Below are 144,179 nucleotides of genomic sequence, written 5' to 3' on the forward strand. Positions count from 1 at the left end.
TTTGCTGGGAGCATTTCCTCGAAGATAGGAAGGATTCTGAAAAGATATCATATCAGAAGTATTTTTCGCCCGCCAGCTAAGATTAGAGCGCTCCTTGGCTCTGTTAAGGATGACTTGGGTTTGAGGAAGCCCGGTGTGTACAAGATCCCCTGCCACTGTGGAAAGACTTATATTGGTCAGACAATCCGGACCATTCAGGAGCGATGTGTTGAGCATCAGCGGCACACAAGGCTGCTTCAACCTGAGAAGTCTGCAGTGGCGGAACACTGTCTCACCGAGGGACACAGAATACTATATGACGAGACACAAATGGTTGCCCCTGCATCTCGCTATTGGGACTGTATTTTAAAAGAATCCATAGAGATTCGGTTATCTGACAATCTTATTAATAGAGACAAGGGTTTTCTTTTAAGTAAGACTTGGGACCCAGTGTTGTCTGACATTAAAAAACAACGGTCTGTGGTTCTATCGTCGGAATAACATTTTAATTTATTTTTATTATTTTTTTTTAATTTCTGACAGCGATATATCGATTTCGCCTCTTTCCATCACTGGCGGCGGGGTATGTCTACTGCGCTAGAGGGCGGTTACGGCACCTTCTCGCGCACGCGTTGTGAGTCTTCTGCGGCCTATATAGAGGCCGCCGCTTGCGCTGGGAAGTCAGTTCTGGCGAGATCGTGCACCAACACTCTCACCTGAAGATGGCGGCCCGTTGGACCGCGGAAATATTGTGTCTTGAAGTCGTTACGATCCGGCTGCATACCCGAGAAGAATATTATCAATTATTACGCCGGGAAAGCCTTCGTAGTCAAATGCAGTAGGGTTTGAAAGCCGGGTGGTTGCAAGATCTAATCCTGCCAAATATTCCAATTCTAGCATCCACCAATAGGGACCAAGGAGAAATTCTCCCAAACTAAAGGGTATAGAATTAATTAATTAGCCAATCAGTCGGATAAAGTGAAGGAATATTTCCAAGACATCCACTGGTGGGGGTAAACACTCCTTTGTTTGCAGTTGTCGGATCGTGACCAACAGTGCGTGTAGGCCCAGTTGTGGCATATGAAACGGCGTGGCCACTTGAGAGAGAGTGCCTGTGTTTCGATAGGAATTTCTTGATATCAATATCATAGGGTTGTCGTTATCTGGCGCTTTTGTTCAGGTATTAGCACAGTGCTTCACAGAGCTATACAGCCACCAACAACTGGCAGTGGTGATGCGAAGTCCCTCCGGCATGCCCCAACTCCGGGCAGTCTGTGCACGTGGAAGGACATGAGTAAGTTTTCAGATATGTTTAAGCAGTCTATGACAGTGTAATTATGTGTTTACATATGTGATCAGAATGGAAAAGCATCGCAATTGTTTAAATATTCCACACACTGGAATCTATTTTCTGACAAACCCTTTAACGCATACACCACCATGTGTCCTGTAAATTGTTTCAACAAACAGTATTCCATACACTGCAGTCACTTTCCCAACAAATTCCTTAAATAATTAGATCAATTACATTCCAAACACTGTCTTGTATCCAATAAATTGTTTAAATATACATTATTCTACACATTGTCTAAATTGTTTAAACAATATTCCACACACAGCAATCGATTTGCCACCAAATTGTATAAATAAATAAATAAACTATGTTTCATATACAGCCTTCTGTCACATAAATTGTTTAAGTAAACAACATGCCACATGATGTCTAAATTGTTTAAACAATGTTTCATACACTGCAATCGATTTTCCGCCAAATGACAAATAAACTGAGTCTTTTTTCCGCCAGGTTCTAAGTGGGAAGGGGGAGACGGCTTGGGGATTTCTCAGAGGTGAGGTGTTGATTAATTTATCGATTTAATTAATTGGTCAATCAAATTGATATCAAAAGTGAGCTTGTATTGGCTAGTGGAATTCCCAGAGGGGTAGGAGATGAGGGGTGAGGGGTAGGATGTGGGGGAGGGGGAAGGGTGGGGGTTGCTTTGAAAACCAATTAACTGGGCAGCAGGTTAAGGACCTGTCAATCAAAAGGATGAATTAGCCCTAGGGGGGCATTATCCACTTAGCAGAACAATAAGTGAAGGATCTGCCAATAAAAGGAGAACAATAGGCTAGCCCCTGAATGTATGCTTACACCTGATGTAGGGTAAATGCAATGTTCTCTCTTTGTCCTATTACTCATGCTAAGATGTAACAGACTGACCTATAAGGTAATACTATTTATAATAAGAAATCTTTTCAAGTAAAAACTGTCCAGGTCATCTACATTGCTTTTCTCAGATAGATTTTCTTAGTTTCCATAACGAAGTTGCAAAAGTGCTACAATATTTCGATCGATATATTTGTGTGAAAGAGCTTTTTTCGGTTATGAAACTAAATAAGACACAATTATGTGGCAACTTGTCTGCAAAATTTTGTGAAATTGACTGCGTTTGTCCGTTTGCCGACAGTTTGTAGCAGATACAAATTACGTCTCGAGCGCTCCATAAATAACTAATTAATACTGTGAACTTGTTTTGTTTGTGTTATGTGTTATTGAGAAATGTGATATTCAAAACGAAGCCGCAAGCAGTGCGACCGTTCTGCGATTTCAATGCCGCACGTTCTCTGTTTTCCCCTCTTCCGCCTCATCGCGCTCAGAGAGAGTAGAGTGGCGGTGGGGGAAATGTGAAGCGAGGCTACGCGGCTTGGTACTGTGGCCTAGGTATGGCCCGCGAGCCAAAATCTTGCCCACCCCTGCTCTAAGACAAAAGGAAAAAACGACGCACCACAAAGCAATCAGAGGAATTGAACGTAAATTGGTAGATGTCATGTACATATGCAGGCAAATAAGTAATTACAATTTCAGAAAAACTGAATCATTTGTTCGAGAGGAAAATCTTCACAAATTGAGCAAGTCAGTAACGCATTGGTCCTCCTCTGGCTCTTGTGCGAGCACTTATTCGGCTTGACATTGATAAGAGTTGTACTCGTATGCCCTCCTGAGGAATATTGCGCCAAATTCGTCAAAATCCTCAGCTGGTTGGGGAGCCCTGCCCATGATACCCTCAACTGGGAAGAGGTCCAGCGACCTCGGAGGCAAAGGTAGGATTTTGCAAGCACGAAGACAAGCAGTAAAAACCATCGCCATGTGCGGGCAGGCGTTATCTCGCTGAAATGAAAGCCCAGGGTGGCTTGCCATTAAGGGCGAAAACAAGGGGCTTATAATATCATAGACATAACGCTGTTCGGTAGGGGTGCTGTGCTTTACAACCAAAGAGGTCCTGCTATAAAATGAAATGGCATCACAGACCATCACTCCTGATTGTCGGACAATATGGCCGGATCTCACCCTAATTGAGATCATTAGGAACTCTATGGGCAGGGTACTCCAAACATCTCGGAATTTTGACTATCTAACATGCCAATTTGACAGAATTTGGCATGCTATACCTCAGAAGAGCACGCAAAAACGGTACCAATCACTGCCAAGCCGAATAACAGATTCCATAAGGGACAGAGTTGGACAAACGCGTTTTTGACTTGCTCGATTTGTGAATCTCTTTCCGTCGAATATATCATTCCACTTTTATAAAGTCGTAATCATTCTTTTATCAGCACATGTACATCACATTTACCCAAATCAGTCCCATTCCGATAATTACTTCGTGGTGCGTCTTCTTTATGCCTTGTAGTGTATATAACAGCTAAGTTGAATGGAAAAAAATACAAAGACTGAGGCTTAAGCCATTGGACCGCAGAAGATGAGTCAGAGAGAAGGGGGACACTACATGATTTTGTTCTTACCATTAATCCTATAATTTTGGTAAATATCTCAATCTTTCCACATGGCCACGAAAGTTGTGTAATCTGGGGAAGAAGACCAAAGATAAAATTCGTACACTGCCTGACAAAAGAACTGAAGCACATAAAAGACAAATTCGGTTATCAATGTGATTGCATATACGAACACGCAACCTGCAGATATGTACATGATTAGAGTTGCAATTCTCTGTGACATGTAGAACAGCCATCAGAGTAATTAGCGTTGTTCAAATGCCCTCTCAGTCTGTGAAGTATTATTTCGCTTCCCCCCGCCCCTTCTTGATTCTCCAATTCTTTGGCAGGCAGTGTATATCACGACAGCCAGTTATCTTCTACAAGAAAGGTCGTGAAGATGGAATGATCTGTAGCGTAGAGTAACGTGTATGGTTAGTTGGAAGGCTACGGTTTCGTTCTCAGTTGGTGAAGGCAATGAATGTGAATACGAATTTTTAATTTTAATGAATACAGATTTCGATGAGTAAATTATAGGCGCCAATTTGATAATTCATTGGTCAAAGGAAATAAGTGGTATCGCTAGGTTCAAAGTTTCCTCCAGGTAAGACAAAACCTGACAACGCCAAATTCTCTTAACGAAGGGAGATATATTATTCTCAAGCATAAAGGGTAGTTGGGACAGAGACCTGTAGAAGAGACACTCCCTGAAGCTACCAGACCATTGGCTTTCTAGCTGTACATCTTCGTCTGCCTTTGACATAAGTGGGGAAAACATACGTTATGTGTTAGCACGTTCAAATCAAATGAACACGTTTCCTCGCCAAGAACAAATGGTTATTCCTGACTATTTGTTCCCGTTATGGTGGCTATTAGAATGTTCGTGTAGGTCTGTGAGCGTTTCTCGGTACATCCGCTTTGTTCTCAGCCACAGGCAGACAACTACGCGGAACATTTGTTTGGCTTGTCATTACGGCAACTCAACAGTCTCCAGGTAAATCCTCTTACGTGTAAATCCCTGCCGTATTATTCCTCAGCCTATAACGTCGCTGTGCTACTACATTGTGTTATGGCATCGCTACCCCAATGTATCCGTCAGTAATGTGAAGATATATTCGGTAGACGTACATGCCAGAACTGCTTTGCCAAATAGCCCAAGGTGTCACATTGCCCTGGCGGTAAATAATGAGCTTTCCTGTTACGTTCAGTTTATAATATTCCTTAGATGAAACCAGGATCTACATGCCTCAAGTGTTGTGTGTGTATTTGAGGTTTACGGGCGCTAAACAGCGGGGTCATCAGCGCCCAAACGCATAGAAACAGGAACACATGCAGTGAAGGGACTAAGACGAACAGCGATCAAGGAAAACAGCTAAAAGACACAGACCTGACGCAGTTCCAAATACTCACATACAGAGGCAAAGCAAGAGGAGAAGGAACGCACTAAAAAAGGAAAGGAAACACAAGGAAAAGAGAACAGAAACCGAAGGGAAACAAGGAGGTAATCGTGACTGGCGGACCTCTTACCTAAAACCTGGGTGAGCCAGTCACCCAGCAGCACTCTCCCTAAAATCCGAGGCAACAAATTGGGTAGGACACAAAACCGTAAGAGCTTAACCACAGTCGTTGCGTCATCTTGCAAAATAGAGTGCAAATCCGGTGGCAAAGAAACCACCGCCCTCTGGTCAGAGAGTAAAATACAGTCAAGTAAAATGTGGCGGACAGTTATCTGGATGCCACAAGCACTGCAGATTGGGGGGTCTTCCCTCCGGAGTAAAAAACAATGCGTTAAGGGGCTGTGCCCGATGCGGAGGCGAGTGAGGTGAACCTCATCCCGCCTGCATGACTGGTAGGACGTACGCCATGGCCGCGTGGTGGCCTTGGCCACACGCAGCTTATTTTCACCGACTGCCAACCACTCCTCTTCCCACTGACGCATAACACGAAAACGCAGGAGGGAGGTAACAGCATGGAGGGGACGGCACATTCAACAACGTGAGGGAGGGAACATGCATCTTTGGCAGCCACATCCGCCAGTTCGTTTCCCCTAATACCCACTTGCCCCGGCACCCAGCAGAAGGAAACCTCCTTCCCCTGCCGTTGCAGGTGGAGTAGGGAATAATTGATGTTCTGGACGAACGTATCGGCTGGGTACAAGTGTTGCATGGTCTTAAGGGCACTCAGGGAGTCAGAACAGATGAGGAACTTAAGACTGGGAACACATCTCATCTGCTCAAATGCCCGCAAGATCGCAAACAATTCGGCATCAAAGATAGTAAACGCCGCAGGAAGCCGTAACTTGACGACTCGATCAGGGAAAACAACAGCACAATCTACAGAGTCCCCCTGTTTAGAGCCATCCGTAAATACTGGTACATGGTCGAGACGCTGGTGTAAAATATCGGAAAATATGGAGGTAAAAACAAACTCAAGAGTGCAGCTCCTCCGCTACTCCGACAAGTCTAAAAGGACGCTGGGCCTCTGGAGCAACCAGGGAGGCAGGCGAGTAAAATCTTGTCGTTTGGGAGGCCACACTCTCCACACCAAGGGACTCAAGCAAATGCCTGGCACGAATCCCAAATGGTCTCGTTGCCTTGGGACGACTGGAAAAGAGACGTTCCATAGGCGGTCGGGCAACGGTAGGGTACGCAGGGGAGGTAGGACAGGCAAGGAATTGATACACCCGTCGCACCATGAGGAGTTTCAGCCGGATGGCGAGCGGCGGTTCCCCTGCCTCAGCACACAGGCTGGGGATGGGACTGGTACGGAACGCACCAGTGGCCAGCCTGATGCCCTCATGGTGTACTGCGTCAAGAATCTTCAGATACGAAGGCCTTGCTGGCCCTTTACACGGTGCAACCATAGTCGCGATCGGACGAAAGCTCTATAAAACTGCAGCAAAAAAATGGTTCAAATAACTCTGAGCACTATGAGACTTAACATCTGTGGTTATCAGTCCCCTAGAACTTAGAACTACTTATACCTAACTAACCTAAGGACATCACACACATCCATGCCCGAGGCAGGATTCGAACCTGCGACCGTAGCAGTCGCGCGGTTCCGGACTAAGCGCCTAGAACCGCTAGACCACTGCGGCCGGCAAAACTGCAGCAGACGCGCCCGATCTGCTCCCCAGGACCGATGGCTCAGACACTTCAAAATATTCACGGCCTTCAGGTCCCGCACCTTGGAATCAAAAGTGAGGCCCAGGAACCTCACAGTGTCTCTAAAAGGAAGAATGGTGTCCCTCAGACGCAATTCAGGGGAGGTAAAAAGACGTCGAGAACGATTAAAATGAATACACACACATTTGTCTGCAGAAAAGGTAAAACCCGTCTTCGCAGTCCATGCCTCTAATCGCTTTATCGTAAGCTGCAACTGCCGGCTAGCAGTGACAAGACTGGAGGAAGAATAGAAAACAGCGAAATCGTCCACAAACAAGGAGCATTGGGCAGGACTCAGGATAGTGGACGTGATACTGTTAATGGCGACGGCAAGGAGCGTGACACTTAAAACGCTTCCCTGAGGAACACCATTCTCCTGCACGTACAAATTAGATAGCACATTACCAACCCGATATCGAAAGAGGCGATGGGAAAGAAAGGACCGAATGAAGATGGGAAGACGGCCACGAAAGCCCCACTCATGGAGTTGATTGAGGGTAAGGCGTCGCCAAGTAGTGTCATACGCCTTATTAATGTCAAAGAATACACCTAGACAATGCTGGTTACGTAGGAAGGCCTGCTGGATGGCCGCCTCAAGCAGGGTCAAGTTGTCTATAGTTGAACGACATCTCCGAAAGCCACACTGAGAGGGGCTAAGGAGCTGCCTGGTCTCGAGCAGCCAAACCAGGCGACGGTTAACCATGCATTCCAACGTCTTCCCGACACAGCTCGTCAAAGCAATACTGCGATAACTACTGGGATGCATTCGGTCCATCCCCGGTTTGAGGAGAGGAATCAAAATCGCCTCCCTCCACGAGTCAGGGTATGTGCCGGATAACCATATCACATTAAAACAGTTCAGGAGAACTTCCTTGGATGGCAGCAACAAGTGCCGCAGCATGCTGTACCGGATTTCATCATGAGCAGGCGCAGTATCATGAGCCACAGACAGCGCCGAATCCAGTTCCCACATTGTGAAGTGGCAGTTGTAGGGTTTAGAATTTGGAGACCGGAAGTCCAAGTGACCCCTCTCGATGGCAGTGCGGTAGCGGCAGAAATCTGGATCGCAGTTAATAGTGGCGATAGATTCCGCAAAATGCATGGCCAGAGTCTGGGCAATGTCTCTCGGCGCCGTGAGAAGACATGCCTGATGCAGCAATGCCGTGACAGGTAGTTGGCTCAGTTTCCCGGAAATCCTCCTGATGGCTTCCCATACTTTCGTAGAACTAGTGGAGCGGGAGATGGAGTTCAAGAACGATTGCCATGACCGTCGTTTGCTGTCTTTAATCAATCACCGCGCTTTGGCTCTTGCCATCCGAAAAGCCGCAAGATTGTCAGCTGAGGGACGCCACTTGAAGCGGCGCAGAGCTGCACGGCGGGCTCGGATGGCTGAGCGGCAATCAGTGGTCCACCAAGGGAGAGGACGCCTCTTGGGATGACCGGATGACCGTGTGATTGACAATTCAGCAGCATTGGAGATCACGGCCGTAACATGGTCTACCCCTTCGTGGACGCTGGCACGGTGTTCCAAAACAGCCAGTTGGCTGAAAAGTGTCCAGTCAGCTCTGCAGAGGTGCCACCGGGGCGACACTGGTAATGCCGCAGCCTCATCCAGGAGGCGAATCCAAAGGGGGAAGTGGTCACTAGAATGGGGGTCATCAGCAACCTCCCACAGAGCAGAATCAGCGAGTGCTGGAGAGCAAAAGGAAAGGTCAATAGCCGATGATGACCTGGAAGCAGTACAGAAATGAGTGGGAGCACCAGAGTTGAAGATGCACAGTTCTTCAGACATCATGAGGCTTTCCACAATGCGACCCCTGGGGCAAGTAGTCGGAGAGCCCCATAAGACATTATGGGCATTGAAGTCCCCCAGAAGAAGAAATGGACAGGGGAGTTGGCTAATAAGGTCTGTGAGAGCCTCAGAGTCTATCGCATCCTGAGGTGGTAAGTAAACTGAACAGACTGTGAGCCTCCGACCCACAAGAAGGTCAACTGCAACGGCTTGCAAGTCTGTAACGAGAGGGAGCTCAGATGAGCGGTGCATGTCACGGACAAAAACCGCAACACCACCATTTGCCCTTTGCCCCGTCAGATCATCTTTTCGATATACAGTATAGCCCTGCAAAGAAGGAGCATCAGTGGCCCGAAAATGTGTCTCTTGGAGACATAAGCACAAAGGGCACTCTCGTACAAGGAGTTGTAATTCGGCCACATGCGTCCTGAACCCATTCAGGTTCCACTGTAATATGGGAGCCAGTGATCAGGGTGGCTGAACTTTCACCCTGCCTCTGTGCTTTGGAGGAGAGCCCGTACTGGCCGGAGATTTATTCCTGGGGCGAGAAGATCGCCCCTGGTCGACATCAATGTCCATCAGCTCCGATGACGACCCACGGGAGATGTCAGACAGTACGATGGCCTCGTCATCAGACCGTCCCTGATTAGTCTCCTCAGGTAGCAAAACCTTCACCTTCGGCGTCTTTGTCTTGGAGGGCTTAGAATGCAGAGCCTTGTCAACATGTGGAGCTTTACTCGCCTGTGCAGAAGGCGCCATATGGACAGAGGCAGGAAGTACCCCAATGTCAGCAACCACAGCCTTGTCCGACGTTGCGGGGAGAGCCGCAGGTTTCAAAACAACTGCAGCAGCACAAGTGCACTGGCAAATGCAGGTATTCTTGCTAACACTAGCAACTTCCGTTTGCGTAGCAACAGTGGCCATTTGCACCGGTTTTTTCAGAGCGGAAGCGAAAGATGTTGTAAACACTGGAGGTTGCATGGCCTTAAAGAGCTTCTTGGCCTCACCATAGGGAATGCGCTTAGATGTTTTCATCTCCTGTATCTTCCGTTCTTCAAGATAGGTGGGGCAGACCCGGCTCCAAACAGGGTGACTCCGCCACACACCGTCAGGTGGCTTGCGGAGTATGGATGTAGATGTAGATGTAGATGTAGACTCCCAGAGCAATTCACGCACTTCACAAGCGATGAACAATCGGCTCCTTCATGGGCAGTCTGACCACATTTACCACAAGTGGCTATCCCATTGCACCCCAACGTAGTATGCCCAAAGCGCTGACATTTAAAACAGCGCATTGGGTTGGGGAAATATGGCCGTACTGGCAAACGTAAGAACCCCGCTTTAACATGCATGTCCGGGGGTTACAGTGACAGGAGACTGGCGGCGCTGACCAGTCCCCAGCTCATGACCCCAGGGTCCAAACCCGTACTCAGCAAATGAATGGTGAGCCCCTGGTGGCACCTCAAGTGTTGTACTTAAGTATTTCTGTTCTGCATAGTATGATGAAGCATACACTGGGTGCAGTAAGTAAATTCTCTTGTCTATAAATACCAACCTTGATTGCAATTGCTATCCCCATGTTCTGATTGGTTTGAAAATTAGCCACTATTGAAGAGAAGGAAATGTAAAAAAAATTAGGTATCATAGTACGGTCAATAACGACGTCTTTTGAATGGGAGCAGTAGCTCGGATTGAGGAAGGTTAAGACTGGAAATAGGCTATACCCTTTTCAAAGGAACAGTTAAGAAATACGCTTCACATGCAAGTAGTAGCCAAGTCAGTGTGTTTGTGCCCAGTGTACAGCATAAAAAATAGTGAATTTAACGAATGTTTCACTCATAATCGTCTAAGTATATTAATGTGGCAACCACATTAACTCAAAAATTACGAGATACACATTCACGCCCCAGCCAACTTTACGTGCCGGGCACAATAGGGGACACCGTTACAAATTTCATAAAATTACGCTTACTACGTTACGTAACAGTAATTTGATAGTTGCTTTTGCCCCTTTTTCGCCGCTACACAGTTGTTCTTAAGGCACACAGCACAATACATAGATATCAGTCTTTGTCATATCCCCAACTGTATTTTGTTTGGTGTTGCTTATCTTTTGTGACACATGTAATATATATAGTTGTAGGAAATGTGCACTTCGTATTTTATTTTGAGAACACTACTGTGGACGTGCGAGTGCAATAAAACTCGACTTTGACAGGACACCTCATCACAGAGAACCATATATAAATTATTACTTACTAAACATTGCCAATTTTGGCCACCACGAGCTAAAAATCGTGCTAGTTGTGACGCATAGACTACAAGAAAGACTTACGGAACATAGAAAGGCAAAGACTAGCAAAATATAACAGGTAACAGGTTCTTGTGCCGTCAGCCATATAAAATGTTCAAAAAACGTTTTCAACGTCCAAATGGCTCATACAGTTTAAAACTTTCTCTCTAGACTCTGTTGACCACAGGAAATCGCTGCTTACAGTCACCTATGTAACGGAGGCAACAATAAACGCACAGTTCAGTGGAGTACCAGTCGTGAACAGGACACTGTGGCTTACGTAAACCATGTGACCAAAAACATATCAGCGATCTAAGTAGCCATTAAACATAGTGAGAGAGCAGAATGGGGCGCTCTGAGAAACTCACGGACTTAGAACGTGGTCAGGTGATTGGGTGTCACTTGTTTCATACATCTGTACGCGAGATTTTCACACTCCTAAACATTCCTAGGTGCACTCTTTCCGATGTGACAGTGCGGTGGAAACGTGGAGGAATACATACAGCACAAAAGCGTACAGGCCGACCTCGTCTGTTGACTTACAGAGACCGCCGACAGTTGAAGAGGGTTATAACGTGTAATAGGCAGACATCTATCCACACAATCACACAGGAATTCCGAACTGCATCAGGATCCACTGCAAGTACTAAGACAGTTGGGCGGGAGGTGAGAAAACTTGGGTTTCATGGTCGAGCAGCTGCTCATAAGTCACATATCACGCCAGTACGGCGTAAGGAGCGTAAACATTAGACGATTGAACAGTGGAACAGCTTTGTGTGGAGTGACGAATCATGGTACACAATGTGGCGATCAGATGGCACGGTGTGGGTATGGTGAATGCCCGGTGAACGTCATTTGCCAGCGTGTGTAGTGCTAGCAGTGAAATTCGGAGGTGGCGGTGTTATGGTGTGGTCGTGGTTTTCACAGAGAGGGCTTGTAGCCCTTGTTATTTTGAATGGCACTATTACAGCACAGGGCTACAATGACGTTTTAAGCACCTTCTTGGTTCCCACTGTTGAAGAGAAATAAGGGGATGGCGATTGCATTTTTCAACACGATCAAGCACCTGTTCATAATGCACGGCCTGTGGCGGAGTGGTTACACGACAATAACATCCCTGTTATGGACTGGCCTGCACAGACTCCTTACCTGAATCCTATAGTACACCTTTGGGCTGTTTTGGAACGCCAACTTGGTTCCAGGCTTCACCGACCGAGGTCGATGCCTCTCTTCAGTGCAGCACTCCCTGAAGAATGGGCTCCCATTCCCCAAGAAACCTTCAAGCACCTGATTGAACGTATGCCTGCGGGAGTGGAAGTTGTCATCAGTGCTAAGGGTGGGCAAACACCATATTGAAATCCATCATTACCGATGAGCGGCGCCACGATCTTGTAAGTCATTTTCAGCCAGTGTCCGTATACTTTAGATCACTTAGTGTACATCGTTCGGTCCATCAAAGTACCAAAATGTATCTAAGGATCATTTCAAGCTTACACCTTGCACATACTGTCTCTTCAGAGAGGTGAGTGTACCGAGGGCTTCCCATCGGGTAGACCGATCGCCTGGTGCAAGTCTTTTTAGCTGACGCCACTTCGGTGACTTACTCGTCGATGAAGACGAAATGACTCTGAAGACAATACAGCACTCAGTTCCTGATTGGAGAAAGTCTCCGACCCGGTCAGAAATGGAACCCGGACCCCTCGCATGGCATTCTACCACTCTGAACACTCAGCTATGGAGGCGAAAGTCATTTTACGGACGGAACAGTTACCGGCGTGCCAAGCTGTCCGCTGCGTTGGCACACACTACAGAGACTTCATTTTATCATTCAATCGCTATCGCGACACATGAAGCATTCCAGGCATGCTTCGTAGATTACGCACGCTATCAGTCCCACCACCAGATGATCTCTAAGTAAAAATTATGGCTCGTACCTTCTACGACTAGAATGCAGCAGGCCTTTTGTTCGCATTTATGGTAGTGATTAGAAGGACTATATCGACTCATGCAGTACGCAGCTGTCTCCGAATGATGTATTTGGCCTTTAGGTGTCCATTACAGACAATACTTCACACCTACCCTCAGAAACGTGTTATGCAAAGGTTGTGGTTAAGAGAACACCTGGACTGGAGCCTGGGTCGATGGCGTCGGGTGCAGTATCTGTGTGGTGCCTCACGATAATATTGTAAAAGATTGTGGAAACGGCTAGGTACCAATGTACGTCTCAGGCATGCAGTGAAACAGATTTAGTTGGGAGGTAGGTCACCCATGTTTTGGGACAGTATCTTATGAATGTTAGACGTCTGTAATAGATAACGAGGGCAGGTTAAGGGCTGTGTTGTAGCGGGACAGGATCTTCCAACCTGTTGTCGAGCCAAACAGTCAATATTTCGTTAATGGGTTGTCTTTCAAGATAATAATACAGGAGCGCACTGTACCCACCTCGTGAAGATCATCTTCCAAGAAACAGGAAGCAACAGATTCGAACAGCCTAAGGTATTTGCTGAGACAAACTCGTTTGAGTATAGCTGGTAGATGTTTAAACTTGTGGGAGTCCGGCTTACCCATTGGATAACCTCACGAGGGCTACGCTCTAGATTGGGACAGGCTTGAGGAACAACGTCTCGACCAGCTAGAGGAAAGCATGCCAAGAAAGATTCAAAGATGTTGCGACGCACAGGATGAAGCCATAGACTATTGAATTTATTGTATAAAACAGAAACACCAACTCGACATGACATCTGGAAGCACACCCTTAATCACGACGAGTACACCTTAGAGGCTACTGAATATTGTCCAGAATCAGATATACACTTTTGAACATACAGCCTTTATGGTGGTTATTGTTTCGCTTTTATTTGAGTGCAAAGTTATTTATTTAGTTTCATCTTCATCATCTTCACTTTAAGAATTTGGCTTTTTTGTTTTGCTTTGCCTTTCACGGTACCCATCGTTTCCTCGGTCTCTCTTGACTTCTCCTCTCAACTGGTTTAAATCTTCTTATCTGAAAATGTAATCTTTCTCCAGTCATTCTTCCGAGATGTACATTTCAGTTTCTCTTATTTTCTTGTATTTTATTGAGAATGATAAATATATTCATTTCGTCCCAAATTTCGGAATTTCGAAATCTGTTAACCCTTGTATATTCCTTTACTGCTTTTAGAAACCTCATTTCTGTTTCCTGTATGTGCCTCCCTCGACATTTAACTGTAGCCTACGATTCACTCCTATAAATAAGCATTGGACCTGCCATGGCCTCATAAAATTTCTATCTTGCTTCTTTCCTCGTTTTGTTTTAGAGACATCTGTTTATTGTTCCACATATATTCCCAAAGTTTGCTGATTTCTTCTCCATGTCTTCGTCATACTTACATGAGACGTTACAACATAAATTTTTATCTAAGATTACAGTTGTGTGTTTTTACAGTCTTTTTAAAACGTTTATTGGGTGTTGTGGATATCTTCTCTTTCTCATGATTTACCATAGCTTTTTTCTAACAATATTACCAAATGCCTTAACGAAATGGTTAACGCTAAATGGGTTTGCCGCTCGGAGTGGCCGCGCGGTTTGAGGAGCAATGTCACGAATTGTGTTGCCCTCCCGGCGGTGGTTCCAGTCCTGCCTCTGGCATGGGTATGTGTTTTGTTCTTAGCATAACTTAATTTAAGTAGTGTGTAAGTCTAGGGAGCGATGACCGCAGCAGTTTGGTCCCTTAGAATTCACACACATTTGAACATTTGAGCTAAATGGCAAAAAAAAAAAAAATGGCTCTGAGCACTATGGGACTTAACTGCTGTGGTCATCAGTCCCCTAGAACTTATAACTACTTAAATCTAACTAACCTAAGGACACCACACACATCCATGCCCGAGGCAGGATTCAAACCTGCGACCGTAGCGTGAGCTAAATGGGTTTTCCTGTTATACTCTCTGTGTTTTTCGATTATTTGCTTTAATATACTGTCTCTGTTGTCGATCTGCCCCTCCGAAATCTATTTGTTCTTCACCTAATAAAGTCTCAGCTATAACATTTAACCTTTGTTCACTATTCGTCGATACACTTTGTATACGATGTCAAGCATATGTTCCACTATAGCTATCGCAGCTATTGTGATCTCCTTTTTTAGATAGTGATATTACCTTTACTTGTGACCATGCTGGAATAGGTCCCCTACTGCTGCACATATTCAAAATATGTAGTAATCTCTTTTGTAGTAGGGTGATACCATTTTTTAGCAGTTCAGCATCTATACATGCATAGATCCTACCAGTAGCTTTCCTTTTTTGTGTGAATTCAACCATACTTAAATCATCTACACATTCTATTTCAATGTTGACCTCTATATTCTCTGCGGAGCACGTTTCTTCGTGCCGCTAATCCTTTCATTCTTCTATTAATTTTCCTTGTTGGATGTTATTTATTTGAGTAACTTCTTTTTCTGTTTCACTTAGCGTTTTCATTGTTTTATAAGCTGTCATTTACCTTCTGTAAACATCGTCTTCTATTATGCTTATAAACCGATCCCACGTTTACTGAATAGCTCGTTTCACTGCTCCATTTTCTGTATTTCTCTCTGTTTTCCAAATTTGATGATTCTGATCTTTTGGTACATTGAGATAGATACGCGTTTTGTTTTTTGCTTATAACTTTACCTAATTCTGGTGCTCAAATTTTTAGCCCTTTCTTCCTTCTTATCTTTTTCTCTTTTCCGAAGGCTTCTTCAGCCACTTCCGTAACTGCAGTTTCTATATTTTTCCATTCCTTCTCTATTTTTTCCGCTTCTTCTTTCTTCTCTCATTAGTTTAATTAGACTTAATGTTTCATTCTTGTCTTTCCTCGAATCTAAGTCCACACATGATCGCAGATATGGAGGTGGTGGAATACGTTTGTGAGCAGTTTATTACAATACAGTCTGGGCCTGTACCAATAAAATAGCGAATAGCACAGTTCCGCTTGCGATCGGGGACACGTACCGCTGCAGTGGCTCACCAAGTGACGTTCCTCCAGGCAAGCGGCACGTCGGACAGAGCTGATGCACAAATAATCCTCTAATTACGGTTATACCAACCAGAAGATATGTGTTTCGTTTTAGTTTCACATATGGTGAAGAGAGACCGAAGACTGCTGAAATAGGAAGCGATAGGCCTAAAATAAACTACTGTGCGATTTTCTTGCAAATCCCGCGTTCGTGTAACTGGTTACCGATGAAGTTTGTCTACTAGTAAATACTGGTATCAAATAATAGTAGTTTTGATAAAATATGATCGGGAACTGAGTAAAGTCTCCGTCTCTCATTGGGGCATACACCCGTTTGCAGATACGCAGCTAGTTTACTTCCAGTTTCAGCTTCTGATCAAAGTAAACGAGTGAAACATTTTATTACGATATTATTTTCCTCACAGTTGATATGAACTTTATTCTTATTTATTTATTTACTTATTTCACGTTGATTAACAACCTCTGTAACTTGAAAACTCTTCTTTTGGTCCAAATCTGCGTAAAACAAAATGAAATTGTTGGTCCGTCTTGACGTAAAGCTTTTTAAAACATACAAAAGATGATATCGTTCAAAAAATTAAGGAAAACGTTACTACTTGTGTACTGTTTCGTTGCAGATGCTGTACTGTGTGAATAGTTTTATAATATCTTTTTACTTTAGAGTCTCTGCAATATTTATATTCTTGGTAACCGCTTTTACGGCATACAGCATTACTTCTGGAAGGCATGACCCACTGTTATTAACAAATAGGAAAATGTGAGTTAGAATCATCAGTGTTATTGGTACTGGAATTTGTGGTAGTGTTTTGAGTAAAATTTTGGTGCTTGCTAGGTTGTAACGTAAGTATGTCATGTAGCCACTTTAGTTGCTCGGATTAATGTTGCTTTAAAGAGAGAGAAAAACGTAACTATCACGTTGGCAGTAAACAGAACGCCATCTTGTTGTTGACGTGTGTCGCGAGAGGTCTCTGTGTGTAATGGGGGAATAAGCATGCGTCTGTTCGCGTGCGTGAGTCCGGGAAATCGCGCGTTTGTGTGTGTGATATCCTTTCTGTTCCTCGTGTCAGTTCTCTGAAAACAATAAAGAGACGGTTATTGCAAAGTGTTGTGTGTTTATTTATTACGTTTCTACCTCCCTGTATAGAGTTGTATGTAATATTTTCTTCTAAAGTCAATTTAGGTTGTGAACTGTTTCTATGTTTCGGGATGTGGAGAGCAGATTCGATATTTGTGGACTGTTGATTTTCATTTATTAAATCTTCTGCGAAAAGGGAATGTGCTCTCAATGTTTTCTGTCTACCTTGTTCGGAAGTTAATGCGTGTTTGTCGTATGTAATGGGATTGACAGGAGTTGCATGTAAGTTGGTATACTCCTGCATTGCTGAATTTGCCTGGATCTCATGCTCTCTTTTATATGCAACTAGATGTTCCAAATTTTTACATTACATACATTCCTGTAAATATGTTATATCTAATACAGTATCCAACATTTGGAATTTACTATGTCATAAATATCACAGAATGAACAAAGTTTATATTTGATTGTGACGAATACAACAACAACAAATTGCAAGCATATTGAGTTAAACTAGGAGCAGTAGCAGCCCTGGGCACGAGAGAAGGGCTAGAAAAGGGAGACACAGAGGAACACGATAAAAAATAAGCGGTGTAGGTAGGCGACAAGAAAGTGTTCTGTCTAACTGAGAAATGAACAGAGAACGAAGCGTAACTTCGAAAGGGTGGACGTGTCTGTTTTAATGTGTAAGAGAATGGAAATTTGACATATACTTCAATTTTTGGGGAACGTTATGAGGCTGACAGAAGAAACTGCTCACTTTTCTGAGGTAGACAGCAGCAACAGACAATAAGTTGGCGAATGTTTTATCGATGGCTACGATACTCAATAAGCGAGGCCTTGTGTTTCGATTATGACGAGATGACATGATACTTGGTATTTCATACCAGTTAGTCGGGTACACACACGCTGAGGAACCGATGAAGCAGACATGGCATATGGCAGTGACATAATGTATCTGACAACAACCAACCTCTTTGGGAGTTGGAAGTACTGACACGGTCAGAAAGACGGTATCACAGATGTAACGCACACAAGTAGCCATCGTTAGTTGTAGCTGTCTAAAGTTTTCACTACTCGTCTCATGTTGAATTTCGTAGTTGCATCTCAATAACGGAGGTTCGGCAAAACGAATGATTAGCAAAGTTTACATTTCATATCCTGGGGAAATATCTTTCGTAACTTCTGGGGGGGCATAGAAGCAAATGGAAATGACACTGCGAGCAGCGACAGCAATTTCTGCTGCTTCCCAGGTGCTCATCAAAAGTTATACTCTAGCTCTTTTTGCTTTCCTGATACCGCCAAGAAGTTTATTAAGGTTAGGTAATGTGACTTTTATCGTCAGGAACTGGCAACTCTGTTTTGACTGTAATGGGATTTTGAAAATGGAAATCCAACAAACGGGAAGAACTGCAGAAAACGAAAGAGAAATACATCTCATCAGAAATATCATTTTTATAAAAAAAGATCCCTCGTTGTACAAAATGTCGCCTGAAAGGTGAGCATTCGCAAAAGAAAAGACTTACGGTACTGTATGTGTTGTAGTGTTAGGCTGGAAAGAGACAAGGTACGAAAAGTATACATCGTGCTTTTATAGATACAAAAAGCAGATCATTAGAGCTACAATGAGCACGACTCACGAACCCTCCTCAAAAGTATCCTCCGCCAGTAGCTTATCTCCTACCTCCCATGACTTACAGAAGTACTTGTAAAAAACTTACACGACTAACACTCCTGAAAAAAGGATATTTGCAGAGAGATAGCGTAGCCACAGCCTAGAAAGTCGTTTCCAGAATGAATATTAACTCTACAGCGGAGCGTGCTCAGATATGAAACTTCGTGGGATATCATTACTGTGCGCCGGAGCGGCACTCGAACTCAGGAACTTGCACTCGACCACGAATGGCAAAGGTCCTTGTTTCAATTCCTGATCTGGTACACAGTTTTAGTTTACGGGAAGTTTCATATCACTCCGCTGCCGACTGAAACTGTAATCTGGAATTCAACACTGACAGAAAAAAATTGCGACGGAAAAAAAAATTAATGTAGAGTAATGAAATTTCGGGTATACATTTGTCTAGGTAACATATGTAAGTGATTAACATTGCAAGATCACAGGTTAATGTGAGTGCGAGATAAGACATTACAAATGTGAAATGCTGGTACATTAATAAAAGATGTCAAGGCCAGAATGTAGAATGCAAGCGTGCAGACGTGCATGCATTGTGTTGCACAGGTGCCAGATATCAGTTTTTGGGATGGCGTTCCATACCTGTTGCTCTTGGTCGGTCGGCACAGGGACGGTTAAAAATGACTCAAATGGGTCTGAGCGCGAAGGTCATCAGTGCCCTAGAACTTAGAACTACTTAAACCTAACTAACCTAAGGACATCACACGCATCCATGCCCGAGGCAGTATTCGAACGGTAGAGGTCACGCGGTTCCAGACTGAAGCGCCTAGACCCCCTCGGCCACTACGGCCGGCCAGGGACGGTTAATGCTGGCCGTGGATGACTCTGGAGTTATCGGACGATGAAGACCCATATGTGCTCGATTGGAGACAGATCTCGTGCTCGAGCAGGTCAAGGCAAAATCTTGACTCTCTGTAGAAGATGTTGCATTACAACAGGAATATGTGGGCAACGTTATCCTGTTGGAAAAACCGCACCTGGAGTGCTATTCATGAATAGCAGTAGAATAGGTCTAATACCATACTGGCGTAAAGATTTGCAGTCAGGTTGCGTGGGATAACCACGAGAGTCCTACGACGTTGCACTCAAGATCATAACTGCAGGTGTAGGTCCAGTGTGTCTACCACGGAGACGGGTTTGTTCCTGAACCTCAGCTGGCTTCCTTATAAGCAACACACGTCCATTTCCGGCTACAAGGCAGAACCAGATTCCACCAGAAAACGCAACACACCTCCATCCATCCCTCCAACGAGCTCTCACTTGACATCACTGAAGTCAGTGGACAACTTACCAGAGGGCCTATGGCTAGGAGATGCCCTTGAAGTAACCAATTTGTATGCCCGCCCGGCTAGCCGCGCGGTCTACCGCGCTGCTTCCCGGGCAGGAAGGCGTGCCGGTCCCCGGCACTAATCCGCCCGGCGGATTAGTGTCGAGGTCCGGTGTGCCGGCCAGCCTGTGGATGGTTTTTAAGGCGGTTTTCCATCTGCCTCGGCGAATGCGGGCTGGTTCCCCTTATTCCGCCTCAGTTACACTATCTCAGTGATTGCTGCACAAACACTGTCTCCACATATGCGTACACAATAATTACACTACCATGCAAAAATTGGGGTTACACTCTCTCCGGTATGAGAAGTTTCTGAGGGGGGGAGGGGGGTGGGGTCCACTGGGCGCCGAACCACACAATAACGCTGGGTTCGGTGTGGGGTGGCGGTGAGGTGGGTGGACTGCTGTGGCCTGTTGTGGGGTTGTGAACCACTGAGGGCTACGGAGGCAAGATGCCTCTCCGTAGTTTCTAGGTCCCCAGTTCAATATAAAATGCAACACAACCAATTTGCTACAGTTCGTTGTGTAACTGTAGTGCCAAATGCTCCTCAGATTGCTGCTGCTGTGCGGTACGATGCGCGGGATCCACACACCGAACACGATGGTCTTCCCTGTCGGTACTGTCACGTGGCCGTCCGGAGCCAAGTATTCTTGCAACCGTACATTCTAGTGACCACCGCTGCCAGTAATTATGTACATTGGCTGCATTCCTTCCAAGTCTATCTGTAATATCACAAAAGGAACTTCCAGCATCTCGGAACCCTGGTACACGACCTCGTTCAAAGTCAGTGATGTATTCACAATGGCGTCTTTGTCACCTTAAAGGCATTCTTGACTAACATCAGTCCACCACGTCCAGTATCAAAGGTAACTAACTCTCACGAACGTTGCAGCGTTTATTCAAAGCAAATCTGATTTGCATCATCATAGTGGTGCTACTAGCGGCGCTCCTATGTGGCTGGCCATCACTTTCAGACGTAGAAACACGTCTACCAACTTTTATGTCGCAAACTCCTTCTTGGCGTTTCGACTTTCTTCCGTCAGTGTGCGTGTTTTCCAAAACACAGAGTTGTTTTTAAAATGTAGTAATTCAGAAAACGGATAAGTCAGCGATCGGAAATTCTAACCTCTGGAAGATGATTATCATCGTAAGGGTAATTACAGTCCAGTCGTGGAAATGTAACAGGACTGTGAATGGAGAAAAAAGCAGTTCACAGAACTAAACTTCCATGCTGCAGCGGAGTGTCCACCGTTATGAAGCTTCCTGCCAAATTAAATCTCGAACCGTAATCATTCCTTTCGTGCTAAATTACGAGGGTCACTACCAAGGAAATGCACACTGTTTTTGTAAAAATACAGTTTTCGTCCTGTATGTGTGAAAGTTTTACAGTGTGTACATACATCCTTCCCGCTTGTTTTCAAACTTAGTGGCGCCGTCACACATGTCTTCAAGATGGCTGCTGCACTTGACGTTCGACAGAGGGAACGTGCTGTCATAGAATTCCTGTGCTGTGTAAACGAGACAGTGGGAAACTTCCACAAGAGGTTGAAAAAGGTCTATGGAGATTCTGCTGCCGATCGCAGTACTGTTAGTCGGTGGGAAAGCAGGTTATGTGATTTAAGTGGGCACCGTAATATTGAGGATTGTCCTCGTAGCGGCAGGCGTTGTACTGCACACACTCCGGACAATGTGCAGAGAGTTAACGAATCTACATTTACATCTACATCCATACTCCGCAAGCCACCTGACGGTGTGTGGCGGAGGGTACCTTGAGTACGTCTATCGGTTCTCCCTTCTATTCCAGTCTCATATTGTTCGTGGCAAGAAGGATTGTCGGTATGCCTCTGTGTGGGCTCTAATCTCTCTGATTTTATCCTCATGGTCTCTTCGCGAGATATACGTAGGAGGGTGCAATATACTGCTTGACTCCTCGGTGAAGGTATGTTCTCGAAACTTCAACAAAATCCCGTACCGAGCTACTGAACATCTCTCCTTTAGAGTCTTCCACTGGAGTTTATCTATCATCTCCGTAACGCTTTCGCGATTACTAAATGATCCTGTAACGAAGCGCGCTGCTCTCCGTTGGATCTTCTCTATCTCTTCTATCAACCCTATCTGGTATGGATCCCACACTGCTGAGCAGTATTCAAGCAGCGGGCGAACAAGCGTAGTGTAACCTACTTCCTTTGTTTTCGGATTGCATTTCCTTACGACTCTTCCAATGAATCACAGTCTGGCATCTGCTTTACCGACGATCAACTTTGTATGATCATTCCATTTTAAATCACTTCTAATGTGTACTCCCAGATAATTTATGGCATTAACTGCTTCCAGTTGCTGACCTGCTATATTGTAGCTAAATGATAAGGGATCTTTTTTTCTGTGTATTCGCTGCACATTATACTTGTCTACATTGAAATTCAATTGCCATTCCCTGCACCATGCGTCAATTCGCTGCAGATCCTCCTGCATTTCAGTGCAATTTTCCATTGTTACAACCTCTCGATATACCATACCATCATCCGCAAAAAGCCTCAGTGAACTTCCAATGTCATCCCTACGACACTCCCCTGCGGCACACCTGAAATCACTCTTACTTCGGAAGACTTCTCTCCATTGAGAATGACATGCTGCGTTCTGTTATCTAGGAACTCTTCAGTCCAAATTGACTGATGACTGGTGACTGCTGACAGATGCATCACAGTGAACGAATTATCACGCTACTTTGGGATAGGGGAACGAAGTGTTTGCAGAATACTGAAATTGTTGGCGTTAAAAAGGGTTTGTGTCAGTTGGGTTCCCAGGATGTTCACAGTAGATCAAAACAAGAAAGACGGTATGCAGCGAACTTTTGAAACAGTACGAGGATGGTGGAGATGAATTTGTTGGAAGAATTGTGACAGGTGATGAAACATGGCTCCATCATTTTTCACCAGAGATGAAGAGGCAATGGCGTGGCAGCATGCAAATTCATCCAAGGAAAAAAATTCAAAACCACACCTTCTGCTGGAAAAGTTATGGATATGGTGTTTTTCGATTCCGAAGGACTCTTGCTTGTGGACATCATGCCAAGTGGAACCACCATAAATTGCGATGCATATGTGACGACACTGAAGAAACTTCAAGCTCGACTGAGTTGTGTTCGACCACATCGGCAAAAGCAGGATGTTTTGCTGTTGCACGACAATGCACGGCCACATGTCAGTCAAAAAACCGTGGAAGCGATCACAAAACTCGGATGGACAATACTGGAACACCCGCCTTACAGTCCTGACCTGGCTCCATGTTACTATCATCTCTTTCGGAAACTGGAAGACACTCTTCGTGGAACCAAGTTTGAAGATGATGACTCCCTTGTGCACGCTGCCAAACAGTGGCTCCAACAAAAAATGGTTCAAGTGGCTCTGAGCACTATGGGACTTAACATCTATGGTCATCAGTCCCCTAGAACTTAGAACTAATTAAACCTAACTAACCTAAGGACAACACACACCACCCAGCCATCACGAGGCAGAGAAAATCCCTGACCCCGCCGGGAATCGAACCCGAGAACCCGGGCGCGGGAAGCGAGAACGCTACAGCACGACCACGAGATGCGGACGGTGGCTCCAACAGGTTGGTCCAGAATTTTACCGCGCGGGTACACAGGCGCTGGTTTCGAGATGGCGTAAGGCAGTTGAGAGGGATTGAAATTATGTGGAGAAATGAAAATATTGTTCCTAAAGGATGTATCTACACACTGTAAAACATTCAAACATGTAGAACGGGTACTCCGAGAAGCATATCCGGAACTGATTTCGACCAGCACGCTTCAAACCTCAAGAACAGCCTGCAGAAGCAGAGAACACCATGGGGTTGGTTTTTCTACCGTATGTCGGTGGCGTGTGTTTTAAGATGGGCAGAATTTTCAATAAATACCGGATTAAATATGTTTTCCGGCCTCCAGCAAAAGTGCAATCAATGCTGGGCTCTGTTAAAGACAACCTCGGCCTGAGGAGACCAGGAACATACAAAATCCCGTGCCAATGTGGAAAATCTTACATTTGCCAGACGTGTCGTACGGTCAAAACCAGATGCGACGAACATAAACGTCACACGAGGTTGGGTCAACCAGAGAAATCTGCGGTTGCTAAACACTGCTTTGACACGGTACACTGCATTAATCATGAAGAAACCAAGATCCTCTGGCATGCTTACACATACTGGGATTCCACCATTGAAGAGGCGGTCGAGATACGTATAAGCAGTGACCTTATAAACAGAGACACGGGGTTTCACCCGAGCAAAGCCTGGGAGCCAGTCTTGGCGACACTAAGGAATCTTCAGCCACAGATTAGCAACCGCACCGAGTCAACGCAGATGGGAAGCCTTAGCGCTGATGCTTAAATCGCGCGCCAACACCTCGCGCGCGCTAACAGGGTCCGTCGCTCCCGGCCGCATTTCCCGCGCCGCGGCGCGCTTCCGCAGACCGTGACCCGTTTCTCCAGCAGAGGGCTCTGGTATTCGACGCTGTCTATGACTGGTCTTCGATGACGTTATGCCCCGCTGGCGCCTGCGCTGTTCTAGGAAGCCAGCATATAAACTGGCGAGCTTCTCAGCGACGCGAAAGTAGCACCTGAAGATGGCGGGTAGTCGTCTCGTTGAAATATTGTGCGGTTTCTACCATATTATCCGGCGTAATTCCCGGGAAACTATCAAGCACATGTAGAATAAAAGATGGATTTTAAAAAATGGTGTGTATTTCTTTTGAAGTGACCCTCGTATCTTCTACATCTACATGACTACTCTGCAATTCACATTTAAGTGCTTGGCAGAGGGTTCATCGAACCACAATCATACTATCTCTCTACTATTCCACTCCCGAACAGCGAGCGGGAAAAACGAACACCCAAACTTTTCTGTTCGAGCTCTGATTTCTCTTATTTTATTTTGATGATCATTCCTACCTATGTAGGCTGGGCTCAACAAAATATTTTCGCATTCGGAAGAGAAAGTTGGTGACTGAAATTTCGTAAAAAGGTCTCGCCGCGACGAAAAACGTCTATGCTGTAATGACTTCCATCCCAACTCGTGTATCATATCTGCCACACTCTCTCCCCTATAACGTGATAATACAAAAAGAGCTGCCCTTTTTTGCACCCTTTCGGTGTCCTCCGTCAATCCCACCTGGTAAGGATCCCACACCGCGCAGCAATATTCTAACAGAGGACGAACGAGTGTAGTGTAAGCTGTCTCTTTAGTGGACTTGTTGCATCTTCTAAGTGTCCTGCCAATGAAACGCAACCTTTGGCTCGCCTTCCCGACAATTTTATCTATGTGGTCCTTCCAACTGAAGTTGTTCGTAATTTTAACACCCAGGTACTTAGTTGAATTGACAGCCTTGAGAATTGTACTATTTATCGAGTAATCGAATTCCAACGGATTTCTTTTGGAACTCATGTGGATCATCTCACACTTTTCGTTATTTAGTGTCAACTGCCACCTGACACACGATACAGCAATCTTTTCTAAATCGCTTTGCAACTGATACTGGTCTTCGGATGACCTTACTAGACGGTAAATTACAGCATCATCTGCGAACAGTCTAAGAGAACTGCTCAGATTGTCACCCAGGTCATTTACATAGATCAGGAACAGTAGAGATCCCAGGACGCTTCCCTGGGGAACTTAGCAACCAGTTTCCTGTGATTGAGTTATTTACCGGGGATATCTTTTCTAGTCAGAGTGCTGGTCCAGCTAGGCATGCACGAGAGATTTTGGGACGTTTGTAATATAGCAGACAGGCACTGGCAGAAGTGAAGATACCAGAGCGAGTCGTGTGCTGCTTCTGGATAGGTCAGTTGGTAAGAACATTGTCCGATCTGGCTCCCAGAATAAACCTGTTAGGACGCTCGAAACGAAGCGGTGGTGGCAAATAAAGTTTAGAAAGGCGTGAGCAACGGAGGGCAGACCTGGTGCTGAAGACGGGCGTGGTGAAGCGCACGGCGGCGGCGCGCTCGCGGTTGACGGCGAGGCCGGCCAGCGCCACGTCTGCGGAGCCGCGGACCACGCAGCCCAGCAGCCCGCTCCACTTCCCCGTCCGCCTGTCCAGCGCTCCGAACGCGCGATCGCGCGGCACCTCGTACACCGATCTGCGAACACCAGCTGCCGATGCAACATTCCGTTCTGCAGCTTCTTACTGTCTCGTGCCACAGATGGGTACGATTTCAATACACTACTGGCCATTAAAATTGCTGCACCACGAAGATGACGTGCTACAGACGCGAAATTTAAACGACAGGGAGAAGATGCTGTGATATGCAAATCATTAGCTTTCCAGAGCATTCACACAAGGTTGGTGACACTTACAACGTGCTGACATCAGGAAACTTTCCAAACGATTTCTCATACACAAACAGCAGTTGACTGGCGTTGTCTGGTGAAACGTTGTTGTGATGCCTCGTGTAACGAGGAGAAATGCGTTCCGTCACGTTTCCGACTTTGATAGAAGTCGGATTGTATCCCATCACGATTGCTGTTTATCGTATCGCGACATTGCTGCTCGCGTTCGTCGAGATCCAATGACTGTTAACAGAATATGGATTCAGTGGGTTCAGGAGGGTAATACGGAACGCCATGCTGGATCCCAACGGCCTCGTATCGTTAGCAGTCGAGATGACAGGCATCTTATCCGCATGGCTGTAACGGATCGTGCACCCACGTCAGGATTCCTGAGTCAACAGATGGGGACGTTTGCAAGACAACAACCATCTGCACGAACAGTTCGACGACTTTGGCAGCAGTATAGGCTATCAGCTCGCAGACCGGAGCGCCTGCGATGGTGTACTCAACGACGAACCTGGGTGCACGAATGGCGAAACTTCATTTTTACGGATGAATCCAGGTTTTGTTTACAGCATCATGATGGTCGCATCCGTGTTTGGCGACATCGCGGTGAACGCACACTGCAAGCGCGTATCACCCGGCGTGATGGTAGGGGTTCCCATTGGTTACACGTCTCGTTCACGTCTTGTTCGCATTGACGGCACTTTGAAAAGTGGACGTTACATTTCAGATGTGTTACGACCCGTGGCTCTATCCTTCATTCGATCCCTGCGAAACCCTACATTTCAGCAAGATAATGCACAACCACATTTTGCAGGTCCTGTACGGGCCGTCTGGATACAGAAAATGTTCGACTGCCTCCCTGGCCAGCACATTCTCCAGATCTCTCACCAATTGAAAACGTCTGGTCAATGGTGGCCCAGCAACTGGCTCCTCAAAATACACGAGTAACTTCTCTTGATGAACTGTGGTATCGTGTTGAAGCTGCATGGGCATCTGTACCTGTACGCGCCATCCGAGCTCTGTTTGACGAAATGCTCAGGCCTATCAAGGCCGTTATAACGGCCAGAGGTGGTTATTCTGGGTACTGATTGCACACGATCTATGCACCCAAACTGCGTGGAAATGTAATCACATATCAGTTATAGTATGATATATTTGTCCAATGAATACCCGTTTATCATTTGCGTTTCTTCTTGGTGAAGCAATATTAATGGCCAGTAGTGTATTAATAAAAATGAAGCATATGGAATGCTTACTATACAGAGTGTCCCAGAACGGTTGCGACAAACTTCGGGGATTTGTAGAGGGTGTCTTGGGGACCAAATCGAGGATAGGAACCCGTGTTTGGAAACGTCATCCAACGACGCTACAAATCGTCGAAGCCGTATGCGCTGGAGCTTGCCACTAGGACTCCCCTTCGGCAGCAAATGTGACTTTTTACTCAGACGGACCGTAGGCGAAACGTCTCGCAATGTGGTTTGTTATTCAGTGAGCACGACTATTGTCACGAACGTCGGGTGGAGTAGATGGAGCTAGGTGGTGCGTAGAAGGGTCTGGTCTCTTATGAATGTGATGTTTTGTTGCCTCTTAGATGACGATTCTGTACAGGGGTAACCATCTCCAGTTTATTTTTCTCCTGTATACCTAAAAACTTAGCAGATTTTAGGGGATTTCAGGAGAAAAATAAATTGCGGATGGACACTCGTGTCCGAAAATATACCGGGTGATCAAAAAGTCAGTATAAATTTGAAAACTTAATAAACCACGGAATAATGTAGATAGAGAGGTAAACATTGACACACATGCTTGGAATGACATGGGGTTTTATTAGAACCAAAAAACAAGAAAGAAACAACAAACTGTCGCTAGACGCGCGAAAGATCTCTTGCGCGCGTCATATGGTGATGAGCGTGTGCACAGCCGACACTTCCGTCATGCTTGGCCTCCCAGGTCCCCAGACCTCAGTCCGCACGATTATTTGCTTTGGGGTTACCTGAAGTCACAAGTGTATCTTGATCGACCGACATCTCTAGCGATGCTGAAAGACAACATCCGACGCCAATGCCTCACCATAACTCCGAACATGCTTCTCAGTGCTGTTCAGAACATTATTCCTCGACTACAGCTATTGTTGAGGAATGATGATGCAGATATTTAGGATTTCCTGTAAAGAACATCATCTTTGCTTTGCCTTACTTTGTTATGCTAATTATTGCTATTCTGATCAGATGAAGCGCCCGCCATCTGTCGGACATTTTTTGAACGTTTGTATTTTTTTGGGTCCTAATAAAACCCCATGTCATTCCAAGCATGTGTGTCAATTTGTACCTCTCTATGTACATTATTCCGTGATTTATTCAGTTTTCAAATTTATACTGACTTTTTGATGACCCGCTAACCCAGCGAGGCAACGGAGCATCGCATTCATACGAGACAAGTCCGTTCTACGCAGCAGCTAGCTCCATCTTCTCCACTGGAGAACGTGGCAATCAGTCGCTTACAGTGGATAACAAACAAGATTACGAGTCGTTCGACCAGTGGTCCGTCAGCGTACAAAGTCACTTTTTCTGCCAAAGGGCTCCACGGCTTGTTCCTCAACACACCTTTTACAACCCATAGAAGTTTATCGAGACATTTCTGAGACACTGTGTATAAATAATATTTTTTATGTTGTAATGCTATAGCCTTTGGAAAGCATACATGAGAAAATTTTGAAGAACGTGTGTTGCACAGCTAATTTACGAAGTATAATAGAAATGAACTTCCACTACTTTGATAACGTCATAATTCACACAACACAAAATGGAAGTGTGCATTCACAAGTGTTAGCAGTTCAGTTGGCACTGCGACTGTGAGCCTGGCCCGCAGCTCGTGCCTCGACGACAGTGTAAGTAAAGGAAATGCTGCTGCCCTCAGTCGTTTCCGCCTACTCTCGGTAAATAAGATTATCTGTATGCCGTAAAATGTTTGAGTGGACCGGAAGCCAGACTCCCTAGAAATTACACAATGGATTTTTGTCCGAATTTTTATAACCAAATGGAGACTGTAGAATGGACAGCTGGGGTATCAAAGAGACAAGCGTGAGGTTTAATTTTGTAAAAAACATAACTCATTGCTTGATAGAGATCAGAGTAACTAAGAAAAACTTAATTAATGATTTGAGAGAAAACTTTTGTCAGAATTTTCGTAGGCTACCAAAGAGTGAGAACTGGACGAATGGGACATCAAACAGAGAAGCGTAAAGTCCGGTTACAAAAATTTAAGTCATTAAAAAATTGAAAGCGATTGTAGAAATTAAGAAAGCTTAATTAATAATTTGAGGAAAAAGTCAAATATTTCTCGAATAGCTGCTGCTGGCCATGTAAATGAAGTGTCAAAAAGTACGTCTCTTCGGAGCCTAGATATTGTGCGCATAAAAAGTTACGTTTGTGTGATATTTAACTGAAAAAGAAATTGAAATTAAAAAGAAATAAAGAAACAGTCAAATGTTTTATGAAATGATCTGTTTAAAAGTAAAAAATGGTATAGATTAGATAAACTCTTACTCCTCGTTTGGATGATGCTCGAAATAATGGGCAGCAAATGAGCCGCTGACTGAGAATTTAAAGTTCAATGTTTAATTAAAATCGTGGAATCTTAAAGACAACTGGAGGCTATTTGTCTGGTGAACCGTGTACACCATGCAGTCTCAAACGCTGTACACGATTTTGAGCATCATTCAAAGGCGTGACACATGTTTCTCATTTTTTACTTGTAGGAAAATCTTTTCACAAAACGTTTGGCAGTTTTATTTTCAAATATTTTTCCTGAATAGGGTTTTTCACCCTGTCTTATTCAAATTTCTACTGCACGCCATTTATACATGTGTATTCTTGAACCGTGTCGAATTTATTGTTGACAGCAGGCGGGTCATGCCATGTATATCCACTTTTACCGGGCATTCACGGTAGCAACAGAAAATTATCCTGTGGTAACGAGGCTTGTAAGTTCTAGGGTACGTCGCTATTTTCGAGATAGATAGGTTTCCTGCTACTTTATTCTTCAAACGTTATCTGCGAAATTTGGAGATTTACATATGTAAAACCACACAAACTTCCACTTATTGTAGTGGTAGGGCTCAGGACACCGCCATCTAAGGATGTTTCGATGTTATTTACATAACTAAGTATTGATATTTTTCATTAGATATCCATGGCATCAGTATCGATACCAAGTATTCCATAATTTCATTGTGTCGTAAGAAATATCAGAGTATCGGTGTCGATAGCATTGAATTCTGTTGGGAAACATAATAACCTTTCACTAGCAATTTTTTTCTACTTTATTTAACTGGATAACAATTACTGGTTTTAGTTATACAGCTACCTGCTTTAGCTGTAATGTATGATCATCTGTAGCAGCATACGAAACCTTGTAACATAGAGACACGTTTCACACTCATTTTAAATTGTGACTTCGACGGCGAAATAAATGATTGACAATCCTTTTTTCTAAATTTTATCCTCGTTTTCTGTGTTCTGCTTAGTGTTGGGTTTGTGGCAATAACAGAATTCAATTGATTCATACGATACCGCAACACGGAAACCAACTTCTTCCACTCCAAAGATAATGTGAGTTGAAGCTGAAAGTATAGCAAAATACAGGAACAACATACAATTAATTCGACGAAAATTATGTTTAAAAGTCCCAAAAAAGTATAAATGTCTGAAAAAACTAAATAATACAAGAAACTTCCACTAATACTTCAGTCTACAACTACTTTTTTGTAATAGGAATAATCACATACACGATGGAGAACTTCATGATTGTCACCATCCAAAATTATTTTCAGTCACATATTTTATTGGTCTTTAACATCCGTAAATATGACGATAGTGTTTCATGTTCAAAAGCTAAATTTAGTTCATATTTGTATTACCCCGACATCCGATGTTGCCCTGAAGCGACAAGAACGGGAGTCATCCACTTGAGGTACAGATGTCTCATTCCGTTTCAGTATGACAGCTGTTCGAACTGTGGGTTCTCATCTTCTGAAGATTGTCGAGTCAAATTCTAAATTCTTCCTGCTAATTCCTGCTACTGGATAATTTCTGTACTTGTCTCCTAAAGCAACCATGTGTTAAAATACATCATCAAGGTCAGAATCTGCCATATACTCCAAAAGTAGAGAATAAAGATGGTATACTGAACGACGAAGAAAATAAATGATTCGCTCAAAAAATGGTTCAAATGGCTCTGAGGACTATGGGACTTAACTTCTGAGGTCATCAGTCCCCTAGAACTTAGAACTACTTAAACCTAACTAACCTAAGGACATCACACACACCCATGCCCGAGGCAGGATTCGAACCTGCGACGGTAGCAGTCGCGCGGGTCCAGGCTGTAGCCCCTAGAACCGCTCGGCCAACCTGGCCGGCTGATTCGCTCAGATTGTCGAGAAACGTAGCAATGAATTTTCGATTAAACTGCCATCAGCTGAACAGGTCATTACAAGTGGCTTGAGGGAAACTATGAAGAGGAAACTGTGAAAGTCTCAAACACTGCAAAACTGAAGTAATTTAACTTTTACGTATTTGATTCTCATCTTATTAAGTGCTAAATTCAGTTCTCTATATTGTTTCCAATATCATCGCGGTTCTTGATTTGTGATATGACTGAATAGCGTCAGATTTTTCTATTCGCAAAACTAGAAAGCTAAAGTTGCCCCACTGCACGTCAGTTCTCCTGAAAACGAGCTAAAACAAATCAGTGATATCAACGACAGCGTAACTCTGTACCTCCACGAAACTCTCCGGCAGGCAACCAACGTGTCGCTGCGTCTTTCAACGTTGCACAAATACATGCGGCTGTCTACTAACAAGCCCTACACTAACTGGATCAGGAAGTTACTCACCATCTACGATATTTATACACAACGCTGTACTTCGCCCTCCCCCTGCCGATTCCATCGGAATTTTTTTGACATACTGGAACTGAACCGTCTTTATGGGGTGAACACTAAAGACTAGCCGCGCGGGATTAGTCCTGCGGTCTGAGGCGCTGCAGTCATGGACTGTACGGCTGGTCCCGGCGGAGGTTCTAGTCCTCCCTCGGGCATGGGTGTGTCTTTGCCCTTAGGATAATTTAGGTTAAGTAGTGTGTAGCTTAGGGACTGATGACCTTAGCAGTTAAGTCCCATAATGTTTCACACACACACACACACACACACACACACACACACACACACTGAAGAATATGGTTGTCACAGCAGAACGGCGCTTAAAGGAATCACGATATCGCCCTTCTTCTCGCCGAATCTGTAACCCTTCCTGCCCTAAAAATTTTTCCCTTACGTCTGGCCAGCTGGATCCTATTTTACTATGCCCTATAGACGGCAGAGCCCGCCCTTGAAGACTTCATTGAAGAACTTAAGAATCATCATTTGGATTTACGAAGCGCATGCAACTTGAAAGAAATATACCTGACATATATTCATTCCCATTCTAATGCCCACACCTTAATCCCCTATCATATTACCGAAAAGAATGTGTGGTGAAACTTCCTGGCAGATTAAAACTGCGTGCCAGACCGAGACTCGAACTCGTGAGATTATCACTCTGCAGTTTCATAACAGCGCACACGCCGTTGCTAATTGAAAATCTCATTCTGGAAACATCCCCAGGCTGTGGCTAAGCCATGTCTCCGCAATATCCTTTCTTTCAGGAGTGCTAGTTCTGCAAGGTTCGCAGGCGAGCTTCTGCAAAATTTGGAAGGTAGGAAACGAGATACTGGCAGAATTAAAGCTGTGAGGAGGTGGCGTAGGTCCTGTTTGGTTAGCTCAGAAAGGTCAATGTCCCGAGTTCGAGTCTCGGTCCGGCACACAGTTTTAATCTGCCAGGAAGTTTCATATCAGCGCACACTTCGCTGCTAATTGAAAATTTAATTCTAGAATTTGTGGTATTTTACATTTTGTATCACAACCATCTCCGTTACATTACACTATGTGGTCAAAAGTATCCGGACACCCACACAAACATACGTTTTTCGTATTAGGTGCTGTTTACTGCCACCTACTGCCAGGTACTCCACATCAGAGACCTCAGTAGTCATTAGACATGGTGAGACAGCAGAATGGGGCACTCCGTGGAACTCACGGACTTCTAACGTGGTCAGGTGATTGGGTGTCACTTGTGTCACACGCCTGTACGCGAGATTTTTCACGCTCCTAAACATCCCTGTGTTCACTGTTTCTATGTGAAAGTTAAATGGAAACGTGAAGTTACATGTACAGCACAAAAGCGTACACCATGACCTCGTCTGTTGAATGACAGAGACCGCCGACAGTTGAAGAGGCTCGTAATGTGTAATAGGAAGACATCTATCCAGAACATCTATATGTGAGTGTCTTTTAATCGTGCCTGTCTACAACTCGACGTTTCTTCTTTACAGTAAGTAGAAATCTAACTTAGCAAAACATTCAATTTATTTCCACAAACCAAAATCACCTTGAAGAGAGTCCGACAACACTGGTGGGAAATACTCCTGCGTGGATTACGGATTTTTATTTTCTGCATTTTCACGGACGAAGTTCGCGAGGAACGTTTTATTTCAAGTTAAAAGCTTGGTCCGATTAAAATGTTTATGGCGAGCGTAAGATGTAGCTGAAAAATGGAACGACATTCAAAAAATGAATAAACGCGGAACAAAAAGACGTTGATTACATGAAAAGTAGGAAACACAACAGACAAAATAAATAAGAGAGACTCGAGCATGGATGTGTGTGATGTCCTTAGGTTAGTTAGGGGACTGATGACCACAGATGTTAAGTCCCATAGTGCTCAGAGCCATTTGAACCAAATAAGAGAGAGTTGACTGCCCATGAAACAGCCGGAAATTTGGTTTCGAGTAGTGAAGTAGCACAAATATACGTTAGTTTCCAGCATTTGGGACCGACTTCCTCTGACATCATTTCTTATCATTTCACAATCACTTATTTCATCTACATCAATTAATTTATTTCAGCAAACCTAGCTCAACTGTTATATAGGTTTTCATAAAACATTGTTTTCTGATATTACCTTCTTCAAGGAAATCGTCCCTATTTTTATAATGTTTAACGAGATCCACCAATGCACAAAGAGGTTTTAACAATCTGGAAGTGATTATGATAGTAGAGCGGTACTGATAATAGAAAACGGTCTGCAGCTTTAAAATCTTTATCATATGATGTTCTGCAGCATCTGAAATAAAGTAACCTATTTTCTGTTATTCTGCAGCAAAGCATTTGGTGCTCATATAATGACGCTACGCAAAAAAAATCTATTTCGTAATAATTTTTTTGTTTCTCTACCGTCTTCTTCAGCTCACACTAAGTATACAGGATGGTGCGTTGCTCGGTAGAAAGCAGTACTGTTATAGCCGGCAGGTCTGTAGCACAGAGTGTATCAGTTTCATTTCGATCACATAAAAAAGGAATTCAGTATTAAATAATGAGGCACGCTGTAATCATGGGATAGTATGTTGGGTCCTCTGTTGTTTCTGATGTATACATAAATAAATTATTTTCCACCTAAGCTATTATAACATACAGATTTTTGCAGATCATACAAGCAAGGGAATAATGAGAAATGAAACAAAATCGTATTGATCTTTGTAGAAGACCAGTAGCCTTGAAATATAAATAAAGCATAGAATCTCGGTTTTGGTTGCGTTTCAGTCTATCTGAACAGACAGTTTGTTTCAGGTTTACAGCCACAATCCGATGTATAAGCGCAAGATAAAAACAAAAGTATTTAAGAATTTGTGAGGTATGAGCATGAACCTATTGTACAGGGGGAGGGAGCCACGTATCACTCGTTGTGTGCGTGATGTTAGAAACAGTACCTCTGAAGGTTCAGGTGCTGACTGGCACAGGCTCTAAGAGGTGCACTAGTGCCACGAGGGGTAACTGCCGTATCTGTGTGGTAGCGAGTGGTATTTTATCATGGAGTTCTGGGTAATGAACGGCCGCTACCTCATTTTAAATTCTGAAAGGACTTTATATTTCGAGAGGTCTGAATGTGCTCCAGAGTAGGACTCTTACCATTTTCCTATAGTATGGCGGAGCTGAGGATGGACAAAGTTTCAGTAACTGCTCCTTGTATCGCATTTGTTAATTGTAAATGATCATGTGGAACACTGAACTGTTTTGAGCTGATGAATATTTCGTGTATAGTCATCACCAAATGGATTTAATTTTGTGTATATTTAATGACTATTTAGTTTGAAGACTTTTCTACCATTTGCATAACTCTCTCAACATAACTTTTCTGCGTTTCATAAGAGTATTTTCTGCATGTATCTCAACTGAATATCGAAGGACCACTTCCCGTTTACTTCAGATGTCCTGCCACATGAGGTAGCTGAGCAGTCTGAGGCACCTTGTCGCGGTCCGCGCAGCTCCCCCCGTCGGAGGTTCGAGCCCTCCCTCCGGCATTGGTGTGTGTGTTGTACACAGTATAAGTTACTTTAAGTTAGATTAAGTAGTGTGTAAGCTAAGGGGCCGCTGACATTCGCAGTTTGGTCCCATATGATCTTACCACAAATTTTTTTGGTACACTAGCAAAGGACACAAGTGACCCTGTTTAGGTAAAGACCTGAAGTTCTTTACTAGCGAATCGTCAGCACAGGAGAGTCCTCTTCTCTTTCTCTCAGCTTTCCTCACCTGCTCTGTAGCATATCACATAAACATGCTTAGACTACTCCCACTTTAGCACAAGCCAATCACGAGCTGCAACGCGGCATTCGAAGCTGGGATACCGCTGCTTGCTTTGCATACACAGATTTGACCAACCAGCGACTTTAAAAATTAGTTGGGATAAAAGGAAAAAATATTCACTTTTGCGTCTTTGCTTAAAGCATGACCTGATTGTAGCCACAGCCCTCCATAAAAAGACAGTTATCTCCCCTGTTGTGGCCATTTCGAACTTTCCAAACGACGGCCATAAAATCGCATAAGGCCTCTTGCCTTCACAAGTACATTTTCTAGCAGAGTCTTGACCCGTGGGCTCCACTGATCTGTCCCACGGAAATTCGCAGAAACTCACTTACTGCCTAACAAGGGCCCTTTCTATACTTTCTTGCCGGCCATCACTGCTCTGCCCATAGCAGCAGCGACTCCTCGGCGCTAGTCGGCCTACCTGGACGCCGCTGCCGACCGACTGGTGCCATCCAATGTGTCTGCGCAATGAGACCGAGGAACTGGGCAGTCCGCAAACGTTTTCACGCAGGTTCTGCAGAAAAAACGTTCTCCTCGGCCCTCAGCCACCATACACTTTTATTGAAGTCGTTTAAATCAGCACCCTCTTTATTTCAATTTAGGTAAAGCTTACCAGTATTCCCTCACTAGAGCACACATGCAAGAGCATTAACTATTGCAAACCATTTCATCATATGAATGGATTCAGATCATATCCAGGCATAGCAACCAAGGAATAAAGGTTATCTTCCCTAGTAATATTAAGTAGCATGACACCGTTTCAGAAGTCAAAGTGCCCTGCAATCTCGCAAAGACATAAAGCAAATATCACTAAGAATGGTTCAACTGGCGCTGAGCACTATGCGACTAAACTTCTGAGGTCATCAGTCACATAGAACTCAGAACTAATTAAACCTAACCAACCTAAGGACGTCACACACATCCATGCCGGAGGCAGGATTCGAACCTGCGACCGTAGCGGTCGCTCGGCTCCAGACTGTAGCGCCTAGAACTCCACGGCCACTCCAGCCGGCATCACTAAGAAGCACCTCAGAAGTACGAGAGGTGTTCAATAGCTAATGCAAAGCATTGTTTTCCTCCAATTTCGGTTGAAATAATGTGGAATTTGTTATGGGACATAGTGAAATATTCTCATTTCAGCACAAATGGTTTAATGAATTTTTGATTGGTGGCGACACATTAAGCAGCCTTCAAGTGGCATCTGTGGTGGAGGTCTGTTCCATGTAGAGAGTTGTCATTGAGTTTCTTTTGGCGTAAAATCAGAGCATCGCAGATATTCATAGGCGCTTGCAAAATGTCTACAGCGACCTGGCAGTGAACAAAAGCATGGTGAGTCGTTAGGTGAGCGGTCTGTCATCACTGCAACATGGGCATGCAATGTTGTCCAATCTGTGGCGTGCCAGCCGGCCAACAGAGCTGTGATTCCTGCAATGTAACCTGCGGACACTCTCATTTGAGGGGATCAAAGGATCACAATCAAAGTCCTCGCTGAACAACCGGATGTCTCTGTTGACAGAGCGAACACACTCGTCCACCAGTGGGTGTACTCAACCGGTGTGTACCCACTGCATTCCTCGCCACCCAACACAAGACCATAAAGAGCACCGAAGGACCATTTGTGAGAAATTTATTACGCGTTACAGGGCTGATAGTGATATTTATTTGTAGAACAACGTCACAGGCAATGAAACATGGGTTCATCGCTTCGAACCTGAAACAAGACGCCAAGCCATTGAGTGGCGGCACATCATCTCTCCTCTGAAGAAGAAGTTCAAAGCCGCACCCTCAAGTGATAAAGTCATGGCGACGTTCTTGTCGGACTCTGAAGTAGTTATTCTGTTTAATGCCCTCCCTCACGGCGCAACGATCATCTCCGAAGTGTATTGTGCTACCCTCAGGAAACTGAAGAAACGACTTTAGCGTGTTTACGTGAATACTGAGTGAAAACGATACTAGTGAACAAATAGCTTTCACTGGGTAATTTTTATTTAAGTAGATCCAAAATACGTAAGTTGGCCACTATTTTCCGTACTTCATATTAATTATTTTAGATGAACTTAGTGTTTTTACATGATGACATTTGCTGTATCAGTGATCAAGTGATATTTACTTTTGTGTGGATCAGTTATTCAGTTTGGGTTGACTGTTTATGGAGACATGTTATGCAATCATTGTTAAGATACACAATAACTTTTCTATAATCATAAATACTCGTTAAACTGGTTGAATTTGTAGGGTATCGCATACTTTGGTAAAGTAAAGCCTTTAATAAGTTCTGTTACAAACTGGATGCGCCTCATTTTTTTGACATCGCAGTTGTATTCGGATCTGCTTTAATACTTGACTGTGAACTATTTTAGACTACTGAAGAGTTATTAGAAGCCGTTTCTCACGCTTTCTGACCCTCCACCATGTCTTGGAGCATAGTCTCCCGCTCGATGAGTATGCGAGCAAGAACCGTGGAAATTCTCAGGTTTGGGAATTACCCATTTCCGGCAACTCCATTCATATTTGTACCTGTTCTGGTCCGTACCGGTGCCTAGCCGGATTTACTGCAGGGCTCCCCGAGCCCTTGGCTCGCTAGCGTTCAACCTTACAACAGTTTCATTTCCCTTCGTATTACTTGCAAGCGGTCAAGTCACTCGCCTACATAAGCATAACGCTACAAAGAGAGAGCTTGGTTGCGATCGGCGTTTGAATGGCGCACTCATCGTGACGTGGAAGCTGGACGTAGTGTGGGCTGGCCTCGTGTGTGTGTGTGTATCGGCTGTAGCTGGGCCTGTGCGATAACTTGTGTCGGCCCCGTTCCCACGCCGACCACTGTTCGTCGGCTGTGCCATGTGTTTCTGTCAAGTTTTGAATTAATACGGACGTGACGTCAGTTCAGCCAATGAACGCACAATGGCAGTCAACTATTGTCCGTGTTTGCGCTCTCACAGAGCAAACGGTTAATCATACAACAAAGGATGATTCGACATTTAAACGAGGGGAGCACCACGATTTTGCCAGTGTGAAGACTATGTTTGTAATCGTCGTACATTGAGAAGTTTTTCTGTAACCGTCAACCAGCAAAAGTATAATAATTTTATTAGTAATTAATGTAAAACGAAGATCGGGCAATCCAATTGTAGCTCTCGGCGAGGCTCCTCGGCAGGTACACATACAAGATTACAATTTATAGCGAAATTAATTCAGCAGAGAGACAAACTTTAATTGAAATTAATTGAAAATTGATATAAAATTTTCTGAAAAACAAGTACACGTGCAGATTTAATTTGTTAAGATTTACAACTTTTATTTTCTTTTTCTTTTGGTTGTTTACAGTTTTGCCTAGTCTCATCAATAACTAATGAACTTCTAAAGATATGTTAATTTTAAGTAGTGCAACAAAAAGAGCAGTAAAATTCCATTAAAGAAGTGGTGTCAAATTAATAATTGTAATAATGTGAGACGGAAAAAGAGAAGAACTCTTTTTGAGCAATGCAACAAAGTTTACGCTGATGAAGAACATGAGCTGCATAAGAAAGAGTGTAGTACAAAATATTAATTGATATGAAGAATATAACGGGAAATATGGAACAATAATTACTCTTTAAAAATTCTGTTTACTGTTTGACCTCTTAACTTTGTCATATTAATTGTGAAAATGTTTTTATTCTTTAATATTTGCTACATAATACGATTGAACGTGATTAACACAACGCTTATACAATCCTCTATGTGCTTAACCCTTACTTCTCTCATATTGACTGAATATCTCTTGGTCAGGTGGGTAGTGTTGGTGTTTCTTGATCATGAGTTATCAGGTTGGATTCCCACCAGCGTACGGTTTTTTTCTGCTCAAGTCCGGATGTGTGTGTCGTCCTCATCATCGTTACATCACCATCGACGTGCCAGTTACCGAAGCGGCGTCAAATAGAAAGATTAGCAACAAGCTCCCGAACATCCCGACCGGGGTCTCCCGGCCAATAAAGCCATCGGCACATGTCATTTCATATTACTGATATGCAAGACGGGCATAGGTAACAGCTAGAATACAAGGCTTATCCAATCCTCAACGTGTTTTATTCATGCCAATTATACTTTCATACTAATGTTATAAATACCGAGGTAACTCTGTGCGTTACGTTTTCACGACTCTACCGCTGAACCGATTCTAATGTAATTTGGTAGAGAGATAGTTTTAAGCCTGGAGAAGAGCATAAGCTACAACTTTGACCAAAAGTATTGAGCATCCAAGATAATTTTGAGGGTTGTGAAAAATAAGAAAATTAAATGAATAGAAACGATTTGTTCGAGTTAATAATGTTTACTAGTTACACAAAATCAATATTTCGTGACCCCACATTTTGACCTTATTAAGCAGAAATTCTTTTTGGTGGAGAGTACGCTAGCTTTTTACAATCTTCGGCACTTATGACGCTCTAAGCAAGGTGTAGGTGGTCTTTTAATTCTTGTTTTGACTTAATTGTGTGCCGCCTGACTCTGCGCTTCAATAAACCCCATAAATGCTCCATGGGATTCAGGTTCGATGATTGGGCAGGCCACTCCCGAACATCAATGTTATTCACGATTTGTTCGAGTTAATAATGTTTACTAGTTACACAAAATCAATATTTCGTGACCCCACATTTTGACCTTATTAAGCAGAAATTCTTTTTGGTGGAGAGTACGCTAGCTTTTTACAATCTTCGGCACTTATGACGCTCTAATCAAGGTGTAGGTGGTCTTTTAATTCTTGTTTTGACTTAATTGTGTGCCGCCTGACTCTGCGCTTCAATAAACCCCATAAATGCTCCATGGGATTCAGGTTCGATGATTGGGCAGGCCACTCCCGAACATCAATGTTATTTTCCCGAAGCCAAGTCATAGTGTGGACCAGATTTGTGGTAGGTTATGTTATCGTGCTGAAATTTAGCGCCGTCCATATTTCTATCATCAAAGCAGATTGCAAAAGAGGGCAGTAAAACAGATTCTAGGACGTCTATGCACTTTGTGGAACCTATTCGGCCTTCACGTACGACTGTTTGTCCCACTCTTACAGCGCTCATGCAGCTCAGATCATGACGCTCCCTCCGCTGTGTTTTATTGTACGTACCACACACTTTGGATTATACTCCTCTCTCATCCGACGACGGACATTGGTCACACTCGGTGTACCAAAAATCTGAAATCTGAATAAATATTGTAGAGAATTCTTTCATAAGTTTTTAAATTAATACATTTTGTTTTCCATCCAAATTTGCATTTGTTGTTAGAGCATAAAGTTGAGAAACCTACCGGAATGTTTTCTTCGTCAGACCGTTTTATGTTTTAGAGCCGACTCACCCCGTGCCCATCTATTCTTGTCAGAGAACCATGGCTTTTTTATGGCTTTTCAGCCTTTTACACCAGCTTCTTGAAGTCATCTGCGAGTACTGCTAGCAGATATTGTTTTGTTAAAACTTTCAAACAACTCAGCAGTGGAGGCTAAAGTTGCTGTGATTCGCTTGCGCCAGGTTCTGGTCCTATTTCGTAATATGCGACCCGGTCATGGCGAATCACTCAGTAGCGTTTTGTACAGATCGGTTTGAATGTTTCGCAGTTTTCGAAATATCTACCTGTAATTTCCCTTGCTTATGCTGAAGCTTTATCTGCACTCGTTTTTCTTAACTAAATTCGTTTGCTATAGGCATAATGCCGCAATATCACCGACGTAATGGATCTAAACAGGAAAATAGCACTAGATTAGTGATATGTTTCCATAAGGAGCGAAGGTAGTGAACCGAATTGTGCACAGAAAAACATTCAAATGATAAATTTTATTGCACCAGCTCTTTTTTTGGTGGCATTGGATAACTGTTTTTGGCGTTTTTCGATGGCGAAAAACTACGTTTTAAATGAAAGGATTTATTTACTATTATGTACATCGCTCACGTGCAAAATTTTTACGGTGGCCAATACTTCTGGCCAAGGGTGAATTGCATACATTTTTACTTATTTGGGTATTAATAGCATTTTTAAGTTTTTTAGATGCAGAGGACGCTGGTGCGATGCTTGGCGATGCTTAGAGTATATAGATTATTCCGTGGCAGTAAAAATACAATGTTATTGTGCTTGTCATTTACGATACTGAGTTGCTACACCACGTGGCATTGCTGGTGTGGTTTGGTGGAGATACAACAATAAATCGGATGGTCAGCTCTGGAATCATATTTAAAACTATTACAAATGGCTCTGAGCACTATGGGACTTTACTTCTGAGGTCATCAGTCCCCTAGAACTTAGAACTATTTAAACCTAACTAACCTAAGGACATCACACACATCCATGCACGAGGCAAGATTCGAACCTGCGACCGTAGCAGTTGCTCTGTTCCCGACTGTAGCGCCTAGAACCGCTCGGCCGCCCCGGCAGGCAAAACTATTACAATAAGCCTCGCAAACGTAAGTCTGATTTATCGCATAGTTCTAAGAAAACTCAAGCTGCAGAAGTTACTCGAATCCAACAAATTTCAGAGTAGTCTCATGTCCGCTGGAACTTGGATGCCGATGGCCAGGCGGCTTTAAGAGCTACAGAGACACTAGAACAGTCCAAAGCCCGGCACATTTTAGACGCTGAGCGTCACGCGTCTCTTATAGCTTCCAAGTTGCTTAAAGACTAACAATTAAAGAATCTTTTAAAAGCTGTACAACAACCTGTGAGTCGTAATTTTACGTATTGAACGTGAGAGGCTTTTGCTGAGAATCCTTTTGTTTATGATCTAGTAATTGACTGTGTTAATCATAAATTAGTCGTCGTAGGGTATGGTTGAAAAATATAGACGCCATACTGCATTGAAATAGAAGGAGGAAACGGTTGGTATGTGTTGCAGGTGGCAAAATCTCACATGCAGTCACAGGTGAGCCAGAGCAACCACTCAAATCTGAACTTCTACAAGAATGTAATAAATCGAACCATTTTTAATATAATTAGAAAATATAATGCATGGTTTCAGAATCAACGTACAGCAAAATAATGCTCTGAAGAATCAAAAAAACTGCTACACCTGTCTAATATCGTGTAGGGCCCCGGCGAGCACGCAGAAGTGCAGCAAGACGACGTGGCATGGACTCGACTCATGTCGGAAGTAGTGCTGCAGGGAAATGACACCATGAATTCTGCTGGGCTGTCCATAAATCCGTAAGAGTACGAGGGGATGGAAATCTCTTCTGAACAGCACGTTGTAAGGCATCCCAGGTATGCTAAATAATGATCACGTCTGGGGAGTTTGGTGACCAATGGCGGTGTTTAAACTCAGAAGAGTGTTTCTGGAGCCACTCTGTAGTAATGGTGGATGCATTGTACTACTGGAATTACCCGAGTTCTTCATAATGCACAGTGGACATGAATAGATGCAGGTGATCAGACAGGAATCATACCAGGGTCCCACATCATTCCAACTGCACACGCCCCACACCATTACAGAGCCACCACCAGCTTGGACAGTACCCTGCAGACATGCAGGGTCAACAGATTCATGAGGTTGTCTCTATACCCGTACAAGTCCATCCGCTCGATAGAATTTGAAACGAGACTCGTCCGACCAGGCAACAAGTTTCCAGTCATCAACAGTCCAATATCGGTGTTCACGGGCCCAGGCTATGTATAAAGCTTTATGTCGTGTAGTCATCAAGATTACGGGAGTGAGCCTTCGGCTCCGAAAGCCTATATCGATGATGTTTCGTTGAAAAGTTCGCTGGCTGACGCTTGTTGTTGGCCCAGCATTGAAATCTGATTATGTACCTACATAGAGCCACTACATTAATTTTTTGTACATAAGTGTACATCACTATATACACAGATATCTTACAAAATTACTAGCTTACGTACTTATCATCGCTCCTCATAACAAAACTACTGAAAGGCGAGCCAAGCAGCGGGTAACAGCTACTGATCTATAATCTCAACAGAATAGAGATGCTTCCTATAATTGGTTGCAACATGAGATCTATCACAATATACAGAAAATAGGGAAGTAACGATAAGAAAAGGTAAATTTTCTTCGAACTCTTTTACAAAATGAGTGAGAACAGGCTAACGAAACAAAGATTCCTATACTTTTTTCAAAAAGAAGTTACCAATAGCGTGGTTAATACAAAAATATGAAAAGAAATATAAACAGTCAACATCAAAGAAATGGAAATAGCTGAATCTAACTTATATGTGGATAATATACTAACTTTAGAAAACTTTTGAAGACACAAAAATGTAACAAATCAGGAAAAACATCTACACGAAAAAGGTAAAGATAACATGGGAAGAATATGTAGGAGTACTAAAAATGTAAGACAACAAAAAGAGGAACTGAAGTTGTTTCAACATCAACAATGATTAAAAAAACAATGGAAGGGAACATAGGTAACATATAGAGTTCAAAGACTAAGGGGACGTCAACAGTTGTCTCACTGCGCATGTTCCATCATATGCAGTATGCGGTGCACGCAGCTGCATTGGAACGGGCAATGGCAAAGCAGTGTATCAGCTTATCGTGCACTGGTAAATAACAGCTTATGTTGACATTGGTGGGCTGTCCAAATGTCGCAGTCACTGACAAGCAGCTCCCAAAGTAAGAACGATGGCTTATGATAGGAATCATAATGTGAATGGATATCACCACATCTACATAAATATACCGCAAGCCACCGTAAGGTGCGTGGCGGAGGGTATCCCGTACCACTACATGTCATTTTCCCTCCTGTTCACTCGCAACTACAGCGAGGAAAAAACGACTGTTTGTACACCTCCGTATGAGCCCTAATTTATTTTATCTTATGTTCGTGGCCATTACGCGAGATACACACTACTGGCCATTAAAACATGACATGCTACAGACGCGAAATTTAACTTACATGAAGAAGATGCTCTGATATGCAAATGATCAGGTTTTCAGAGCATTCAGAAAGGTTGGCGCCGGTGGCGACACCTACAACGTGCTGACATGAGGAAAGTTTCCAACCGATTTCTCATACACAAACAGCAGTTGACCGGCGTTGCCTGGTAAAACGTTGTTGTGATGCCTCGTGTAAGAAGGAGAAATGCGTACCATCACGTTTACGACTTTGATAAAGGTCGGATTGTAGCCTATCGCGATTGCGGTTTATCGTATCGCGACATTGCTGCTGGCGTTGGTCGAGAGCCAATAAATGTTAGCAGAATATGGAATCGGTGGGTTCAGGAGGGTAACACGGAACGCCGTGCTGTATCCCAACGGCCTTGTATCACTAGCAGTTGAGACGACAGGCATCACATTCGCATGGCTGTAACGGATCGTGCAGCCATGTCTCGATCCCTGAGTCCACACATTTTTTCGGATGAATCCAAGTTCTGTTTACAGCATCATGATGGTCGCATCCGTGTTTGGCGACATCGCGGTGAACGGACATTGGAAGCTTGTATTCGTCATCGCCATGCTGGCGTATCAGCTGGCGTGATGGTATGGGGTGCCACGTCTCGGTCAACTCTTGTTCGCATTGACTGCACTTTGAACAGTGGACGTTACATTTCAGATGTATTACGACCCGTGGCTGTACCCTTCATTCGATCCCTGCGAAACCCTACATTTCTGCAGGATAATGCACGATCGCATGTTGCAGGTCCTGTACGGGCCTTTCTGGATACAGAAAATGTTCGACTGGCCACCACAGTCTCCAGATCTCTCACCAATTGAAAACGTCAAGTCAATGGTGGCTGAGCAACTGGCTCGTCACAATACGCCAGTCTCTACTCTTGATTAACTGTGGTATCGTGTTGAAGCTGCATGGGCAGCTGTACTTATACCCGCCATCCAAGCTGTGTTTGACTCAATGCCCAGGCCTATCATGGCCATTATTACTGCCAGAGGTGGTTGTTCTGGGTACTAATTTCTCAGCATCTATGCACCCAAATTGTGTGGAAATGTAATCACATGTCAGTTCTAGGATAATATATTTGTCCAATGAATACCCGTTTATCATTTGCATTTCTTGTTGGTGTAGCAATTTTAATGGCCAGTAGTGTATGTTGGCCGTAGCAGAATAGTTCGGCAGTCACATTCAAATGCCGGTTCTCTAAATATTCTCAATAGTGTTTTCCAAAAGGAACTCCGCCTTCCCACCAGGGATTTCCATTTGAGTTGTACACTCTGTGACAAAATTCGCTTTGTTCATTAAGAGAGCTCATATTGCTTTTTTTCATTTTAGTGTACATTTAAATTTTTTTATGGAAGTCTTTGTTGGTACGTAAATCCTTAAACAAAATGTGGTAGCAGTCTTAGTATAACCAGTGACAAAGAATTGTTGACCATAGACTATGTTATTGCTGTGTCTGTAGAGACGTTTTGTGTGTAGTGTGCTAAAAATTACTGTCCGTTTGCGCAACTCTCACAATCTAGTTTGTATGCTTCCAATCTTCAGTATTTATTATTTTTGTCACATGGTATACTGGATTACGCTTCTGCTTCTTTCCGACCGTGTCCCCTTATGTACGTTTCAGCGTACTCGATCATTATTAAATTTTGACGATACCCAGTATGCACAACTCAGTACTAATCATAGAAGTCCACAAGTTATAAAAACAGTTAATTAACAAAATGGAATACAAGAAGTAGATACTGGAGATACTACAATCTTAATGAGAAAACTCACGCCGTATAATTAAGGAGGCACCTGAGTGCAGTGCACACGATTAGAACTATAAATGATTTAACAATAAAGTAGCTAATTTTTCTGCATATGTACGTACACTAATACGTTATGGAATTATTTTTGGGGAAACTAAATTTACAGGAATAGTAAGTACTTGTGTGTTATAAGATTTATATCTGAAGTTAGTTCTAGCAAATCCCGAAGGTACTGCTCCACAGTATATATATTCTTTGATGTCCTTTATTGTATAAAAATATCTCGTTTGTCAACAAAAAAACAGAGCAAAGCATGAGTATAATACTATCACCGAATATAACCTTTACAGAGATTTCAAGGGATTACGATTAGTTTAGCATATTGAATGTGTTGTAGGTAATATGGTGGAATTTAAGTTTGCATTAATGAAATTACTGTTGGGTACTTTCCGCTCCATCGAGGAATATCTTCATAAAACTCTGAAAAATTGTATTTTAAACTATTTATAATGAACATTCACTCTGTAATACAACAATAGCTCACAGTATCGTGTTATGGAATATAACTAATGTAATGTAATGTACTACATTCGTCAATTATGAATTGCATCATCGGAGCAACATGAGCCACTAGTGATAGGAGACCGTTATGCAACACATCTGCCGTGTGCAGGTGTTATTGCTCGTCTGCCTGTGTCGCCGTCACGGCGCCCGTTGACGTTACGGAAATGGAAATCGACCGGCGTACTGCAGATATATCCTACTCTGACACTGACGGTTAACGTAAGGAGATACCGCAACTGCTTCGCCTATGCCACCTAGTCAGCAAGGATGTGTCTGTGCTGAGGTGACAGGTGGAGAAGGGTGCAATGAAAGGAAAGGATATGAAAAAGGCGAGGATACTGAAGAAACAGAACGAATCCAGTGGGTTCTTTTCCCCGTTTCTTGAGCACTACTAGAGTGCTCTGTCTAAATACGAATTTTTATTTCTAGAGACAAATACTGGTATGATGTATCAGTTTATTCACAGAATAGGTAATATCATTCATTTCTGCACGACACGATTTCGTGTTTGAAACTTTTTCCTATAGCAGGGACTAAAGTGCAATTACTGTTGGCCAAAGAATTCGTGAATAAATGAATAATAAAATTACTTGTAAGAAAATTCATAAAAAGTGGAAAACAGCAATAATAGTAGTTAATCTATGGTTTTAGTTAAATTTGCCAAAGCATTAAAATGTATGAGTAATGTAACTACACTCCCTACATTAGAAACGAATCCTAATACTATTCTTAATTAAAAACAGAACCTATGTAATAATGAGGGTGAGCTGAGTAAGGCATAATACCGCTTTTATTTCAAGATAGCGAAACGATATTTTCGGAGAACGAAGGGCGCATAACGCTGCTGTATGTTTAATCCTATGGACACTTGGCCTTTTTTAAAAACTATATATTTTCATTGGCATTCGAATGCTCTATGCTCTTGAAAAGACGAGTGCAGTTATATAAATTTTGTTAATACTAAGGATGAAATTTTTGGCAACATTAACCAAAATATGTGCTACAATTCAATGGTAAACACCGCCAAGCGTGACTCTGACGCCTGGCTCTGTCTTTATACGCTGTTAAAATATTGTCGGCTATGGTCCATGTGAACGGAACTATACGGGGTGATTCAGCTGCCCAAACCGATGTCGTTTTGTGCAACGCGCAATTCTATATCTGGCCTTTAAAAACTACGTGTGAGATTTTCAAATTCTATCGCTCGCTACACGGAAACTATTGATCCCACAGAAAAAATAAATAGGACCATTTTGTAGAAAATTTAATGTAGTTAAATTTTGTACTGGAATAGGTTTTCGCTAGATACTTTATTTTACGAGTTATTTGAGAGAAACTTTCAAACGCACCCCCACTCCCATACTCAGCCCCGCCGTTCAGGATTTATAGTATGTTATCCATGGCCCTCCTACCTATCACTGTACAAAACTTTGTGACTGCACGGATTATTTCCCACATTCGATCTTTTTGGGTCTTCATTGACTGGTCTTATTACACCAATGGGTTACTCGAGCGCTTACTAACTGTAAAACTGACTTTTGTGTAAATTATACCTAACAATTTTGTGTATTGTATTAGCATGAAACAAACAATTATATCCTTGTATTCGTGAGGCCTTCTGACTACGAAACTACTGTACCTGTAACGGTAAAGTTCGGATCGAAATGTCAACGTAATTAGTTTTAGCGTAACGTTTACAAAAGTCGTTTTTCTTTAATTATCCTCCGGGGCATGTTTAAATTAATGATGTTAACTAAATAGCCGACTATGCTGGTGGTGTAATAGTTCAACCATTAGAGACCAGAAAAGGTCGAATATCGGCACTATTTCGTGCAGTCGGCACTTTTTGTACAGTGGTACGAGAGGCTGCCACGAACAACATACTAGAAGTGCTGACCGGCGAGGGTGAGTGTGGGGGAGGAGATGCGTTTGAAAGTCACTTTTGTACGACAGTAGAAGTACTTTTGAGAACGCGGTATATTTCTGCAAAACACTTATTGGTGTCGATGGTTCAGCAATTAAATAAAATATAAGTTGGATAACAGGGAAACAATCTGTAAAAGCCACGGAAATTTCACAAGTGCACAAGTCGGTTCTCCAAAGTATTTCTATCTGCCGCGACCACGCGCAAAACCGCTTCACACTCTCCAAGTCTCTCCCGCGACTTTCCGTCGCGCCTTCACATCGAGCACTTCCTGTATCGTGTGCCATACTATCCCGGACTCCCTTTCATTCACTTCGGTAGTCGCTTCTCTTGGTAAGGAATGCTGTGATTGGCTAGAACGCTCCCTCCACGTCTCCAAGCTGACGTACACTCACAAAAATAAAACACTTTCGAAATACTAGACTTACATTTATATAACTTGAAATTAACTAAATATTCCTACGGCGGGACCATAAACACGCTGTAACACACATTATTAAATACATAAACAATTAAATAAACATATATCAAAATAAAAGAAGCAAAAGGTAGGCCAGGAGCCTACTGTCTCTGTGCTTTCTGAAACACAGTAAATAATTGACTAGTTTCTTCATGAATAGCATATAGCGGATGTTAACAAAGACATAGATGAAAAACTATATTTATAAGCATGCTGCTACCGTTTTATCGTGTAACTGTGGAGTACTTACGACTTGACGCGATCGATAGTAATCGACCACTTTGGCCTCCAATAACTCATGTACTATTCAAGTTACATGCGTGTAATTCATACCAATTTAGGCTTACACTAATAGCCTTCTAAAGGCACGGCGATCGACGAAATCGGATGAAGCGTTTATATTTTGAAAATTCGTTGCTGGGTGTTACTTGTATAATTTACTGTTAGATACTCGACTTTGAACTGATAAAGATATTGAAAATCTGATTACACCATCAGAATCGTCGTGCAAATAACAGTAATGTACATGTTTCTTTTTGAAGTATCATGATTCATCTGACTACTATTAATTTCTGTTCGAACTATGAAACTTCTGCCATTATGGTTTCACAAAGTCCGCCGTCTTTGGCACTCCCGGCGTGTCTCCTTCGTCGTCACAAAGAGCCGTCCTCGTCAGAGCGGCAATCCCAGCCACGCGGCTGCACCATGGGCTGGGGCTACCCCTCTCATCCGCCTAACGTTTGCCACCACGTGACTGCTGCCGGGCCCCTGCTTCGACGAGCATCTAATGCGGCCACGCCAACTTAGAATATTTTCGGGGCACCACAATTCGCCCGTTACCTTACACTGTATACTAACTTCTAGCGTATCAGAAGGGGCTTAGGAAAAACGTTTTAATTCTATGTGTAAATCGTGCTGAAATGAACAACTTTCGTGGGAATAGGTTAACGGTCGAAAGGCTTGATACAATGACGGAACCTGGCATTTCGTTGTGTTTACGCTGTTATGGCCGATTCTGGGCGTCTTGCCTTTCCCTTTTGGTACATTTATCGAAGTATTAGTGAAAAATCTCAGCGGCAGCATCAAAAAGCGTTAAATTTCTGCACTCATCTTTCAATAGCGTGACAGCGCCTCCAGTAGGATCGATACGTCGAGAGCATGTACATAAAATATACAACTTTTTCGAAGGATGTCATAAGTCTCGAGATGGAGCAGGACTTAATGATAGTGGACTTCGGTTGAGTAGGATTTGCCACATTATACGTAGTTGCTCTTCACGTCTAAGTCGGATCCAGTATCTTACACAACAACTGTAATTACTATGAAACAGTGCTTCGATGTAAACATATCCCCCTACAAACTCACACGTTCACAGAAATACTAAGAAAAATAATCTGATAGTATACGGGATGTTCCAATAAGAATGGTCAATATTTATGGATGTGACAGAAACGATCATTTGAAGCAAAGAACTTCATACGGACATGTGCCCTAATCCGAATGTTTTAAGACATGGAACGCATTTAATGAACATTGTTATTTATAAACTCGAAGGATAACTAGTTACTGCATGGCGGTTCTAGTCAGCACGGGACAGGACGGTGCTGTCGGTGCTGGAGTACTTCTTATTCTTTGTGTTCTACGGTCCCTGCTAATACATATCGATAAAGCAAATGTAGCACTAGTCTAATTTGGAACCGCATCAGCACACAGCACCCGCTTTCACTCAAATGACAGCAGCGATGAATCATGATGTGGACTAAACGCGCTGGGAGCCATCCAAATCAATGACCGCTCAACCGCAACCCACAACTCATGGAGACTGACCGGAGCAGAGTTTATGACGCACTTCTCGCCAAATGGCATTCCAGATATGTTTAGTAGGACTGCGAGAAACCACACACACATCTTCACGTCCGTGGGGGCCCTTCAAATCATTTTAACTATGTTGCAGCAATAGGAAGGTGTTTGACTTGTTGACGAGTCCTGTAGGAAAGTAACGTGCACGAGATCGGACAATAGTTTCGTGTATCGTTCATTGTTGAGACACGGTAGCAGACGTATCAGGTGGCCATGTGTAGGCGAGAACTCCAACATCTCGCTTGATTGTGCCCTGCCTGCAAGCGGGGTTTATCGTTGCTGAGTATACAAGACTGCGCTTCAAAACTACAACACCAGGAAGGAAAACAAATAATGAAATTTTACTTATTGTGCTTATACAGCATAATAAGGTGGCAATGGTGATCCTGGATCACTCTTTTTACATTTGTGGCCAAGGTAAGTGCCCTTGACCCAGATTCTGCTCCACTTTGTTTACATTTGTGACATACGCCAATGACCTTTCGATGACACCATCACAGGGACTCCAGAATTTATTTCGTTCTGAATACTTCCGAGTAGTTCCGAGAATATCTGGGAAATTTGAAACTCTCCGTCTCCACACACAGAGAGAGAGAATTCACAGAATTTATTATCGCCTTCCGAATACATCTGAATCTTCCCTTTGAATCCCCATTTTTGATGATGTCGTCAAGAGATGAATACGGGAACTTTGTGAAATTAGCTGAAAATATAAAAGATTAATTAAAGATGGTAGTGAGCAGTAAATTGAAACAGAAACACACACACAAAACGTATAGCGTACCACCTCACTTTCCTCTCCTCTGATTCGAGCCTAATATCTTAGCCACCATTAACATGAAAGAACCCAATACAATGTAGCCCCATCTTAGCTGTTTCCAGAAGTGTGCAACGACCTAACTTATACTACTGGCCATTAAAATTGCTACACCAAGAAGAAATGCAGATGATAAACGGGTATTCATTGGACAAATATATTATACCAGAACTGACATTTGATTACATTTTCACGCAATTTGGGTGCATAGATCCTGATAAATCAGTACCCAGAACAACTACCTCTGGCCATAATAACGGCCTTGATACGCCTGGGCATTGAGTCAAACAGAGCTTCGATGGCGTGTACAGGTACAGCTGCCCATGCAGCATCAACACGATACCACAGTGAGCCGTGTTACGGCTCAGATCATTTGATTTACCCGCGAGATTATTCACTTGTTTTCGCCACAGCGATAGGGGGCGTGATCGCTGAGCGCTGTGGGCGCTGCTGCGAGAAGCAACAGTTTTTGGAGGACGGCTCGGTCGGGAGATGGCGAGAGGTCCAGTCAGTCTCGGCGAGTCTGGTCAGTCGGTTAGTCGCTCACTCTGGGAGTGGGTGCAGTGAGGCGACAGAGTCAGGGAGGGAGTCAGAGAGGGAGACACTCGCATGTTACTCGGTCGGCTCTAAGGCTCAGTCGCTGTTGGGTTGTTCTCTGAGTCGGGTTCGTCGTTACTCCGCGGTTGGACGAGTTGGCAGTCAGCAGAAGAGATAGAGAAGATCCAACGGAGAGCAGTGCGCTTCGTTACAGGATCATTTAGTAATCGCGAGAGCGTTACGGAGATGATAGATAAACTCCAGTGGAAGACTCTGCAGGACAGACGCTCAGTAGCTCGATACGGGCTTTTGTTAAAGTTTCGAGAACATACCTTCACCGAAGAGTCAAGCAGTATATTGCTCCCTCCTACGTATATCTCGCGGAGAGACCATGAGGAAAAATCAGAGAGATTAGAGCCCACACAGAAGCATACCGACAATCCTTCTTTCCACGTACAATACGAGACTGGAATAGAAGGGAGAACCGATAGAGGCACTCAGGGTACCCTCCGCCACACACCGTCAGGTGGCTTGCGGAGTATGGATGTAGATGTAGATGTAGATGCAGCAGCAGGCAGACGCGCACGGTGCAAGTACGCGCTGGGGCCGTGGTCGACGCAGACAGAAGGCCGGTCGTCGATCGGTCGGCTGGTGGTAAGATGGCGACAGGACGGAGGCGGCTGGGAGTCAACTGGTGCCTGGTGTTTAAGGAATGTGATAAGATGGCTGTTTGCGAGCATGTGGGGAGGACGGAATGCTCGCTTGTTTAGCGTGGTTATCCATTACCAGCTGTTGTTTGTTGGGCCTAGCACTCGAGTGTATCAGGAAACTGCATTGGTGTGGTTCTCGTCACCTGCCTAAGGCCGAAATTTTCATATACTTTTATTACATTTCATGATCATTCATTATTATGTGGTTGGTACTTGTAGCCAACATTTTGTGATTTGGAATAATTCTGAATATCATTACGTGCCAGGTGTCTACTGTGAATGATTCTTAATTTGTTTCATAGTGTATGGCACGGTATCCACTATCATTGATCATTTTATGAAAGTTATGTCAAAATTAGTGTTACATTAGATCTTGTTGAACTGAGTGCGTTTAAATTGCAAATTCCCTAATTCTACTAATACTGCTTGGGATATAGATTTTGAACTGTGTTGTGTATGCACTTAAAAGGGCTGTTGTGAGTGAGAAGCACACTTGAGTGTGTGATGTTTTTCAGTTCCATTGTTACGAAGTGACCATTATTTATATTGCGTGATTTGTTGTATTTTGTAGTGAGTGGAACTTTAATTTGTGTGATTCTGTTTTGTAGAACGTTTTTCGTGGCAGCATTTGAGAATCAGTTGGTACAAGAAGTTGCCAGCTCTGAATTGCCACCTCGTTAATCAATCATTTATTGACAGATATGTTGGTCTGTCTGTAGCAAGTAAGAGGCAGCAACTGTAGCTTATTAGTAAACAACTGTTATGTGGAAATTTGAATGGGGAAAAAAGGCGGTCATCTTTTATTATAAAGTTGTTTTATAGTACGTTGGAAGCTCATTCTTTTGAGTTGTGTTTACTGTGTGATGTGTTAAATTGTTTATTTGTAAGTTGTTTTGAAGATCTGAATTTTTTGTGTTTTCACCTTATGTTGAACCAAAAAAAAAATGGTTCAAATGGCTCTGAGCACTATGGGACTCAACTGCTGTGGTCATTAGTCCCCTAGAACTTAGAACTACTTAAACCTAACTAACCTAAGGACATCACACACATCCATGCCCGTGGCAGGATTCGAACCTGCGACCGTAGCAGTCGCACGGTTCCGGACTGCGCGCCTAGAACCGCGAGACCACCGCGGCCGGCTATGTTGAACCAAAACAGTATTCTTCAAAACTTGATGACTGCACATGATATATTATATACCTTTTACTAACAGTACCATGTAATGTTTCAGACTGGGGCTGCACGTACTTCTGGATAATGCCTTTTTTTTAAGAAAAAAAGATTGTTCTATTGAAAAAATTTCGTTTAAACTGTTAATTGTATTAACTTGGATGTATAACCAATTATTGATAAATAATAAATTTGTGTCAACAAGGCTTGGACCAAATAAATGTGCCTACACCTTCCCCATCCTGCCTCTGCTACCGTCTGTACACCACACACAGTTCAAAAGTAGCGACTGGCGTATTGTGACGAGCCAGTTGCTCGGCCACCATTGACCAGTCGTTTTCAATTGATGAGGGATCTGGAGAATGTGCCGGCCAGGGCAGCAGACGAACATTTTCTGTATCCAGAAAGGCCCGTACAGGACCTGCAACATGCGGTCGTGCATTATCCTGCTGAAACGTAGGGTTTCGCAGGCATCGAATGAAGGGTAGAGCCACAGGTAGTAACACATTTGAAATGTAACGTCCACTGTTCATACTGCCGTCAATGGGAACAAGAGGTGACCGAGACATGTAACCAATGGCACCCCATACCATAACGCTGGGTGATACGCCAGTATGGCGATGACGCTTCCAATGTGCGTTCACCGCGATGTCGCCAGACACGGATGCGATCATCATGACGCTGTAAATAGAACCTGGATTAATCCGAAAAAATGACGTTTTGCCAATCGTGCACCCAGATTCGTCGTTGAGTACACCATCGCACGCACTCCTGACTGTGATGCAGCGTCAAGGGTAACCGCAGCCACGGTCTCCGAGCTGATAGTCCACGCTGTTGCAAACGTCGTCGAACTGTTCGTGCAAATTGTTGTTGCCTTGCAAACGTTTCATCTGTTGACGCAGGGATTGAGACGTAGCTGCACGATCCGTTACAGCCACGTAGATAAGATGCCTGTCATCTCGACTGCTATTGATACGAGGCGAGGCCGTTGCGATCTAGCACGGCGTTCCGTATTACTCTGAACTCACCGATTCCATATTCTGCTAACAGTCATTGGATCTCGACAAACACGAGCAGCAATGTCGCGATACGATAAACCGCAATCGCGATGGCTACAATCCGACCTTTACCAAAGTCTGAAACGTGATAGTACGCATTTCTCCTCCTTACACGAGGCATCACAACAACGTTTCAGCAGGCAACACCGGTCAACTGCTGTTTGTGGATGAGAAATCGGTTGGAAACTTTCCTCATGTCAGCTCGTTGTAGGTGTCGCCACCGGCGCCAACCTTTCTGAATGCTCTGAAAACCTAATCATTTGCATGTCAGAGCATCTTCTTCCTGTCGGTTAAATTTCGTGTCTGTAGCACGTCATCTTCGTGGTGTAGCAATTTTAATGGCCAGTAGCGTATTTTCAAAAATACTCACATACTTAAAAAAAACCATCTCAATTATGTAAAATGGAGAAATTATTAGTTTGTCAACTATGTTTTTCATTACTGAGCTGAATGTAGTTTACGGACTCGCTCACCAGTCGGATTGGTAAATTTCGTAGGAAGCTAACTATGTATCATTCGCTACAGAATATTAGAATGGGTAATAACATACTCTCCATAAATAGTCGAACATCAGTTTTTGCTAATCGATTGTAACTAATAATTTAGTAATATGTAGTTGTCGAAGATAAGTTTTACTTTAAATACTAAGCAGCAAAACTTTAAAAATGCGGAGAACAATCAGCTGCTGCTTTTAGAATTCTGTTGCTTTTCTTCATCGACTGATGGTTGAACTGGTGAAACGTTTAAAATTCGATATGCGTACCATAGTGTAACGCACAATAGAGCCTCAAATTAATTATTTACTGCATCTATGAGGATTGTAAAATGTCACAATATTGTTTACAGCTCTGCACAAATGCATCAACAACGCAAAAAGTGTAATGCTTGTCTCAAATTGGTGTCAGTGAAATGATTACGAACCCAAAGGCACCCCAGTGCTTTTTTTCATGGCTAAATACATGCGATCTTCTAAAGAGACAGGTAATCTTCTGGAATACGAGGCTGGGTATGGAACATCTTTCCATAAATGTCTAAAAACCAACATTTGCTTATGCAGTGTAATATGAGAATGAGTATAAAACATACTGGCGATAAATAGTTAAAAACAAATGTTCGCCTATGCAGTGTAATTAGCAAATTAGTAAAATAAAGTTGTTGAAGATGAGTTTTATTTTAAATCCTATTCCGCAAAACTTCAAAAATGTGAGATAAAATCAGCTACTAGCCTAAGCTCCTATCAATTATCGACACCATCAGTTGGCGCCGCTCATGTTCGATTTGAGTACCATGCTTGGTTTAAGACACAACAAAACATCGAATGAATTTTTACCAGATTCATGCTGCTTACCAAGTGTAAAAATGCTCTTTCCAAGTCTAAAATATCAGCAAAAATCTGTTCTCAAGGCAAAAAAGTGTTGTCTCTGCGTCAAGTATTGCAATGTTATTTTCTACATACGCACATATTCATCACAACTAGTGCCTAAAACATGGTTATCAACTCTGAAGTAAGTACTCCAACGCTATTTTCATGCATAAATGGTCACAAATAGCATGATAAACTAACAGCTGACATTGGAAGTTAGGCCTATGAGACCTATGCCTTAAAATTAACTGACCATTTTATAACTGCAGAAAATACATGCTAGCAAGCAAGCAGACAAACAAATAAGCAATGTTGTATAGAAACAGAAAGTAATAAACTAACCCTATTCTTGATGCAAGTGAAATTACATCCTCAGATTAAATATTTCCACATCTAAATTGTTCTCAAACACCATTTTAGAAGGAACCAAGATAGTGCATCATCTTACACACAAGAAGAACATAATCGATGATGCTGATTGGCATTTATTGCCTTTATTGAAAATTACTCCGGCCTACAATTGGTTGCGTTCAATAACAACTTTCGACGAAGGTTGCAACATATACCAATCGGAACTATGGATAACACCAACTCGATGCGAGAAGCTATTCGTCAGAGGAAAACCTTTACTATTAGAAAAGAATAATGATGTCCACAGCTACAACACCAGAAGATGCTACCAACTTCATTACTCGTTATAAAAGCTGTTAGTGGCTCAGACAGGAGATTAACATGCAGCCATAAAAATCCTGGATACATTCTCAATAATATAAATTATCTGACAGGTAGCAAATCCGTGTACAATTTAGTAATCTGTAAATGGCCAGCATTCACAAAGACAGCATTTATAAATTGCCTGTAATATCACTCGATCCACATAATTTTTATCAGTTGTATACTATTTTACGAAACTAACAAACTAAATGATTCTGTTTCACTGCTGGCCAATGAAACTGTAGCTCTATAAAGGCAGCATGCAACAATCTTGAAACTGGAATTAAGTGTTCTTCATGTTTCCATATGCAAATGCATAGTTAGGTGTAAAGCAACATGCATTTAGTACATTAATCCATATTAGGCAGTGGGTTTTCCATTCAGAAACCGCATTTAAATGTGTGTTTTTGGAGAAGATCGTGTTACGCTTCGTGTAAGATGAGAAACATCTACTAACACGAGGAAAATGAAACTGTTATATCCTGCCGTACCTCGATAAACAAGGTATTCAGTTGTTGGCCTGGGCAGCACGTTCTTCACATCTATCACCCTAAACATTTGATCACGGGTTGTGTGATGTACTAAAACATACCCACGCCATACCTCTCTGTGTCAAAGTCAAAGTAGGTTGACTAGGTGCGTCACTGATTTCTTAAGTTCGTTAGTTCGGCTTCGTATGCTTCTAGGGGACCCCCATCCCCCCCCCCCCCCCCCACAAAAAACAATACACACACACACACACACACACACACACACACACACAACACACACACACACACGCAAACAACACGGTCAAAAGACAAATAGACTGAGCAAACACTATATTAGGAACGAAGGAGGAAAGTGTTTCGACAATTTTATTCCGATGTACCTCTTAAACTGCATAATTTTTCCGAATATACAGTGAAAACTTCTTTAATGTTTAGGTAAATACTATACCATAGTCAAAGACTACGGCAGAGTTGAAACATCTCCAAGGAGGATGATGAAACAAAACGAAGTCGAAATCTTAAGATTTAATTTTAAACAGCAGTGAGTGCGGTGTGTCGGACTTAGTGAATTGTTAATCGAGATAATAAATCAACCTGTCGTTGCTCACACATTCTTAATCAAGGAATGTATAAACATTTTCATTACTGCACGGTATCCAGTTTGTCTTCAGGTCATTTATTCATTTCACCAACCATAATTTGAGTCTACATCTTTACTACGAGTGTCACCTTACGGTGTGTGGCGGAGACAACTTGGTGTGCAATGTCACTTCTCCCTTTACCTGTTCCAGTCGTGAAGAGTTCGAAGAAAAAACGATTGCTTGTGAGCGTCCGTATGAGCTCGAATCTTTTCCTTCATGGTGTTTTTGGGGGATACACAGTACATAGCGGGAAGCAATATACTGTTTCACTCTTCAAAGAAATTACGCTCTTGGAACTTTAACAATAAACTACATCGCGATGCAGAACAGTTCTCTTGCAGCATCTGCCACTGTAGGTGGATGAACATCTCTGTGACGCTTTCGTGCTAACTAAATGAGCCTATATCGATACGCACTGTTCCTCCTTTGATTTTCTCTGTTTCCAACATTGACAGTATCTGGTACGGATGCAAACTGACGCGCAATATACAAGTACTGTCTACCACCTCCATTGTGGGTGGATTTTTCCAGCGAGTCTCAGTCTGGAATCTGCCATACCTTACATCAGTTGTATGTGGTCGCAAAAATTTACATGATTCTGTAGACATGCTCCTAGATATTTTATTGTTGTGAGTGCTCCCAGTCATTGTTTAGCAGTCGCGTAGTCAAACAGTAATAGGTCTTTTTGCATTTTTGTGTATAATAAGTTATATTTATTTACATTGATGGTCAAATATCAGTCTCTCCAGCAAGCGTAGATCCTCTGAAGATCTTCCTGCAGTTTACTACAGTTTCCTAGCGTTGCTACTTCTCTGCATACAAAAGCATCATCAGCGAAAAGCCTCGTAGAGCCTCCGGCGTTTTGTACTAGATCATTTGTACATATTTTAAAATGAACTGATCTTATAACACTCCCTTAGTGTAGGCCAAAACTTACTTTTACTTCTGAAGACTTCTTGTCGTTGAGAATGATATGCTGCGTTCTCTCTATTAATGAAACATGGGTTCATCACATCGAACGGGAAACAAAACAGCAATCCACGGGTTGGCGCCACACGATCTCTCCTCCGAAGAAAAAGCTCAAAGCCGTACCCTCAGCAAGTAGAGTCATGGCGACGTTTATATGGGACTCTGGAGGGGTTATTCTGTTTTATGCCCTCCCTCATGCTAGAACGACCCATTCTGAAGTGTACTGTGCTACCCTGAGGTAATGTAAGAAACGATTTTCAGCATGTTCACAGACACAAAAATGTAAACGAACTTCTCCTTCTCGAGGACAATGCAAGACCTCACACAACTCTGTGCACAAGAGAGCTTCATTGGACTGTACTTCCTTATCCACAATACCTCCCGGATCTTGCATCTTCCAACTTCCATCTGTTTGGCCCAATGAAGGATGCACTCTGCAGAAAGCAGAACGTGGACGATGAAGAGGTTATTGACCAGGAAGACGTTGGCTCCGAGTTCGACCAGTAGAGTTGTACCATGTAGGTTGGTATACAAGCAAGCCGTTGTGGCCTAGCGGTTCTAGGCGCTTCAGTCTGGAACCGCTGACCGCTACGGTGGCAGGTTCGAATCCTGCCTCGGGGATGGCTGTGTGTGATGTCCTTAGGTTAGTTAGGTTTAAGTCGTTCTAAGTTCTACGGGACTAATGACCTCAGATGTTAAGTCCCATAGTGCTCAGAGCCATTTGAACCATTTGTAGGCATACAGCCCCCCCCCCCCCCCCCCGGTAACGCGGCATTAGGTAGTCGCGTTGAATTGATATTATGTTGAAAAATAGGGTTTTGTAATCAAAAGGTTGAGGAATAATATGGTGTGCTTGAATGCTAAATAAAAACAAACTTGTTTCAAAAAAAAGAAATGCGTTGCATTACTTGTTAAACACCCGTCATAGTATCACCACGGTCAGCCGAAGAGAGTTGCCAGGCAAGGCTAGGCAGGGTTATTTGCAATAGGCGCAGTGCAGCTGATAGAGCCCTAGTCTTTCAGCTAGGCACTTCTGCATGTCACGTCGCGGGTGTGAGATCTGTGGGTAGTGATGTTTTCATTTTAAGTAGATGGAACTGTGCTAGTTACTCACCCTCTCCCTGTAAAGACTTGATCTTTTCTTGGGTAGAATTCCTTTAGACCAAGTACATCAGGCGTTGATACATTTTTCCCAGTAAAGTAGTAAGTTTTTATAAAACTCATAGTGTTTGTCATTTCAGTACTTATACCAAGCCTTACCCTCTGTAATAAGGAAATTTTAAGACCATAGTCAAGTCAAGACTGTTTCCCTTCTTCCTGAAACCTGTAGCCCAATCAGGAGGAACAGTCACTTTCGGGACGCGACAGATAAAATTAGCTGGTGCCAGACGTGTGGGTAAACAAATGGTTAAATGCAAGGCTTACCGAGTCAGGTTGCTACAGTGACTGTGGCAAATAGTAGAAAGTTTTGGCGACTCGCCATTTCAGCCAAGTAAAATTCGCCACACGAGAGAATAATCCAAAGCGGAGTCTTAAAAGGGTCAGTGCAATGTAGGACAACTAAAGTATGACACGGAACCACGAGGCACTACGGTGCCTGACCTGCCAAGGGTCAGTTAGTCCAGCACTGAGGAGGATCCGGTAGCGGCTGCAAGAGATGCCATCCTAGGCGACCAGTGGTGGCCACGTGCACAGCTGTGTTCTCATCTGCAAGTTCAAGCTGTGGGTCCAGCCGTACTGAGCAGCAGCCCCAAGGACGAGACAGAGCTGCCGACATATTGCAGAGTACAGGAAGAAACAGGCACATGTCAAGTAAATTGTAACCATTGTGGCTGTATTTCTAAAACTGTTAGTTGTAAGTCCTTTAATATCTTAAAACGGGCCCCTTAGCGAAGCACGTTCATCAAGAAACAGTGTGATAAGTGCCAAAGAAGCCGTGTGTATCATTGGGAATATCTTTTAATTGTAACAAGAGGGACATACGAGACTTTATTGAGAATGCAGATTCTAAATTTGAATTAGTGAATCCAGAGTAACATGAAATCTTTCGAGTGATGATTTAACTTGGGCGGCATTCGGTCACAGTACATACTTCAACAATATTTGAGACGCTAAAAATATTCGTGTGATAGGGGACTTCGTCAAAATTCAGCAGCTGAGACGTGTTGTCGAGTTGAGCTCTATGAACAGTTAGTATTAGTGGGTCTGATACATTTTCATATTAATGAACTACAGCAAGCTTTAATATCAGATTTATTTTGTTATTCATAACTTAAATAATATGTGTAGACCCACCACCTTTAATTATTTCTAAGAACTACTGAATTAAAACCACACGATAGTGTGTCCTTAAAAATTCTGGTGTACTGTCGGATCCGTCTGTCACCTCACAGCCCTAGATGTAAAATGTGCTTTTGGTACAAAAGTCTATGAATTTTGAGAAGTACAACTTGCAGACTGCAAAGGAGAATTGAATCCTGAAAAATTGTACCTGCCATTCAATACGACATAACCGAGTTTTTAGGCACTAAACTTCACTCTGAACATGTGCAAGGAAGTCTGTACGTACTGTCATTAGATGAAATACCAGTAAGGCTATTTGTGGACTATGACAAACGTTTAAGGAGCTGTTTATGTTTAGCTATTTAAGAAAATGGCTCTGAGCACTATGGGACTCAACTGATGTGGTCATCAGTCCCCTAGAACTTAGAACTACTTAAACCTAACTAACCTAAGGACATCACACACATCCATGCCCGAGGCAGGATTCGAACCTGCGACCGTAGCAGTCTCACGGTTCCGGACTGCGCGCCTAGAACCGCGAGACCACCGCGGCCGGCAGTTATTTAAGAATTCAATAGTTCTCCAGAGCTGTAGCTTCTGAGCCAGTTCTTGTGCTGCGTTGTTTGACAGTATACTGGAAACAAGTTGTAGCATATTTTTTAACTGGGAACTCTACCAACCCAGCAGTACTGTCGTAGTCTGTCAAGAAGTTAACGTTAACTCAGAGAAGGAATTATACTTATGTTTGTTGGCATATGCGGAATTCTTGGAGTTCATTCTATTGAAAGTCAGATGTATAATAAAATTAATCAGTATTGTTTGTCTGAAGAGAAACTGTGTTTCATAGAAGACGACTGTGTTCCACTTCTTCTGTATTTATTTTATTGGTTCACGATTTGTTTATGCCTTTGTGAGCATTTTCAAGTGAATTTCTGTGTAAAAGAGATCACGCTACGTTACTTTCGGGAGTAGAAACTTAATAATATGAATGTAATCTATTAGGAAGTTATTAGAAAGTTAGACGCCAGCAGTAGAAAAATATCCGGTATGCATTGAAATAGTAGCGTTATTAAATTAACTTTTTATACTAGTTTTGGTTCACATATGCGCAACCTTGTTGGTTTGACAGCTTCAGATTTTAATAAACCGCGAAATTTACAAAACATATTAAACTGACCAAAGAGTAAAACAGAGTAGCGAATAATAATTTCTAATAACTACAACTGTGTATTTATGAATAAATATGACTGTACATTTATGTGTGTTTTGAAGGAGAGTTAAAAAACAATAAAAAATACAGATAATACGCAAAATACAAACAAAATGAATATATTAAAATATATGGTAAGATGAGAACAAATTTTATATTTCATGTTTTGTATAGGCGATCTTCGATTTGTCGTTAATTGTCAAAACAACAAGACAATATACTTGTGAATCGAAACACATAGAAAACGTATATTTAAAGACGCTACAATTTCAGTGAATGTGTCATATCTTTCTACTACTCGTCATTATATTTCTGATACGGTTGTACTAAGTTACATTCATATCATTGCGTTTCTGTTAGTTGAGGTAATGTATGTGAGGCGTCTAGTCTCATAACCGCAGGTCGCAAAAATGGAGACATGTGGTTTCCCATGCTTATTGGAAAAATGCTTCCATCTCAATTAAATGTGGAGTACAAAACCGCACTGAAGCCCTCCAGATAGGATGTGGAATGTCACAACCATCCAAATCCTCCATGAAAGTGTTCCAGAAGGGCATTACTTCGCTAGCATTAACAAGTGTAATGGAGGTTATTGCTGTTTACATTGGCCGTTTGTCGATTGTGTGTAGCAAACGTGTTGTATTTGGTGTAATTATTACAAGTAAAGAGGTGATTTAACATCTAAAACGGTCCTGCAAATAGCTGAGTGCAACAGGGCACGGAGGAAACAACGGGATCGACAGAAAGGAAACGCACAGGAGGGAAAACGGTATGTAAGGAGTTGCTGATTTCAGAAATTACTGGCGATCAGTTAGGATTTAAAACAAACGAATGGCATTCTGAGATAGTGTATTGTAACTGTAACTTCTTAATTTGTATAACTGAGAACCGGATATCGATAATGCGTGCTTTCTCGAACGATGTGCCGCAAAAATCACTTCAGTTATTGCGCCTGCGGCACAAAAGCTATCGATCCTATTCTTGTTTGATGTAGTAATCTCACACCTGATTTTCCTGTTTCAGGCACACGGTGGAAAAACCGACAAATTATCCAAATTACCATCATTAGTACCAAGGCTTGTCACATGTTAACAGTGGATAATCCGGAGAAGTTCCATGCAATGCTTTACAACTGGACGTCTCCGACGGTAGTGCTAACACATTCGTCCACAAGTTCATGTACTCAAAGGTATGTGTCCATTGGGTTCTTCGCCGCCTAACAGAGTATAAAGAGCATCTGTGCGGAACTGCTTGCGTGTTACGCGGCTAATAGAGACAATTTTTTGTTGAACATCGTCACAGTTAATGAAACATGGGTTCATCACATCGAACGGGAAACAAAACGCCAATCCACGGATTGGTGCCATCTCTCCTCCGAAGAAAAAGGTGCTGATTTGAGATTGCAAGATTGTGTGTGTTTGTGTTTACAGCAATATGTATAAGAGTGATAATTGAATTACAAAAGACTAGGTTTAAGTAATAGTATTTATAAGTAAAAGTAAATTAGATTCTGTTTAGGTTGGTGTGGTGATTTAATTGGAGATATTCTGGGGGTACCAGGCGGCTGCTCATGACGTCAGAGCAGGCAGGGCTCAGAATCTGCATAGCAGTGCGGCGTGCCATGGAGCTCCATCCATGGCGCAGTTATGTAATCATGATACTTGGTAGCAATGGAGTCCTGTAGAAAATACAGAACTGGATTTGACTCAGTAGCATCATGAGAGTCTGTTCTCGTTATAGGTTTTAAGAAGTTATTGTCTATCAGAAATTAAAACCAATTTGTAGCTTGTCTGTGAATCTACCAGTGCCTGTTACTATGTAATAGTAATCATTTAACAGCAGAAGTCTGTAGGAAGTCAGGATCCCTCCGAAACGAATAACATCGTATAAAGAAGGAGAGATGCCTCGAACGTGGCCACCGTGGATTTGTGAACCTATGAACAAATACAGCCTTTCACTGAAGTAAAGAAGACGAAATACCCAGTCAAACGATTTCCGCTGACAAGTATTCGGAAAATTCACAAAAAAGATGGTTCAGATGGCTCTGAGCACTATGAGACTTAACATCTGAGGACATCAGTCCCCTGGACTTAGAACTACTTAAACCCAACTAACCTAGGGACATCACACACATCCATGCCCGAGGCAGGATCTGAACCTGCGACCGTTGCGGTCGCACGGTTCCAGACTGAAGCGCCCAGAGCCGACCGGAGTGGCCGGAGTCTGGAACCGCGTGACCGCTACGGTCTCAGTTTCGTTCTAAGTTCTAGGGGACTGATGACCTCAGAAATTAAGTCCCATAGTGCTCAGAGCCATTTGAACAACTTTTTTGAAACGCCCAGAACCGCTCGGTCACAACTCACAAAAATACTGGTTATAAATATGTGGTACTAATCTGCAAAGCTCAATTTCAATTACAGTGAGAAGTCGATAAGGTGATACAGTGAGTGCAATTCAACATCTACCTCTACATCTACATCTACGTGATTACTCTGCTATTCACAATAAATTGCCTGGCACAGGGTTCAATGAACCACCTTCAAGCTATCTCTCTACCGTTCCACTCTCGAACGGCACGCGACAAAAACGAGGACTTAAATTTTTCTGTGTGAGACCTGATTTCTCTTATTTTATGGTGATGATCATTTCTCCCTATGTAGCTGGGTGCCAACAGAACGTTGTCGCAATCGGAGGAGAAAATTGCTGATTGAAATTTCATGAGAACATCCCGTCGCAACGAAAAACGCTCTTTTTTAATGATTGCCACTCCAATTCACGTATCATGTCTGCGACACTATCTCCCCTATTTCGCGATAATACAAAACGAGCTGCCCTTCTTTGTACTTTTTCGATGTCATCCGTCAGTTCCACCTGATGCGGATCCCACAGCGCACAGCACTACTCCAGAACAGGTCAGACAATCGTAGTGTAAGCAGTCTCTTTGGTAGACCTGTTGCACCTTCTAAGTATTCTGCCAATGGATCGCAGTCTTAGGTTTGCGCTACCTACAATATTATCTATGTGATCGCTCCAATTTAGGTTCTTTGTAATTTTAATCCCTAAGTATTTAGTTGAATTTATAGCCCTCAGATTTGTGTGACTTATCGAAATTTAGCTGATTTCATTTGGTACTTATGTGAATAACTTCGCACTTTTTCTTATTCAGGGTCAATTGCCACTTTTCGCACCACACAGACATCTTATCTAAATCATTTTGCAAGTCGTTTTGATCATCTAATGACTTTACAAGACTGCAAATGACAGCAGCATCTACAAATAATCTAAGACGGCTACTCAGATTGTCTCCTATGTCGTTAATATAGATTATGAACAATAGAGGGCCTATAACACTTCCTTGGGGAACGCCGGATATTCCTTCTGTTTTACTCTGTTACTACGAACTGTGACCTTTCTGACAGGAAATCACGAATCCAGTCGCACAACTGAGGCGATACTCCGTAGGCACGCACTTTGATTAGAAGACGCTTGTGAGTAGCGGTGTCGAAAGCCTTCTGGAAATCTAAAACCATGAAATCAATTTGACATCCCCTGTCGATAACACTTATTACTTCATGGGTATAAAGAGCTAGTTGTGTTTCAGAAGAACGATATTTTCTTAATCCGTGCAGACTGTATGTCAATAAATCGTTTTCTTCGAGGTACTTCATAATGTTCGAATACAGTATATGTTCTAAAACCCTATTGCATATCGACGTTAATGATATAAGTCTGTTATTCAGCAGATTACTCCTACTTACCTTTTTTGGTTTGGGTGTGACTTGAGCAATTTTCCAGTCTTCAGGCACGTATCTTTCTGTGAGCGAGTGGTTGTATATCATTGCTAAATATGGAGTTATTTTATCAGCATACTCTGAGAGGAACTTGACTGGTATACAATCTGGACCGGAGGCCTTGCCCTTATTAAGTGGTTTAAGCTGCTTTGTTACACCGAGGATATCTTCTAGGCAGTTGTTCTTGATTGGAATTCAGGAATATTTACTTCGTCTTCTTTGGTGAAGGAGTTTCGGAAAACCGTGTTTAATAACTCTGCCTTAGTGGCACTGTCATCAGTGACTTCACCGTTGTTGTCGCGCAGTGAAGGTACTGATTGTGTCTTGCCACTGGTGTGCTTTATGTATGACCAGAATCTCTTTGGGTTTTCTGCCAGACTTCGGAACAGAATTTTGTTGTGTAAATTATTAAAAGCATCTCACATTCAAGTACGCGCCATATTTCGAACTTCTGTAAAACTTTGCCAATCTTGGGGATTTTGCGTTCTTTTAAATTTGGCATGCTTTTTTCGTTGCTTCTGCAACAACGATCTGACCCATTTTGTGTACTAAGGGGGATCAGTACCATCACTTGTTAATTTATGTGGTATATATCTCTCAACTGCTGTTGATACTAGCTCTTTGAAAACATTCCACAACTTTTCTACACTTACATGATCAGATCGGAAGGAGTGAAGACCGTCTCTTAAAAAAACGCTAAGTGCATTTTTATCAGCTCTTTTAAACAGATATACTTGGCGTTTCTTTTTGATGGTTGTAGGTGTTACGGTATTCAGCCTAGCAACAACTGCCTTGTGGTCGCTAATCCCTGTATTCGTCACAACGCTCACTATATGTCCAGGATTATTTGTTTCTAAAAGGTCTAGTATGCTTTCGCAACCATTTACTCTTAGAGTGGGCTCATGAACTAATTGTTCAAAATAATTTTCTGAGAAAGCATTCAGTACAATTTCAGATGATGTTTTATGCTTGCCGCCGGCTTTAAACGTATAATTTTCCCAGCATATCGACGGTAGATTGAAGTCACCATCGACTATAACTGTATGAGCGGGGTACTTATTTGAAATGAGACTCAAGTTGTCTTTGAACTGTTCAGTAACTATGCCTTCTGAGTCGGAGGGTCGGTAAAACGATCCAATTAATTGTTTAGTCCGATTGTCAGGTATAACCTCTACCCATACTATTTCACATGAATTATGTACTTCAATTTCGCTATAAGGCAAACCACTTCTGACCACAATAAATACCGCAATAAATACCAGCTGTATTTAATCTATCCTTTCTGAACACTGTTAGATCGTGTGAAAAAGTTTCGGCTGAACCTACTTCCGGCTTAAGTCAGCCCTCTGTACCTACAACTACACTCCTGGAAATGGAAAAAAGAACACATTGACACCGGTGTGTCAGACCCACCATACTTGCTCCGGACACTGCGAGAGGGCTGTACAAGCAATGATCACACGCACGGCACAGCGGACACACCAGGAACCGCCGTGTTGGCCGTAGAATGGCACTAGCTGCGCAGCATTTGTGCACCGCCGCCGTCAGTGTCAGCCAGTTTGCCGTGGCATACGGAGCTCCATCGCAGTCTTTAACACTGGTAGCATGCCGCGACACCGTGAACGTGAACCGTATGAGCAGTTGACGGACTTTGAGCGAGGGCGTATAGTGTGCATGCGGGAGGCCGGGTGGACGTACCGCCGAATTGCTCAACACGTGGGGCGTGAGGTCTCCACAGTACAGCGATGTTGTCGCCAGTGGTCGGCGGAAGGTGCACGTGCCCGTCAACCTGGGACCGGACCGCAGCGACGCACGGATGCACGTCAAGACCGTAGGATCCTACGCAGTGCCGTAGGGGACCGCACCGCCACTTCCCAGCAAATTAGGGACACTGTTGCTCCTGGGGTATCGGCGAGGACCATTAGCAACCGTCTCCATGAAGCTGGGCTATGGTCCCGCACACCGTTAGGCCGTCTTCCGCTCACGCCCCAACATCGTGCAGCCCGCCTCCAGTGTTGTCGCGACAGGCGTGAATGGAGGGACGAATGGAGACGTGTCGTCTTCAGCGATGAGAGTCGCTTCTGCCTTGGTGCCAATGATGGTCGTATGCGTGTTTGGCGCCTTGCAGGTGAGCACCACAATCAGGACTGCATACGACCGAGGCACACAGGGCCAACACCCGGCATCATGGTGTGGGGAGCGATCTCCTACACTGGCCGTACAACTCTGGTGATCGTCGAGGGGACACTGAACAGTGCACGGTACATCCAAACCGTCATCGAACCCATCGTTCTACCATTCCTAGACCGGCAGGGGAACTTGCTGTTCTAACAGGACAATGCACGTCCGCATGTATCCCGTGCCACCCAACGTGCTCTAGAAGGTGTAAGTCAACTACCCTGGCCAGCAAGATCTCCGGATCTGTCCCCCATTGAGCATGTTTGGGACTGGATGAAGCGTCGTCTGACGCGGTCTGCACGTCCAGCACGAACGCTGGTCCAACTGAGGCGCCAGGTGGAAATGGCATGGCAAGCCGTTCCACAGGACTACATCTAGCATCTCTACGATCGTCTCCATGGGAGAATAGCAGCCTGCATTGCTGCGAAAGGTGGATATACACTGTACTAGTGGTGACATTGTGCATGCTCTATTGCCTGTGTCTATGTGCCTGTGGTTCTGTCAGTGTGATCATGTGATGTATCTGACCCCAGGAATGTGTCAATATAGTTTCCCCTTCCTGGGACAAGGAATTCACGGTGTTCTTATTTCAATTTCCAGGAGTGTATTTGAGTTTCAGTGCTTTCTATTACGGCTTGCAGCTCTGGTTCTTTCCCAACAGAACTACGACCATGTGCAACTACAATACCAATCACTTCTACAACTACCTTACTGCGTTTTACCTGCCCACTTTCTGACGGACGCTCCTTCTGTGGTTCCCTGAGACCCTCTAACCTAAAAAACCGCCCCGTCGCTTCCACACAGCCCCCGCTACCCGTTACCCGCCTCCTGTGTGTAGTGAACTCCTGACCTATTAAGCAGGACCAGGAAACCCACCACCCGATGGCGCAAGTCATGGAATCTGCAGCCTACACGGTCACAGAACCGCCTGAGCCTCTGATTCAGACCCTCCACTCGGCTCTGCACCAAAGGACCACAGTCCATTCTATCGACGATGCTGCAGATGATGAGCTCCGCCTTAATCTCGGAAGCAAGACTGGCAGTCTTTACCATTTCCGCTAGCCGCCCGAAACCAGACAGAATCTGCTCTGATCCAATGCGACATAAGTGTCCAAGGAATAGAAAAGCAACTGAAATCACTCAACAGAGGAAAGTCCACTGGACCTGACGGAATACCAATTCGATTCTACACAGAGTACGCGAATGAACTTGCCCCCCCTCTAACAGCCGTGTACCGCAAGTCTCTAGAGGAACGGAAGGTTCCAAATGATTGGAAAAGAGCACAGGTAGTCCCAGTCTTCAAAAAGGGTCGTCGAGCAGATGCGCAAAACTATAGACCTATATCTCTGACGTCGATCTGTTGTAGAATTTTAGAACATGTTTTTTGCTCGAGTATCATGTCGTTTTTGGAAACCCAGAGTCTACTCTGTAGGAATCAACATGGATTCCGGAAACAGCGATCGTGTGAGACCCAACTCGCTTTATTTGTTCATGAGACCCAGGAATTATTAGATACAGGCTCCCAGGTAGATGCTATTTTCCTAGACTTCCAGAAGGCGTTCGATACAGTTCCGCACTGTCGCCTGATAAACAAAGTAAGAGCCTACGGAATATCAGACCAGCTGTGTGGCTGGATTAAAGAGTTTTTAGCAAACAGAACACAGCATGTTGTTATCAATGGAGAGACGTCTACAGACGTTAAAGTAACCTCTGGCGTGCCACAGGGGAGTGTTATGGGACCATTGCTTTTCACAATATATATAAATGACCTAGTAGATAGTGTCGGAAGTTCCATGCGGCTTTTCGCGGATGATGCTGTAGTATACAGAGAAGTTGCAGCATTAGAAAATTGTAGCGAAATGCAGGAAGATGTGCAGCGGATAGGCACTTGGTGTAGGGAGTGGCAACTGACCCTTAATATAGACAAATGTAATGTATTGCGAATACATAGAAAGAAGGATCCTTTATTGTATGATTATATGATAGCGGAACAAACACTGGTAGCAGTTACTTCTGTTAAGTATCTGGGAGTACGGGTACGGAACGATTTGAAGTGGAATGATCATATAACATTAATTGTTGGTAAGGCTGGTACCAAGTTGAGATTCGTTGGGAGAGCCCTTAGAAAATGTAGTCCATCAACAAAGGAGGTGGCTTACAAAACACTCGTTCGACCTATACTTGAGTATTGCTCATCAGTGTGGGATCCGTACCAGATCGGGTTGTCGGAGGAGACAGAGAAGATCCAAAGAAGAGCGGCGCGTTTCGTCACAGTGTTATTTGGTAACCGTGATAGCGTTACGGAGATGTTTAGCAAACTCAAGTGGCAGACTCTGCAAGAGAGGCGCTCTGCATCGCGGTGTAGCGTGCTCGCCAGGTTTCGAGAGGGTGCGTTTCTGGATGAGGTATCGAATATACTGCTTCCCCCTACTTATACCTCCCGTGGAGATCACGAATGTAAAATTAGAGAGATTCGAGCGCGCACGGAGGCTTTCAGACAGTCGTTCTTCCCGCGAACCATACGCGACTGGAACAGAAAAGGGAGGTAATGACAGTGGCACGTAAAGTGCCCTCCGCCACACACCGTTGGGTGGCTTGCGGAGTATGAATGTAGATGTAGATGTAGACACACGTCACTGGTACAGACATGAACCACCACCTGCATTTGGCTGCATCCTGTACTCTTCATGGCATCCGGAAGTACCCTTTCCACATCCGGAATGACTCCCCCCGGAATTCACACGGAGTGCACACTGGCTTCCTTCCCCTCTTCGGCAGCCGTGTTCCTAAGAGGCCCCATTACGCGCCTAACGTTGGACCTCCCAACTACCAGCAAACCCACCCTCTGTGAATGCCCAGACCTTGCAGGCCGAGAAGCTTCCTCTGGAACGGGTTGGACGACTGCATCCGGCTCAGATACATCGTCAGCCATAGATAACGCCCGAAACCTGTTCGTCAAACGAACCGGGGAGGCCCTAAGATCTGCCCCACGGAAAGTTTTTCGCTGCCTGCCAGACTTGGAATGATCCCCCACTCAACCACGGGTGAGGGCTCAACCTCAGTGCAGGCAGTACCCGGGGAGGTCATAGCAGTGGGCCGATTGGAGGACACGTGGGACGTGCTGGACGTCCATCTCATCCTCGCGTCCGATCCCTCACAGTGACGCCCCTTGACAGCAGCCTCAAGCTGCTGAGCTCAGCTCGCATCTGTAAACAACAATCACAGTTCCTATCCGTTACTGCACTCCTCCTGTTTGAAGCTCGTAAAAATATGTAACAAGCGAACGGTGTACTCGCCTTAGTAGTAGCAGGAACTAGCGGCGTGCTCTCGCTGACAGCATGGATGCGGTTGCTGTCCTTAGGTTAGTTAGGTTTAAGTAGTTCTAAGTTCTAGGGAACTGGTGACCTCAGAAGTTAAAGTCCCATAGTGCTCAGAGCCAGAAGTCAGGGACACACGCACAGGGAAAAGTGGTGAGCTTCAGAAGAGTGGCTCGATCTTCTGAGTCTGTTGCAATCCGGATAATATCAGTTTAATCCCAAACGATTAAGTGTGATAAAAGGTAATATGATGATAGATGATTTATTAGACGAGAATCAATGTATAACTAAAAGATACATGCGACCAAAGCTTTGTTGCGGAGTAGATGAGATACCAGTATATATATCGATGGATCTGGTCAGTGAAATTTGGGTTTTGGGCCAGAATTTTTTAACAAGCTATAATCTGATGCATGTATTCCCGATATGCCCGACGGTGCTGATCATGGGAGTGAAGTTGATGGGAAGTACAGAAAAAACAGTAAGCCAGTACAGAAAAATTTTAACTCAGTTTTCTTTTGGCATGTATAAGTTTAGTTGCCTGATGTTCGTTGTATCTGATTAAAACCTCCCTATCCTTCCGGGAAAGGACTGGCTGTGAGGTTGTGAAGTTATTTTAGTCTTTTCTATGGGATCTGTAACTTTTCAATATGGTGATGATCACTAAATAGTATCATAACAATTAGATTCCACAGGAATTAGTCACACAAATGTAGCACCCACAATAGAAACTGTGATACATCAAATAAGTACTCTAAATATTTGGAAAAATACCAGTGAAAGATATAGTAGCTAATATTGATAAAACATTAGGAATTAATGCAAAAGAGAAAGTAGACATTCTTCAATTGCTTACCAGTTATAAAGAGATATTTTCGTTGAAGCAAGGAACGATTAAAGATTTAACGTGCACACGAAAGATAAAACCTCCTGATCCAATCAGTGTGGTCTATACTAGATGCCAGTAGCACTAAATAAAATGTTAAGGCATTAAATGAACAGGATGATACATTGGGATGTAACAGAAACAGCTAATAGTTGTTATAATAACCCACTGATTTTCGTTATGGGACCAGATGGAACAGTCACACTAATGTTTGATGTAAAAACATTAAACAGGATAGCAGAACCAGAAAGAGACACACAGCCCATAATAGATAATTTTTGGGGGTGAAGTACATTACTACTAGGGATTTAGCACAGGATACTGGCAAATCAAACCACATCAGGCATCTCACGAATCTACAGTGCTTCCGTTTGAGGGCAGAGCTTCTCAGTTCAAGGTTCTACCGTTTGGATTGAACATTTCAGTGTTGGTTTTCATAAGGCAGTTGGATATGATATGAAACACTGGATCTTGATAAACGTAGACGACATAGCATTTATATAGAAAACCTGAGAGGATCACATATACATGTTGGATACACTAATATCTCGATTTTCAGGAAATTACCCTGTAACTATCTAAATCTCAATTTGGCAGGACTAACGTTAGATTTTTAGAACATGTGATAAATAGAGAAGCAATAAGACAAGAGCCACATAAGTAAGACACAGTTAGTAAATGTCTACAAGCATAAAAAAACAACGTGAGCCCATATAGGGACAACAGGATTTTGTAGAAAATTTTTGAGCAAGCAGTCCTGAATACACCACAAATGGCAAAGTTACTGAAACAATATTCAGTGTGGCGATGGATACAAGAATACACAGCTGAGTTCTTAGCTATCAGGTACAGTTTAGTGTCAGCACCATTACTGGTGCATCCTCATTTCAGCCAACTGTTCCGTCTTGCAACAGATGTAGTTGAACACAAACGTATAGCATTTGCAAACCATACGCCTCACACATACTGAAAGAAATTATGGTATAATGGAAAAAGCGGTAGTATTGGCTTTTAAAACTTTGAAATAGCCATTATCAGGACACGAGATTATCGTCCATAGTTATCACACATAATTAACGCTACTCTCAAAAAGTAAGTTGTTACTCAGTAGGCACATTAGATGGGCGTTTTTCATCCAGGAATATAATTTTTCCGTACATTATGTCAAAGGCAATTAAAATATAGTACCGGATACTTGTCCTGGCGATGTCAGAGAATTAGCACTTTTGCAATACATTTTTTAAAAACAAACAGTTCAGATGGGGATGTTATAAACTTTGTTGTAACTTGCAAACACAGCAACACAGAGATCAAGCACTACTTAAACATATTCAGCAGTTAGAAATGGAGGTGGCGATTTCAGCAGCAGATGGAAGCTTCACAGAGGGATACTGTTCCACAAAAAGTATACTTTGAGTAACTTGTTGCTCTGCATTCCCTTCAACGGTATTGCTTTAATAACATGGTACATACATCTAGTATATGATCACTTTGGCCCTGAGAAATCTATCATGCACATTAATACTTTAAGAACATACACTGAAGATTTAAAAAAAAAATGTAAGACATGTCAGAAGGTGAAAATAAGGATGTTGAAACTGCACACCTTACTTCATCCCACAATACCCAATGGGTTATGATATTTAGTAGCAGTGGACTTCTAAGGTCCACTGCATAAGAGCGTGGGGGGGGGGGGGGGCAGGGGTGATATGGCATTCTTTTTTGTTGTCCTGAAATTCTTGTGAAAATTTGTTAATTTGTATCCATTGAGAAGAGCTACAACCCACAATGTCATACTGAAGCTGAGGGACTGTTGTTTAAAGCAAGTAGGGAGATCAAAACATTTATTGTCAGATAATGACACACAATTACGGCAAGGCAATTTAAGGAGTTCCTAGCATAGAGAAAAAGGAATCATATCATGGGACCACGCACTGGCTATCCCCACCGCACGTGTGATGAGGGAATTAGGATGGTTATATCGAACTTATTGTGCTGGAAAACACTCCAAGTAGATTGAGATGGTGAGTGATTTTGAAAGGATAACTGAATGAACTTCCCCATTCGGTTACCAGCTGAAGGTGAAGTGAAGATGAAGGTGAACCATTGTTAAAGTATATCAACTAGCCTGAAGAGAATGTATGGATTACCCAAATATCAGAATCAAATATCAAAGAGACCCTAAGTAAAGCAGGTAATGAGAGAAAAAAAAGATGGGAAAGGAGTGCCCGAATAGTGTCTAAATTAGGAGACTTGGTATAAGGAAAAACACATAATAGAAGTTTAAAAAAAGTACTAACAGGCATGTTTCAACATCTCTACAAAGGGCCATATGGAATAACAAGTATGGTTCAAATGGCTCTGAGCACTATGGGACTTAACGTCTATGGTCATCAGTCCCCTAGAACTTAGAACTACTTAAACCTAACTAACCTACGGATATCGCACAACACCCAGTCATCACGAGGCAGAGAAAATCTATGACCCCGCCGGGAATCGAACCCGGGAACCCGGGCGCGGCAAGCGAGAACGCTACCGCACGACCACGAGCTGCGGACGATATAACAAGTATACCTCACCCAAAAGCCACTGTGCTAACTGACCCAATTACAAGGAAAGGAAAAGGAATGTTTAACATGCAAGATCGAAAACCCTTTTGTAGTCAGCGAACGATAAATTCTTCACAATGTTATGTTCAAATTTAAGGTGAAGTGGGGGTGAGCAAAATTTCATAACCATTGTTTAGGTTAGAGAGTATGATGTAAGGGCAAAGGTGATCTTAACGATAGTCCACTTGTAAAGCTGTGAAGACATGACATATAGAAATTAAATACTAATCAAGTGATGAACTGAAAAATCAGCTGAATGGGACGCAAACTATGAAAGTCATGGTTGATATCGATCTGTGAGATGCCTGGTAAAGGAGAATTAAGAATTAATGTTACAGTTACTATTAAAAATCGTTATTAATATCTTGCTACACGTTCTTTCAAGATTTGAAATTTCTAAAGAATTTTTTTCCTTTTGTGTGGGTGGGGTGTGTTACTTAAGACTACATTATCAGTTCAATAAATTTAGATTAAAGATCTATTGCATTAGCATTAAAGTAGCACATGACGGAACCTTTAGTGATAAGAAGGTGTAATCGAAGTCAAACCATCAGGAACGATATTTCCTGATTTCTACTTGGAAGAGAATTTAGGCTTGTTTACCACAGTTCACACTTTATGGACGGAATTCTTTTCTTAGAAAAATAGTGATAATGAATGTGATTAACCTACCAAACCCACCCGGTTTGTGATATAAGTATGGCAGTACATGGATGTGTATTACAACAATGAGAACACTGTGAAATAACTAAACCAGGATTTTAGTATAAGAACAGTTGGGGACATGAAAAGCAATAAGCTTATAGTGGTTATGCTACGTGAACAGTCGTTTTAAGAACAGATAATTTCTGTTAGTAGTAATGTAAAATGTAATCGGGTAAGAAGCATATGTTGTGTGTAAATGAGTAGTAGTTATATAAGTTATGGATGCCTCAGTTATATATATATATATATATACTGAGAATGGAACTGCTTAAACTACAAAAGACTGGGTTGACCGTTATATGTAAAAATAAATTAGGTTCTGTTTGGGTTGGTGTAGTAATTTATGTTTAAGGTATTCAGGGTGCACCAGACAGCTGCTGGTGACTTCAGAGCAGACAGGGCTCAGAATCTGTAGAGCAGTCCGGCGTGTCATGGAGCGTCAGCCACGCTGAAATTCTGTGATCATAGGACCCCAGACCACGTAAGAAACAGATTGACCGCCCACAGACAACCCTCGCCAGGGAACAGTCACCAAACGACGACAGCGTCGCACCCTTATTTTTGGCACCAACGGCAAGATGGCACTCCATATGGTGAAACAAGTGGCAACCCTGTGCAATCACATGAATCCTTGAAACGCTAGCCACTATCTGGCGGCTGTGAAGTACAGCAGTTAGCCTGTTTCAGGGAAAGCGTCGCTAGTCGATCGAGTCATCATTCCGAATTCCTGGGAATATATTAACTGTGGAAGTGGCAAACAGACAAATCCCGGACTAAAAATGTTCAGATTTCCCGTCAAAGATGAAGAAAGGTTACGGAAGTGGATTTTGAATCCAGCTGAATGAATATATTAGTTACAAGGAAGAACCAATAAAGAATTCTAAGCACTCGATCCTGTGTAAACTATGCCCATCTTACATGGTGAAATAATGTGGCAACTGAGCTTCGTGCTCAGGAAACATATAACATTTTTAAATGATAAAAATGAAATCATTGCTGTCATTTGAAATTTATTTATTTATTTCATTATCGCGATTTCGATTACAGAGCTGTTTTCAAGTTCATGGTGAAAACTGAAACCTGTATAACTTATGGATAACAAAATTAATCCAAAATGAGATGACATTTAATAAAAACAATTTAAGGAGCAGTACTTGAGTTGTCTCCTCAAACTTGAAAATAGCTCTCCAGACGAAACTGCGAAAGTGTAATGAATGAATAATAAAAACTTACAACCAAATTATGGAATGATTTCATTTAAAATATATGTCATGACTATGGTCCTCAGCCCAAGAAAATCGGCATATGATATCAGTTATGTGTTCTAAGGTCTCGTGCATACTAGAGCGAACGAAAGTGAACTAGTGGAAAGCCTAGGTTACACCAGAGTGAATTGAACCGAACACAAGCGAACGAGCACTGGCAGACAACTCGCCAGTTCTCACAAGCATTCTTTCGTACCTGTGGACAAGCGTTCACACTAGATCGATAGGAGGAGAACACGAGAAAACAAGCACAGCTTGCCAACTCTACTGGCACTGCGTATTTTTTTCGGTTATAATACTCACATATGTTTCACACGATAGCAGCCCTAATTACAGCTACGATTAAATCTTTGATGTAGAGACAGGATTATTTTGCCCGGTGTTTTTGACGAAGGAAGCTAAACGGAGTAGGAAAAGAGGTATGTACGTGTCAGAGTATTTGCGTAATCGTCAAGCAGTAGAGCAGTCGAGCAGTGCACTTACAACTGAACTCTAGCTCTAGCCCTCTCTAACGCTATTCCAAAACTTTGCACTCATTTCGGTTGACACCTTTCACTGGCTTCTCGTTATACCTGTGGGGGGAAATATAGAAGCGGAGCATGAATTACCAGTGATGAACGCAAAGTAGTTCGCAGCGGAAGACTTCTTTTTGTGATGCTAGCGCCGAAGTAGAGAGAATTCCAGCTTCCTTTTATGTTTCGCTAAGAGACCGATAACCGGCTGACCACGAGCAGACACCAGTGAATGCGTAGCGAAAGCGACTGAATGTTTTCTCGCGCTTGTCCGCAGTTTACACCGGAGAGAATTCTCATTCGGCGATGCTCATTTGCTCGTGTTATTCCAGATGGAAACCAGGCTTAAGTAAGCAATTTGTTAGCGCTCTCAGCCATTCTTTTATTTCACTTAGTGTCTGATCCACAAGCATTTACACGGTAGTGAGTGGAAGAGATGACGACATAGTGAGAATTTCATCACGCAAAAGCTTGCAAACATTGAGAAAATGGATTCGCTACTATATTGTTACTCGCTGAGAAAAAACTAAGCACTAAAAATAAAAGCAACGTTACTGACAAGACTTGTGCCACTTACGAAGCAAGTAATGTCACGTAGAAAAAGAGATTAGGAATCATGTGTTGCTGAACTTTTTCAAGAACGTCAGACGCACGGTGGATAGTGTGTGAAATACGAACCAAACCAGAGTGAATGTCGTTTTCTCAAACTCGTGTGCCTTTTGCACACGGAAGAGTGCAGTTACCGTTGATATTAGTATTAACAGTGCTTAAAATATCCTCGTAATTGAGCGATTTCCTGAATTTAAAGACTGATATGTAATTTAGAACATTCTCCTGAAGGCTTAATAAATTATTTAAAGATCTGGAAAACAAAGTATTTACACTAGTCCAGCGAAGCTTGAAAATAAATAATCCTGTTAGCAAGTACTTGATAAAAGATTCCTTTTTGTAGAACTAACGCTGTTTCAGCTACTGAAGCTATCATTGAAATATAAACACATACATAGCATTTTTCTGATACACAGTTATTGTTGCTTGCAATGTCAGCTGCTGGATATGGATCCAGTAAAGCTGCACAACAGATACCTCTGTGATGCTCAACTTGAAGAGAAATCATTGATGAACAGCAGGAAAAAACGGCTTACACACACTGTAGTTCCTCTAAAATTTACACCTGATACTGGCTCTTCAGTAGTGTGCGAGGAATCTACTGATAAGACTAAACTGCTGTCAGCTGAACTGAAAGTGAATAAGCCAAGAAGAACATATAGTGCATCCGGTCAGTTCCCGGCAGAAACAAACGTAATGCCGCAGTAGTGTGAAGTATTTCCACCAGAAAGATATCATAGAAATGACTGCGATACAAGTTAAAACAAAACTCTGTATGGTGCGTGATGATGATAATACTCAAAGGAAGCAAAAACTGAAACACAAAATTCATAATGTGAACAGATATTTAAAAAAGAAATCATCATACTTGTCAAAAATGAAGGGTAGATCATTGCACTGTAGAACCTCAAATAATATTGCCCATGTATTCAGCAGTTTCTGTTTCCCTTTTCAGTATTCCAGAGCAGTGGATGAAACGCAGTGTCAAAGCAAAAGGCGTCACTGGTCCTTGTTTGAGAAAAATCTCTCACTAAAGTTATTTTACAAATTCCAAGAGCATATAAATTCTTATGAAAATTTGGTAACATATGACCTGTACTGTCTAAAATTAGACGTTGGATTGGTGCTACAAAGTTTCTACCACGCTTTAACAAAAACGTTTTTAGTGAACTCAGCAAGGAATTAGAGCACAAACATTTTCGGAAGGGGGCATGTGTAGTGTCTTTCCGTAAGATGTCGATAAAGCGGCATCCGGAGTATCCAAAAGATTTGGATTTATTAGAAGGCCAAGAAGATTTTGGTAACAGGGGAAGAAAACCATTCCCTGCAAATTATGCACTTGTAGGTAAGACAGTCCGAGGTAGTATCTCGAGTAGATAGACCACGTGTCCTGTATCAAATTATTCGTCTCGAATTTCTATACACTACTACGGTACATTGTAAAGAATGAAACTAGCAAGACGACTTGTCTATGAGACCTGTAACGAGTACTGTTGGTTCACCAACGTATTTTTCTGCCAAATATTTAGCTTCCTTATTAAAACCATTGGTAGACAAATGTAGCCACCAAATTCGTAGTTCTATGGATTTCATTCAGAGACTTAGCAATGTCAGGCTAAATAGTACGGATGTGCTTGTTAGTTTGGACGTGGTGTTATTACACGCCAAGGTACCTTTAAAGGACCCTTCATCTCTTATCGGCCAACATGCTGATTATAACATTACGGCCTTATTTTTAACATGTGCTTTTATCATCTTAATTTACGTTTAATGGTGAATTTTATGAGCAGATTGATGGCGTTGCTATGGAAAGCCCACTCACCGCTCTGGTACCTAATTTATTCATAGAAGACTTCGAGAACAAAACACTGGGCTCAGCAAGTTTTAAACCGACGGTCTTCTGGAGGTACGTGGACGGCACATTTGTGGTACGGCCGAACGGGCTGGATGAATTACATCGATTTTTTGAGCAATTGAATTCCATCCATGCTAGCATCAAATTTACTATAGAAAAAAAAGACTGCCTCTCCTTTCTGGATGTTGTCCTTCGCCGTAAAGTTGATAGTACATTAGGATATGCCGTATATGAGGTGGCCGAGCGGTTCTAGGCGAATCAGTCTAGAACCGCGCGACCGCTACGGTCGCAGGTTCGAATCCTGCCTCGGGCATGGATGTGTGTGATGTCCTTAGGTTAGTTAGGTTTAAGTAATTCTAAGTTCTAGGTCACTGATGACCTCAGGTGTTAAGTCCCATAGTGCTCAGAGCCATTTTGAACCGTATATCAAAAACCAACACTCACAAATCTATATCTTCAGGCCAGCAGCTGGCATCACCCTTCACAGACCATAGGTGTCCTTAAACCTTAGTGCATAGGGTGTACTGTATATCCGATAAAGACTATTTGCAAGAAGAGCTCACATACGTCCAGAGTATTTTCAAATCGAATGGTTTTTCTCCGCAATAAAATCGTAGAGCATTCAATGCAAAACCTAGTATGCAGGTATGTGATGGGGAAGAAGATAGTAATTCCTTCAAAATGTAGTGCATTTTTGCCCTATGTGGGTGCTCTTTCCTCGAACGTAGGCCGTATTCTTGAGAAACTCTGTGTTAAGGTGATCTTCCGGCCTTCCGCGAAGATTGCAGCTTTAGTAGGCTCTGTGAGGGACGATTTACAGCTTCGTAAAGCGGGTGTGTAACAGATTCCTTGCGGAAATTGTGAGGAGTCGTACATAGGTTAAACAACACGCACCGCTCATGAGAGATGTGTGGAGCATCGAAGATAAACACGCTTATTACAGCCAGACAAGTCAGGTGTGGCCGAAAATTGTATATTGATACACGGCATTCCACGAATTACAGTGATGTGAAGATTTTAACATCCGCCTCTTCCTTTTGGGAATTTGTATTCAAGGAAGCTATAGAGATTAGATTAGCTAATAATTTAATAAATAGAGATAATGGTTTTAATTGGGACAAATCATGGAATCCGGCTCTTAGAGTAATTAAACTGCAGATAAGTCCTCATGATGTCACCGCCGCCGATCATACATCGATAAGCGAATCGAATGTCTGTACGCCTTCAGCACAGGCGGCGCATCTGTAAGCGTATTTCTTTGCCGCCGACCAGCATATGTGACCCGCATGCGCAGTACCGCCGCTGTGGAGCACCTAAGGCCGCGTTTGGCATCTTGTCGTTAGTCACGTGACTCACTCTGAGGATGGCAGGACGATACGCGGCCGAAATATCAGTGGAGGAAATTTTATTTGCGCTGCTGCATGCCCGAAAGTTAATGGACTATTCATTAGGCCGCGAGAAGCTGAAAATGCACAACTTTTTCTATGTTTAATTTTTTATTTATTCATTTAACCTAAACAGATTAATGCCCTCAGGAGTCCTCTTACATCAGACGAGAGTTTTATGTGTGATTATAAACCTTATTAAAATCACTGTTACTTAAAAATCATAATATTTTTAATATCATATGTCTTCTTCTCCTCTTCGCATGTAGTAGGCATTTTCCTATTACGCCCTCTTGGCTGAAACTGTTGATTTTCCTTGGTATTCCTAAACATCTTCTGCCCACTGAGTTAATAATTATCACCTATTTGGTAATCTATCACCTTCTATTTTTTGACATAACCATTCCAATTCTTTCTGTATTCATTAATTTTCTGATTAAAGTTTTTCACTCTCACTTCTTTTCTGATGTCTACATTCAGTCTCCCGTCAGACAGAATGTGCCCAGCTACTCTTCTTATCAACTGTATCTCTAAGGCTTGTATTCTGATGGGAACGAGTGTTTCTACTGTGTTATCCAGAAAAGAGCTTCAGGCTCTAGGGAGCAGTAGTTATTATGAGCAGTAATGGATCTACAATAAGCTTGAGTATTACAATAAGCTTGAGTGTACAATAATGCTGAGCTGAGGATTTTTCAACAGCGTTGTCACATCAAGAAAGAATTTTTCGCAGCTACCGTCATTTATCTCTGCGAAATAATCAGTAAGCCTATATTTTGTTTACGGTCCAGTGAAGCTTATCGCTAAAGTCAAGTACCGGTTTAGTTCCTTGTTTGGGACAATGGGATAAGCTGCAGCTTCTACTCTGTCTACTCTTCCCTCGATCAAACAAGTTTCTCCATAGAACATATGGTCTTCATGTTTTAGATTAATATATTGGTATGTCTTAGTTATCGTTTCTCTCAGTTTGATTGACTCCATTTGCTTTCTGCACGTAATTAGTTTTATTTTCAAGGGTAGGAGGTCGTTTGTCAGTCAAATGTGCAGTGTCTCAGACATTCATGGACTGTTTTAGCTGTTTCGTTAGCCAAGGTGCAGGTTTTCCCTTCAGGTTTTCAGTCTTTTGGGGAGCATATTTATTATGTAACCGAGTTAGTTTGGTAATGATGTGAGCTTGTGAGCTGATATTCCAGGTACGAATTTCTTTGCTTGTGGATTTCGCGGGAAATATATGTATGTGGACTATAGGCTGCATTATTGGTAGGTCGAAGCTGAAACACTGTTACATTTGAAGAAGAAACTACAAACTTGAACTTCACACTTAAGGAGCAGAATATTTATGTTTGTGCTCCTAGCATTATTTGTAGGATCCTAAGTTTAATTTTGAAAGGTCATTTTTGAAACCGGCTATCTCGCCTAGTTTCGGAGCTCTGTAGAGGACGCTCACTGAACGGCAAATTTTTTGAGCGAATTTGATATAAACGAACATATTTTTGTCTTGTTTGTCTTCATTAGTACTGCGTGTGAGTAACATGGTAGGTAATAAGTCAAAGATTTTGCACTCCACTACTCCACCTCATCATATGTTACCTCCGTCATGTCTTAGAACAGAGAGCACACTTGGCTTGAGCCAAGTGTCCAGATTCGTTAGGAGAAAGACGTGGATGTCGATATTCTGAAATATATGGCGGATTTCATCGAAATGAGTTGAAAGTCATGGCCAACTATGTTCTACAGTAACAATACAAACACGCTGGAAGAAATAGTAGTGGCTGCATGTGTAGACAAGTTATTAGCTCCTAAAGCACAGACTTTAGATTTCATTTGCACTGCTTTTTTCCAGCCTTTATCTGCACCATTAACCTGTCATCTCTTGTTCACACGCTATGTAGCCCAAATTCGGATATCATATTATTAGAAACTTTTATACACTCCTGGAAATGGAAAAAAGAACACATTGACACCGGTGTGTCAGACCCACCATACCTGCTCCGGACACTGCGAGAGGGCTGTACAAGCAATGATCACACGCACGGCACAGCGGACACACCAGGAACCCCGGTGTTGGCCGTCGAATGGCGCTAGCTGCGCAGCATTTGTGCACCGCCGCCGTCAGTGTCAGCCAGTTTGCCGTGGCATACGGAGCTCCATCGCAATCTTTAACACTGGTAGCATGCCGCGACAGCGTGGACGTGAACCGTATGTGCAGTTGACGGACTTTGGGCGAGGGCGTATAGTGGGCATGCGGGAGGCCGGGTGGACGTACCGCCGAATTGCTCAACACCTGGGGCGTGAGGTCTCCACAGTACATCGATGTTGTCGCCAGTGGTCGGCGGAAGGGGCACGTGCCCGTCGACCTGGGACCGGACCGCAGCGACGCACGGATGCACGCCAAGACCGTAGGATCCTACGCAGTGCCGTAGGGGACCGCACCGCCACTTCCCAGCAAATTAGGGACACTGTTGCTCCTGGGGTATCGGCGAGGACCATTCGCAACCGTCTCCATGAAGCTGGGCTACGGTCCCGCACACCGTTAGGCCGTCTTCCGCTCACGCTCCAACATCGTGCAGCCCGCCTCCAGTGGTGTCGCGACAGGCGTGAATGGAGGGTCGAATGGAGACGTGTCGTCTTCAGCGATGAGAGTCGCTTCAGCCTTGGTGCCAATGATGGTCGTGAACGTGTTTGGCGCCGTGCAGGTGAGCGCCACAATCAGGACTGCATACGACCGAGGCACACAGGGCCAACACCCGGCATCATGGTGTGGGGAGCGATCTCTTACACTGGCCGTACACCTCTGGTGATCGTCGAGGGGACACTGAATAGTGCACGGTACATCCAAACCGTCATCGAACCCATCGTTCTACCATACCTAGACCGGCAAGGGAACTTGCTGTTCCAATAGGACAATGCACGTCCGCATGTATCCCGTGCCATCCAACGTGCTCTAGAAGGTGTAAGTCAACTACCCTGGCCAGCAAAATCTCCGGATCTGTCCCCCATTGAGAATGTTTGGGACTGGAAGAAGCGTCGTCTCACGCGGTCTGCACGTCCAGCACGAACGCTGATCCAACTGAGGCGCCAGGTGGATATGGCATGGCAAGCCGTTCTACAGGACTACATCCAGTATCTCTACGATCGTCTCCATGGGAGAATAGCAGCCTGCATTGCTGCGAAAGGTGGATATACACTGTATTAGTGACGACATTGTGCATGCTCTGTTGCCTGTTTCTATGTGCCTGTGGTTCTGTCAGTTTGATCATGTGATGTATCTGACCCCAGGAATGTGTCAATAAAGTTTCCCCTTCCTGGGACAATGAATTCACGGTGTTCTTATTTCAATTTCCAGGTGTGTATTTCAGCAGTGAAATTCTCGCATATTGTCAGGCTAGTCTTCGCGAGTTTCTTAATCACTATGATTGATTCAGACCTTTTCGTATATGATACAAACATCCCGATTGTGGCTCTAGGTTTCGCAGACCACGACTTCCTACATCCTACTCTGTAACTACTGATTATAGAATGTTGTGCATGTATATTTGTTCTCACTTCAAGCACAATGCAAAATGGCTATGTTAACAGCAAATTTTTTAATTATAACAATGTACTTTCAATGCAGCACAACTGTATGTTATCCCCATTGCCTTCGACCAAAAGAATTACGAGCGATCTTCAGTACCATTTTACCAAAATGGAACAAAAAGGGAAATGCAGCTACTTCAGAAGATAATTGGCATGACTTCTGGCTCATCATCAGACCTGAAGAAACATCTAAAATCGAAGCATTCTACAGTACCTCTGGAGCAATATTGTGAAGGAAGCCGATCAAGATCGCCATTTATCGACGCAAAAATTCGAGAAGTCATTTCTTGTGGACTGTCCTCACCTACGTCTGCTACTACATCGGGTGAAGATATCCTCCCAAAAAGGCAAATTGAGTCTCAAACACTATCCAGCCCATCAGCGTCGTCAGGTTCTGGACCAAGTCCTGATTTGTCTCCTTTGTGGTTCCCTCACCCTCAACTGCTTTTCACTTACAACAACCAATAATTTTTTTAAAAAATATTATAAAGCCTTTCACATTAAGTAAATGTATGCCATTGGATGTGTAGCTTTTAAAATTGATTTGCAGTAAAAATTAAAAATTTTTCGGCCACCTAAAAGGTAGTCTGCCCTAAGTCTGATGCGTGGACGAGTGTAAGTAACATTAGTTTCAGAAGAGTGAACTAAAGTCATACCTTTTAGAGTGCTCACAATTCGAAGACAGACACGCTGCAGAAAAGACATCAAACTGAGTAATGGTTGCTATCCCAAATACAATATCAATTTTAAAATCACTTCCTTAATAGCAGAACATGGGTCAAATATGAAATTAACTGCAATGCTTCTGAAACTTCCACATATCCCACGCTTTGCACGTTCTTCAAACCTCACTGCGAAACACGCACTTCAGAAGTCCATACATAAAACCATTGAAGAGGTCAGATAAGTTGTTATCTTTTTTGAGAAGAGACACTTTGCTTTAATGAAACTTGCTGAAGTGTACGAAAACTAAAGAAAAAGACCCACTGCACCTGAAACAAGAAGACCCAACTAGAGGGTACTCTACTTCCGAAATGTTGCAAAGATTTACTTTAAATAAAGGTCTGATAATTTCTTGCCTCGCTATTTAAGTTGGAAAATAGATCGCTTTAACTTAAAAGGTACAGACTGAGAGATAGAGCAACAGGATTTAAGGATTTTGAAAGTTTTAGGTGAGGCAACCGAAGAAGTGTCGTCAGAGAGAACTGTCTCACTTTTGAAAATGAAAATCTTGTCAAAATCAATGGAACAGCAACTAAAATCTAGTCATTTGTTGACAATTTGCTTAAAGGGTTATCAGAGTGCCTTGTGCTTATCTCCAGCAACGAACTGATTAGTCAGGCAACGTTAATGGATCCACGATTCAAACGCAAGGACTTTCCGACGACAAAACCTTTCAGGACTGCTACATGAAGGATATTGAGGAAATGAAAGCGTTGGTTGTTGAACAAGAAAAAAACAGAGCTCATTTCTCAACCAGTTATCGCTGTGGCATGTGAGACATCTTCAGTCTTGGAGGAGTTGAATGAAACTATTAGTGAGCTTCAATCAAGTCAAGACTCAGAAAGTGCGGCAATTGTCCAACTGGGCAAAGATTTAATAGAGAGAAATTTGCCTAGAGACATCAATCTCTTAAAGTGGTCGGAAACAATGAGATTGCTGTGGCCAGCGCTGTGTCAATTGGTTCTAAAAGTATTATGTATCACAGCAGCATTAGTGGCCTGTGAACGAATATTTTGACAAGCAGAGAATAAGTGCACTAACAAGGGAAAGAGACTTGCATCTACTAAAATGGATCAAATTTTACTAATAAATGATAATACTGATTAATTTTTCCTCTATGAGAACATATATGGTAATACGGACTGTGAGTGATGACTGGGTACACTTCAATTACAGTTGTTACAATTTTATTTTATTTTTTTCAATAAAAGTGCAAAAATATAAGAAGAATCAGTCTTCATTCTTAAAATTTTTCTTCTTGATGAAAAATATTTAGGAATTTGCTGTAATATTTTAATTTTTACAGCAGACAAAATTTAAAACTCTCCTAACTGAAAATTACTAGGGACGTAACACAAAGTTATTATTACTCCTCTTTATACCTTCTTTCAAAATAGGACCAAATCAGATAAAAACACAAGTTTAGTGACCTGAGTTAAAAGGCATTATACCTTCCTTTTGACCATTTTTGTGAGTGAATGGTTAGTGCTGAGTCTTGAAAAAGAGCTAGTTAATTTCACTGACTGACCAGGTCTGATCCAATCGCTACACAGTTTTGTCTATCTCTATCCCAAACCAGCATTATTATTTCGCTACTGAAACCAGACACTTCAAACTGTGACACTGACAAGGTACTGTTACTGAACAACTGCGAGCAGGAAAAGGAAGAGCCGGAACCTAAGCAGTTGAGGTGCGGCAGAAACACGGAAATCCCTAACACTCCCAGTTCCTCTGTCGATGGGCAAGACAACATCATCGAGGGTGAAGAACATCTGTCTTCCTCCCAGGAAGATCGTTCTTCTGAACAGTGTCGAGTAGCATATATTGCTGGCTACTTGGTACGTAAATGCACCCAAAAGTATGGATGTTTGCGATGTAAGGAGAAACTTACTTATAGCAATGAGCTTCAAGAGAAGATAGAATTATTTATTTTCAATAAATGTTAGGTCACTATCAATTTATGTTACTCGTCAGCTCCTACTGTTGATTTCAGAAACGTTATTGAGACGTCATTACAGGTATATGAATCCTGTTTTGTATAGTTTATTTATAAGACAAGTGTAAAGTTTAGCGTACTTTACTACACGAAATCCGTAATTGAAACATTTCACTGACTAAATCATAAAGAATGTGGAGAAAACAGACTTTTTGTTTAAAATCGTCTTTCTAATTGCAAACTATATTATAGTTGCAAAACTATGCTCAGAGACAAGTTTCGTAAGACTCTCTCAAAACTCAAAACTACTTAGTGTTGTAAATTTTCTTGCAGTGACAATTAAAAAATTTGTTACGCTGAGCTAATCGACTTCATTATCTTCCCTTCATTACACCACCTCATTTAATAGAAAGGACGTTATTGTTAAAGTATTGCAAAATGTGTTTGTGTTTAATAATAGCTACGGAAATATTTACAAAGGAAATAAAAACTTTTTCTTAACCTTGTTTACGGTATCAATGTGGAAAATATATTGTCCTTATAATTCAGCTAATTCCTATTCATCCACTTCGCAAAAGACAGGACAATGTCCGTATTGTAAGGACATCATACCTAATGGTAGCTCAGTTGTATTTACTACAGGGACTGTGCTCAAAGTATTTACTTGATTAGCGGTAGTAATAAGCCTTCTGCACCTTTTACTCACGAAATCTGTGAGTTTTGTTGCGCATGTTCATTTTAACGTCAGGAAGGAGCAGCTGGATGTAAAAAAAAATTTAAAAAAATCAGTAAAGAGACTAGTGGATGCCTGTATACTTATGCCAGTCACAATTATGAGCACTGCAACACACAGATGATTGCTTGCATTCTGATGAATTTATTCGTACTGCTGGTAGCGTCTGATAGGCAGAGAGTCACTACGATTAAATTGGCAAGGAATTAACAACCGTAAGGACCAGAGACAGCTGCTGCCGAATTTTCTATATGACCTCAAACTCAAAACCAATCGGCATCCGCCAGTTAACTATTGTTTATCTATAGCTGCGATGGTGCAATATGTTTTAACATTTGTTGGTAAACTAACTGACCAAATTGAAAAGAAGTCGAGAAGCATTTGAAAATTTTTAGTGTTATATCTGCACGTGGAGATTTCTTAACCTCACAATTCATGTCAAAGAGCTACAGAGAGCATGGAGGGCGACGAGTGTGCAAACTAAGCGACTACATAAATCTGACAGTTTATCAGAAAGATTTTGTGGCAGCACAGTCTGCATTCAAGCACCAAATCGCTTTACTTTTCATTCGCAAATGTATTCCGCGTATTACTGTAGCCCATCCCTACAGTAGAAATAAATTTCGTTTGTAGAATTACAAGAGCTAATCTGCAACCTCTGGCTGCGGGGCATGCAGCGCCTCCAGTCTTCTGCTGATCGGTAACAAACGTACCCTCTGAACTGCGCCCTGGGCCTTAGCAACAGCGTTGCCAATTCCGTGAAACGTATAGGTCAACGAACATCGTAGCGCCTGTTTTGCGACAGAAAAGCTATGTAAGTGGTTGCCTGTTCCGCCATAAGGACGGCCAGTGTGCTTACGGTGTGATCTGGGATGGGGCTTGGTGACAATGGGGACCTGCAGTAAACAAAGAACTGGGTTTGACACTGTAGTACCATGAGAGTCTGTTCTCGTTATTAATTTTAAGAAGTTGTTGTCGATCAGAAGTCAGACCAATTTGTAATTGAAATAGTAATCCCTTGTTTGTGAATGTACTGGTTGAAATGGCTCTGAGCACTATGGTACTTAACTTCTGAGGTCATCATTCCCATAGAACTTAGAACTACTTAAACCTAACTAACCTAAGGACATCACACACATCCATGCCCGAGGCAGGATTCGACCTGCGACCGTAGCGGCTGTGAACGTACTGGCACCTGTTCCTACATATTAGTAATTTCACAGGAGAAGTCTGGTGGAAGGCGGGGTTCCTCCGAAACGTGTAAGAAGATCGCATCAAGAAGAAGAGGAACTACGTTGCAAACCGTTAATTCACAAGCTGTTAGCCTGTATACTGTCAACAGCTTATATTGGATTTCTTTTTCATAAGAAACTGGTGATACCGATCCTAATGCCATCAAAATATGGCATTTAATCAGGACGATAATTATTTCACCGTACTCACATGCACGACAATCATCTTCATATGATTATGATGAAGATGATGATGATGAGTAGTACAGGTACTATTTTTTTTAAGAGCCCCAACATGCGAATGCTGATACTGAGCTCGATCCTCAAGCCTCAGATCCTGTAAATATTAACATTATTCAACAGCCAGGGTAGATTATGCATGAAATTAGTAAGAATTCATGTCACGTACTCAATATATGCCCCACAACCTATAGAAAACCTTTTTCATGAGTGGACTTCAACCTTAACAAGATCACTTGTCTATGTAACAAAGGCTACCTTTAATGGTTGAAATGGCTCTGAGCACTATAGGACTTAACATCTGAGGTCATCAGTACCCTAGAACTTAGAACTACTTACACCTAACTAACCTAAGTATATCACAGACATCCATGCCCGAGGCAGGATTGGAAACTGTGACCGTAGCGGTCGCGCAGTTCCATACTGAAGCGCCTAGAACAGCTCGGCCACGCCGGCCGGCGCTACCTTAAATGCTATACACCATGCCGAAGAGGTCTTTCGGAAATGCATTTATGAATTGTTAAAATGCGTATAGCATACCCTGGGAGTGGCGTGTGGCGCTACATTGTTAGAAGGCTGAGTGGTCGAGGGGTGAGACTGGGTGGTAGGCTGATGAGACCCAGGAAGAAGTGGCTGCCAAAATTAAGATCCTATTTCCAACTTACACATTGGTTCTTCGGCATTGACCCACAGCACCGATGTCAGCAGCGGATACTGGAATTTAGCAGAGGTAGGCCCTTTTCACTGGATGACCACACCCAGGAGGCCAAGGCAAGCAGCAAGAGATGCACCCAACCATTGTCAGAAGGTGGCTGTTGTGCCTAGGGCCTGCTGCCTCCTGATATTAGTGCAGCTGCTGCTGGACTGGACTGACAGGTCTGCTGCGCTGTGGCATGAAGCCCATTGGACAGAATTAGTGCAAAAAGCAGATACCCCGACAAGGACTCAGACCCGCAGCTGTGGCTGTCAGCTCCATGTCGTCCCCTTGTGTGGCATGCCCCCTGCATCCTGGTGGAACTGCTGGATTACAAACAACTCTGCTACAAAATCAGCGGTTATTTATACCAGATAGCAGAGTACTTTTGTCCTAATGTGCCTCTCCTGATCACTACCCGGTAACACCACTGAAACCCTGACGATGGAGACATAGGGAGTATTTCTAGTGCCTCGTCCAACAAGTACAGATGTGGTTGTGTTATATTCAAGTGATTAACTCCAGTCATCATGGGTGGTAAATGGAAAGTTGATTCTGTTATGTTGCCTGCTGTTCCGTTAATCAACACCCATTATCTTCGACCTCCAACCACCTACCCCTTGCTCACAGTAAATTGCTACTACTACCACACTGTCATATATGGAGTATATCTGATGCAGACCTGCTTGCTGTAAATACAGTCTAGGTTCTACGATATCCCTAGGGTAATGCTGACTGCTCTGCCTTTGAATAACTGCACTGCACACACATTTATGCCTGTCTGAATCACTTGAACTGGATATACTTTAGCTTTCCCCTTCTGACATTGTTGCAGCTCTTCTGCATCATCACTGCATGACTGTCTCCCTCTTCTAACTTCAGCAGCAGACCACCTGTCCTCACCTGCTCAGGTCTCACTATGGCTTCCAATTTTACCAGACAGGAGTGTACAGTGTAGCACTTAAGATGCGCACGTCTGCTAAACACCACGATCCTAACCAGCAAGTACAGTATATGATAACAGAAAGGTAGGTTTTGCCCACTGAACTCTGCTATCAGTCATAGCTCTGATGGAGGTTCTCTCTGTACTTTTCAAAACCCGACTGATTCTGTTCCAGTGACAAAATGGGACTCATCTGTCCATGAAACTATTGATAAATGTAAGCTTGTCATTTCCACTCGCGCATCCCAGATGCTCTCTGCTAGCGATTACAGTAGTCTTGTCAAGTGACTCTTGCATCCAGTAATTCTACTCATGCTTGCATGACACCCACGTAACAGGTCATAGTGTTTTCTGATGGAGGGTCCTTCATGGATAATAACTATTTCAGAGCCAAATAATCTATAAACTTGCTCAAACATAGGCAACAGCGAAAATATGTCACTCCATATATGAAACAAATCAATTCCCTCTCTGTGGTCAGATAATAGCTCTCAGCCTTCTTATTTTGTCTCAGTGAAAAAGAAATAAGGTGTCCCTTACCGTTGATCTCCTGACTCAGAACACACCTGAGAGCTTGTTTAGATCCATTGCAGGACAATACAAATTCCCTATAGAAATCTGGGAACACCAATACTGGACTCAAAGTCGAAACTCTTTTCAGCTCTTTGCACACCCCCTGAGATTCCTCTGTGCATACAAACTTTGTACCTATTTCCAACAGTTGCGTGACTGGTAATGCTGTATTAGAAAATCCCCTCATGAGCTTTCTATAACAGTTTGATGGTCCTGATAATGTAGTTTCATACTCGTCTTTGGAACCGGAAAATCTTGTAATTTCTGTACCAATCTATGATCAGTTCTCATTTTGCCTTTCCTAATCACCTGCGTTAAAAAACTTAGTTCCGCCAACGCAAAACGGCACCTCACTATACTTAGCATCAGACGTGCAGCCCACAATCTCTTAAAAATTTCTCTCAAACGTTGTCTATGTTCTTCCATGTTTGTTGAGAACAAAATTATATCATCCAGGTAAACTGGACACTTGCGACTCTTCAACCCCTTTAACATTCCGTCCATCAAACGCTGAAACATCGCAGGAACATTCTTGAGACTGAACGGCACTCTCTGATACTGGTATTGCCTCCAAAGGTAACGATAAATCTGTGTTCAGTCGATTCTCTGGAGCCACCTCCATCTGATGGTCTCCAATTGTTAAAGCAATGATAGACAAATACCGGCTACATCCCAAATTACCAGTGGTCTCCGTGATGCTGGGTATAGGGTATGCATCTGTACTGTCTTGTTATTATGATGGTAGTAGTCACAGAAAACTGTATTCCTTGGAACCATCCATATATTTTTTTTTCAGCATGATACATTTCCTGGTCCCCATGGACTATTACTCTCTTCTGTTATCCCATCAAGCAACTTCTAGTTAATAAACTCCTCCAGAACTGGTGGCAAATGCCGAAGTGCTGGTTTGCAGCGCACTGGTGTTTCTTTCCCTATCAGATATCTGTGTTACATAACCGGTGTCACAGGCGAGAGACTGTGAGAAAAAAAATCCTTAAATTTCACCGATAGCTTCTCCATCTGTGTTCTCATCACTCCTTTTAGATACTCCATCTTCTTATGTAATGCAACCTTAGTGGTGTCCTGTGACTGTTTACGACTTACAGCTTCAGTGCAGCAATTCGCTCCTCCAGAATGTTCAGTCTCACTGACAACTTTTTTGGGGCCAAAAATATCAATATTGATTGTTACTGTCTCCCTACCAGCCTTCTCCTCTACGGGTATGATACTCCATTTAACAAAATAACTGAGTGAATCTACTAAATCTTTCTCTTTCAGTGGGTCCGTTGTGTATAACATACCGAGTGGTATGTCTGGCTCCACATACCCAGAGTGACATCCCAATACTACTTGGAACACGATCATATGAATCAAGACTTAATGTACACAATGTGATCAAAAGGATCCCGACACTCCCAAAAACATAAGTTTTTCATATTAGGAGCATTGCGCTGCCACGTACTGCCAGGTATTCCATACCAGCGACCGCAGTAGTCATTAGACACTGTGAGAGAGCAGAATGGTGTGCTCCAAGGACCTCACGGACTTCGAACGTGGGCAGGTGATTGGGTGTCACTTGTGTCATACGTCTGTATCCGAGATTTCCACACTCCTAAACATCCGTGAACAAACGTGAAGAGACACGGACAGCACAAAAGCATACAGGCCGACCTCGGCTATTGACTGACAAAGACTGCCGATAGTTGAAAAGGGACTTAATGTGTAATAGGCTTGGTTCAAATGGTTCAAATAGCTCTGAGCACTATGGGAGGTCTTCAGTCCCCTGTAATAGGCAGACATGTATCCAGACCATCACGCAGGAATTCCAAACTGCATCAGAATCCACTGCAAGTAGTATGACAGTTAGGCGGAAGATGAGAAAACTTGGATTTCATGGTCGAGCGGCTGCTCATAAGCCATACATCACGCCGGTAAATGCCAAACGGCGTTTCGCTTGGTGTAAGGAGCGTGGAAAAACGTTGTGTGGAGCGACGAATCACGGTGCACAATGTGGCGATCCGATGGCAGGGTGTGGGTATGGCGAATGCCCGGTGAACGTCATCTGCCAGCTTGTGTAATGCCAGCAGTAAATTTCGGAGGCGGTGGTGTTATGGTGTGGTCGTATTTTTCATGGATGGGGCTTCCATCCCTTGTTGTTTGGCGTGGCACCATCACAGTACAGACCTACGTTGATGTTTTAAGCACCTTCTTGCTTCCCACTGTTGGAGAGAAATTCGGGGATGGTGATTGCATCTTTCAACACGATCGAGCACCTGTTCATAATGCACGGCCTGTGGTGGAATGGTTACACGACAGTGAAATCCCTGTAATGGACTGGCCTGCACAGAGTCCTGACCTGAATCCTATAGAACACCTCTGGGCTGTTTTGGAACGCCGACTTCATCCCGGGTCACACCGACCGACATCGATACCTCTCCTCAGTGCAGCACTCCATGAAGAATGGGCTCCCATTCCCCATGAAACCTTAAATCACCTGATTGAACGTATGCCTGCGAGAGTGGAAGTCATCAAGGCTAAGGGTGGGCCAACACCATATTCAATTCCAACATTACCGATGTAGGGCGCCACGAACTTGTAAGTAATTTTCAGCCAGATGTCCGGATAGTTTTGATCACATAGTGTATTTGTACTCAGTGTGATGGACACAACTCACGACAGAGCTTAATTGGCGACGGTTTCCTTTACCTGGAATGTCTTCTCGCTAAATTCCACCATACATCGCCATAGGTGAATTATGGCATGCTGTTATGCAAAGAAGTCTAACCCAGAATCATAGTGTAGCCCTTGCTTATATGTGGCACTACATCCACACACTGCTTCAACCTGGCTGCCTCCACCTGAATACATATTTTCATTTACCACCAATCCCAATGGCTTCGTATCATTACCTCCCACCCCATGCAACCTATAGCATGGCGGGTTCCATTGCCTGCAGCCCACTAGGTCCCCACTGGCTACTTACGTATGCAGTCCTGAGTCTAGCAAAAACTGATACTGCCTTCCTTTCACCACACCCTCTATTGCACATTCCACCTCTGTGTACATAATTGTGGCATCTGATTTTATTGTGAACAGCTTTTGGTGTATTCTGGGTTCAATCTTGGATTTTACAGCTGCTTGCTACCTTCTTGTGCACCACTAATACGGTTACCATGACCCATGCTGTTGATGGCTAGTACCACGACCATTCCGCCGAGGTTGGCAACACTGCTTCTGCACATGTCCAGTACACCCACAATTGTAACACTTCACATCTGCAGAGGACACACAATGGCCATCCCTGAAACCCATCAATACATCAGTCTTCTCCCAATCCACTGCTAATCTCACAGCTGAAAAGAGACCTTTAGGCACCTATGTGTTCACCCTTCTCGACGTATCCAGTCACAAATCCCCTAGGACAGCGTCGAGCGCCATCTGCTCGGCCTCCTGCAGTAAAACATTATTCACTTCACCACTCTGAGTCAGTTCATACATTCACTTTTCTTATTCTGTCTGCATAATCCTCCACGATTTCTCCTTGCCTCATTGTAACTGAGTTCAACTGCTCCCAAAAGAATCTCGTGTCATTGTCCTTTTTATACTTATGAAGAAGCCCATGTCTCAACTGCTCAGATGTCTCTGACTTATTCAACACTTCCATGCGTCTCAGAAAAGTCTGTGCCCCTCCTATGTGATGTAACTTTGCTAGCTGCAATAACGTATTATCAGACCAACCCCAAATTTTTGCTGACGTTGTCAGATCCTCCATGAACGATATCTCATCCTCAGACGATCTTCCAGAAAAGGGACTTACTGGGTTAGAAAGCTGGACCTATTTCAAGGCTTTGTGCTATGAGCAGTGCTAACTCCTTATCTCTAGCTTCAGGCTTATTACGCAAGAACGTATTTTATGTGTCCATGCTGCTACCTCATTAACTAATGCCTGAAGTGCCTCTGGCCCACTGCCACCCTGTGTCTCTAACGCTGCCATTGCAACGCTTTTCTCCTATATTCATACACGAAGATGTGGCTGTGAAAATTAGCACATATTACCAACTTATATATTGATTCTGTGACGTAGTGTGGAGGCAATCACACACGTGACCCACAGGTCTGGGCCAGTAGTCGATCATCTGCTGGCTATAGTCCGTCCAGCTAGCTGCAACATGTGCTGGCACACTGCTTTGCTGATGGCTGCCCTTGGCGACAGGCCCAGAGTTATGATGCATCAGCCATAATACTGCGTCAGTGGCGTGTACTGTAATGTTGCAGAGGTCGCCCCTCTTCGATGAATGACTGCACCCGGGTGACCAAGGCGAGTGGCAACAAACGCACCCGTTGCTCACCTTCTGACAAATGGGCGGGTGTTGTGCCTGGGCTGCCACTGGAGTGGACCGGCAGTCTTGTTGTGATGAGACAGAACGTCTGGGGGACGAACTTAGTGCAGGAATCAAGTACCCCCGTGGAGTTTCGAACACGTCGCTATGACTGGCAGCTCCATGTTGTCTCCTCGTCTGGCATAGTCCATGTGTCCTGGTGGTACTGTGGAGTGCGAACGAATCTGCTGCCAGCCGGGGTGGCCTAGCGGTTCTAGGCGCTACAGTCTGGAACCGTGCGACCGCTACGGTGGCAGGTTCGAATCCTGCCTCGGGCATGGATGTGTGTGACGTCCATAGGTTAGTTAGGTTTAAGTAGTTCTAAGTTCTAGGGGACTGATGACCTCAGAAGTTAAGTCCCATAGTGCTCAGAGCCATTTGAACGAGTCTAAATCAATGGTTATTTATGCCAGATACCAACGCACTTGTTTCGGCAATGCGCCGCTCCTGGTCACGTACTCGGCAACACCACCAAAACTCCGATGATGGAGACATCGCCTTGCCTGTGTCGTGCATTACCACTGTGCTGGCAAGCTACACCAAGGGAGGCTAGCTTACCGCACTGTAATTTCATATGCTTGTTGTCTTAACCCAAATGTCGGCACGCCGCGCTTACTGGCCACTGGCGGGTAATACAATGTTCCACCAGACCTTCTGACAAATTTGTCTCTTAAACCGGTAGCACCACTACACAGGAGGAATCACCTAAAAGCTGCACCTAAAATATTGAGGAAAGGGAAAGTGCTATTAATATACGGTTTTCACCGCTTGGATTTGTAGCCAGGGTCTCGTACTTTTAGCCAATAAAGAGATTGTAATAATACCTAGGAAGTACCTCTTCATTTAAAGAAAATTTCTGTTAATTCTGTTAAATGTGTGAAAGGCGCCTTCTGTCCAAATTATGAAGTGTTGGAACAACTTCTGAAGGTTCTTTTTCCTCTGTGAGGCTCCATTTTTTTGCTGAGGATGTAAATTTAAGTTTCAATAAGTTAATAAAAAAATACTATGCTAGTAAAAGTTCATATAGGAGGGCAAGCGCTGATGCACAGAATTAGGCAATGTAATTTGGTTCAAAAATGGTTCAAATGGCTCTGAGCACTATTGGACTTAACTGCTGTGGTCATCAGTCCCCTAGAACTTAGAACTACTTAAACCTAACCTAACCTAAGGACATCACACACATCCATGCCCGAGGCAGGATTCGAACCTGCGACCGTAGCTGGCACGCGGTTCCAGACTGTAGCGCCTAGAACCTCACGGCCACTCTGACCGGCTGTAATTTGTTGATGCGAATTTTTGGTGCTGCAGAAATTCGTCACCCTTTTATTAAAGGATGGATCTTACATTTTTATATTCAGCCTCATGTCAAATACTGATTTTCTTGCGTTGTGTGTTAAGGAATGGACGAGTAAATAGACAATTACTATACTGTTAGGTTTAGTAGAACAGTAAGACGAAATTACTATTTTTTACTATGAATTAAATTGTTGCTGTCACATGTCTGCACTACACTAATTTAGTGCTACTGTAATTTGTTACAGCTCACCAAGTCTCTTTTTTGTACTAGACAGACTGGAGCACAAACTCGTGTTATATGTTCAGTATGGCAGCCAGTAAAGGAATATTTTAGGGAATTGGTTTAAGAAATTTATTTCAAAGGCCAAGTGGAATCTTTACAAGTTTTCTCCGCGAGTAATTCACGCCGTGACTACGTGACACAAGTGGCTTGCCTTTCAAAACCGAGGCGTTTCTGTCGAGTTAAAGATGCTGATAGGAGACACCCTGAGCCCTGTGCTGCAACTGTTAGCGAATTCATGCCATTGATTTTAGCCTATAGCGCGCGGGATTCCGATCACGTGTGTGGTTGCCGGAGCGTCCTGCGGAGCAGAACACAGTTGCTTCTCCCTCTTGTAATCCAGACCTCGAGCAGAACAGACGTCTTTTTGGAAGGCGACCGGCCACCAGCTTAAGTTAACATGAACCACTTCCCCCTCCGTTGTCCATTTTAATTAATTATTCGACCTCGTAGACAGGCCTAAACTTGGTAACTTCCTACCCTAGGCGCGCCCTTTGTAGTCCGTTTAATGGCACCCCTGGATGCCCACTATAAAGTCCTGACCGCTCCACCTCCTGCACACTGCCGCCACGAAGCATATTTAACAGCCTTCTTCCCCCTTCCCTGCCAAGCTATACATTAACATTCACGCGTTCGCCCGGGCGGTTGAGTGACCGCCTTTTTGCAATTTCGCACCATACTTACTCCACAAAGGTAACGAGGCGGCGGGAAGGACATGTATTCTCTAGTTGCACCTTTTTCCGACAGATGCTGCTCGAAGTTCTTCCAAGTCGCACCTCTCTGCCTCTCAGGACAATTTCAAAGAGGTCCGAACACGTTCGGCGATAAGTTTTACGAGACTTCGTTGTACTCGTCTACTTCGGAATGTAAGTATTTCTTTTTGTAATTCCCCTATAATTCCTCAATTTTATAGACTCTTCCAATTCTCTAGCGAATGTGCTTTACTTTCTATATATTTTGCCATTCACAAATTCTGTTTTTCTTTCTACTTTAGCACTTCGTCATTCTAAGAAATTTCTGTTTGCAAAAGTAACAATTATTTTTATTTTTTAAAGGGAACAACGAAGCCCTACGTCTGATGACATACATAGAATCTTGGCTGAATTGGTGAGAGAGGAAGCAGAGGGGAAAGGCCATGAGGAATCCCTAGATGATGACGTTTCCGGCGACCCAGATTATGAATAAGAAGGGTTTGATGATGATAGTGTTGTCAGCCTCAAAACGAATATGAAATGGATACAGACTGATCAGCATTTTTCATCTGACAGAAATGTTTGCGACGTTTTCAATACAAAATTCTTTTTTAAAGCAAAATTAGCTTTTCTTGTGACGAGTTAACACAGTGAATAATTCTAGTCGCAAGTTTTACATTATATAGTCCCAAAACATTACAATTAAAAAAATGTTTTTACATTTCATTTGGGTATTTGGCTTCCTTTTTGTATTCCATTGTATATTTTATTGTTAAATCAATATTTTGATTACAAATGTGTTTGCAATATTGTGTGAGCTATCCTATGTCGATATTCCATCGAAATATGACCTTTAAAAACGGAAAACCTCAAGAGATTGATGAAAACTTTCGGGCGGTCGGCCGACCTCCCGCGCGAGCGCTCGCGTGACTATTTCTAGCGCAACCGCATGAAGGTTAACACCGGTTGCAGAAGTCTCTCGTAAACTTCCCCTAACTTTACATATATAACTTACCATCTGAGAAACCTGCCGTTGTCCAGAAATTCACTCATTCTTGTCTACTACTAGTCCATCTCCTCCTCTCGCCTATCCCTGTTCATCTCCTCCTGCCCTCCCTCATTCTGTCCATCTTCTCCTCCCCATTCTCTCTATCCATCTTCTCCTCCCCCTCTCCCTATACACCTTCTCCTTCCCTCACTTTTTCCACCTGTATCCGTCCCCATTGTCTCTGTCCATCTCCTCCACTCCCTGTCTCTGTCTGTTTCCACCTCACCCCCCCTATACCCATCTTCTCCTCCCCATTCTCTCTATCCATCTTCTCCTCCCCCTTTCCCTATACACCTTCTCCTTCCCTCACTCTTTCCATACGCATCCGTCCCCATTGTCTCTGTCCATCTCCTCCACTCCCTGTCTCTGCCTCGCCCCCTCTCTACCCATCTCATCCTCCACCATCTTTCATCCATCTCCTCCCCTCTGATCTCTCTCTGTCCATATCCTACTTTCCTCTCTTTCTATCCAACGTGCACAGATAACATATTATCTCTTGCTTTGCTTTCACAGACGATTTAGCGATGTCAGTGGATAGTGAAATCATAGCAGTAAGATATATTTTCCCGAAGAAACCAATGAAAAAGTTGGCCTACAAATACCTTTAAAAAAGACTTGATCTGTACTAAATTCAACATTCAGAAACTTAAGAAGAAGTGCAGCTAATCAAAAGGGTCAGACACTTCAAGTATGTCGGCGTGATCATAGAAGAAACGAAGAAAGTAAAGAAAGCACTGAGAGTTCAAAATTTAGGTAGCGTGCGGGAGAGCGCATGATATCAGTAAGAAAAAGTGCAATTCCACACACACCAAGATTAGACATTACTACACCCTGATGAATCCTGAAGCTCTGTACGGCAGCGAAATTTTAATTGTCAACTGAAAAGAAGTTCTGGAAGACATGTTGAACAAAGGAAGAAGAACTGTAAGCAAAATTCTTAGCCCAGACGAAACGGAGAACCGATACAGACTGAAATCCCGTGGAACAACTGAGAAATTTTCAAATGTGGCAGCAGACCTTTGACAACGAATATTTAAATTAATTGGGCATGTTCAAAGACACCCAACAACGAGGCTTACCACAAATTACGGCATACATTGGTAAACTAAAGAATGTAGGTGGATCAAACAAGTTGAAAAGGATCTCCAGAAAACCCAGACTGAGGCAGTGGATGTAGTATACAGGAATCTGTTCAGTCAATACATTAATTGATGTGTAGAATGAGGTTGCAAAAAGCGAGGTGCCAAGTGAACTGAAGAAAGAAAAGTAGCCTATAAAGAGAGTAAGAGAGCCATATCGAAGATTGGAAAAACTAATCTGAATGCACTGCGCGATCACCACGCAAATAATGACAATAATAATTATAATAAAGAACATATTTAGTTTTTCTTTGTAAATTATTAATGTCACATATGTTATTATAGACAGGAAAAAAGAACAATAATTGAGAGCATAGAAAATATACATTTCAAGAGTTCGGTTTGTATTATCATTTACTTTGCACTGTTTTTCGTTTTCAGCGAAGAATACTCACTGATTATGTCATGGAAGTCACGTTTAACGGCTGGTCATATTCTATGGACAGGATGTTAGAATTAACGAACTGCTTTCACCCAAGAAACTGCAGTCACTGACAAAGCTATTTAGATGTTTCCATGAATAATTTCTTAACCCAGGTGTTGAAAACTTTCTAAATATTCAGATGGGAGTCCGTTTCAATACTCTTAAAGTGCTCTTTCAGCTACAACTTGAAAGCAGCTATTACTTTAACCAGCTATGCTACATCCATATCTCTCCTATACCTGACACCAAGAACAGCTGCACATTTTTCAAGAAACAAAGGCTTCATTAAAGGCGTATTGTGACAGCAAATTAAAGTCACATGAAATGTTTTGAAATAATTATGTGACATCTGCTTTTTAATTGCACTTATGATTCTGTTACGTACTGTAAAGCATTGTAGGTCGAACAGTCCCCCACAAGTTGTGAGTCGGCAAAAATCGGATGCCTTCAGTAAAACAGCACATTTGCTTCAGCACCTGACCGCCGATATTTGAGGTCCTAGACTGCCGTACCTAAATTACAAGCAACGGCTTAATTGTTGAAATGAGCTGTGCGAACAAAGGGCACTGTTGCCCATAATCCATATTTGTGATAGACATCAGTTCGGTAATAGTTCGTTCATCATGCTGCTTAGACGAAATGTCAATGTAGAAATGACACTGCTGTATCAGTCGCTGGCCGAGGAAAGACTTCTTTCTTCACGTAGGACGAAGGTAGGAACACGAGGGATGGGAGAATGCACGTACCTCTCTCGGTTAGTTCTTAAACAGCATTTGTTAAACTGTTCAGTTTTTGCGCTACTTCTGTGCCTGCGCCGTTGGCGGGGGCGTATTTCGCACTGCGCCCGTTATGACCCTTCCCATAAGAAAGACTGGTGTGTAGACCTCTCTTGGCTGCAGCAGCGAGCAGGCCCTCGTAGATCCAGGCAGCACCGCGATGATGCACCAGCCGCCCTTAGGGGTTCCTACTGCTTTCTCAGCGGCGGCGGCAGCCACTGTAAAGGTATTATGCCCCAGTCGTTAGTGGCACTTAAGGTCATCGTATGTGATTCACCACATTCGCGATAAATAACTTGTTGGCGGCACTGTTTATTTCCCAACGGTGTCTCATTTCTCTTTCATTCTTCTACGTTTCTTGTCAGCAGTTTTCACGGCTTCCCGACCGATCGGCGCAACATGTTGGGTAGCGGAATTATTTTTTCCATCATTCACTCACTTAGATCGTTATTACTACACACCATTTCAGTATTTTAGTTCCTCTGGACGAGACGAGAATCAAAACCAATCTGAACAGTGAATACCCGTGTTCTGACCCACCCACGCAACAAGAGCCTGTAAACTACTTAGATGGGTAACTCGAAAGCAGTCGTAATGTGTTACCTGAAGTAGACGAAGTCTCGTCTCCTTCAAGAAATGATATCTTGCTAACCATGGATGAAGGGTATCAGGCGGATGCCATATTCCTTGACTTCCGGAAAGCGTTTGACTCGATGCCCCACTGCTGACTCCTAACGAAGGTACGAGCATATGGGAATGGTTCCCAAATATGTGAGTGGCTCGAAGACTTCTTAAGTAATAGAACCCAGTACGTTGTCTTCGATGGTGAGTGTTCATCGGAGGTGAGGGTGTCATCTGGAGTGCTCCAGGGAAATGTGGTAGGACCGCTGTTGTTTTCTATCTACATAAATGATCTTTTGGATAGGGTGGATAGCAATGTGCGGCTGTTTGCTGATGATGCTGTGGTGTACGGGAAGGTGTCGTCGTTGAGTGACTGTAGGAGGATACAAGATGACTTGGACAGGATTTGTGATTGGTGTAAAGAATGGCAGCTAACTCTAAATATAGATAAATGTAAATTAATGCAGATGTATAGGAAAAGGAATCCTGTAATATTTGCATACTCCATTAGTAGTGTAGCGCTTGACACAGTCACGTCGATTAAATACTTGAGCGTAACATTGCAGAGCGATATGAAGTGGGATAAGCATGTAATAGCAGTTGTGGGGAAGGCGGACAGTCGTCTTCGGTTCATTGATAGAATTTCGAGAAGATGTGGTTCATCTGTAAAGGAGACCGCTTATAAAACACTAATACGACCTGTTCTTGAGTACTGCTCGAGCGTTTGGGATCCCTATCAGGTCGGATTGAGGGAGGACATAGAAGCAATTCAGAGGCAGGCTGCTAGATTTGTTACTGGCAGGTTTGATCATCACGCGAGTGTTACGGAAATGCTTCAGGAACTCGAGTGGTAGTCTCTAGAGGAAAGGAGGAGTTCATTCCATGAATCGGTACTGAGGAAATTTAAAGATCCAGCCTTTGAGGCTGACTGCATTACAGCTTTACTGCCACCAACTTACATTTCGCGGAAAGACCACAAAGGTAAGATAAGAGAGATTAGGGCTCGTACAGATGCATATAGGCAGTCATTTTTCCCTCGTACTGTTTACTTTGTGAGTGGAACAGGGAGAGAAGATGCTAGTTGTGTTACGAGGTACCCTCCGCCAATCACCGTATGGTGGATGTAGATGTAGATGTAGATGTAGATGTTTTTATAGACACTGCCTGACGGCAGAAGCATCCAGAAGGGGAGGAGTAAACGAAATGAAACTTCACGAGTTCAGAGATACGTGAAGTTATTTGAGTGATCAAAAAGTCGAGTCAAAATTACGAAGAAATTGGCAGTATGAGTCCTGTTATCACTATGATGTAGCACTTCTGTGGACTGGATGCACGCACTGACTCGGTTGGGAAGCCGTTGTATCCTCTTCTGGAGCACGCTGGCCCGCAAGTGTTGTAACTGATTATTCATGTTCTCGATACTGGCACTAGGACGGAGGGGTCATACGAGGTGGTTCCACACCTGTCGTATCGGGGACAGATATGATAATCTTGCTGGCCACGAGAGTAGACTACCTCAGCATCACGCAGATAATTCATAGAGACGCGCGTCGAGTGAGGATGAACATTGTACTGTCGAAATATCGAATCACTATAAAGTCACATGAGAGGTAACACGTGACGACACAGGATGTCCGTGACGCAATGTCACCCCGCCAGAGTTCCCTAAATCACTAGCATCCTTGATTTGAAGTCACATACGACGGGTCCAAACACCATAACGTCGGGAGCAACCCCACTGTGCCTCTCCTAAAAAGAGTAAAAACAGGGCTTTTCTGCAGGTCGCCGCCATATTCACGAACGATGGTCATACTGGATAGTGTAGAAACGCTATTCACTGCTTAACACAATGCAATGCCATTCGTCATCCGTCCATGTTTCCCCGTCATGGCACCAATACAAACGCAGCAGCTTGTGTTGTGGTATTAACGTCAGGCTACACATGGGATGATAATGTGCTAGTCTGGCTGTTGCTAGCCTCTGGCCAATGATGTGGGATGACACAGAATGTCGCGTGGATTCCATTACTTGTTCTTGAATCACAGGTGGAGGTGTAAAACGGTTACGATGTCCTTGATGCACAATACGACCATCCTCCCTCACGGTTGTCAGACGTGAAAGACCAGAAGCTAGACATAACTGTAACACCCCACCCATCACATATCTGGTTTTGGCATGTGTTCATCCCAGCTAATTGACTAACAGATCAACAGAGAGTGTAAAACTACCGCAGTATCGGATAACGCAAAGAAAGTAACGCAAAGAAAGTGACTCCTATTTGAAGTGCGGTGGCAGTGTTGACATTAATTGATTCAGTACTGGTCCCTATTAATTAAAAAGGGGTGCACATTGATGTTATATTCACCTATTGAACACCAGATGTTGATCATAAAATTAATTAAGAATGTGACTTGGGGTTTCAACTACTTGATTGAAAACAGATGCAGTCGATTAGCACAAATTTATTTATTTATTTATTTTTTAAATGTTATGGGACTTAGCTGCTAAGTTCATCAGACCCTAAGCATACACACTACTTAAACTAAAGTATCCTAAGGAGAAACACACACACACACCCCTGCCCAAGGGAGGACTCGAACCTCATCCAGGACCAGCCGCAAATTTATATTAACTCACGACCTTTAATCATCACATTACATGACTCTCCTTACAGGCAGTGGGAATAAATTGCGTTTACGTGGAGTAAAGCGCGATAAATCAAAATTAATTCCTATCGACTGACCCAGGATTAATGCGAAGTGTGAGAAGAATTCTATAATACACGGCCCATGAAACCCTTGTGGAAACTTTGCCGACATGACCCAACAAATTAATCAATGGCCTAACTCAAGCCGGAGCGGGCTCAATATCACCGAATTCAGCGTGGCAGGGAGGCGTCGTTGTGCGGATGTCGGCCGGCCTCGTGGTGCTGTAAGGCTGCGCTCATCTATTCACTCCTAGATATCTTGCTCAGTACATAGCTGAACGAAAACTTTCTATCTCCAAGCTCAATCGTTCCGTTTGCTAAGTCCTGTACTGCCGAGATGCTCACTATCTCTCAAGCAAGCTGAGTAAAGAATGCCACGTCCACACTCTAGGCAAGCTGGGGACAGAAGACCTCTTCTGAGACTTCTGTCAGTCCGCTCTTCGGCTCGGTTTCCCCTCCAGCAATATCACTTACGCCAATTGCAGCGCAAGTCGCGTTAATTATGCGTCGCTTCCCAGTGCCCTCCAATGCATGCTCTGGGAAGTGAACAAATTCCCACAGAACTTCCCTTCCTCTCAACTTCTGCTATTTAGTTCTTCCCTGGCCACGCATCAAGGTTTGCATCTGCATAAAATACCAATTTTTCCGAAATTTTGACTCCCAGGAGAGTACTTCAAATTCCTTGGGCCTATGTTCCCATCAGAGGCCGGCGTGATTCATTCTGTCGCTCTTCAACTGATTTACTTCAGACTCTGCTGACCGTGTATTCAGCGTGAAGTTGCCATAGTCACGAACACGCCTACTTAGGTCTGTGTTGACCGCTCCACCGTAGCTTTGTGCAGCTTTCTCGCATGTTTCAGAGAAAACGGGACGATGGACATTTCTCAACAGGCGTACAAGTTTCAGTAAATCAAAGCGTTTCCACAAAGTTTTCATGATGTGTGAATTCTTTTAAAACCAGTACCCAATATTAATTATTCAAATACGTCTATACTATACCCTCTACAAGATACACTCCTGGAAATGGAAAAAAGAACACATTGACACCGGTGTGTCAGACCCACCATACTTGCTCCAGACACTGCGAGAGGGCTGTACAAGCAATGATCACATGCACGGCACAGCGGACACACTAGGAACCGCGGTGTTGGCTGTCGAATGGCGCTAGCTGCGCAGAATTTGGGCACCGCCGCCGTCAGTGTCAGCCAGTTTTCCGTGGCATACGGAGCTCCATCGCGGTCTTTAACACTAGTAGCATGCCGCGACACCGTGGAACCGAACCGTATGTGCAGTTGACGGACTTTGAGCGAGGGCGTATAGTGGGCATGCGGGAGGCCGGGTGGACGTACCGCCGAATTGCTCAACACGTGGGGCGTGAGGTCTCCACAGTACATCGATGTTGTCGCCAGTGGTCGGCGGAAGGTGCACGTGCCCGTCGACCTGGGACCGGACCGCAGCGACGCACGGATGCACGCCAAGACCGCAGGATCCTACACAGTGCCGTAGGGGACCGCACCGCCACTTCCGAGCAAATTAGGGACACTGTTGCTCCTGGGGTATCGGCGATGACCATTCGCAATCGTCTCCATGAAGCTGGGCTACGGTCCCGCACACCGTTAGGCCGTCTTCCACTCACGCCCCAACATCGTGCAGCCCGCCTCCAGTGGTGTCGCGACAGGTGTGAATGGAGGGACGAATGGAGACGTGTCGTCTTCAGCGATGGGAGTCGCTTCTGCCTTGGTGCCAATGATGGTCGTATGCGTGTTTGGCGCCGTGCAGGTGAGCGCCACAATCAGGACTGCATACGACCGAGGCACACAGGGCCAACACCCGGCATCATGGTGTGGGGAGCGATCTCCTACACTGGCCGTACACCTCTGGTGATCGTCGAGGGGACACTGAATAGTGCACGGTACATCCAAACCGTCATCGAACCCATCGTTCTACCATTCCTAGACCGGCAAGGGAACTTGCTGTTCCAACAGGACAATGCACGTCCGCATGTATCCAGTGCCACCCAACGTGCTCTAGGAGGTGTAAGTCAACTACCCTGGCCAGCAAGATCTCGGTATCTGTCCCCCATTGAGCATGTTTGGGACTGGATGAAGCGTCGTCTCACGCGGTCTGCACGTCCAGCACGAACGCTGGTCCAACTGAGGCGCCAGGTGGAAATGGCATGGCAAGCCGTTCCACAGGACTACATCCAGCATCTCTACGATCGTCTCCATGGGAGAATAGCAGCCTGCATTGCTGCGAAAGGTGGATATACACTGTACTAGTGCCGACATTGTGCACGCTCTGTTGCCTGTCTCTATGTGCCTGTGGTTCTGTCAGTGTGATCATGTGATGTATCTGACCCCAGGAATGTGTTAATAAAGTTTCCCCTTCCTGGGACAATGAATTCACGGTGTTCTTATTTCAATTTCCAGGAGTGTACATTGTTCCTTGTCAGTCATTCTTGTTCAGCCCTGCTGTTCTCCCAACGTGAGTTCAGTGATCTTTAATGACTTCATGTTAGGGGCATAGTTCTTGCCATCTTACATAACTATGCCTGTCTTCATATTGCTAGCAGTAAGAGCGTGAAAAAATGTAACAGGACATAGAGAATGCTCCACTGAACAGTTTGAGGTAGGGAATCTTGGGTAGGAGAAGCCAGCTTAAGGAAATATAGAAGTAAACTTGGCCAGATGCTGTGGCCGAGCAGTTCTAGACGCTTTAGTTGGGAACCCCGCTACCGCGACGATCGCAGATTCGAATCCTGCCTCGGGCATGGATGTGTGTGATGTCCTTAGGTTAGTTAGGTTTAAGTAGTTCTGAGTTCTAGGGGACTGATGACCTCAGATGTTAAGTCCCATAGTCCTCAGAGCCATTTGAAACATTTGAAGTAAATTTGTCTACTGCTTTGTTTTCCAGCTTATTTGCAACTAACATTCGCGTAAGTTTACACGTACTATGCTGTTTGTTTACATGTATATTCCTTATTTCCTGCACGGAAAGAATGAGGACGAGTCTGATTACTAGGCAGTCATGATGCAGGTTTTCCTTACTTCACTTGTCTATAAGGTCGCTTTGTTGTATCGTGTATATACTGTCCCATGACAGAACGTGCTATGAATCAACGACAGGCTCATTCATTACTTAGTGCTATTCGCAGACGTACAGTACAATACGATGGAGCAGTGCCGATACAGTTTGGCAGAACTCACTGACATGCACCTTGTGTAAGGGAAAGAACGTTGTAATGCACAGGCTGCTGAAAGGCTGTACAGGGAACGATTTCCTAACAGGCGTAATCCGTCACTACTAGTGTTTATTTCTCTCGATCGATGGATGCGGGAGACTGGTTCATTGGAAATAAGAAACGAGATACCTCGAAACATGAGGACCACTCGCACACCTGATTTTGAAGTTGAGGTGCTGGAATGTGTTGCTACGGACCCCACAACAAGTATTCGTGGCATTGCACGTGAAATGGGAGATGCACATACCAGCGTGTGGCGAGTACTCCACGCACAACAATTACACCCGTATTACCCACAACAAGTCTATGCAATGCCTGTGACTGACTTTGAACCAAGGGTCGCATTGTGTCAGTGGTTGCTCCAACAGTGGATTGATCAACCAGATTTCCTCGAAATCGTGCTGTTTACTGACGAGACCTCATTTCATAATGATTGTATTTCGAACAGCAGGAGCAGTCATGTGTGGAATGAGGAAAACTCTCACGTTGTAGTAGAGTCACACTATCAAGTACGTTTTGACGTTTTGCTGTGGATATCTGGGCCACACCTGTAGGCAACAATCTCACTGGGCCACATCTTCTACCTGTCCATCTGAATGGCCATCTGTACTTGATGTTCGTACAAAGAGTTTTGCCTGAGTGGTTAGAGAACGTACATTAGAGGATGTGCATACAACATGACGGTGGACCGCCTCACGTTAATGTGGATTTTCACAACCATCTCAGCGCTGTATTTCCGGGCCGCTGGATCAGGAGGTCCTATTCCTTGGCCTGCGAGATCATTTGACCAGAATCTCTTGATTATTTCCTATAAGGATATCTAAAGTTTCTGGTGAATGAGACCCCAGTGGATACGGAGATGGAATTAGTTGCCAGAATTGTAGCTATATGTGATGTTATTCGAAACATACCATGGATATTTGTCAGGGTGCGTCAGAATGTTGTTCGCCGATGTCAACCGTCACTTTCATCACATTTTGTAAGATACAATACAAATGGCACGTTCATTGTGTCATTGATGGTACCTGCTGTTAACTATAACTAATGGAAATAAAAAAAGTACACAGCAATATGATTTTATTCCTATTACCTCCTTAAGCTGGTTTGTCCGAACCCAAATTCCCTACCTGAAACTCTTTAGGAGCATCCTCTACGTCCTGTTAAATTTTTGCACCCTGTTACGGAAAACCCCTGTATAACCATACCGAGCCTGTTAAAAACACTAAACACGAACAAGACTAACGCACTCTGGTGGACCTTCTGTCACAGAAAATGCAACTCCAGTCGTTTACACACACACACAATGATGGTGATTACGTTTCCGAAGATACATTGATATTAAACTATATCTTTTGAGGACCTCACTTTTTTTGTCAGGCAGTGTATGTAACACCTTCCCCTTTTCCCATGTTAGTTATACATTAGGGAGATGCTTTAGTGTAATATTTTATGTTTAACTTCTCTAATCACGTTTTTATTTTGCATTAAGATAGGCACAGCGCGTCTATCTTTTCAGAGCTATCTAATGAGACAAGAAACTCTTCTACCTTACTCTTCAGACAATTTTTCTGTAGTCTATTGATTTAAGTTAACCATACTTTTCTTTGTATTCTTAAATATTTTGTGCAATTCTTTTGCTACAGTAACTTCTTTCAGAACAGCATGCCTGAATCCTAACTATAACCTGAAAAGGTACTCCGACCCCATTAACCACAGCAATCTTGATTTGTGTGATGATGGCACCGTGTACATTACCTGCAGGAAGCACAGCCAGTCTACCTTCCCCTCTTTAATTTAGGTGTAGGGCGTGTTTTGTATATCCCCATCTCCCACTTGTAGCAAAAACCACCGCACTCATTTGAGATATCATTTCTGTCAGCGGCAGCTTACTCAACTGTTAAGTTCACACGGCTCGCAGTAGAGCTGACATAAGACTGGTCATGGCGCAGCAGGATCTCCACAAAAATCAGCTGTGATGATCTGAAACTTCCTGGCATATTAAAACTGTGTGCCGGACCCAGACTCGAACTCACGACCTTTGCCTTTCGCGGGCAAGTGCTCTACCATCTGAGCTACCCAAACACGACTGACGCCCCGTCCTTACAGTTTCACTTCTGCCAGTACCTCGTCTCCTACCTTCCAAACCTTAACAGCGGCTCTCCTGCGAACCTAGCAGAACTAGCACTCCTGCAAGAAAGGATATTGCGGAGACATGGCTTAGCCACAGACTGGGGGATGTTTCCAGAATGAGATTTTCACATGGCAGCGGAGTGTGCGCTGATATGAAACTTCCTGGCAGATTAAACTGTGTGCCGAACCGAGACTCGAACTCAGGACCTTTGCCTCTCGCAAAGGTACTGGTAGATGTGAAGCTGTAAGCACAAGACGTGAGTCGTTCTTGGGCAGCTCAGACGGTAGAGCACTTGCATGCGAAAGGCAAAGGTCCCGAGTTCGAGTCTCGGTCCGGCTCACAGTTTTAATCTGCCAGCAAGTTTCATATCAGTGCACACTACGTTGCAGAGTGAGAATCTCATTCTGTGATGATCTGATCGTCTTTGTCAAAATACTTACACAACTTTTCAATGTCCACTGTCGTGTGGCTAAGCCTATTTCTTTGTTCCACAATGCTTTTGAGTTGGTAGCCTATTCCTAATTTGTCCTGTACCGTCTGGCTTTCACTTCTGACATGGCTTACGACTTAAGAGCAAGATTCTATTCTTCCTGCGCTCTGTTAGTACCGATTGAGACTTAATTTAAATCTGCTGTACCTACACTGACTTATAGCTGTTGGAGGCTCTTCCCCTACTAACTCAGCTAACAAATAAAACTTATTGGATAGTTGAAGCTCATATGTAATTAAGAAGCCGAAGATGTTTCCATTTCCCGGTTGCCATGGTGTTTTTACCGTTTAACCTACGTACGTAAAATTTCGTGGATTCTAATTCAGCCTGAAAGGCACTAGTCTTCACTTCCTGTTTATCGGCTCTCTTATCTTTTTTGCAGAGCCTACAGTTCCATGGGAACGGCTCATCGAGCTGTAGAAGATACATGTTCGATTACTTACTCAGGGATGAAGAGATTTGTGCAGTATAAACTAGTATCAAGAGCTGCATCAAAGCGGTCCTTGGATTGACGACCACAACAACAACATCTTACAGAGGTTGTGCTGAGCTCGTCAGTATAGCTGGATACTTCGCGCCACCTGCTTGCATTTCCGTTCACCAAAAAAACCGCCGGTATCAGTATTGAATGCCGCGGAAGCAAGTCGACGGCTGGTTAATGATCGACCTCTCGCAGCCTTCATTTGTTTTTTTTTTTCCCCAGTTTGCAAACGTCGACCTTGCCTCCATAAAAGAGTGGCAGCAGGTACACTTCCATCAGGCAGCGTAAATATTTGTTGCAGTTATTGAGTGGCCGGCACGACACGTTTGCAGCGTTGAGCACCGGACGCGCAACGCGAGCTCTCTCTCTAGCAGTCGATTTTCAGCACAAGTTTTTTTGTTTCTCTTTCCACGCTTGGCTATCGTGAAAATAACTTTGCCGAATAGATAAACCGACCGTTGAACAACCGGGCAGAAAATTTGAATGGGGAAGATCGGATTGCACCAAGAGCCAAATACATCCAGATAAGGTATTTGATACTCTTCTCGCACATCCTGGCAGCTTAAAATAGTGAATCACTTCATATAATAGTAACGTATGTAAATCAAACATTTTTCATGTTGTTAGGAGTATCGTATTCTATCCAGTCGCCACTAACTGAGGCAATGTACTTTATTATTCGTTTCTGTCGTTACTCTTTCAACGCTACCTTTATTGGAAGAAGTCACATTGATGTTAACGCTGAAAAAAGACAGCTCTTCTCTCGGAGCTTGGGAGGCTAACGCAAAATATTGCAGTGACTCTCGGGTAGGATTTTAATTTATATTTTCACATAAAGCTGAAGTGGCGCCAATCAAGTTTTTTGTAGTAGTAGAGGCAGTAGTTTCATTCAGGCGTGAATCACTTTTGCAATGATATCGGGCGTGTCACGGTAACACAGTTCAAGAACAAGCGAACTATTTGATATAAATAGGATTTTATATATTTACAGATCCAATATACAGGTTGTCGGTCGTGATCTTATAGAAGAAACCATCCCCGTACTTGCCTGAAGCAACTTAAGAATACTGGATGGGGATTGCAGCCACCATCCTCCGAAATAGCGCAATCTCATTTTATTTCTCCCTAATGTACAATACTGTTTTGTTCTCACGTCGTTCCGAAAAAGCTTCACTACTGGCCATTAAAATTGCTACACCAAGAAGAAATGTAGATGATAAACGGGTATTCATTAGACAAATATATTATAGTAGAACTGACATGTGATTACATTTTCACGCAGTTTAGGTGCATAGATCCTGAGAAATCAGTACCCAGAACAACCACCTCTGGCTGAAATAACAGCCTTGATACGCCTGGGCATTGAGTCAAACAGAGCTTGGACGGCGTGTACAGTTACAGCTGCCCATGTAGCTTCAACACGATACCACAGTTCATCAAGAGTAGTGACCGGCGTATTGTGGCGAGCCACTTGCTCGGCCACCATTGACCAGACGTTTTCAGTTGGTGAGAGATCTGGAGAATGTGCTGGCCAGGGCAGCAGTCGAACGTTTTCTGTATCCAGAAAGGCACGTTCAGGGCCTGCAACATGCGGTCGTGCGTTATCCTGCTGAAATGTAGGGTTTCACAGGCATCGAATGAAGGGTAGAGCCACGGGTCGTAACACATCTGAAATTTAACGTCCACTGTTCAAAGTGCCGTCAATGCGAACAAGACGTGACCGAGACGTGTAACCAATGGCAACCCATATCATCACGCCGGGTGATACGGCAGTATGGCTATGACGAATACACGCTTCCAATGAGCGTTCACCGCGATGTCGCCAAACACGGATGCGACCATCATCATGCTGTAAACAGAACCTTGATTCATATGAAATAATGCCATTCGTACACCCAGGTTCGTCGTTGAGTATACCATCGCACGAGCTCCAGACTGTGATGCAGCGTCAAGGGTAACCGCAGCCACGGTCTCCGAGCTGATAGTCTACGCTGTTGCAAACGTCGTCGAACTGTTTGTGCAAATTGTTGTTGTCTTGCAAACGTTTCATCTGTTGACTCAGGGATTGAGACGTAGCTGCACGATCCGTTACAGCTACGTAGATAAGATGCCTGTCATCTCGACTGCTATTGATACGAGGCCGTTGGGATCTAGCACGGCGTTCCGTAACACACTGAACTCACCGATTCCATATTCTGCTAACAGTCATTGGATCTCGACCAACACGAGCAGCAATGTCGCGATACGATAAACCGCAATCGTGATGGCTACAATCCGACCTTTATCAAAGTCGAAAACATGATGGTACTCATTTCTCCTCCTTACACGAGGCATCACAACAACGTTTCAGCAGGCAACACCGCTCAACTGCTGTTTGCGGATGAGAAATCGGTTGGGAACTTTCCTCATGTCAGCACGTTGTAGTTGTCGCCACCTGCACCAAAGTTGTGTGAATGCTCTGAAAAGTTAATTATTTGCATATTACAGCATCTTCTTCCTGTCGGTTAAATTTCTCGTCTGTAGCACGTCATCTTCGTGGAGTAGCAATTTTAATGGCCAATGGTGTATTTTATAATGCCAAATGATAATTTTACTCTATTAATTCCTTTCTCAACACCAAATTCTGGTAGTGTCACTGTAGTGACGTCCCTGTTTGTCGTGCCACTAAAAGTCAAAGCTCATATTAGCCTTCTCCAACTATCACTTAGCGATTTAGCGATGTTCGTCTGCCACCCACATTTCGAAACACCAAACTAAAGATTAACAATAATGTAATCTACTACAGCGGAACAGATTGTTGGACACACACACGCACACACACACACACACACACACACACACACACACACACACACACTTGTTTTTGTTGTAGTCAACAGCTCGAGCAGTGGTTTGAAGCATCTCCTCAAGCTACCCAGTATTGTGAAAACCTGTACTTTACATCCATTTGAACCTGCTTGCTTTAATTAAGCCTTCTTCCCCGCTGAAATTTTTATCGCTCCTCCCCAGTTCCCCCACACTTAGCACTGTAACTATTTTAGTTTCTTGTTGATGCCTCAGGATGTGTCGATTCAGATCTTCTTCCAGTCATGCTACGCCGTAATGTTTCTCCCGGCCGAATTCGATTCAGTGGTTCTACATTAGTTACTCTTCCTCTATTATATTCTTTGTCGTCCGTTGCACCATACTCCGAAAGCGTCTATTCTCTTTTTGCCTGTACCGTTTATTTTCTCCACTTTTCAGTTCCATATAAGCCTAAACTCCAGACAAAAGCTTTCTAAAACCATTCAACAACTTAACTTTGTATTCGCTGTTAATACATTTGTCCTTCTGAGGAAATGTTTTCTTGTTATTGCCAGGCTGTGGTTTGTGTCCTCCATCTCGATTCTTTAGGTGCCCAAACAGCAAAAATGGTGCACAAATTTTGTTGTTTCATTTCCTTATATAGTTCCTCTGGATAACATGAATTATTTAAACCACATACTATTTAAGTTATATTCACATTGTAAGTTATATTAAGACACTATTCGTTTTGTTCAACTGTTTTTCCAAGTCATTTTCCGTCTTCGACAGAATCACAAACCTTGCAGATTTTACTTCTCCTCCTTGAACCTAAATTCCTTTTCTGCTTGCTCATTGTCTAGACTTAATAACTGGGGCGATACGTCAGAAGCTAGTTTTCATACATGTCGTAGATAGCGGTCACACTCTGAGTCTTTTATCTCCGATATTTTCAAAATTTTCATAAAGATCTGAGAATTCGAGTCACAAGAGACGTTTCTGTGCCCTATTGGCACAATAATTTTTGTTTTGTATCAAGCGAACGTTCTGGAGATATGAAAGCCTAAACTACAATGGAAGAATTAGAGATTAACGGTTTAAGAAAACAACCCATGCAATGACCCATGGTAGAATAAAGTAAATGCTAAACAACTGCACACATCTCTTCGATGAAACCCCGTTTTCTGCTGTCTAGGAAATCTCAGTATATATAAAATCAAAGAACTTAAAACTAATCTCCTTCTCTCTCTCTCTCTTCCTCTCTCCCTCTATATCTGCCACCCCCCCCCCCCCTCCACACACACACACACACACACACACACACACACACACACACACACAGAGAGAGAGAGAGAGAGAGAGAGAGAGAGAGAGAGAGAGAGAGAGAGAGAGAGAGAGAGATGGGGGGGGGGGGAGGGAAGGGAGAGGAGACACACAATAGCTGCCGTCAAACTAGATTTCGAAATACACTCGTGTGGCCTAGTAACACGTAGTTCAGTCTTGTGCTTCTGCAGATGCTATAAGGAGAGGGGCCAAAGTGGTTGGTGCCCACGCCTTGCAATGTACACTACTGGCCATTAAAATTGCTACACCACGAAGATGACGTGCTACAGACGAGAAATTTAACCGACAGGAAGAAGATGCTGTGTTATGCAAATGAATAACTTTTCAGAGCATTCACACAAGGTTGGCGCCGGTGGCGACACCTACAACTTGCTTACACGAGGAAAGTTTTCAACCGATTTCTCATACACAAACAGCAACTGCCCGGCGTTGCCTGGTGAAACTTTGTTTTGATGCCTCGTGTAAGAAGGATAAAGGCGTACCACCACGTTTACGACTTCGATAAAGGTCGGATTGTAGCCTATCGCGATTGCGGTTTATCGTATCGCGACATTGCTGCTCGCGTTGGTCGAGACCCAATGACAGTTAGCAGAATATGGAACCGGTGGGTTCAGGATTGTAGTACGGAACGCCGTGCTGGATCGCAACGGCCTGGAATCACTAACAGTCGAGCTGTAACGGATCGTGCAGCCACGTGTCGATCCCTGAGTCAACAGATGGGGACTTTGCAAGACAACAACCATCTGCACGAACAGTTCGATGACGTTTGCAGCAGAATGGACCATCAGCTCGGAGACGATGACTGCGGTTACCCTTGACGCAGCATCGCAGACAGGAACGCCTGCGATGGTGTATTCAACGACGAACCTGGTGCACGAATGGCAAAACGTCATTTTTTCATATGAATCAAGGTTCTGTTTACAGCATGATGATGGTCGCATCCGTGTTTGGCGACATCGCGGTGAACGCTCATTGGAAGCGTGTATTCGTCATAGCCATACTGGCGTATCAACCGGTGTGATGGTATAGGGTGCCATTGGTTACACGTCTCGGTCACGTCTTGTTCGCATTGACGGCACTTTGAACAGTGGACGTTAAATTTCAGATGTGTTACGACCCGTGGCTCTACCCTTCATTCGATGTCTGCGAGACCCTACATTTCAGCAGGATAATGCACGACCGCATGTTGCAGGTCCTGTACGGGCCTTTCCGTACATAGAAAATGTTCGACTGGTACCCTGGCCAGGACATTATCCAGATCTCATAAAATGAGTGTAACATGATTATGTGAAGGTAGGGAATATAGAAAATTTTCTTGTTTTTATGAGAAAATGTAAAACTCTTGTTGGTCATCGCTAGAATCAGCCATTAAGACAAGAGGGCGTTCCCGCGTTCAAATGTTCAAATGTGTGTGAAATCTTATGGGACCTAACTGCTAAGGCCATCAATCCCTAAGCTTACACCCAACTTAACCTAAATTATCCTAAGGACAAACATACACACCCATACCCGAGGGAGGAGTCGAACCTCCGCCGGGAGCAACCGCAGAGTCCATGACTGCAGCGCCTCAGACCGCTCGGGTTCGCACGTTCCTTAGCCGGGGATGTACTGCGCGGGCTACAAAAGTGAGTCGTAATCTAGTGACAAATGCATAACGCCCTGTATGCAGTCGTTTCGATGATTTTGTTAAAATGCTGCATAAGTGTGCGTTTTGATTAGGGCAAAGAGTACGCAGATAGTCTGAAGTATGCACATTCAATGATGACTGATTCAGACAACTGTTCAGATTATTCACTTTACTGCATATCGTAAATCCATGTGGCGTATTATGAAGACGTCTCTTAAGAAGCTAAATAACAAACTGTGTAGGACTTTTGGGGAGCGTAACAACATACCGCTATTGGTAGTCGAGTGAAATTTAGACTGTTTGCAAACTGACGGATTCGGGATTTAGGAACAGCAGGCGCTAAGTGCAATACAACTACTGACTGTTAATGTGAACTTCACATATGAAATTAAAACAACAGTTTAAATATTCATTATCGAACAGTGCACTACGGACTTGTACAGATTTTTAAGCACATTTGTGATATGGCTGTTCTTAGAATATTCGTCATTTATTCGTAAAAATTTATTTCAGATTGTAGAAAACGTTATCTCGGAAAGTAAAATCATCTTTCAGCTATTTCAAATCAAATATGACGCAGTCTAGCAATACGCGCATTGCAGTCATTCACAGCTTTCCATGGTTGAAGAACTCAGCGTGTCAGTCTAGATAAGGCAGCGGAATCTGTGGAACTTATTCAGGAGAGTGAAACTATATCTTTCAGCATTACAGCTTTACGATATAGAAACCGCGTTCCCGAAAGCTTAGGACACAGTGAAACAATGCGTATTGCGAGTGCCATTTGTAGAGATTTTACGACGCGAAAGCCACAAAAGCCGCCAAACTAAATTTAAAAATACCCACGATCAGCTACTAAGACTCAAGGAATTCACAAAATCTATTAGGTAGTAGGTTTCCCAAAGTAGCAAGCAGACAAATTTTTTCCCATTAATTAGAGTAACAAGAGACAAGTATAATTTTCAGAGAAGTCTTAACTGTAGAAGTAACAAATAGCACTATTAGTAGTAAGTTAAACAACAACAATAAATCTAAACACCTTTTCCTGTTACAATATAATATTCCAGACATGTTTCGACAATCTGTATAAAAGACATTTTCAGTGCATCGTTTTTGTTTCCTTTACTTACTCGCCTGACCTGGGAAAATCTACATTTCTTCTCATCGGATCATAGGCTAGAGGACGCAGTCTCATTTCACACTAGAAAATTTGGCACGCGTTTTAGTTAAGATCTCTTGGTCTTCGATTTTCTGTATTTCACTTTTTGTCAACGTAACGATGCGAAACACTTCATTAATTATCTGGGACAATCAATTCCATTGTACTGACCAAGTGCATGGAGCTTTTATCTATTAGGTATTACACGAGAAATTGAAGGAATGCGTATACGTGCTAATGTAATTGAAGCCCTAAATTGGATTGAAAATCCTTGATGGGATCGTAAGTGTACGAAATTAGACGGTGTCGCAAAGGAGTAGCAAATATTCCAGGAGGCTGAAGTATTGACAAATTCGAATAACACATTCCACACAATATTTGTCCATTTCCTATTGGTTACACCGACATTGCTTGTTACAGAGACAAGCTTTCATTTCGCTTTTGTTATTCCAATTGTTGTGGGATTCTTTGCCATTGCCATTTCTGTTTAGAAATTCAATTTCTGATGTGGTTGGGTTACGCTCAATACTAATGTGTCACTTATGCTTGCCGCACGTATACAAACATATGTGTTATTCTTACCATGTGCGAGAGGAGAATAGATTTAAATAGTTATTTCAGTTTACGGAGAGCTCCATTCCTTTAAGATTTAAGTGTAAGCCCGTTCACTGCTCACAACTCATAATCATTTTAAATCAACGGATAAAGAATTTTCCCATTTCACATGTTAACCAATGAGATAGAGAAGGACTTCTAATTTATTAATGAGGTTTTCAGTTCATTCTGCCACAAATACACAATATTTTCATCCATGACATCTGAAAAATGTCTTGTGATATCCGCATAGAAACACTGACGAAGAAACGCCGTAGAAACAGATCGAAAGGAATACAAAAAATAAAGTGGCAGAGCACATGCCCGTGAAAGCCTAAGTTTGCAGGTTCGAGTCCAGGCCCGGCTCACATATTTAATCTAGCAGAAAGTTTCAAATCTGCATACAGTCCACTACAGGGCGAAAATTCCGATATGGTACTTGCGTAATGGGTTTACAATGGAAACGATATTGCTGCTTGTGGAGAATATGGTAGAGAATTTCCAAACCGAAGAGCACAGTATTAAAAAGTGTTGACTCGTGTTTTCGCTAAACTGCACGATATAGGTGCAATATCCAGCAGTCATATTTCACGCAGATTTACTGCTGAACGGAGTATCGGCGTTACACGCACAAGAATATGGCCGAACTACATATGTGCGGCCTATTTCCTTATCAATTACAGAAGGTTCAGTACCTTCGAGAAGGTGATTAAGGTAGATGATTGGAAATTTATCGTTAGCTAAATGCTAATCGCTGTGTAGTTCCATTAATACCATTTACTGGTGTGACTCTGTCACTCGTGACGTTATCGATAACACTCGTTACACACATCGGTCGTCTGACGAAAATCCACATGCCTTTGTGAAGACACATATTCGGAACGCTTATCTATTAATGATTTTCGTTAATGATAACCTTTGGCTTTGGATGGTTGAAATGCGCAGTATCTAAAGAAAGGATAAATATAAGAGATGAGTTCATCGTTAGGTGTATGAATAATGCTAAGAAAAGACGATCTCTGAAGAACCACACATAATTCGAAAGTGCAGTGAAGTTCAAGGTGGAATTTATTAAAATCAACTTTGAAGTTAATCATTTATCCTTCCGTGTTAAACGCTCTGTGAGTATGTTTTTTTTTTTTGTGGTTTCTGTCTGTCAGCAGTACCTCTGTAATCAATAAAAATATATACATGTAATGTGGAATGTTTTATTAGACACAGTCTGCTACACCACCTTCTGAATCATATACTACTACTCTCGAAGCATTCTGATATTCGGTGAACTACAGTGCAGATGTTTCAAATAAAGATCACGTTGTTCCGGTGAAAATACATGGACTAAATTTAGGTAACCCGTGTCAGTCGTGACCAAACATTCGCTATGGGACCTCAGGTTTGCAACATTTTTAGGAAACTTACTATTCATTCTGCGCGAAAATGTGATTTTGAGCAGCGAAACTCAGAAATATAAGTCGAAACAGACAGATTTAACAAAAAAAAAGAATAAATATTAGGGTTTAGCGTTCCGCTTACGACGAGATCGTTAGACGAGGCACAAGATCATACTAGGAAAGAAAATAGGTCGATTCCTTTGTAAAAGACGTCCGCAGCTCGTGATCTCTCGGTAGCGTTCTCCCGGGTTCGATTCCAGGCGGGGCCATGGATTTTCACCTGGCTCGAGATGACTGGGTGTTGTTGTGTCGTGCTCATAATCATCATTCATCCCCATTAGGGTCGGAGGAAGGCAATGGCAAACCACCTCCGCTAGGACCTTGCTTAGTACGGTGGTGCGGGTCTTCCGCATCGTCCCCTACACTCTGTCAAGGAGTGTGGGACATCTCACCATCATCATAATTTGTGAAAGAAACTATCACAACATTTGCCTTAAGAGATTCAGGGAAACTACAAAAAGCTAAATCTTGATGTCCACATTAGGATTTGAACAGCCATTCACTCGAATGGAAGTCCGATGTCCTAACAGTGCGCCGTATCGCTCGAGGGCGAAAAAATTGAAAGATTTGTGATCCTAGTTGCAATCCTGATGATACTTTTTCTTCGTGACTTGAACGTTCCAGTTTCTCGTAAGTTCCTATCTTTGATGACAAGTGTCTTCCAGTTATGGTGACGTTTATTGCAATTTTTTCTGTGCTCATTCGATCGGTTTCCCAGTTCTATGCCGTGCTGGGAAGAAACGGTATGTATAGAATGCGTGAAGAAAGTTTTAATGGATTTTGTGGAAGAGTTATACGATACACAGGCGGAAACACCAGAACGGTGAATCGGAACATAATGAAGACGACCGACGTCATAAGGTGCTGATATGGGATTTGGAGAAAGCAGTTCAAGTGTCGAGCGAAGGGAAAGCATTTGACTAAAGCAGAAATACCGTCCGAGGCACTGAAAGTCTTAAGTCGAGATTCAATCACCAGATTGACTGAGGGAGGAAACACAATTTGTGAGAAAAGAATTTGGCCTCAAGATCTGGTACCTTACCTAAAATATGCAACGCAAAAGAATACAAAGGGTATAACGAGAAAAAGGCTAACGAGAACTGAAAAGGAAACTGAGGAAAATACTGCGATAGACCATTTAGGGTTCAGAAAGAGTAAAATGAAAAGAAATGCTATAAGTTGTCTGAAAGGGTAAATTGAAAAGAAGGGCAAAGTGAAAAGAAATCCTATAAGTTGTCTGAAACTAACTGGCGAAAGAACAATTGAAATGAACAATGAGGTGTAGACCTATTTTTTCTATGGACTGGGAGAATTCATTGGGTAGAGGCAACTGTAGTATCCTGTCGAGAATTTTAAGAGGTTTTAGGATGTTAGTATAGACTGAAAAGGCAGAATGTTAATAAAGGAGAAGTACACAAGCAAAAGGTGTCCGTTGGACTGGGGAATGAGGAGACGGTAGATATGATCATTGGAAGGGGTGTAAGGCGAGGATGATCACTGACACCAAAACTGTTCTATAATCGTGGAGAAGATCTTATAGACAAGCCACAGAGGACGCAAGAAACATTGCAGGAATAAGGATAAAGACCGTAAAATACGCGGTCGATCAAGGGATGTCGTGTATTGAACTTTTCTTTAAGATAATCAGTCAGCTGCTGAATGAGATCATTTTCAGTTGGTAAAGCATGAAGGTTTGTAAGCTGCTCTTCAGTTTGTCAACTACATACAGCGATTTTTAACTCTTTTACGGCTGAAAAGCTTTTCTCAACTGAGACACTGGTTGCAAAAACAGTCTAAATAACTTCAAAGAGTTTTAGAATTTCTTAGTATGGAGTTCTGGGTCCTTCTGACAAACTTTAGCAGATTAGCAGCAATTTTATGATGAATTTCTCCAGAAATGGACGGCAACGAGTAGTTATTAACTTGAACTGAAACAGGGGAAAATATCTATAGTAGTCTTTTACCGATTTCAATGGAAGTTCTGAATAGCCCTGTTCATATTGATCAAAACCATGTTATTTTGTCGAAAGCTGACATTTTGAAACCGTGGTTGTGTAGTACATACAGGTCGATTCTTGCAAAGAAGGAAACAACGAACAGCCACTGTTAGCAGTGGCTGGTTGCTGTTTTCTTCTTTGCAGGAATCAAGCTGTATTCGAAACTACGTACTTTTAAAAGTTACAAGAATAACAGGGTCAATGTTATTAAATCTATCTTATTGTAAATGCCCCATCACTATGTCAAACATTTTGCAGTACATTCTTCTGAAGCAAATTTCCAGGCTTACTGCAACATCATTCCTAGGACGTTTAGTTACTGGTTCATCCATATGTCGGCCATCAACGAACGTTTCCTGTATGCTTTCAATTTCGTCAGTTTTAGTTTTCAATATTTCTTGGAATTCATTAATTTTTGTTACACATTAGCCAATGTCGTAAGATCTGCCTTGCTACACAACAAATAAGGCAGCAGTGAGAGGCAAAATACCTGCAGCATTGTGCAAAATGGAACTGAAATCGCGTATTGTGATTTCACGCCACAACATGGCAGATACTTTAGGCAGTCACTTCTTTACTTCCTCATTTAGTTCCCAGATTCTTTTGGCTGATTTGGAGAAAAATTTGAAATTCCATTTAAAGTGAAAGAAATCAGCGTTCATTGATCCTTGACGCTCTTTCCAGTATTACTAAATTCAGTAGATGAGCGACACAGAGAATGAACGTTCCAGTAGAAAACGTTTGTTTAACTCTTGATTGGAATCTTGTCAATTAACCAGTCATAGCTACTATTCCTTCGCAGCTCTGAGGACGCTAACGAATTATATACAGGATCATTGATCTAGACTAAGCTTTCTCGGTTCATATCTGTTTTGTAAATAAAAACCGCCTTTCCTTGCCACACTGTAATTTGTTTCTATCAGATGCGTATCGCCTTTCTTTACTCTAAAATATCTTCACTGGAATCTACAACGACGGAGTTTTGTTTTGATATGTGTTATTTTTAGATCATTAAACAGTTCACGTCGCGTTTCTTTAACTAAGTAAGTAATTACTTACAGTTTGTTTACATCTGCGTTTCCTCTCATTTGGTCTGAAGGTCACACTACTGCTTCATTTCCGAAACATAAGCATATTTTATTATTCAAACTTTTTCCTTCACACTGTTCACCATGTTTATCCTCATTTTTGTGGTGCACTATTACTCTTTTGGCGGTAGTTACTGATATTACACTCCTGGAAATTGAAACAAGAACATCGTGAATTCATTGTCCCAGGAAGGGGAAACTTTATTGACACATTCCTGGGGTCAGATACATCACATGATCACACTGACAGAACCACAGGCACATAGACACAGGAAACAGAGCATGCACAATGTCGGCACTAGTACAGTGTATATCCACCTTTCGCAGCAATGCAGGCTGCTATTCTCCCATGGAGACGATCGTAGAGATGCTGGATGTAGTCCTGTGGAACGGCTTGCCATGCCATTTCCACCTGGCGCCTCAGTTGGACCAGCGTTCGTGCTAGACGTGCAGACCGCGTGAGACGACGCTTCATCCAGTCCCAAACATGCTCAATTGGGGACAGATCCGGAGATCTTGCTGGCCAGGGTAGTTGACTTACACCTTCTAGAGCACGTTGGGTGGCACGGGATACATGCGGACGTGCATTGTCCTGTTGGAACAGCAAGTTCCCTTGCCGGTCTAGGAATGGTAGAACGATGGGTTCGATGACGGTTTGGATGTACCGTGCACTATTCAGTGTCCCCCGACGATCACCAGAGGTGTACGGCCAGTGTAGCAGATCGCTCCCCACACCATGATGCCGGATGTTGGCCCTGTGTGCCTCGGTCGTATGCAGTCCTGATTGTGGCGCTCACCTGCACGGCGCCAAACACGCATACGACCATCATTGGCACCAAGGCAGAAGCGACTCTCATCGCTGAAGACGACACGTCTCCATTCGTCCCTCCATTCACGCCTGTCGCGACACCACTGGAGGCGGGCTGCACGATGTTGGGGCGTGAGCGGAAGACGGCCTAACGGTGTGCGGGACCGTAGCCCAGCTTCATGGAGACGATTGCGAATGGTCCTCGCTGATACCCCAGGAGCAACAGTGTCCCTAATTTGCTGGGAAGTGGCGGTGCGGTCCCCTACGGCACTGCGTAGGATCCAACGGTCTTGGCGTGCATCCGTGCGTCGCTGCGGTCCGGTCCCAGGTCGACGGGCACGTGCACCTTCCGCCGACCACTGGCGACAACATCGATGTACTGTGGAGACCTCACGCCCCACGTGTTGAGCAATTCGGCGGTACGTCCAGCCCGGCCTCCCGCATGCCCACTATACGCCCTCGCTCTAAGTCCGTCAAATGCACATACGGTTCACGTCCACGCTGTCGCGGCATGCAACCAGTGTTAAAGACTGCGATGGAGCTCCGTATGCCACGGCAAACTGGCTGACACTGACGGCGGCGGTGCACAAATGCTGCGCAGCTAGCGCCATTCGACGGCGAACACCGCGGTTCCTGGTGTGTCCGCTGTGCCTTGCGTGTGATCATTGCTTGTACAGCCCTCTCGCAGTGTCCGGAGCAAGTATGGTGGGTCTGACACACCGGTGTCAATGTGTTCTTTTTTCCATTTCCAGGAGTGTAGTTCGAAAAATGTGCTTTTATTGACGTAAATATTGTGGGGTCACTATGTGTTTCGTCCTGTTTGGTTTTTTACATACATGTTGCCAACCTAACGAAGTATATGTAGAGAAGTAACGTCTGTTCATGATGTTGTGTGTGTGTGTGTGTGTGTGTGTGTGTGTGTGTGTGTGTGTGAGTGTTTGTGTGTTTGAGGGATTGGGGGGGGGGGGGGGGGGTGTTGCTGGTTTGAGTTGTACAGTGTTGAATATGGATGTAAAAACTGTCTGAGTGTGGTTGAAAGCTTTGGTAATCAGCTGATTTTAGTTTTGGTTTAAATGTTTTGTGGAGGTTTTTATGGACAAGCTGGCAACCAGATTTGTTTTTCACTTAAGTGGCTACATGAAATTCAGTTAAAATCGTAAGGTTTTGATGATTTTTTCCATCATTAAAACTTAGTATTTTATCTGAATTTGAAGCGGTAAGTCAACAGCATACTTTTTATCCAAGGACTCCAACTTGAAGGACTTCATAGACCTTTTAGCTTTTGAACAACAGCTGTGACATACTAAAGTATTTTTACCAAGGAAACTTGCAAGAAACTATGTTTGTCAGCTGTTTCATCCGTAAATATCAGAGAGACAACTGGGTTCATTTACCTTCTTTCTTATTTTATTCATGAGCATGTTCAAAATAGAAGCTGTAAGTCCATCAGTATTAGATTTAGCACTCCTCTAAACACGGAAGAATGCTCTAAATGATGTTTCAGTTTTCGTCATTTTCATTGAGAAGACATACGAGTTCAACATAATTGCATTTAGCTGTTGCAAGTTGAGGTATTTCAACAGCTACTCGTTGCTAGTGTAAAACATATTCAGCTTTCATCCCAACAGCACCACAGCAAATTATACCATTTCGTTTATGAGTTGCGACGAGTTTCTAATTAGAAGCATGTTATTTCGATTTTCCTGTGAGCTTTAAAGTTTACAGTCTTCAATTTCTTGCAACTTTGAGTGTTTACTTGGCACAGCCCTACGTTTAATAACTATTTAGTGAATAACTACGCCTTCTGCATCGTGAGAGTCGTTTGGTTTTGTTTGAACTGACAGTTAAAGTTTTAAGACACTTCAGTTAGAAGGAGCTTCGGACCCTGCAGCAACACAGTGGCCCACGCCATTTTGTTTGTGACATGTTATAAGCTTCGAACTAGAAGGGACGTATTTTGATTTTCCTGTCCTTTTTTATTTAAATTTCTTACATGTTTGGGTGTTTACTAGGCACAATCCCAGGTTTAAAAACTGCGTAGTCTATAGTTTGCGAAGGCATATTTTCCTGTCGAATCGTGCCTACCCTTACGCATCTTTCCTCTATCGAGGTAGGATCGCTGATGGGGAAGCCCCACTATGTGGACAGGAGTGGTTGTTGCTCCTGTAGATCTTTAGACGGGAGAGTGAGGCATCCGGATCAAGTAGCCACGCGCAACAGATCGCGAGGTTTTTAATAACTGGGGAAAACTTTAAACAGTATTCAGTAAATGACTTTGACTGTAGAACGAGCGAGGACAGATACGTAGGGACATATTACTTTTAAATAAAGTACAGGGTGCATCAAAAAGATTCATTAGATTTAAAAAATCATAGCTATTATGTTATTTTAGATACGCGAGTGAGCAACTTGCTGTTGGAAAGAGCAAACTCTTGAGTTTTAGATGGTTTCTGCTAGGTAGCAGCAGTGTGCGCCCATTTCGTTTCTAGTAAAATGGTGTCGAGACAACAGAAAACGTTTTATATTCTACGTTTTGCGCAGTGCGGGTCAGTAATAGCTGTTCAGCGTGACTTTCGAACTAGGTATGGTGAGGAACCTCCTACAGGACAGACCAGTAGACGATGGCATGAACAATCCCGAGAAACAGTTTGCTTGTGTAAAGGCAAATCGGCGGGGCGTCCCCGAGTGTCTGACACAGACATCGATAGCATCTGCCGTACTTTCACAAGGAGTCCGCAGAAATCGCTTCGCCTTGCAGCTCGACAGCTCAGCATGCCCCAGATGTCCGTCTGGCCTGCGTTGCGTTGACGTTTACACATGAAACCATCCAAAATTCAGCTACTGCAAGCTCTTTGTGACGGTGCCGAACAAAAACGTGTGGAGTTCTGTAATTTCGTTCTTGGCAAGATGGAGGATGGCAGTTTTCTTCCACACTTAGAGTTTTGTCGTGATTTCAATGGAAAGGTAAACTGTCATAATGTCAGAATATCGGGTACTGAACAACCAGATGAAGTTGTACAACATGACATAGACTCTCCAAAATTTAATGTGTTTCGTGCAGCTTCACAGGAAAAGGTGTATGGTCCATTTTTCTTTGCCGAGAACACTGCTACAGTAAGCACATATCTCGATAAGCTTGAGATCTTTCTTTTCCAACACTTGGAGACTGATTCGGACTTCATTCACCCAGAGGATGGGACACGTGCACACTGGCATCTTCAAATCAGTTTTTAAATGAAAGGATTACTGATTGATGGACCAGTCAGTCCTGATTCAGCATTACATAACTGTCCTCCAAGGTCACTGTACATGACTGTATATGATTATTTCCTGTGGAGGATTATAACAGACTATTTATATGCCTCAGCTACCAACAACAACGAGTGAACTGAGATACTGCATATCAGCAGCTGTGGAAGTTGTAACTCCAGACATGCTGGCTTCATTCTGCGAAGAATTTGAATACCTAATTGACATATGTATTACATCTTAAGGGGAGCATACTGAACACCTACGAAAAGGTATAAAAAAATTTTTGAGTTTCCTGTTCATAAAGTTAACACTTAAGTGAACACAAAGAAAAAATGTATACTTGTGATCATGTTTAAGATTTTTCATTCAGAAGAAAAATTCAACAATCATAAAGCAAATGTAAAGAACATAAAGAAGCAAAAGTAGATATGCCTGTAGAAGATGAAAAAATTGATTTAAAAATTTTAATAATTCATTATCAGTACCTTTTGAAATTTAACAGATTTTGAACGTTTTTAAGAGATGAAAATACTTTCAGACCAATCCTGAAAAAGTTTTTGTTAATAAATATCAAAAACATATTCCACTTTTTTAATTATTATTTTGAACATCCTAACGATGAGTACAAAGAACGTGTAAGATATACTGGTAAAGAAATGGCAAAATAAATTGTTGAAATGTTAAAACAGAATCTAGAGAAATTGGTGAAATATATGAACTAAATATTCTATAGATAATGACAAATGAAAATATAACGAATTATAAAAACAAAAAACTTGTTTGAATTATAAAGACAGGGATTTACTAAACGAGAAGGAAGGTAAGAGATCACGGGCATTTAATACAAAATATCGAAGAAGTGCCCACAAGATTGTAATCTTAATTATCAAAATCGTAATTTTATTCCAGTTTAGATTCATAATTTGCCAAACTTCAATGTTCATTTGTTGTCAAAGACATAGCAGTGGACAATCAAGATATTATTGCTATATGAAGTAATGAGCAAAAATATATTTCTTTTAGTAAAGCAGTTGCAATTGGATTCACATTACAATAGCTGGATACATTTAACTTTATGAACTTGAGTATTGATACAGTATCTTGTAATCTTACAAAAGAAGAATTTAGAGAAATAGCAAAACATTTTGAAAGTGGATAGTTAGATTTAATGATTAGAAAAGGAGGTTATCTTTAAGAATATATGAATGACAAAGAAAAATTAAAAAGAAGCAAAACTACCTAATAAAGAATATTTCTGTACTCAACATGACAACAAAACACAATTCTGATGAAGATTATGATCATGCAAAATTTCTATGGAAAAAGTTAAATATTAAAAATGTAGATGAATTCACAAAGTTATATAATTAGCCTGATGTCTTCATACTAGCAGTTATTTTAAAATTTTTTACAGATACTTGCACTTAATCTAATAAACTTGATCCAGCTAGTTGTTTTAGATTCACAAATCATTAAGATATGATTATATTTTTTAAAACATTAATTCAAGGTGGAATAAGTATTAAAGGATATGCTGAATCAAATAACAAATATTTTAAAAACATTAATTTAGAAAAACTATCAAATTGTATTGTATATTTACATGCAAATAATTGATATGTTTGGGAAATGTCTCAATTTTTACCATTTAGGAATTTGAGATTGTTAGAAGCAAAATATTTTAATTCTGAAAAAATAAATAATTTACCAGATGGCAATAAATAAGCTTAAATTTTAGAAGTTGGTTTAAAATATCCAAAAAAAGATACACGATTTACAGAAAGAATTACTTTTAGCACCAGAAGGAGGAACTAAATTATTAACAACATTAAATAATGGAGAAATATGTGTTTTACAATACATAATTCTTGAACAATATTTAACGAAAATCCATTTGAACATTCAGACTGGTTGCAAAAATGCACTGGTTTTTATATAGAATTGAGAACTTCAGCGACAAATGATTTAGAAAAAGATATCTATAAACTTATGAATAGTTCAATAATTGATAAAACAATAGAAAATTTTAGAAAAAAACATAATACAGATGCAGAAAAATAATCGACAATATTTCAATACCAAGCTATGAACATATTACTGTATTTTTCAGAAAATCTAGTTTCAGTTCATATGAAAAACAGTCAAATTCAATAGAATGAGTATTCTAGGTATTTGAAGATATTATTGCTATGAGTATTCTAGGAATTTCCAAAAAAAGAAACGTATGATTATCACTGTAGTGTCATAAAACTTATATTCAGTGAAATGAATGATTGAGGTTAAATGGATACAGATTGTCTTATTCATGATACAAGAACTGAAGATATAAAATCGATAATAAACGATCTCAGGCAAGTGATTAGTCCTAAGATAACAGTTGTTAATCTCTATACGTAAAGCGCAGACCTTTAGGGAAAGTGTAAGAAGAAAACTGTAGAAAAACTGTGTTGGAGCATGTTAGCTTAAGAGTGTAATGGATGCTTATAAAGTAAGAGGTAAAGAGCTAAAAGAAAATCTACAGGACTTAAAAAATCTGTTGCAAAAGTACAAATTACTTCTGACAATTATAAAACCTGTTCAGATGACAACGTAAAACAAAAATGAATATATTTAGATCAGTTAAAAACTGTTTCCACAGAGTAGAATGTAATAACATAGTTTGAAGTTCAAATGATGATAAACTATTATCCTGCAAGATGGAATGAATATTATTCCATATGATTATTATAAAACAATTACAGATCAGAATTAGTTAGTAAAGAAAACCTAACAAGATTGACCAAATAGAATTATAAAGTAAAAAAAATTAATTCGATCTCTAATCAGTTTTTGATATGTGTTTTCAAATATATTTTACAAACATATTTTCCACAAAAACATTCAAATATCTGACAGTACCTTTCCTTATGTTCTGGTTGCTGTAATGGATTTTCCTCTTATTCTAGTTGCTACTATGAATATATTTAGAAGAATTTTCACTTTCTTTTTACAGTTTTCAAAAGTAATGGTATTTTATTCCAGTTATGAATATGTTCATTAGTATGTTCATATATATTATTCCTATATTCTTTCTGTTTTCTGTTTCTACAATCAATGGAATCAATTTATAATTTGTAATTATTATTTCTTTCCTAATTTCATTTTCTTGATTGCAATGGACAAATCACTTTACTTTCACTATCGAATGATAAAGAGAAAAGCTACTGGATTGTATAAATATAAAAATTGTTATATTTAATTATATTTAAATGGATTTATTTTTAGATCTAAAAAATAATGAACTGATAAATAATGATAAATGAGTATGAACGATTACTGTTGAAAACAACAGTCCTTAGTTCAAAGCCGAATATGTTGAAGAACTTTTAGAACACAAAGACACAAACCAAGTTATCAAAAAAGATATTGACAAAGATGATTGTGTTGCATTAGAAAATTTTCAAGGCATCTTGTGGACTTACTTCCAAAGAAATGGAAAATTAACAATATTTATTAACATATCTGGATTATATTCTATAATTTGAAAATCCAATAAAGAAGAAACAAAACAAGTTAAACAATGGGTTACTCTTCATCTTCCCCTTCTGTGAACAAAAACAGAGACTATATAACAATGAGTAATGTAAAACAACTCTATGGAGATCAAATAAATCATTTCACAGCTCTAAATAAAATTAAGACTAATTTATAAATATAAACAGATGAAATATATGATAGAACTATAGTGATTTTTGTGAAAGAAATCAACAAATTAATAATTTATCACCTCTTGTTTTTCTCAAGTAACTGATGAATATTTGTGACCTACTTTTGTTATTTTACGATTATATGATTACAATTACGATTATTATGTTATCTGAACGTAATTTAAAAATTTTCAGAGACAGACATTATTAGAAAAAGACATAGAAATTATGAACATCTTTTAAAAATCAATTATGTACCAAATTAAGTAATATTATATGAATGAATAACAGAAACTTTAAGAATCGGTTGAAGACAAAATTATTTCAAAACTTTGAATGTTTATTAGTGAGAAAATTATGTATTATGATATAAATGATATAGTAAACATTTATCTAAATATAAAACTTAATATCTGATCACTTTTTCCATAATTAAATTTTAAATATCATTTGCCACAATTTATGGAAATATCTAATAAACAATATTTGTTACAACTAATTGACCCTTTAGTTAAAATGCAACATTTTCGAATAATTCTGGCATTAGAAGGTTTTGTTAACTTTTTTTTGAATAGCCAAATTTACCCTATGTTCTTTAATAAAACTACAATAATAATGATTATTATTATATTCAATGCCAAATATGTTTAAATTTTCAGTAATTAACTCTTTTTGTTTATGAGATTTTTCATTAAAATTTTTGAAAATTACATTTTTTTATTTAGGCAACTAGTGTATGACTTCTCAGATCTCACCAGTTACCATTAGGTCACTACTTTTTTTACTTAAAATTTTATAACAAGATAAACATTTGTTTTCAATAGTTATTGTCCATAAAAATTTCCTCTGACTTCTTTACCATTTAATTCTTCTTATTTTAGTGTGATTCATTAGAATGAATACTATCTTCAATTTCAGATATTCCTGTTGACCCATTTAGTGTATATCCATTTTCTGAAAAATTCCTTTCAAGTTTTTTAATCTTATTTTACACCATTTTTATGTTTAGCAATAGTTTTTAACAAATTGGTTACATAAACAGCTTCTAAAAAATTCATTTTCTTCATTTTCATGTTTTGGTTTCAATTTCATTGTGGAATGTTTTATGTTGTTATATTATTCAATAAGATTTTTGACTAAATCACCAATTTATAATTTTCTTCTAAATCAAATTTCTTCCAAATATTGTATTTAATTGTTAACAACTGTAGATTTTAATTCACTAAAAGCTGAATAATGGTTAATAATAATTTTCATAATTATTTTTGTAGTTTTTTGTTACGAAATTCTTTGCCATTTTCTGTTTGTAATAATTATGGTTTTCTTGACTTAAATATTTTTCAAAGATGATGAACTATACTTTAATCTATCTTATCTCTAACTGGAATAGACCAAGCACACCTTGAAAAAAAGCATCTATATTAGTTAATAAATTTTATACAATTTATTTACTTTTGAAATTCCGTTTAATTTTCCAGAATCCATTTCAACTAACTCAGCTTGCCATAAATCACCTGTTCCAAAAGAAATTTTTTCTTTTAAGAATTCTTTCATTGGTTTATGTAATTAATTAACAATTTCTTTATGAATATTAATTCCCTTAACTACAAATTTTCTTATCATATTTACTTTTTTGGTAATAAAAATTGAATAAAATCTTTCAGTTCTTTGATTTCCTTTTAATTTTCCAGCATTCATTTCAATTAATTCAGCTTGCCATAAATCATCTCTTCCAATTGAAATTTTTTCTAATCATAGTGTGTACCGAATTTTTTTTCTTTTAAGGTTTTCTTTCATTGGTTTATGCAATTAATTAACAATTTCTTCATTAATATTAAATCTATTACCTACAAATTTTCTTGTCATATTTACTTTTTTGGTAACAAAAATTGAACAGAGTATTTCTATTCTTTGTTTTCAATTTTTATTTGTTAATCTTTGAGGATGACTTATTCAGTAAACTTCTTACTCTCGAAGCAGTATGTGTGTTTACAATTCTCCATTTACATGGAATAAAAATTAATTAAATTTTAAATTATTTAACCAATATAATTAACTTACATCAGCCTTTTCAATAGTTGCAGGGGCAACAGTCTGGATGATTTACTGATCTCGTCTTGTAACATTAATCAAAATGGCACTACTGTGCTTACACTGTGAAAAGCTGAAATCAAGGGGAAATACAGCTGTATTCCAAATTTGGATATCTGGGCAGGACCTACTTAGAAGCGTGCCGTTATCAGGAGAAATAAAACTGGCGTTCTACGTATCATAGCATCGAATGTTAGATCCCTTAATCAGGCAGGTAGATTAGAAAATTTAAAAACTGAAATAGATAGGTTAAGGTTAGAGATAGTGGGAATTAGTGAAGTTCGGTGGAAGGAGGAACAAAGCTTTTGATTTGGTGAATACAGATTTATAAATACAAAATCAAATAGGGGTAATGCAGAAGTAGGTTTAGTAACGAATAAAAAGACAGAAGTGCAGGAAAGCTACTACGAACAGTATAGTGAATGCACTATTGTAGCCACGATAGGCAGGAAGCCCCCACATACAACAGTAGTAGAAGTTTATATGCCAACTAGCTCTATAGATGAAGATTACATTGATGAAATGTACATCACTTACATCTGCATCAACATAGATACTCTGTAAATCACATTTAAGTGCCTGACAGACGGTTCATCGAACCACCTTAATAATTCTCTATTATTCCAATCGCGTATAGCGCACGGAAAGAGCAAACATCTATATCTTTCCGTATGAGCTCAGATTTTCCTTACATTATCGTGGTGATCGTTGCTCCCTGTGTAGGTCGGTGTCAACAAAATATTTTCGCATTTGGAGAAGAAAGTTGGCGATTGGAAGTTCGTCAGAAGATTCAGTCGCAACGAAAAACGCCTTCTTTTAATGATGTCCAGCCCGAATCCTTTATCATTTCTGTGACACACTCTCTCATATTTCGCGAAGATACAAAACGTGCTTGTCTCTAAACTTTTTCGATGTACTCTGTCAGACGTATGTGGTAAGGGTCCCACATCACAGAGCAGTATTCTAAAAGACGACGGACAAACTTAGTGTAGGGAGTCTCCTCAGTAGATCTGTTACATTTTCTAAGTGTTCTACCAATAATACGCAGTCTTTGGTTAGCCTTCCCCACAAAATTTTCTGTGTTCCTTCCAATTTAAGTTTTTCGTAATTGTAATATCTAGGTATTTAATTGAATTTACGGTTTTTAGGTTAGACTGATTTATCGTATAACCGAAGTTTAACGACATCCTTTTAGCATTCATGTGGATGACGTCACACTTTTCGTTATTTAGGGTCAACTGCCACTTTTCGCACCATTCAGATGTCTTTTCTAAATCGTTTTGCAATTTCTTTTGATCTTCTGATGACTTTATTAGTCGATAAACGACAACGTCCTCTGCAAACAACCTAAGATGGCTGCTCAGATTGTCTCCCAAGTCTTTTATATAGATAAGGAACAGCCAAGAGACTATAACACTACCTTGGGGAATGCCAGAAATCACTTCTGTTTCATTAGATGACTTTCTGTCAGTTACTACGAACTGTGACCTTTCTGACAGGAAATCACAAATCCAGTCGCATAACAGCGACAATATTCCATAAGCTTGCAATTTCACTACAAGCCGCTTGTCTGGTACAGTGCAAAGGTCTTCCAGAAGTCCAGAAATACAGGCCTGATTTGAAATTCCTTGTCAATAGGACTCAACACTTCATGTGCATAAAGAGCTAGTTGTGTTTCACAGGAACGATATTTTCAAACACCTATGTTTACTGTGTGTCAAAAGACAGTTTTCTTCGAGGTAAGTCATAATTTTTGAACACAATATGTGTTCTAAAACTCCTACTACCTTTCTTCAATATTGGTGTGACCTGTGCAACTTTCCAGTCTTTGGGTATGGATCTTTCGTCGAGTGAACGGTTGTATATGATTGTTTAGTATGGAGCTAATGCGTCATCATACTCCGAGAGGAACTTAATTGATATTTAGTCTGGACCAGAAGACTTGCGTTTATTAAGTGATGTAAGTTGCTTCACTACTCCGAGGGTATTTACTTCTACGTTACTCAAGTTGGCAGCTGTTCTCGATTCGAATTTTGGAATATTTACTTTGTCTTCTTTTGTGAAGGCATTTCAGAATGCTGTGTTTAGCAACTCTGCTTTGGCAGCACTGTCTTCGATAGTATTTCCATTGCTATCGCGCGGAGAAATCATTTATTGTTTCTTGCCGCTAACGTACTTCACATACGACCAGAATCTCTTTGAATTATGTGCCAGGTTTCGAGACAAGGTTTCGTGGTGGAAACTGTTATAAGCATCGCGTATTGAAGTCAGCGCTAAATTTCGAGCTTATGTAAAAGATCTTGGGGATTTTAAGTCTGTTTATATTTAGCATGTTTGTCTCGTTGTTTCTGCAACAGTGTTCTAACCCGTTTTGTGTACCAAGGAGTATCTGCTCCGTCGTTTGTTAATTTATTTGTTATAAATCTCTGAATTCCTGATGATACTATTTCTTTGAATTCAAGCCACATCTGGTCTACACTTATATTATTAATCTGGAATGAGTGGAGATTGTCTCTCAGGAAGGCGTCAAGTGAATTTTTATCTGCTTTTTTGAGTAGGTGTATTTTTCGCTTATTTTTGGAGGATTTGGGGATTACAATATTCAGCGTCGCTAAGACAATCTTGTGTTCACAAATCCCTGTATTGGTTTTGATGCTCGTTATTAACTCTGGATTATTTGTTGTTAAGAGGTCAAGTGTCTTTTCACAAACGTTTACTATTCGCATTGGCCCATAAACTAGCTGCTCGAAATAATTTTCAGAGAACGCGTTTAGCGACAATTTCGGATGATATTTTATGTGTATCTCCGGAATTAATTATGGATTTTCGCCAACATATCGAGGTTAGATTGAAGTCACCACCAACTATTACTGTATGAGTAGGGTATGTGTTAGAAATCACACTCAAGTTTTCTTTGAACCATTCAGCAACTGCATCATCTGAATTGGAAGGTCGGTAAGAGGATGCAATTATTATTATTTTATTTCTGTTGCCAACAATGACATCTGCCCATACTAACTCACAGGAACTATCTACTTAAATTTCGCTACATGTCAAACAACTTCTAACAGCAACAAACACACCACCGCCAACAGTGTTTAACTTATCCTTTCGGAACACCGTTAGGTTCTTCACAAAAATTTCGGCTGATCTTATATCGTGCTTTAGCCAGCTTTCAGTGCCTATAACAATTTGAGCATCAGTGCTGTGTATTAGCGTTTGGAGCTCCTGTTCTTTCCCAACACAGCTACGACACTTTACAACTTTTATACCAGTGGTTCCTGTATCTACGTTCTTCCTGTGTTCAGCCTGCACCCTTTGTGACTGTAGCACGTCTTGTGTTTTCCCGAGACTCTCTAATCTAAAAAAAACGCTCAGTCCACGCCACACAGCCCCTGCAACCTGTTTAGCCGCCTCCTGAGAATAGTGGAAACCTGACCTGGTCAGGGGAACCCGAAACGCAACCACCCTTTGCCGAAAGTCAAGAAATCTGCAGCCTATACGGTCGCAGAACAGTCTGAGCCTCTGATTCATACTCTCCACTCAGTTCTGTATCAAAGGTCCACAAACGGTCCTGTGGACTATCCTGCAAATGGTCAGCTCTGCTTTCATCTTGAAAGCAAGAATGGCAGCCGTTACCTCTTCTGTTAGCCGCTCGAAACCAGAGAGAATCTCTTCTGATCCAAAGTGACACACATCATTGGTACTGACGTGAGCCACCACCTGCAGCTGGCTGCACCCTGCGCTCTTCATGGCATCCAGGAGGACCCTTTCCATATCTAGAATGACTCCATCCGGTATGCACATGGAGTTCACATTGGTTTTCTTTCCCTTCTTCTCAGTCAAGTCCCTAAGGGGCTCCATAACGCGCCTAACCTTGGACCTCCCAACTACCAATAATCATATCCTCTGTGATTGCCAGGATCTTGCAGGCTTAGTGGTATCCTCTGAAACAGTTCAGGCGACAGCATCTGGCTCAGTGACAGTGTCAGCCACAGACAACACCTGGAACCTGTTTCTCAGACAAACTCGGGAGGCCTTACGTGCTGCCGCCTGGGAAGTCTTTCGCGGCCTACTTCGCCCTGGGGCGACTTCCCACTGGACCACAGGTGAGGGGTCAACCTCAGTGGGAGCAGTAACTGGGCTGGCCACCGATGAGGACCGATCGGAGGATTCGGAGGTGCTGGACGTTCGTTGGATCCCCCGGCTGGCCCACAAAAGTGGTGCCATCCACTGCAGCCTCAAGCTGTGTAACCGAAGCCATTACATCCTGAAGCTGAGAGCGAAGTGTCCCCAACTCGGCTCGCATCCACACACAAGAGTCACACTCCCTGTCTATACTAAAGACCATGGAAAACTAACCTATGCAGATAAACGGACTATCGGCACGTGCTGCGCTGCGCTGCGCAATTCTGCTGTAGACCCTGACGAAACCGCCGGTACTGTGTCTAATAATACGCAGGTGGGACTAAACAATTTGCCCCTGATTAGGAATTTGTAATATGTCATAAAATCGGTTTACTTTTTGACACAAGCGGAAACGTGAGAACTGTGGCTATTGGGTATTATGTTTACAAGCAGAAAATCAAGAAACTAAACTATTGAAGCAAACAGGTGATACAAAAGTCTCTCCTGGTTAGAAACTTGTAAATGTCACAAAAGTGGTTACTTCCCTGTTGAAGCGTCTGTCTCGGTCGCCTAGTACTGCCTGACTGGATGTTTGATGAGATAAAAGAAATTACTATGATAGTGAAGGGAGACAAAAATTTAATAGTCATGGGTGACTGGAATTAGGTAGCAGGAAAAGGAAGGTAAGGAAAAGTAGTACGTGAAATTGTGATGGGGGTAAGGAATGAAATAGAAAGCCGACTGGTACACAGAGCATAACTTAACCATAGGTAACACTTGGTTCAAGAGTCATGATAGGAAGTTGTATACATGGAAGAGGCCTGGAGATACTGGATCGTTTCAGATAGATTATATAATGGTGAGACAGAGATTCAGGAACCAGGTCTTCAATTGTAATACACTCCTGGAAATGGAAAAAAGAACACATTGACATCGGTGTGTCAGACCCACCATACTTGCTCCGGACACTGCGAGAGGGCTGTACAAGCAATGATCACACGCACGGCACAGCGGACACACCAGGAACCGCGGTGTTCGCCGTCGAATGGCGCTAGCTGCGCAGCATTTGTGCACCGCCGCCGTCAGTGTCAGCCAGTTTGCCGTGGCATACGGAGCTCCATCGCAGTCTTTAACACTGGTTGCATGCCGCGACAGCGTGGACGTGAACCGTATGTGCATTTGACGGACTTAGAGCGAGGGCATATAGTGGGCATGCGGGAGGCAGGGTGGACGTACCGCCGAATTGCTCAACACGTGGGGCGTGAGGTCTCCACAGTACATCGATGTTGTCGCCAGTGGTCGGCGGAAGGTGCACGTGTCCGTCGACCTGGGACCGGACTGCAGCGACGCACGGATGCACGCCAAGACCGTAGGATCCTACACAGTGCCGTAGGGGACCGCACCGCCACTTCCCAGCAAATTAGGGACACTGTTGCTCCTGGGGTATCAGCGAGGACCATTCGCAACCGTCTCCATGAAGCTGGGCTACGGTCCCGCACACCGTTAGGCTGTCTTCCGCTCACGCCCCAACATCGTGCAGCACGCCTGCAGTGGTGTCGCGACAGGCGTGAATGGAGGGACGAATGGAAACGTGTCGTCTTCAGCGATGAGAGTCGCTTCTGCCTTGGTGCCAATGATGGTCGTATGCGTGTTTGGCGCCGTGCAGGTGAGCGCCACAATCAGGACTGCATACGACCGAGGCACACAGGGCCAACACCCGGCATCATGGTGTGGGGAGCGATCTCCTACACTGGCCGTACACCTCTGGTGATCGTCGAGGGGACACTGAATAGTGCACGGTACATCCAAACCGTCATCGAACCCATCGTTCTACCATTCCTAGACCGGCAAGGGAACTTGCTGTTCCAACAGGACAATGCACGTCCGCATGTATCCCGTGCCACCCAACGTGCTCTAGAAGGTGTAATTCAATTACCCTGGCCAGCAAGATCTCCGGATCTGTCCCCCATTGAGCATGTTTGGGACTGGATGAAGCGTCGTCTCACGCGGTCTGCACGTCCAGCACGAACGCTGGTCCAACTGAGGCGCCAGGTGGAAATGGCATGGCAAGCCGTTCCACAGGACTACATCCAGCATCTCTACGATCGTCTCCATGGGAGAATAGCAGCCTGCATTGCTGCGAAAGGTGGATATACACTGTACTAGTGCCGACATTGTGCATGCTCTGTTGCCTGTCTCTATGTGCCTGTGGTTCTGTGAGTGTGCTCATGTGATGTATCTGACCCCAGGAATGTGTCAATAAAGTTTCCCCTTCCTGGGACAATGAATTCACGGTGTTCTTATTTCAATTTCCAGGAGTGTACATTTCCAGGGGCGAATGTGGAATCTGACCACAATCAATTGGTTAGGAACTGTAGATTAAAACTGAAGAAACTTCAAAAAGGTGGGAATTTAAGGAGATGGGACCTGTGTAAACTGAAAGAACCAGAAGTTTGAAAGAGTTTCAGGGTGAGCATTAGGGAACGATAGACAGGAATGGGGGAAAGAAATACAGTAGTAGGAGAATGGGTAGCTTTGAAGGATGAAATAGTGAAGGCAGCAGATGATCAAGTAGGTAAAGACACGAGGGCTAATAGAAATCCTTGGGTAACAGAAGATATATTGAATTTAATTGATGAAAGGAGAAAATATTAAAAATGCAGTAAATGAAGCAGGCAAAAAGGAATACAGACGTCTCAAAAATGAGATTATCAGGAAGTGCAAAATGGCTAAGCAGGGATGGGTATAGAACATATATAAGGATGTAGAGGCATATCTCACTAGTAGTAAGATAGGTACTGCGTACAGGACAATTAAAGTGGCCTTTGGAGAAAAGAGAACCACTTGCATGAATGTCAAATGCTAAGATGGAAACCCAGTTCAAAGCAAAGAAGGGAAAGCAGAAAGGTGGAAGGAGTATATAGAGAGCCTATACAAAGGCGATGTACTTGAGGACAATATTATGGAAATGGGAGAGGATGTAGATGAAGATGAAATGGGAGATATAATACTACATGAAGAGTTTGACAGAGCACTGAAATACTTAAGTTGAAACAAGGACCTGGGAGTAGACAGTATTCCATTAGAACTACTGACAGCCTTGGGTGAGCTGGCCCTGACAAAACTCTACCATCTGGTAAGCACATTATATCAGAAAGGGGAAATACCTTCAGACTTCAAAAAGAATATAAAAATTCCAATCCCCAAGAAAGCAAATGTTGACAGATGTGAAAATTACCGAACTATCAGTTTAATAAGTCACGGCCGTGAAATATAACACAAATTTCTTACAGGTGAATGGAAAAACTGGTAGAAGCCAGAATATTCTCATTATAAGATGTGGTAATACAGTGTCACACATAAATCTATTGGCACAATATTTATCACGTAATCTTAATCGCAGCTAAACTTAACCTTCCTCCTAACCTAGATGCCAGGGTGCGTACAGACCTGTCTTTCACCTCAACCGAGTTTTTATTGATGGGGTGGGGGGAAAGGCGTTATCACAGTTTGACCGAATTCTGACCCCAAAGGCTTATAATACCCAGTGTACGCATATGAAAAATGGCAGAGTACTGACGACAGTGGCATACCTCTGAACCGTGTCGTAAAATATGCTCCGTCACGTGTAATACCTCGAGAACTCGATATTCGCTGACACTACGTGGGGAAACACGCAATCTGCAAAAGTGAAACTTATCGTTGTTTCTCTTATCCCCTGTGTGGGCAGCCCAATATTTCGACTGCAGCAGTGGCTGGCGTAATAAATTTCACAATAAATGCGAGCGGGAAATTAGCTACGAGCTGCGACATATTGACAGTTCCCCAGACTGGGCATCAGCATGCAGGCAGCGCTGTCGCGTTTTACGGTGGAACGCTTCCATGCTGTCAGCACCGACCTGATTTATGATGCCGCCAGCCGCCTGCCGGCTGGGCGATTGCGGAATTCGTTCTTCCGCCTTACCTGCGCTCCGTCGCCTGCTTGTCTTCTGCAGCAACGTTGAATACCCTCTCCCTTTTTGTTTTTGCTGTGTACTGGTGACAAGCATAGTGATGAAGGACCTCCAATATATAGGATTTAAAGGAATGATGTTTTAAAAATTTGGAAAATTGTAGAAGAGGGAATTTTGAACGTTTTAATACAAAGAATCCACAGTAGGAAATGTGAAATAATGATTGTACAGCGCTGTGCACTGCCGTGCGGTGTGGCCGCATGGTTTGAGACGCCATGTCGCAAGTTACGGATTGCGCGGCCCCTCCCGCTGGAGGTTCGAGTCCTCTCTCGGGCATCGGTGAGTGTGTTGTTCTTAGCATAAGTTAGTTTAAGTAGTGTGTAAGTCTAGAGAACGATGACCTCAGCAGTTTGGTCCCTTAGGAATTTACACACATCTGAACATTTGATCACTATGGATATTCTACGAATTCGTTACGCTAAATGCAACATGGGAACACTGTAGTTTGGGGAACGTTTATTGACAGTAGAGTATACTCAAATACGGTAAGCCCGAATCGGCGACTTCACTACTGTAGAGTAAATGTTCAATGTGATGACCATAAACTTCGTTACTTAACGCTTTGTCTGACTGTAATATTCCGTCCTTCTCTCTGAAGGTACCAAACCCTGTGATGACGCCCTCAATAAGCTCTGATACAGTTCCCACTAGTGTTGAGTACACAAAGGAACATCCTACACAAGCTAAGGCAAGGCATTGTCCGGAATCTTCAGATACCATACACCATTCAAACGACCTGGTAAGTCGTGATGTTCAGTAAGGGAATCTCTAAAAGTTTCAGCCCAAATGTTTATTGAGAGTTTCACCTGGTAATTTTTCATACAGGTAGTGTGTAGACTATAAACACCCCAATACACTAAGCAAATTCAGAAGGATGTAGGTCGCAGTAGGTACTAGTAGATGAAGAAGCTTGCACAGGATAGAGTAGCGTGGAGAGCTGCATCAAACCAGTCTCAGGACTGAAGACCACAACAACAACATGGTAATTGTTAGAAACTTTATTTTACGTTTCTGGCTATAGATTCCTTAAATCAAATATTAGAAATTTCATCCTGTAAAATCACCAAAATCTTTAAAACATGTCTCTGTTACACGCTGAATACTGAACACATATCAGGCGCAATAGAAGCTGACCTCGGGGAAGATCAGTTTGGATT

At 42.5% G+C, this 144,179-nt stretch overlaps 1 long non-coding RNA gene across 1 annotated transcript; it reads left to right on the top strand.

The window, feature by feature from the left end:
• Window positions 1–39,229: 39,229 nt before the first annotated feature.
• LOC126299539 (uncharacterized) lies at window positions 39,230–100,529 on the top strand. The gene is made up of 4 exons (XR_007552823.1): window positions 39,230–39,304; window positions 64,563–64,728; window positions 100,004–100,122; window positions 100,312–100,529. It is a non-coding gene; the product is annotated as an uncharacterized LOC126299539 (long non-coding RNA).
• Window positions 100,530–144,179: the final 43,650 nt, after the last annotated feature.

This window comes from Schistocerca gregaria, chromosome X, assembly GCF_023897955.1.
Source record: "Schistocerca gregaria isolate iqSchGreg1 chromosome X, iqSchGreg1.2, whole genome shotgun sequence".
NCBI classification, from domain to species: domain Eukaryota; kingdom Metazoa; phylum Arthropoda; class Insecta; order Orthoptera; family Acrididae; genus Schistocerca; species Schistocerca gregaria.